The sequence below is a fragment of the Sinohyriopsis cumingii genome, unplaced genomic scaffold (genome assembly GCF_028554795.1).
Source record: "Sinohyriopsis cumingii isolate HCF-2022 unplaced genomic scaffold, ASM2855479v2 utg000695l, whole genome shotgun sequence".
NCBI lineage: Eukaryota > Metazoa > Mollusca > Bivalvia > Unionida > Unionidae > Sinohyriopsis > Sinohyriopsis cumingii.
The window spans coordinates 3,857,117-4,001,295 of NW_028315924.1; the positions used below are offsets into that span (position 1 = coordinate 3,857,117).

The following is a 144,179-nucleotide window of genomic DNA, read 5'->3' on the forward strand; positions in this document are numbered from 1 at the left end:
ATTTAAATATACCCAAATGTACTCAGATGTTTCCATTCTATCACACAGCTTCAGTATATATTTTCAAAGGCCTGGCAATTATTTCTTTAATTGCATCAATTCAAGTTGTATTGCCGCTGCTGATTCTGTTCGGCAGTTTGTTCGTTCCATTTGATGCAATCGCCGATAATATAGATAACTTTAATTCGTCCGCATTATTGCGTGTTAAATGTTAATATTGGCCATTTCTGATACCTATAATTAACTCGTTAACTTGACTGACCAAGGTTAGAGTTATCAAATCCTTGTGTTATTTAAATCGTTCTGTAAAGTCATTATCAGATAATTGACAGTCATGGGCGGAGTTTATGATGTAATACTTAGTGTTTTCTAGTTTTCTATCGTAACGATAAGCAATTCTATTGTTAAAGGCATAATACTGTACCTTTCTGGTAAATTTTGACACTGTAAAGGCGATTAGTAGTAAATGGGGGCACCCTAGCGTCAAGGGGAATTAGCATTACAAGACCCCTTGGGCAACTCTAGCGTCAAGGGAAAATTAACATGGAGAAAAATCGTGGGTCAGATTAGCGTCAAGGGAAATTAACATGGAGAAAAATCGTGGGTCACTCTAGCGACAAGGGGAATTTAACATGGAACTATAGTGTGGGTCTGTCTAGCGACAAGGGGAAATTAACATGGGAATAGAGTTTGGGTCTGTCTAGGGACAAGGGGAATTGAACATATGGAAATTGAACATGGTGGGTCTGTAGAGCGTCAAGGGGAATTGAACATGGTGGGATTGTCTAGGGACAATGATGGTAGAGGGTCAAACACAACAGAGACAGAAACATACATACACTAGTACAAGCGTGAGATTTATATATAAAGCATTACCAAGACCTGAAATCTTGCTGGGGTGTTCAAAAATTTGCATAATTGTATGCTATAAATAGCTATAATCAAGGAAATGCTCAACGACAAAATGGATGTGACTAAAAGTAACGCTAAAATGACGAAATTGTCCCAGAATTTAAAGGAAAATAAACATATCCCCGAAAATTAAGTTACAATGGTTTAGACTAAAATGGATAAAATTAGTAACTACTTACAATATCAACTTCTGTGACGATCGTGAATAAATACCTATGTATCTATAATCAGCTGAAATTCCTATGAAATCCCACTATCTATTTATAGCTCCAACTTGTGGGTTTTTTCCTTTGGAAAATCCCACTATCTTTTTATAGCCTCAGCTTGAGTGACGTTCCTGTTTATGAATTCTAGCATATATGTATAGCTACAAAATGTGGAAATCCCCAAGTCGATATTTATAGTCTCAAAATTTCCACCGTCAGTAACGTCACTGTACTGAACACTAGGGGATAAATGTCAACAGTGTTGCAAGTGGCTGACCTGAATACACGCTACTGCAGGTAGGTAGGTAGAGTGTATCTGATAGGGATAAAGTGAGTTTTTATAGGGACAAACAGAGACCAATACACACACACAGACACACACACATACACACACACACACACACACAGAGGGAAGAGGAAAAAACAAACCCCAAATATACTATCAATACAGAAGGGAGATAACACAAACCCCAAATATGCTATCCACACTCGGGAGGAAGAAGAAAAAAACAACCAAATATACGATCTACACAACGTACGCGAACAAACACACACACACACACATACACACACACACAGAGGGAAGAGTCAAAAACAAACCCCAAATATACTATCAACACAGAAGGGAGATAATACAAACCCCAAATAAACTATCAATACAAACGTACGCGAACGCATACAAACCCCAAATATACTATTCACACAACGTCGCTAACGCATACAAACCCCTAATATGCTATCCACACTCGGGAGGAAGAAGAAAAAACAACCAAATATACGATCTACACAACGTACACGAACACACACACACACACACACACACACACACACACTCACACACAGAGGGAAGAGGAAAAAACAAACCCCAAATATACTATCAACACAGAAGGGAGATAATACAAACCCCAAATAAACTATCCACACAAACGTACGCGAACGCATACAAACCACAAATATACTATCAACACAGAAGGGAGATAATAAAAACCCCAAATAAACTATCCACACAAACGTACGCGAACGCATACAAACCCCAAATATCCTGTCCACACTCGGGAGGAAGAAGAAAAAAACAACCAAATATACGATCTACACAACGTACGCGAACAAACACACACACACACATACACACACACACAGAGGGAAGAGTAAAAAACAAACCCCAAATATACTATCAACACAGAAGGGAGATAATACAAACCCCAAATAAACTATCCACACAAACGTACGCGAACGCATACAAACCCCAAATATACTATTCACACAACGTCGCTAACGCATACAAACCCCAAATATGCTATCCACACTCGGGAGGAAGAAGAAAAAAAACAACCAAATATACGATCTACACAACGTACGCGAACAAACACACACACACACATACACACACACACAGAGGGAAGAGGCAAAAACAAACCCCAAATATACTATCAACACAGAAGGGAGATAATACAAACCCCAAATAAACTATCCACACAAACGTACGCGAACGCATACAAACCCCAAATATACTATCAACACAGAGTGAAGAAGAAAAAGTTTTTTGAAAGCACCTAAGCCCTCACCTGCAATGACCAACTCTGCCAAACACCTACACCCCACCCCCACTCCCAACGCTACAAAACCCATTTAACCCGTTATTTTATGGCATCAGTGTGTGATTTAGGAAACATCAAGACACAAAATGATGGATGAATAAACTGACTATTGTTTACCGACTTGCATGCCTAAAGAGCGTGCGTGAAGGAAAACATCCTTCCATTTCAATTCTAACTAAAACATGATCCAGAGGGATAGAGAGAGGTGAAAGAGCACAATTTCATAAAGTGTGAGTAAAAACAAAACACGCCATCCTTATTATACAATGTCAAGACCAAGAAACACTTACGTTTTCTTTCTGGTCTATTCTCTTTTAGAAGGTAGTATGAAATTTCACATCAGGGCCAACGCATCGGCTCACATTGTCAATTTTTCCATTTCCATGTCTTTACTGGCACAAGTTCTTCATCATCTTCAATTTCTTCTTCTTCTGAATCCCTCTTCTCTGTTTCGTCTTGTTTTTGTTTCTTCTCTTTTCTCGTAGGGCACTCTGAATTCCAGTGTCCTTTCTCCTGACAACGATATTAGGTATCTTGACTTTTGTCTCTCTTTCTTAGACGAAGCAGGTATTCTGGAGACAAATACCCATTTACCTTTGCAGATATAGCAAACTTCATTAGCACTTACACACTTTCGTATGACTCTCATCAAATCAACGATCAAAAGAGTAAGTTTTGTTGCCACTTTCGCATGTGAATTATGCTTTCGTATGACTTTTAGCAAATATTTGACCAGCAGGTCGATCTGTGCTGACTCTTCCATCTTCTTGATCGTTTGAGAGCGGAATGAATACTCTGACGCTAAGACACTCTCCTTATATACAGGGACCTGCTGCGTATGAAACCTAGTCAAATGTAATTTTGCAATAAGATGAAACGATTTCATTGAGGAAGTAAAAAGCAATGATGTACCGTATCGCCTCACACAAAACCTGAAGTGTTAGTTCAAATCCGTGTCAGCGATTTCGAAGACGACATAACTGAGCTTTAATCAATGCTCTCCAATTATGCCACAAAACCACGAGTCCTGATTCACGCCAAAAGAAATTTCGTTCGGTCCATAAAAAATAGTATCATATCTGAGAAACGCAAAAAGGAACTTCCAGAAAACTGAGAACGACGGCTTACACCTACAACGTAAATGTATGAGTTCAAGTAGTGCGTAAAACTTAGTCAAATTAAATTTTTATAGTCAAGACGAAACGATCTCTTTTCGAACAAGAAAGCAGACACCAAGCGACAATGGCGATCCGTGTCACACAACACTTTTCAAAATGTATATTATCAGAGGTTTGTTCTAGCGATCTGCACGGTTAAATTAAATGTTGATGTATTTTGCAATAAGACGGACACAATTTCCATGGGATCGCCCATGGTACGAATGTTCGTGCATTAGTTTAATTTTTAAAAATATTTTTTTTATATAAATCGCCTATAGGATAGACCCAGTAAAGCATGGCCATTCTCGTCACTGTCTGAATAGCTACTCAAATCAATTCGAAGCGAACGCGGTAAGAAAATAAGTATAGCCAATGAAATGGCTTACAACGGGTGATGCATTGTTTTGTTCTAGGACTGTGTGGCATAATAATCCCTATGTTCTTGCGTTGTTACCATTACAGTGCAGACAGACTGAAATGTGAACTTACAAGCCCTCTTTGTGTGTGTTGTACCATTTCCTCTTACCACATCAAAATACTGAGCGTCACAGTATTGGTTCGCGTTTTCAAACTGACCATTTTTTTTATATCTCATTTAAACATTTCGACATAAACACTCACACTCACATCGGTAGAGTCAGAACAGACGTGTTACAGTATTGAGGGGCATGTTATCTTTTCGTTTTCAAACTAATAAATTTGGGGCTTGTATGAAGTAAAGAACCGAAAGTACAGTGAAACTCAAGGATGATGTCCCAATCTGTCTGTCTATTGATGCGTGTATTTACTTAAGAAGAAATATGATCTCTAAAACACAAAGAGATACGGCAAGCATGATTAGATCAAACGCAACGATGTTTTCCTTCACGCCCGTGTAATTCAGAGTTTCAATCGTCTTTGAAGACAAACTTGGTCTCCTTTTGTAGGGCTTGAAATAATAAAAGAAACTGAAAAATCTTAAGCACTTTGCTATAGATAATTTCATCAACAGACTAAACAACATAAATACCGTTACAACAATAGAAAGCCTTAAATCTTCTATCAAAAAGAAACGCATGAAAAAAATTAAAGATTAACGATAACTAACCAATGAAACCGAATTTAACAAAGGCAATGACATGTGAAGAAATGCCTCTCACTTTGGAAAGGTAGGCGAATGTACTCTGTCATGCACCATCAACTTGAAAAAAATTATAAACAGAGAGAAACCTGAATTCAAAATTCAGTTGTTTCTTTTTCTTCAAAATTGTTTCGTTTCTTTTTTCTTTTTTTTTTGTTGGAACAAATCTAAGCACTAATATAGAGTGGAAAAGGGAAAATGCACATACAAGCTTTGATATTTCTGAAAAAATGAGGGGATATTCCTAACGTTCATAACCACCTATATATGCTTGGACTTGTCTGTGACTTATCCACAAAACAAGATGTACATATTTCTGGTCAAGCTGCAAGTGTGTGCGTGTTTTTGAAAATGGTAAAAATGGGATATACAATTTTCTCGTGACACTTATAAAGTGAAGAGTCTGTGCAAGTGTCAAAAGCCAAAGTCATATAAGTTTTGTATTTTGTACGGCTTGTAAAGATTTCCACTTTAGCAAATGTGAAGTATCACAAGTTATTATCACAAACAGAAGTGGAACATAGGGGCTTGCAAGAAAGAAAATAACCCAGGCAGTTGGTGTCATCAAGAGTGCTAGAGACGGTACCCGAACTTGCTTGCTTGCTTACTTGAATTAAAGTGATTTTCGCTCTAATGGAGCATGTATCACTGGTTTAATAACGCACCGCGTGATTTTTAATTACTCCTGGGGAAGGAAAGAGAGCCTCATCCCACCAGGCTTTTATGTACTCACAGACTACTTTTAAATTTAGCCAATCAGGTGTAGGACTAACTAGTCCTTAACAACCTGACTGAAAGGCTTTAAACATGAGTGGGAATTGTCTCACCACACACTCATTTTTCTGTCCGAGCGTGGTAAAGGAGGAAAAAGGTGCTCAGCAAGACAGCCATGGATGTTAAGTACTCACCAAAACGCTAGCCCGTACTTATTTCAAATCAAGTCGTGTCACCAAAAAAGACGACGTGTACGACATCAAAGGCATTGTCAAACGCAGAATGCCTCAGTGCTAACTGGCTAGGTCTGCATTTCTTGCTCCCGCTGCTGTTGCGTATATTTCTTCCCTCCACACCGAGTTCTGGGCCTAATTCTTTAAATTTCGTTGTACCCGAACTTACATTATCCATATTATCACCAACAAAAAAAAACAACAAAAAAACGCACAGACCTAAAAGAAACACTCACTCACTTTTTACAGAACATTACTATTTTTAAAATTTTGTTAAGCGACGGAAACGAACAACTTAGAGTCACACTTTCTAACCAAGATAAAGAAATCATGTGCTGATAGACTCACTTCTGTATTTTTTCTTCTAACTGACTAACATATCATAGGCAATGGAATGTTATTTCTTTTCGAGAGTATGGGGTAGCCCTAAAATTTTTTTTGGGAACTTGAAGCGATTGCCATAGCTCCATTAGAGCGAAAATCACTTTAATTCAAGTAAGCAAGCAAGCAAGTTCGGGTACCGTCTCTAGCACTCTTGATGACACCAACTGCCTGGGTTATTTTCTTTCTTGCAAGCCCCTATGTTCCACTTCTGTTTGTGATAATAACTTGTGATACTTCACATTTGCTAAAGTGGAAATCTTTACAAGCCGTACAAAATACAAAACTTATATGACTTTGGCTTTTGACACTTGCACAGACTCTTCACTTTATAAGTGTCACGAGAAAATTGTATATCCCATTTTTACCATTTTCAAAAACACGCACACACTTGCAGCTTGACCAGAAATATGTACATCTTGTTTTGTGGATAAGTCACAGACAAGTCCAAGCGTATATAGGTGGTTATGAACGTTAGGAATATCCCCTCATTTTTTCAGAAATATCAAAGCTTGTATGTGCATTTTCCCTTTTCCACTCTATATTAGTGCTTAGATTTGTTCCAACAAAAAAAAAAGAAAAAAGAAACGAAACAATTTTGAAGAGAAAGAAACAACTGAATTTTGAATTCAGGTTTCTCTCTGTTTATAATTTTTTTCAAGTTGATGGTGCATGACAGAGTACATTCGCCTACCTTTCCAAAGTGAGAGGCATTTCTTCACATGTCATTGCCTTTGTTAAATTCGGTTTCATTGGTTAGTTATCGTTAATCTTTAATTTTTTTCATGCATTTCTTTTTGATAGAAGATTTAAGGCTTTCTATTGTTGCAACGGTATTTATGTTGTTTAGTCTGTTGATGAAATTATCTATAGCAAAGTGCTTAAGATTTTTCAGTTTCTTTTATTATTTCAAGCCCTACAAAAGGAGACCAAGTTTGTCTTCAAAGACGATTGAAACTCTAAATTACACGGGCGTGAAGGAAAACATCGTTGTGTTTGATCTAATCATGCTTGCCGTATCTCTTTGTGTTTTAGAGATCATATTTCTTCTTAAGTAAATACACGCATCAATAGACAGACAGATTGGGTCATCATCCTTGAGTTTCACTGTACTTTCGGTTCTTTACTTCATACAAGCCCCAAATTTATTAGTTTGAAAACGAAAAGATAACATGCCCCTCAATACTGTAACACGTCTGTTCTGACTCTACCGATGTGAGTGTGAGTGTTTATGTCGAAATGTTTAAGTGAGATATAAAAAAAATGGTCAGTTTGAAAACGCGAACCAATACTGTGACGCTCAGTATTTTGATGTGGTAAGAGGAAATGGTACAACACACACAAAGAGGGCTTGTAAGTTCACATTTCAGTCTGTCTGCACTGTAATGGTAACAACGTAAGAACATAGGGATTATTATGCCACACAGTCCTAGAACAAAACAATGCATCACCCGTTGTAAGCCATTTCATTGGCTATACTTATTTTCTTACCGCGTTCGCTTCGAATTGATTTGAGTAGCTATTCAGACAGTGACGAGAATGGCCATGCTTTACTGGGTCTATCCTATAGGCGATTTATATAAAAAAAATATTTTTAAAAATTAAACTAATGCACGAACATTCGTACCATGGGCGATCCCATGGAAATTGTGTCCGTCTTATTGCAAAATACATCAACATTTAATTTAACCGTGCAGATCGCTAGAACAAACCTCTGATAATATACATTTTGAAAAGTGTTGTGTGACACGGATCGCCATTGTCGCTTGGTGTCTGCTTTCTTGTTCGAAAAGAGATCGTTTCGTCTTGACTATAAAAATTTAATTTGACTAAGTTTTACGCACTACTTGAACTCATACATTTACGTTGTAGGTGTAAGCCGTCGTTCTCAGTTTTCTGGAAGTTCCTTTTTGCGTTTCTCAGATATGATACTATTTTTTATGGACCGAACGAAATTTCTTTTGGCGTGAATCAGGACTCGTGGTTTTGTGGCATAATTGGAGAGCATTGATTAAAGCTCAGTTATGTCGTCTTCGAAATCGCTGACACGGATTTGAACTAACACTTCAGGTTTTGTGTGAGGCGATACGGTACATCATTGCTTTTTACTTCCTCAATGAAATCGTTTCATCTTATTGCAAAATTACATTTGACTAGGTTTCATACGCAGCAGGTCCCTGTATATAAGGAGAGTGTCTTAGCGTCAGAGTATTCATTCCGCTCTCAAACGATCAAGAAGATGGAAGAGTCAGCACAGATCGACCTGCTGGTCAAATATTTGCTAAAAGTCATACGAAAGCATAATTCACATGCGAAAGTGGCAACAAAACTTACTCTTTTGATCGTTGATTTGATGAGAGTCATACGAAAGTGTGTAAGTGCTAATGAAGTTTGCTATATCTGCAAAGGTAAATGGGTATTTGTCTCCAGAATACCTGCTTCGTCTAAGAAAGAGAGACAAAAGTCAAGATACCTAATATCGTTGTCAGGAGAAAGGACACTGGAATTCAGAGTGCCCTACGAGAAAAGAGAAGAAACAAAAACAAGACGAAACAGAGAAGAGGGATTCAGAAGAAGAAGAAATTGAAGATGATGAAGAACTTGTGCCAGTAAAGACATGGAAATGGAAAAATTGACAATGTGAGCCGATGCGTTGGCCCTGATGTGAAATTTCATACTACCTTCTAAAAGAGAATAGACCAGAAAGAAAACGTAAGTGTTTCTTGGTCTTGACATTGTATAATAAGGATGGCGTGTTTTGTTTTTACTCACACTTTATGAAATTGTGCTCTTTCACCTCTCTCTATCCCTCTGGATCATGTTTTAGTTAGAATTGAAATGGAAGGATGTTTTCCTTCACGCACGCTCTTTAGGCATGCAAGTCGGTAAACAATAGTCAGTTTATTCATCCATCATTTTGTGTCTTGATGTTTCCTAAATCACACACTGATGCCATAAAATAACGGGTTAAATGGGTTTTGTAGTGTTGGGAGTGGGGGTGGGGTGTAGGTGTTTGGCAGAGTTGGTCATTGCAGGTGAGGGCTTAGGTGCTTTCAAAAAACTTTTTCTTCTTCACTCTGTGTTGATAGTATATTTGGGGTTTGTATGCGTTCGCGTACGTTTGTGTGGATAGTTTATTTGGGGTTTGTATTATCTCCCTTCTGTGTTGATAGTATATTTGGGGTTTGTTTTTGCCTCTTCCCTCTGTGTGTGTGTGTATGTGTGTGTGTGTGTTTGTTCGCGTACGTTGTGTAGATCGTATATTTGGTTGTTTTTTTTCTTCTTCCTCCCGAGTGTGGATAGCATATTTGGGGTTTGTATGCGTTAGCGACGTTGTGTGAATAGTATATTTGGGGTTTGTATGCGTTCGCGTACGTTTGTGTGGATAGTTTATTTGGGGTTTGTATTATCTCCCTTCTGTGTTGATAGTATATTTGGGGTTTGTTTTTTACTCTTCCCTCTGTGTGTGTGTGTATGTGTGTGTGTGTGTTTGTTCGCGTACGTTGTGTAGATCGTATATTTGGTTGTTTTTTTCTTCTTCCTCCCGAGTGTGGATAGGATATTTGGGGTTTGTATGCGTTCGCGTACGTTTGTGTGGATAGTTTATTTGGGGTTTTTATTATCTCCCTTCTGTGTTGATAGTATATTTGTGGTTTGTATGCGTTCGCGTACGTTTGTGTGGATAGTTTATTTGGGGTTTGTATTATCTCCCTTCTGTGTTGATAGTATATTTGGGGTTTGTTTTTTCCTCTTCCCTCTGTGTGTGAGTGTGTGTGTGTGTGTGTGTGTGTGTGTGTGTGTGTGTGTGTGTGTGTGTGTGTGTGTTCGCGTGCGTTGTGTAGATCGTATATTTGGTTGTTTTTTCTTCTTCCTCCCGAGTGTGGATAGCATATTAGGGGTTTGTATGCGTTAGCGACGTTGTGTGAATAGTATATTTGGGGTTTGTATGCGTTCGCGTACGTTTGTGTGGATAGTTTATTTGGGGTTTGTATTATCTCCCTTCTGTGTTGATAGTATATTTGGGGTTTGTTTTTTACTCTTCCCTCTGTGTGTGTGTGTGTACGTGTGTGTGTGTGTGTTTGTTCGCGTACGTTGTGTAGATCGTATATTTGGTTGTTTTTTTCTTCTTCCTCCCGAGTGTGGATAGCATATTTGGGGTTTGTGTTATCTCCCTTCTGTATTGATAGTATATTTGGGGTTTGTTTTTGACTCTTCCCTCTGTGTGTGTGTGTGTACGTGTGTGTGTGTGTGTTTGTTCGCGTACGTTGTGTAGATCGTATATTTAGTTGTTTTTTTCTTCTTCCTCCCGAGTGTGGATAGCATATTTGGGGTTTGTGTTATCTCCCTTCTGTATTGATAGTATATTTGGGGTTTGTTTTTTCCTCTTCCCTCTGTGCGTGTGTGTGTATGTGTGTGTGTGTGTGCGTATGTCTGCGCGCGTACGTTGTGTGTGTGTGTGTGTATGTGTGTGTGTGTGTGTGTGTGTGTGTGTGTGTGTGTGTGTATTGGTCTCTGTTTGTCCCTATAAAAACTCACTTTATCCCTATCAGATACACTCTACCTACCTACCTGCAGTAGCGTGTATTCAGGTCAGCCACTTGCAACACTGTTGACATTTATCCCCTAGTGTTCAATACAGTGACGTTACTGACGGTGGAAATTTTGAGACTATAAATATCGACTTGGGGATTTCCACATTTTGTAGCTATACATATATACTAGAATTCATAAACAGGAACGTCACTCAAGCTGAGGCTATAAAAAGATAGTGGGATTTTCCAAAGGAAAAAACCCACAAGTTGGAGCTATAAATAGATAGTGGGATTTCATAGGAATTTCAGCTGATTATAGATACATAGGTATTTATTCACGATCGTCACAGAAGTTGATATTGTAAGTAGTTACTAATTTTATCCATTTTAGTCTAAACCATTGTAACTTAATTTTCGGGGATATGTTTATTTTCCTTTAAATTCTGGGACAATTTCGTCATTTTTGTGTTTGACCCTCTACCATCATTGTCCCTAGACAATCCCACCATGTTCAATTCCCCTTGACGCTATACAGACCCACCATGTTCAATTTCCATATGTTCAATTCCCCTTGTCCCTAGACAGACCCAAACTCTATTCCCATGTTAATTTCCCCTTGTCGCTAGACAGACCCACACTATAGTTCCATGTTAAATTCCCCTTGTCGCTAGAGTGACCCACGATTTTTCTCCATGTTAATTTCCCTTGACGCTAATCTGACCCACGATTTTTCTCCATGTTAATTTTCCCTTGACGCTAGAGTTGCCCAAGGGGTCTTGTAATGCTAATTCCCTTTGACGCTAGGGTGCCCCCATTTACTACTGCGATTGCATTCATGTACTTTGTCAAATGTAAAGCTGAAATTAGGATTAAAAAACGTTATGTCTTATCTTTTATTAAAGGAATGAAATATATTAAAAATAACAAATATTTCCCAAATACAGATCTATTTGTCACACAGCTAGTAATAAAATCAGTTACAACCTTATCATATTTATTTAACAATGCATTAATTAATTAGGCACATGTACATGTTAGAAGATGGTTATGAACTATCGGTTATTTATGTGTTATTCGTTCAGCCCTTGGTCTTTTCCGCTGGCCCGGTTTTCTACCGGCAGTTTCTTTCGGTCACTTGCACTTATATATTCCATCTGATGAATGGACATGGCTCGATGCAGCTGCTGTGGCGATAGGAACAGCAAGAAATGTCTTGAAATTTCTTTCCATTCTCCGTTACACTTCTTGAGTGTCAGGTTTGTTTGTCATAAAGAAATGAAAGAGAGCGATCAAAAGGCATGTAGTTGCCAATGCCACACACTACAATACGTAGGTCTATGATTTGTATTTAACAGAAGACAATCTGTCTACAAGTTATGAGAGTTGGAGCTGTTTCCTCTGAGTGGCTTGTTTTAAACGATTGTTCAAGGACTCTGCATTGTTATTGGTCCATAGCTTAGAAATTATATTTGCTTTTAATGGTTGGTAAACATGTTTTAACAGTTTACCTTTGAAATGTGTTTCATAAACGTTTTAAATCTCGGATAGCTATCAAAATATACAGAAAGGTTGTCTTCTCACTCTGAAACTCGAGGTTGTCTTTACTAAAAACTAAGCCGTCTTTGTAGTCACTGAAGATTATATTTGTAATCTTCTCTCTCTCTCTCTCTCTCTCTAACTCTCTCTATATATCATTAGAACCAGTTGTTTGAAGAAAATGCCTAATGTTATCTTTTAGATGTTTTGTACACAGCAGATAATTTGCTTTGAGGAAATTGTTTGTAATAGAATTTCTTATTGCTTTCTCATCATCCATTTCAAATGTCAAATTTTCTGAGTGGCGTTTCTCTCTAATATGTGAAAAGAAATGATGATAAAGTCAACTGCTCACCATCCCAGTGAAGACAATGAGGTCCTAGAAAAATTGGGATGCTGGTTAGATTTTCTGCTAATCACACTTTTTTTGTTATAACACACTGTCGTTACAAACACGTTGTCAAGATTAAATGCTCTGCTGATGCATTCTTCCTCTAAACAGTTTTTCTTCAAGTCTAATATCTGATCTTCAGTTTATAAAATTATAATGAGTTGTTTTCCTTTAGTCATTGTAACTCCCTGGATGAAAAGGTTGTCCTGTAGCTCTCCGATTATTGTCAATATCTCGTCCGCAATATTGTTTCCTGGCACCCTCTGAGCTATTTTCTTTTTGTGTTCTCCGTATATTTTATCCTGAAGTCGGCGGCCTGATTTCGGAGTCTTGAAACTGCCATCATCAGCCATCCTACTGACCACTTCCGTCACCTTTTTCCTGCCCACTTTTTCGTATGCCATTTGGAGGATATGTGGATATATAATTATTTATGCAAATTAGAGACATACATGCTGTTCCGTACTCTGCCAATAATTTTAGAGCAAATGGTAACTGGAAATGGCATGTTCATTAAGTTTCGTACAAAGAATTTATAATAGCTTTTTGTAATATTAACATATTTCATTTTAACCCATCGCCTAACTTTGCAATTAATTTTTTTTAATTAAAAAAAAACTCTTTAGTTTTAAATGTATCACGTGCTTGTATCAGGACAGTATTTGAGTGTATCTGGGCAGTATTCGGGTGTATTTGGACAGTAATTTGGTATATTTGGGCAGTATTTGGCTGTATTTGGGTAAATCGTGCCACCCAAATATTAGCGTGAAAGAAAACCAACCTTTTACTTTAAACTTGATGAATTTAACATACCTTTGATAGCCATAACACTGCCAACAAGCTCACCAATATTTGTGGCAATCGCTCGCGTTTTATTTGGGTTTTCGCCAAAATAAGGCTGGATGACCAGGGTTAGAAATGAATCAAGATTGAAATGAAATGATCAGGCTGTTTTTGTGATATGTCAGTATTTGTACTAATGGGGATTTCACGTGTTTTCAATGGTATATTTAAATAAATATGAAAAAGTAGGTCATTTACGGTTTAATCACATACTTAAATTAAAATGCAAGATAATATTTGAATGTCATTTCCTAAAAGCTGTCTTTTACTTGAGAAAATCTCCCTCTACTGAAACGGAAGTGTTGTCGGCAGTTGTAGCGGTGATTTCACTTCCTGGTTCCTTTGCTGTTATTTGTAATTGGAATTTTACAAAAACAAGAATTAATGTCGGATTTGCAGGCAGATATCGTATCCACTTATTTTGTTTTGTCTATTTTAATAAACTTGCTGACTATGACGTGTTCATTAATTTTGCAGCAGATGCATGTGAGGGAGATAGGTTGATAGTTGCAATCTTTCCCATTTTTTGAGGATAGTCGTGACATTTGCTGTTTAGTATACACCTGGGATTGAACTTGTTGAAAGGACGTATGGTAACTATGGCACAGATATTGTGCACACTCTTGTGCTTTAAACAAATTTGTTACCCATTATTTGATCTGCATTCAAGATAGTCCTACGATTTAAGACGTATCACATGTTATTTATGTTTTAGTGCTGCTACTATATTATCTTACATTATAGGACTACATGTACATTCAGGAATGTAATAATCCTAAATGTACATGTAACATGTTTAAAAAGAAAGTATGTAAAGATTGTATTGTAAAGAACAGAAAAGCTTTGAAAATTTGATCTTTAATTTAGGCCACCTAGACTTTAATATTTTTTTGGTAAAGCATATTTCAGGTCCAAACCTTTTTTCTTCAAAATTTACATCAACATTAAATTCACTTTTAATTTCTGCCTTTTAAAAATACTGTGTTTGCTTATATTTTAAATTATATACTATGTGATTTGTCCCACTGTATTTTTTTTATTATGTTGTGTTATGTATGCCTTGCATAGCTTGTTAATTTAATGTCTTTATTGTTTTTAATGTCATGTCAGTAAAGTTGTTGTTGTTGTTGTGGGGTTTAATGCCATATTTCAGCACACGATAGCCTATACATGGCGGCCAGTATTAATGGTGGAGGAAGAACCCGGGAAAACCCCGGAAAGAACCACCAACCCGTCGAGAAGCTACTGGCAAGCTTTCACACAATACCCACATTGGCTGGATCCGAGACTTGAACCACTGCAATCAGCGGTGAGATGGCAGTGATCCATAATGGAGATCGCTTTAGACCACTCAGACACTTGGGGCCCCTGTCAGTAAAGTACGAATTATGTTGAATTGTTTTAATCATTCTGACTATAATCTTGTCTAATGTCTTGTCTTTTTTGTCTTGTCTTTTCTTGTCTTGTCTTGAGCTGCTCCGGAAGCAGGAGGTCGTGTGTTCGAACCCCGACCGAGTCATGCCAAAGACTTACAAAATTGTGCTTACAGCTACCTCGCTAGGTGCTCATCGTTAAGAGGTTAGTGTTAGGATTGGTTGACCTGGTGTCAGGATAATGTGACTGGGTGGGACATCATGTTACATGTCTGTGGCATGATGCCTCAGTGCTAGACATCACTATAAAATGTCACACTGCACACATCGTAGAGATATGATAGAAAAATTGTTAAAGCTACATTAAAAATACTAATCACACATTGTTCTTTTCTTTCTTGTCTTGTCTTGTCTTATCTTGTCTTGTCTTGTCTTGTCTTGTTTTAGTTCCAATGTTATGTCATGTCTCCAGAAACATTTCTTCAAGCACTCATCTCTGAAACAAGTGAGTTGGAATAGATATTTGTCTCTTTTACCATTTTACTCCATCTGGTACACTTAGCAATTAATCTGCTGTCAATCAATGCATGTTTGATACTGCAGTGCACCCAAACCATGAAAATATTATGCATGTAGTGAAAACTGAGTTTTAAATCTATCTAATGTATAGTCCCTTAGATAAATCTATACTAAGACAAAGTTTGCAGTTTCAGACCTAGTCTTCAACTTTATAATTGCTTTCACATTTATGTTGAAACTTTTCACTAACCTAGGTTCTATTTCAATGAGCTCAAACATCAGTATTAGTTAATCATATGGGGAAAAAAGAGTCATTTAACTTTTTGACTGTTTCACTCACCCCAGGTCAGTGGTATTTTCAAAACTGTTTGGCTTTATTTGTATTTTCTCATGTCAAAGATAACAGGAGATATTTCTATAAGTATGTAATTATGTTTCAAACAAAAAATGTATGTAACTTATTTGAAGAAGAGTTCCAAGCAACTTAACAAGCTTTCGTACCATAACAAATCCAATCAAAGGGGAGATTATTGATTGATGAAAAAAAGAGTTTGAAGTTTATTACTTCATGATTCCAATTAAATTACATGTACAACCAGTCACATGTCCTGACATTGTAGAATTTATAAATAAATATAGATTTCAATGGCTTGCATTCATTGAAAGCTGGTGGGAATAGGCAAAAGCATTTAAAGTGCTTCTTCTGATTTTGGGAATAGCCAAATTTGTTTAAAATGCTTTTTTTATTAGTAACATTGGGGGGGGGGAATAATTAAAGGTACATAATTGTATTATTACAATTCTATGGTCTTAAACTAAGTAATAAAAAAGAGTGAAAATCAACAAGTTTCATACAATTCAATGAATAATTTATTTCCCTACAATACAAAGTGAGTATTTAAAAAGAATGTTCAGTATTATGAATTATATCCTAAAATAGTCCAAAATGTTCTATCACCAGTCCTAATGAATAAAGTTCTTTTTAGATTGCAGATCAATGCTGAAGGTGTTGATATGCCTGTAGTCTTAAATATGCTAATGTACTGTGACCTGAAGTGTGATGATGTGCTAAAAGTCTTCCATTTAATCACAGTAACACACTCCAAGATGTTCGTGTCTGAATCCACTATAATTCCAAATGAATGTTTGTGTCTAAGAATATTATTTATGAGTACTTTGTATTTCCTGTGAAAAATAATTTGAATAAATAAATTAATCCAAATCAAATACTGTACCCAACAATACAAATGATTCTGTTTCAACATCTTACAGCACAAATGAATAATATCTAGATAAACAAGATTATAAAGCCCTCTATTTGACCTAGGTCACAATTAGCATTTTTTTGGAAATAATACTATGACTTATGGTATTTTCCAATGAAGATTCTTTGTATTTCAAGAAGATGAAATCTGTTACTAAAAATATCATAAGGAACATGGTAAACTAGTAAACATAATATCCTTGACTTAGACCAAGATAATGATCCTAATATTTAACCCACATTCAAAGGGAAATATTAACTATGCATTATTCTTTTACTAAAATTTAAACAAATTCTTGGTTTCTAGTCAGGAAAATAGTGAACTTGCTTTTGGACAAGGCTGAGCCCAAAATACAAGTAAAAATGTGTGTGTATGATTTGGATTTTTTTAATGCAGCTTTAAAAATTTTCAGTCATATTGCTACAGTGTCTGCAGTGTGGCAATGTATAGTGATGTCTAGTACTGGGGTATCATGCCACAGACATGTAGCATCATGTCCCATCTAGTCACATCCTGACACCAGGTCAGTCAGTACTGACACTAACCTCTTAATGCTGATCGCCAAGTGAGGCAGCTGCTAGTACCATTTTTATAAGTCTTTGGTATGACTCTGCAAGGGTTCGAATGCATGACATCCCACATCTGAGGCAGACGCTCGAACCACTAATCCACCAGAGCAGTCAATAATGATGGAGAAAAAACATAAACTAGCAAATGCTATAATTAAATATACATAACAGTATCAATATATCTATTGGTGGTTTCAATTTAAAATGACAAAATATCAACAAAGCGGTACAGTTTTGAAAATAAAAGTGACCTGGTATGTGCATAATACAATCAGACCAGATAAGAAAATCACAGGATTTTGCATTCTCTGGGTCTTATGACAACTAAGACTCACAATGATGTGTGACAGAAAAGATAAAGAAAGACAGGTAAAGAAATATTCTCCACTTAAATGGTATGTCAATATTGACCATAGTTAATGCTTCACTGATTTTGCTTAAATCTAGTATTTATTGTTCATTTTTCAGAATTGTTCATGCTGTAAACATGAAATTTATTTATGATAAGTATCTATAAGAGACTCTTTGTGACATATTTCATCCTTGATTGGCTTTGGTATAAGAGACTGTGACATATTTCATCCTTGCTTGGCTTTGGTATAAAAGACTTTGTGACATATTTCATCCGTGCTTGGATTTGGTATAAGAGACTTTGTGACATATTTCATCCTTGCTTGGCTTTGGTATAAGAGACTTTGTGACATATTTCATCCTTGCTTGGCTTTGGTATAAGAGACTTTGTGACATATTTCATCCTTGCTTGGCTTTGATATAAGAGACTCTTTATGACATATTTCATCCTTGATTGGCTTTGGTATAAGAGACTTTGTGATATATTTCGTCCTTGCTTGGCTTTGGTATAAGAGACTCTTTGTGACATATTTCATCCTTGCTTGGCTTTGGTATAAGAGACCCTGTGACATATTTCATCCTTGCTTGGCTTTGGTAAAAGAGACTCTGTGACATATTTCATCCTTGATTGGCTTTGGTAAAAGGGACTTTGTGACATATTTCATCCTTAATTGGCTTTGGTAAAAGAGACTTTGTGACATATTTTGTCCTTGCTTGGCTTTGGTAAAAGAGACCCTTTGTGACCTATTTCATCCTTGCTTGGCTTTGGTATAAGAGACTCTGTGACATATTTCATCCTTGCTTGGCTTTGGTATAAGAGACCCTTTGTGACATATTTCATCCTTGCTTGGCTTTGGTATAAGAGACTGTGACATATTTCATCCTTGCTTGGCTTTGGTAAAAGAGACTGTGACATATTTCATCCTTGCTTGGCTTTGGTATAAGAGACTTTGTGACATATTTCATCCTTGCTTGGCTTTGGTATAAGAGACTCTTTGTGACATATTTCATCCTTGCTTGGCTTTGGTATAAGAGACTCTGTGACATATTTCATCCTTGCTTGGCTTTGGTAAAAGAGACTCTATGACATATTTCATCCTTGCTTGGCTTTGGTATAAGAGACTTGTGACATATTTCATCCTTGCTTGGCTTTGGTATAAGAGACTCTTTGTGACATATTTCATCCTTGCTTGGCTTTGGTATAAGAGACTCTGTGACATATTTCATCCTTGCTTGGCTTTGGTATAAGAGACTCTGTGATATATTTCATCCTTGATTGGCTTTGGTATAAGAGACTTTGTGACATATTTCATAGTTGCTTGGCTTTCGTATAAGAGACTCTTTGTGACATATTTCATCCTTGCTTGGCTTTGGTATAAGAGACTTTGTGACATATTTCATCCATGCTTGGCTTTGGTATAAGAGACTCTTTGTGACATGTTTCATCCTTGCTTGGCTTTGGTATAAGAGACTGTGACGTATTTCATCCTTGATTGGTATAGTTAGAAGAGACTGTGTGACATATTTCATCCTTGATTGGCTTTGGTATAAGAGACTCTGTGACATATTTCATCCTTGCTTGGCTTTGGTATAAGAGACTGTGATATATTTCATCCTTGATTGGCTTTGGTATAAGAGACTTTGTGACATATTTCATCCTTGCTTGGCTTTCATATAAGAGACTCTTTGTGACATATTTCATCCTTGCTTGGCTTTGGTATAAGAGACTGTGATGTATTTCATCCTTGATTGGTATAGTTAGAAGAGACTGTGTGACATATTTCATCCTTGCTTGGCTTTGGTATAAGAGACCCTTTGTGACATACTTGATCCTTGCTTGGCTTTGGTATAAGAGACTCTGTGACATATTTCATCCTTGCTTGGCCTTGGTAAAAGAGACTATGTGACATATTTCATCCTTGCTTGGCTTTGGTATAAGAGACTGTGACATATTTCATCCTTGCTTGGCTTTGGTATAAGAGACTCTTTGTAACATATTTCATCCTTGCTTGGCTTTGGTATAAGAGACTTTGTGACATATTTCATCCTTGCTTGGCTTTGGTATAAGAGACTCTTTGTGACATATTTCATCCTTGCTTGGCTTTGGTATAAGAGACTCTTTGTGACATATTTCATCCTTGCTTGGCTTTGGTATAAGAGACTCTGTGACATATTTCATCCTTGCTTGGCTTTGGTAAAAGAGACTCTGTGACATATTTCATCCTTGCTTGGCTTTGGTATAAGAGACTTGTGACATATTTCATCCTTGCTTGGCTTTGGTATAAGAGACTCTTTGTGACATATTTCATCCTTGCTTGGCTTTGGTATAAGAGACTCTGTGACATATTTCATCCTTGCTTGGCTTTGGTATAAGAGACTCTGTGATATATTTCATCCTTGATTGGCTTTGGTATAAGAGACTTTGTGACATATTTCATAGTTGCTTGGCTTTCGTATAAGAGACTCTTTGTGACATATTTCATCCTTGCTTGGCTTTGGTATAAGAGACTTTGTGACATATTTCATCCTTGCTTGGCTTTGGTATAAGAGACTCTTTGTGACATATTTCATCCTTGCTTGGCTTTGGTATAAGAGACTGTGACGTATTTCATCCTTGATTGGTATAGTTAGAAGAGACTGTATGACATATTTCATCCTTGATTGGCTTTGGTATAAGAGACTTTGTGACATATTTCATCCTTGCTTGGCTTTGGTATAAGAGACTCTTTGTGACATATTTCATCCTTGCTTGGCTTTGGTATAAGAGACTGTGACGTATTTCATCCTTGATTGGTATAGTTAGAAGAGACTGTGTGACATATTTCATCCTTGATTGGCTTTGGTATAAGAGACTCTGTGACATATTTCATCCTTGCTTGGCTTTGGTATAAGAGACTGTGATATATTTCATCCTTGATTGGCTTTGGTATAAGAGACTTTGTGACATATTTCATCCTTGCTTGGCTTTCATATAAGAGACTCTTTGTGACATATTTCATCCTTGCTTGGCTTTGGTATAAGAGACTGTGATGTATTTCATCCTTGATTGGTATAGTTAGAAGAGACTGTGTGACATATTTCATCCTTGCTTGGCTTTGGTATAAGAGACCCTTTGTGACATACTTGATCCTTGCTTGGCTTTGGTATAAGAGACTCTGTGACATATTTCATCCTTGCTTGGCCTTGGTAAAAGAGACTCTGTGACATATTTCATCCTTGCTTGGCTTTCATATAAGAGACTCTTTGTGACATATTTCATCCTTGCTTGGCTTTGGTATAAGAGACTGTGATGTATTTCATCCTTGATTGGTATAGTTAGAAGAGACTGTGTGACATATTTCATCCTTGCTTGGCTTTGGTATAAGAGACCCTTTGTGACATACTTCATCCTTGCTTGGCTTTGGTATAAGAGACTCTGTGACATATTTCATCCTTGCTTGGCCTTGGTAAAAGAGACTCTGTGACATATTTCATCCTTGCTTGGCTTTGGTATAAGAGACTGTGACATATTTCATCCTTGCTTGGCTTTGGTATAAGAGACTCTTTGTAACATATTTCATCATTGCTTGGCTTTGGTATAAGAGACTTTGTGACATATTTCATCCTTGCTTGGCTTTGGTATGAGACTCTTTGTGACATATTTCATCCTTGCTTGGCTTTGGTATAAGAGACTCTGTGACATATTTCATCCTTGCTTGGCTTTGGTATAAGAGACTGTGACGTATTTCATCCTTGATTGATATAGTTAGAAGAGACTGTGTGACATATTTCATCCTTGATTGGCTTTGGTAAAAGGGACTTTGTGACATAATTCATCATTGTTTGGCTTTGGTTGAGGTTTTGCATTTAGCACATGACCACAGTAGAATTTGGCATGCTATAACATCATGAAACTTAGTGAGCATTAAGCTCTATATCCAGTTTGCAAAAAAGAAGTCACAATGACCTTATTTCATGCTGATTGACTTTCTTAAAATTTAATGTTAAAAGTTCATTCCTTTGGTGCTGTGTATGCTCCACTCATGATTCCATTGGACCCATGTTTCTTGTCTGGCTCTATCAATAATTCAAGCCACCATTTATGGCCTATCATGTGCTGAAAATGGCATTAAACCTCAGAAATCAAATCAATCCAGTCATCAAACATAATACTTGGATTCATCCATGTTATTGCAGTGTCCGTAAAACTAAAGAATGTCACTGTGATCTACAGTTTATACTTTATTAACTGGGGCTAAGCATTTGTGCTTATGATTCACATTGATTCATCTATGTTAGACCTCTATACATTCTACCTTGCTTGGAAGACCATCTATGTTAGACCTCTATACATTCTACCTTGCTTGGAAGACCATCTATGTTAGACCTCTATACATTCTACCTAACTGGGGCTAAGCATTTGTGCTTATGATTCACATTGATTCATCTATGTTAGACCTCTATACATTCTACCTTGCTTGGAAGACCATCTATGTTAGACCTCTATACATTCTACCTTGCTTGGAAGACCATCTATGTTAGACCTATATACATTCTACCTTGCTTGGAAGACCATCTATGTTAGACCTATATACATTCTAGCATTCTCTGAAGACCATTTATGACTAAGGAAGTTGGAAGAAGGAATCAAAATGTTTATTCAGTTGTAAACTTTTCATAATAATGGATATAGATTGTTATTGAAAATAGAACAGTTCTAGTACAAAAAAGACCACCTTCTTTTCTGTAATTTTGCATCTTTTTCATAGTTGAATTTTTCAATGCAGGATGATATTTTATGTTTTATATATGTTTATGTCTTCACTGATGCCTGCACATTTGTTCCAGGCTTGATAATTTGAATTTTAAAATTATTTAATTATTTAGTGTCAAGCCTGATTCTTCACATCTTGTTGTATATACTGTATATTTTGTACTTTACAGATAGAAGGCCTCAAGGTAAATTAGTTCTGTAACTAACTGAGTTACCTTCTCTAAATAAAGTCTTTATTATTATTAGTATTATTATTATCATTATTATTATTATTGTGATATGTTACCCTTCAACAGATTAACTTGTATTGTACATGTGACTGGGTATAAGAATTAGAGGAGTGGACTTGTATGCTGCACGTTTTCATGTCACCTGTAATAGATCAAAGTAATTCCTGATCGCAGGTATGTCTTGCTGGCAGTCACCCCAAGGTTAGGTGACAAGTATGTCTTGCTGGCAATCACCCCAAAGGTTAGGCAAAAAAGTATGTCTTGCTGGGAGTCACTCCCAGGTTAGGCCACAAGTATGTCTTGCTGGCAGTCACTCCAAGTTAGGCAAAAAAGTATGTCTTGCTGGGAGTCACCCCAAGCTTAGGCAAAAAGTATGTCTTGCTGGCAGTCACCCTAAGGTTAGGCAAAAAGGATGTGTTGCTGTCAGTCACTCCAGGGTTAGGCAAAAAGTATATCTTGCTGGCAGTCATTCCAAGGTTAGGCAACAAGTATGTCTTGCTGGCAGTCATTCCAAGGTTAGGCAAAAAGTATGTCTTGCTGGCAGTCACCCCAATGCTAGGCAAAATGTCTTGCTGGCAGTCAGCCCAAGGTTAGGCAATAAGTGTGTCTTGCTGAGAGTTACTCCAAGGTTAGGCAACAAGTAAGTCTTGCTGGGAATCACTCCAAGGCTAGGCAAAAAGTATGTCTGGCTGGGAGTCACCCCAAGGTTAGGCCACAAGTATATCTTCCTGGCAGTCACCCCAAGGTTAGGCAAAATGTATGTGTTGCTGGCAGTCACCCCAAGGTTAGGCAAAAAGTATGTCTTGCTGACAGTCACCCCAAGGTTAGGCAAAAAGTATGTCTTGCTGGCAGTCACTTCAAGGTTAGGCAAAAAATATGTCTTGCTGTCAGTCACCCTAAGGTTAGGCAACCAGTATGTCTTGCTGTCAGTCACTCCAAGGTTAGGAAAAAGTATGTCTTGCTGGCAGTCACTCCAAGGTTAGGCAAAAAATATGTCTTAAAGACAGTCACTCAAAGGTTAGGCAACAAGCATGTCTTGCTCGGAGTCACCCAATGTTAGGCAACACATATGTCTTTCTGGGAGTCACCCCAAGGTTAGGCAAAAAGTATGTATTGCCGTCAGTCTCCCCAAGGGTAGGCAAAAAGTATATCTTGCTGTTAGTCATTCCAAGGTTAGGAAAAAGTATGTCTTGCTGGCAGTCACAACAAGGCTAGGCCAAAAGTATGTCTTGCTGTCAGTCACTCCAAGGTTAGGGAAACAGTTTGTCTTGCTGGCAGTAACTCCAAGGTTAGGTAAAAAGTATGACTTGCTGGCAGTCACTCCAAGGTTAGGCCACAAGTATGTCTTGCTGGCAGTCACTCCAAGGTTAGGCAACAAGTATGTCTTCCTGGCAGTCACCCCAAGGTTAGGCAACACATATGTCTTGCTGGCAGTTACCCCAAGGTTAGGCAAAGCCCAGATTAAAATCTGGCTTCAGGTCATGGGCAGTAGTAATACTCAAGCAGATTTTAAGAACAATGATTTCTGTTCAAAATTAATTTTAAAAATATTAAGTTATATGGTATTTGTGAATGGTCAGGTATGTACAATATTTCAATACAAGACATCATAGGTCATTCAGTAAATTATTGTCTATATCAAGCTATGAAATGATGTGGAAATTCTTTGTTCAGGAAAGAGTTAAGAGGATTTTATATGCATTATCAAGATATGTATATACATATTTTTTTAATCCACATTTCAACCATTTCTTTTCAGGTCCCAGGCAAGTTCAAATTCACTAGTGCAATGCATATGAGTGATCCTGAAACCCTTAAACTGAACTAAACATGCAGCTGATACTAGTCACTGTGGTACTGATGTGCATTGGAATGCCTTCTTCGTGTAAGATGTTTATTGGTCTTGATTCACTAATGAAAAGAAATTACAACATTATTTTCCTCTTTATTTTTTACACTCATAGTTTCACATAATACAGGGGATATTAAATTAGGCTAATATTCTTTCTGTTCATCCTTTTGTCTGTCAGTCCATCTACCCTACATTAATTTCTGCACAGTAATTCCCCTAACTGATACAGCATTTCAACTTAGTTTGGTATATAATCTGATATTTATGAAACCGTGACTGGGTTTGTCAGCATTTTGTGTGCATGTTAAACAGAATTACAGCCCCTTATTGTCAGAACAATCCACTTTCATTTCCATACAGTATCTCTCATTATTATTTCATTTCCATACAGTATCTCTCATTATTATTTTATTTCCATACAGTATCTCTCATTATTATTTTATTTTCATGCAGTATCACTCATTATTATTTTATTTCCATACAATATCTCTCATTATTATTTTATTTCCATACAGTATCTCTCATTATTATTTTATTTCCATACAGTATCTCTCATTATTATTTTATTTCCATGCAGTATCTCTCATTATTATTTTATTTCCTTACAGTATCTCTCATTATTATTTTATTTCCATACAGTATCTCTCATTATTATTTTATTTCTATACAGTATCTCTCATTATTATTTTATTTCCATACAGTATCTCTCATTATTATTTTATTTCCATACAGTATCTCTCATTATTATTTTATTTTCATGCAGTATCACTCATTATTATTTTATTTCCATACAATATCTCTCATTATTATTTTATTTCCATACAGTATCTCTCATTATTATTTTATTTCCATACAGTATCTCTCATTGTTGTTTTATTTCCATACAGTATCTCTCATTATTATTTTATTTCCATGCAGTATCTCTCATTATTATTTTATTTCCATACAGTATCTCTCATTATTATTTTATTTCCATGCAGTATCTCTCATTATTATTTTATTTCCATACAGTATCTCTCATTATTATTTTATTTTCATGCAGTATCACTCATTATTATTTTATTTCCATACAATATCTCTCATTATTATTTTATTTCTATACAGTATCTCTCATTATTATTTTATTTCCATACAGTATCTCTCATTATTATTTTATTTCCATACAGTATATCTCATTATTATTTTATCTCCATACTGTATCTCTCGTTATTATTTCATTTCTATACAGTATCTCTCATTATTATTTTATTTCCATCCAGGCAGCTTGGTAATGATGAGGCCTTGGATGAATTGAATTGGTATTGTTAATGTGTCATTATTATGTCATTATTATAGTGACTGATTGTCAGATGAATCTACAGTCAAACCTGTCCTAATGGTCACCTGAGCTCAGCGGTAACCTTGTCACACTGGCCATTCTAATTTCCCCTGGCAAATTTTCAATAAAAATATCATGTAATTAGCTGTCACATGTCTTCTGTAGCCAGTGGCCATGTGATTCTTAAAAAAGCATTGGTTTCATCAGCTATCTGTGGTCATATCAGAAATGACCACTTCAAGTATGCAGATGAAACTTCTTTTGTTTGATGAGCAAGGCATGGTATATAAAGGTATATTACATGAATTGGTGTTTGATGATATATATAGGTATGTTACATGAATTGGTGTTTGATGATATATAAAGGTATCTTACATGAATTGGTGTTTGTTTGATGATATATAAAGGTATGTTACATGAATTGGTGTTTGATGATATATATAGGTATGTTACATGAATTGGTGTTTGATGATATATAAAGGTATCTTACATGAATTGGTGTTTGATGATATATAAAGGTATCTTACATGAATTGGTGTTTGTTTGATGATATATAAAGGTATGTTACATGAATTGGTGTTTGATGATGATATAAAGGTATATTACATGAATTGGTGTTTGATGATATATAAAGGTATATTACATGAATTGGTGTTTGATGATATATAAAGGTATCTTACATGAATTGGTGTTTGTTTGATGATATATAAAGGTATGTTACATGAATTGGTGTTTGATGATGATATAAAGGTATGTTACATGAATTGGTGTTTGATGATATATATAGGTATGTTACATGAATTGGTGTTTGATGATATATAAAGGTATGTTACATGAATTGGTGTTTGATGATATATATAGGTATGTTACATGAATTGGTGTTTGATGATGATATAAAGGTATATTACATGAATTGGTGTTTGATGATATATAAAGGTATATTACATGAATTGGTGTTTGATGATATATAAAGGTATGTTACATGAATTGATGTTTGATGATATATAAAGGTATATTACATGAATTGGTGTTTGTTTGATGATATATAAAGGTATGTTACATGAATTGGTGTTTGATGATATATAAAGGTATATTACATGAATTGGTGTTTGTTTGATGATATATAAAGGTATGTTACATGAATTGGTGTTTGATGATATATATAGGTATGTTACATGAATTGGTGTTTGATGATGATATAAAGGTATATTACATGAATTGGTGTTTGATGATATATAAAGGTTTATTACATGAATTGGTGTTTGATGATATATAAAGGTATGTTACATGAATTGGTGTTTGTTTGATGATATATAAAGGTATGTTACATGAATTGATGTTTGTTTGATGATATATAAAGGTATCTTACATGAATTGATGTTTGTTTGATGGTATATAAAGGTATATTACATGAATTGGTGTTTGATGATATATATAGGTATGTTACATGAATTGGTGTTTGATGATATATAAAGGTATCTTACATGAATTGGTGTTTGTTTGATGATATATAAAGGTATGTTACATGAATTGGTGTTTGATGATATATATAGGTATGTTACATGAATTGGTGTTTGATGATATATAAAGGTATATTACATGAATTGGTGTTTGTTTGATGATATATAAAGGTATGTTACATGAATTGGTGTTTGATGATATATATAGGTATGTTACATGAATTGGTGTTTGATGATGATATAAAGGTATATTACATGAATTGGTGTTTGATGATATATAAAGGTATATTACATGAATTGGTGTTTGATGATATATAAAGGTATGTTACATGAATTGATGTTTGTTTGATGATATATAAAGGTATCTTACATGAATTGGTGTTTGTTTGATGATATATAAAGGTATGTTACATGAATTGGTGTTTGATGATATATAAAGGTATATTACATGAATTGGTGTTTGTTTGATGATATAAAGGTATGTTACATGAATTGATGTTTGTTTGATGATATATATAGGTATGTTACATGAATTGGTGTTTGATGATATATAAAGGTATGTTACATGAATTGGTGTTTGTTTGATGATATATAAAGGTATGTTACATGAATTGATGTTTGTTTGATGATATATATAGGTATGTTACATGAATTGGTGTTTGATGATATATAAAGGTATGTTACATGAATTGGTGTTTGTTTGATGATATATAAAGGTATGTTACATGAATTGATGTTTGTTTGATGATATATAAAGGTATGTTACATGAATTGATGTTTGTTTGATGATATATAAAGGTATGTTACATGAATTGGTGTTTGATGATGATATAAAGGTATCTTACATGAATTGGTGTTTGTTTGATGATATATAAAGGTATGTTACATGAATTGGTGTTTGTTTGATGATATATAAAGGTATGTTACATGAATTGGTGTTTGATGATGATATAAAGGTATCTTACATGAATTGATGTTTGTTTGATGATATATAAAGGTATGTTACATGAATTGGTGTTTGATGATATATAAAGGTATATTACATGAATTGGTGTTTGTTTGATGATATAAAGGTATGTTACATGAATTGATGTTTGTTTGATGATATATATAGGTATGTTACATGAATTGGTGTTTGATGATATATAAAGGTATCTTACATGAATTGATGTTTGTTTGATGATATATAAAGGTATGTTACATGAATTGGTGTTTGTTTGATGATATATAAAGGTATGTTACATGAATTGGTGTTTGATGATATATAAAGGTATCTTACATGAATTGATGTTTGTTTGATGATATATAAAGGTATGTTACATGAATTGGTGTTTGTTTGATGATATATAAAGGTATCTTACATGAATTGGTGTTTGTTTGATGATATATAAAGGTATGTTACATGAATTGGTGTTTGATGATATATAAAGGTATATTACATGAATTGGTGTTTGTTTGATGATATAAAGGTATGTTACATGAATTGATGTTTGTTTGATGATATATATAGGTATGTTACATGAATTGGTGTTTGATGATATATAAAGGTATCTTACATGAATTGATGTTTGTTTGATGATATATAAAGGTATGTTACATGAATTGGTGTTTGTTTGATGATATATAAAGGTATGTTACATGAATTGGTGTTTGATGATATATAAAGGTATCTTACATGAATTGATGTTTGTTTGATGATATATAAAGGTATGTTACATGAATTGGTGTTTGTTTGATGATATATATAGGTATGTTACATGAATTGGTGTTTGTTTGATGATATATAAAGGTATGTTACATGAATTGATGTTTGTTTGATGATATATAAAGGTATGTTACATGAATTGGTGTTTGTTTGATGATATATAAAGGTATCTTACATGAATTGATGTTTGTTTGATGATATATATAGGTATGTTACATGAATTGGTGTTTGATGATATATAAAGGTATGTTACATGAATTGGTGTTTGTTTGATGATATATAAAGGTATGTTACATGAATTGGTGTTTGTTTGATGATATATAAAGGTATGTTACATGAATTGGTGTTTGTTTGATGATATATAAAGGTATGTTACATGAATTGGTGTTTGATGATGATATAAAGGTATGTTACATGAATTGATGTTTGATGATATATAAAGGTATGTTACATGAATTGGTGTTTGTTTGATGATATATAAAGGTATGTTACATGAATTGATGTTTGATGATATATAAAGGTATCTTACATGAATTGATGTTTGTTTGATGATATATATAGGTATGTTACATGAATTGGTGTTTGATGATATATAAAGGTATGTTACATGAATTGGTGTTTGTTTGATGATATATAAAGGTATGTTACATGAATTGGTGTTTGTTTGATGATATATAAAGGTATGTTACATGAATTGGTGTTTGTTTGATGATATATAAAGGTATGTTACATGAATTGGTGTTTGATGATGATATAAAGGTATGTTACATGAATTGATGTTTGATGATATATAAAGGTATGTTACATGAATTGGTGTTTGTTTGATGATATATAAAGGTATGTTACATGAATTGGTGTTTGTTTGATGATATATATAGGTATGTTACATGAATTGGTGTTTGTTTGATGATATATAAAGGTATGTTACATGAATTGGTGTTTGTTTGATGATATATAAAGGTATGTTACATGAATTGGTGTTTGTTTGATGATATATAAAGGTATATTACATGAATTGGTGTTTGATGATATATAAAGGTATCTTGCATGAACTGGTGTTTGTTTGATGATATATAAAGGTATCTTACATGAATTGGTGTTTGTTTGATGATATATAAAGGTATGTTACATGAATTGGTGTTTGATGATATATAAAGGTATCTTACATGAATTGGTGTTTGTTTGATGATATATAAAGGTATGTTACATGAATTGGTGTTTGTTTGATGATATATAAAGGTATGTTACATGAATTGGTGTTTGTTTGATGATATATAAAGGTATGTTACATGAATTGGTGTTTGTTTGATGATGATATAAAGGTATGTTACATGAATTGGTGTTTGATGATATATAAAGGTATCTTACATGAATTGATGTTTGTTTGATGATATATAAAGGTATGTTACATGAATTGGTGTTTGTTTGATGATATATAAAGGTATGTTACATGAATTGGTGTTTGTTTGATGATGATATAAAGGTATCTTACATGAATTGGTGTTTGATGATATATAAAGGTATGTTACATGAATTGGTGTTTGATGATATATAAAGGTATGTTACATGAATTGGTGTTTGATGATATATAAAGGTATGTTACATGAATTGGTGTTTGATGATATATATAGGTATGTTACATGAATTGGTGTTTGATGATATATAAAGGTATGTTACATGAATTGGTGTTTGATGATATATAAAGGTATGTTACATGAATTGGTGTTTGATGATGATATAAAGGTATATTACATGAATTGGTGTTTGATGATATATAAAGGTATATTACATGAATTGGTGTTTGATGATATATAAAGGTATGTTACATGAATTGGTGTTTGATGATGATATAAAGGTATATTACATGAATTGGTGTTTGATGATATATAAAGGTATATTACATGAATTGGTGTTTGATGATATATAAAGGTATGTTACATGAATTGGTGTTTGATGATATATAAAGGTATCTTACATGAATTGGTGTTTGTTTGATGATATATAAAGGTATGTTACATGAATTGGTGTTTGTTTGATGATATATAAAGGTATGTTACATGAATTGGTGTTTGTTTGATGATATATAAAGGTATGTTACATGAATTGGTGTTTGATGATATATAAAGGTATGTTACATGAATTGGTGTTTGATGATATATAAAGGTATCTTACATGAATTGGTGTTTGTTTGATGATATATAAAGGTATGTTACATGAATTGGTGTTTGTTTGATGATATATAAAGGTATGTTACATGAATTGGTGTTTGTTTGATGATATATAAAGGTATGTTACATGAATTGGTGTTTGATGATATATAAAGGTATGTTACATGAATTGGTGTTTGATGATATATAAAGGTATCTTACATGAATTGACGTTTGTTTGATGATATATAAAGGTATATTACATGAATTGGTGTTTGTTTGATGATATATAAAGGTATGTTACATGAATTGGTGTTTGTTTGATGATATATAAAGGTATGTTACATGAATTGATGTTTGTTTGATGATATATAAAGGTATGTTACATGAATTGGTGTTTGTTTGATGATATATAAAGGTATGTTACATGAATTGGTGTTTGTTTGATGATATATAAAGGTATATTACATGAATTGGTGTTTGATGATATATAAAGGTATCTTGCATGAACTGGTGTTTGTTTGATGATATATAAAGGTATCTTACATGAATTGGTGTTTGTTTGATGATATATAAAGGTATGTTACATGAATTGGTGTTTGATGATATATAAAGGTATCTTACATGAATTGGTGTTTGTTTGATGATATATAAAGGTATGTTACATGAATTGGTGTTTGATGATGATATAAAGGTATGTTACATGAATTGGTGTTTGATGATATATATAGGTATGTTACATGAATTGGTGTTTGATGATATATAAAGGTATCTTACATGAATTGGTGTTTGATGATGATATAAAGGTATATTACATGAATTGGTGTTTGTTTGATGATATATAAAGGTATGTTACATGAATTGGTGTTTGTTTGATGATATATAAAGGTATGTTACATGAATTGGTGTTTGTTTGATGATATATATAGGTATGTTACATGAATTGGTGTTTGATGATATATATAGGTATGTTACATGAATTGGTGTTTGTTTGATGATATATAAAGGTATGTTACATGAATTGGTGTTTGATGATATATAAAGGTATCTTACATGAATTGGTGTTTGATGATATATATAGGTATGTTACATGAATTGGTGTTTGATGATATATAAAGGTATCTTACATGAATTGGTGTTTGTTTGATGATATATAAAGGTATGTTACATGAATTGGTGTTTGATGATATATAAAGGTATCTTACATGAATTGGTGTTTGATGATATATAAAGGTATCTTACATGAATTGGTGTTTGTTTGATGATATATAAAGGTATCTTACATGAATTGGTGTTTGTTTGATGATATATAAAGGTATGTTACATGAAATGGTGTTTGTTTGATGATATATAAAGGTATGTTACATGAATTGGTGTTTGATGATGATATAAAGGTATGTTACATGAATTGGTGTTTGATGATATATATAGGTATGTTACATGAATTGGTGTTTGATGATATATAAAGGTATCTTACATGAATTGGTGTTTGTTTGATGATATATAAAGGTATGTTACATGAATTGGTGTTTGATGATATATATAGGTATGTTACATGAATTGGTGTTTGATGATGATATAAAGGTATATTACATGAATTGGTGTTTGATGATATATAAAGGTATATTACATGAATTGGTGTTTGATGATATATAAAGGTATCTTACATGAATTGGTGTTTGTTTGATGATATATAAAGGTATGTTACATGAATTGGTGTTTGATGATATATATAGGTATGTTACATGAATTGGTGTTTGATGATATATATAGGTATGTTACATGAATTGGTGTTTGATGATATATAAAGGTATCTTGCATGAACTGGTGTTTGTTTGATGATATATAAAGGTATATTACATGAATTGGTGTTTGATGATATATATAGGTATGTTACATGAATTGGTGTTTGATGATGATATAAAGGTATATTACATGAATTGGTGTTTGATGATATATAAAGGTATATTACATGAATTGGTGTTTGTTTGATGATATATAAAGGTATCTTACATGAATTGGTGTTTGTTTGATGATATAAAGGTATCTTACATGAATTGGTGTTTGATGATATATAAAGGTATGTTACATGAATTGGTGTTTGTTTGATGATATATAAAGGTATGTTACATGAATTGGTGTTTGATGATGATATAAAGGTATGTTACATGAATTGGTGTTTGATGATATATATAGGTATGTTACATGAATTGGTGTTTGATGATATATAAAGGTATCTTACATGAATTGGTGTTTGTTTGATGATATATAAAGGTATGTTACATGAATTGGTGTTTGATGATATATATAGGTATGTTACATGAATTGGTGTTTGATGATGATATAAAGGTATATTACATGAATTGGTGTTTGATGATATATAAAGGTATATTACATGAATTGGTGTTTGATGATATATAAAGGTATCTTACATGAATTGGTGTTTGTTTGATGATATATAAAGGTATGTTACATGAATTGGTGTTTGATGATATATATAGGTATGTTACATGAATTGGTGTTTGATGATATATATAGGTATGTTACATGAATTGGTGTTTGATGATATATAAAGGTATCTTGCATGAACTGGTGTTTGTTTGATGATATATAAAGGTATATTACATGAATTGGTGTTTGATGATATATATAGGTATGTTACATGAATTGGTGTTTGATGATGATATAAAGGTATATTACATGAATTGGTGTTTGATGATATATAAAGGTATATTACATGAATTGGTGTTTGTTTGATGATATATAAAGGTATCTTACATGAATTGGTGTTTGTTTGATGATATATATAGGTATGTTACATGAATTGGTGTTTGATGATATATAAAGGTATCTTACATGAATTGGTGTTTGATGATATATAAAGGTATGTTACATGAATTGGTGTTTGTTTGATGATATATAAAGGTATGTTACATGAAATGGTGTTTGTTTGATGATATATAAAGGTATGTTACATGAATTGGTGTTTGATGATGATATAAAGGTATGTTACATGAATTGGTGTTTGATGATATATATAGGTATGTTACATGAATTGGTGTTTGATGATATATAAAGGTATCTTACATGAATTGGTGTTTGTTTGATGATATATAAAGGTATGTTACATGAATTGGTGTTTGATGATATATATAGGTATGTTACATGAATTGGTGTTTGATGATGATATAAAGGTATATTACATGAATTGGTGTTTGATGATATATAAAGGTATATTACATGAATTGGTGTTTGATGATATATAAAGGTATCTTACATGAATTGGTGTTTGTTTGATGATATATAAAGGTATGTTACATGAATTGGTGTTTGATGATATATAAAGGTATGTTACATGAATTGGTGTTTGATGATATATATAGGTATGTTACATGAATTGGTGTTTGATGATATATATAGGTATGTTACATGAATTGGTGTTTGATGATATATAAAGGTATCTTGCATGAACTGGTGTTTGTTTGATGATATATAAAGGTATATTACATGAATTGGTGTTTGATGATATATATAGGTATGTTACATGAATTGGTGTTTGATGATATATATAGGTATGTTACATGAATTGGTGTTTGATGATATATAAAGGTATATTACATGAATTGGTGTTTGATGATATATATAGGTATGTTACATGAATTGGTGTTTGATGATATATAAAGGTATATTACATGAATTGGTGTTTGTTTGATGATATATAAAGGTATCTTACATGAATTGGTGTTTGTTTGATGATATATAAAGGTATGTTACATGAATTGGTGTTTGATGATATATATAGGTATGCTACATGAATTGGTGTTTGATGATATATAAAGGTATATTACATGAATTGGTGTTTGTTTGATGATATATAAAGGTATCTTGCATGAACTGGTATTTGTTTGATGATATATAAAGGTATGTTACATGAATTGGTGTTTGATGATATATATAGGTATGTTACATGAATTGGTGTTTGATGATATATATAGGTATGTTACATGAATTGGTGTTTGATGATATATAAAGGTATATTACATGAATTGGTGTTTGTTTGATGATATATAAAGGTATCTTACATGAATTGGTGTTTGTTTGATGATATATAAAGGTATGTTACATGAATTGGTGTTTGATGATATATATAGGTATGCTACATGAATTGGTGTTTGATGATATATAAAGGTATATTACATGAATTGGTGTTTGTTTGATGATATATAAAGGTATCTTGCATGAACTGGTGTTTGATGATATATATAGGTATGTTACATGAATTGGTGTTTGATGATATATATAGGTATGTTACATGAATTGGTGTTTGATGATATATAAAGGTATCTTACATGAATTGGTGTTTGTTTGATGATATATAAAGGTATGTTACATGAATTGGTGTTTGATGATATATATAGGTATGTTACATGAATTGGTGTTTGTTTGATGATATATAAAGGTATATTACATGAACTGGTGTTTGATGATATATAAAGGTATCTTGCATGAATTGGTGTTTGTTTGATGATATATAAAGGTATGTTACATGAATTGGTGTTTGATGATATATAAAGGTATCTTACATGAATTGGTGTTTGTTTGATGATATATAAAGGTATGTTACATGAATTGGTGTTTGATGATATATAAAGGTATGTTACATGAATTGGTGTTTGATGATGATATAAAGGTATATTACATGAATTGGTGTTTGTTTGATGATATATAAAGGTATCTTACATGAATTGGTGTTTGATGATATATAAAGGTATGTTACATGAATTGGTGTTTGATGATGATATAAAGGTATATTACATGAATTGGTGTTTGATGATATATAAAGGTATATTACATGAATTGGTGTTTGATGATGATATAAAGGTATCTTACATGAATTGGTGTTTGATGATATATAAAGGTATGTTACATGAATTGGTGTTTGATGATGATATAAAGGTATGTTACATGAATTGGTGTTTGATGATATATAAAGGTATCTTACATGAATTGGTGTTTGTTTGATGATATATAAAGGTATGTTACATGAATTGGTGTTTGATGATATATAAAGGTATATTACATGAATTGGTGTTTGATGATATATAAAGGTACGTTACATGAATTGGTGTTTGTTTGATGATATATAAAGGTATGTTACATGAATTGGTGTTTGTTTGATGATATATAAAGGTATCTTACATGAATTGGTGTTTGTTTGATGATATAAAGGTATCTTACATGAATTGGTGTTTGATGATATATAAAGGTATGTTACATGAATTGGTGTTTGTTTGATGATATATAAAGGTATCTTACATGAATTGGTGTTTGATGATGATATAAAGGTATGTTACATGAATTGGTGTTTGATGATATATATAGGTATGTTACATGAATTGGTGTTTGTTTGATGATATATAAAGGTATATTACATGAATTGGTGTTTAAACATTTCATATTACCATTGTACTTACCATAATCCAGTGATACTCCAAGGTGTCAACATGTCAGTTTTAAAAGCAAGGAGAGGATTGAATCTGTTCATTATTATTGTAAGCTTTTGAATCAAAGCTATCTTCGATGGAAAAAAGGCTAAAATAATTTCTGAGTTGAGGCACAATGCACGAGTGATATCTCTTACAAATTAATTGCTATTAACAATAGCCCCAGGAAACATCTTTTCATTCCCTAATCATCAAAGATCACAAACAAAAGCTGAATGTCTTTTGATCTAGATGATTTTAAGCAATTGTTTAATCCATCAATTTTCATACCTAATTATAACAACTGCTCTAATATAAGGTCTGTCATGTCTTCTTGAGTGTCTCTAATAGCACTGATATTAATCTCATGAATTTAGGAGTTTCTTGCAAAGGTTTACACAGGTTGTTTTTTTTGCTAAATGGAGCCATTATTTATGTATGGAGACCACTCTTTATTCCAAATGCCCTTCTTATCCTACTTTTTGCAAAGGATCATCTGTCTGTTTGCAGTTCATACTGGTTTGTCTTAGATCTAAGACCAAAAAGTCTAAAATCCAGACACAAAATCAGATTCCGACCACTGACGAATTTTGGGTAGAAAAAAGTCGGGTCCAAAAAATAAGGTTTTATTTATCTGTATTTTTTGGTGCAACTAGATATTCCAGATTATTTGGTATCATTGTAGAGCTACATCTGTCTACCTTTCTATAATACCACCCACTTTAGTGTTTCATGCATGACCATGATGCTACAGAGCTCAGCAGTAGGCTACTACCTCCTGCCTTGTTAAGTCATTGCTAGGGGTTAATGTGTTAACAAGGATTATTTTTTATACAGATTGTTATGGAATTGCTAAATTTGTAATTTATGTGCAATGTCAATGCACAAGTGATTAAATATGCAAGGAATATTCAACTCTGGTGACATTATCAAAATGCACAGTTTAAAGATATTATAGAAAGATGCATACACATACAAACAAAAAGACTCATCTTATCAAAAACACATAAGACATTCATGTATGATAGTTATCATTTACTGTATTAATTATTTAGATAAGATTTAAAACAAGTTTATATCAAGTAAACAGCTTTATTACATTTATCAGACTGGTTAAATATAAAAAATAATAATATTTTAAAATGAAGAACAAGTTTAAATAATTATGACCATCAACATTTACAAATGAACTAGGTAGGTGAGATTATTATGGTAGGTAGGTAGTTTCACAACATATCAGCACACTGTTAGCTATATTGTGGGAGTTAAAAGTTCAGATTTAAAATTTTAAAGTGACTAAATGTTAAGCTGTAACATTAATTTTTGGAAAATATCATTAATTAGAAAAAGGACCAAGTTCAATTTAGTCCAACATTATTTTCTGAATGATAATGCTTACAATGACCTATGTTGACATTTTTCATAGTAGAGTTGAGCTATAAATGTTGATGTCACTCTTAAGTTGCAAATGCAGGCGTCATTTAATTTTAGCATTTGTTTTGATTGTAAGCAGCAGAGACCAAAGCTTCATCTGCTCAGTGCAACAGGTCACTGCTGATTAACACTGTGCACACTTGATAAATGAGGTCCTTGTTATTGGATTGTGTCTTGCATTATAGTATATATTATTAAAGTGATTATCTTTTCCAACATGTGTTTTCTTTGCTACCAATGGCTGAGTGTGACCAGTTTTATGTTTATTCAAAATGATATAATTATCATTGTTCATGTATCTGAAAAACAACTATCTTGATAGAATTTCATTCTGACTTTATCCGAAAGACCAGTCTTTTGAAAGAGTTTCTGATATTTTGTAAAAGTTGTCAGTTAACAATTCAAATAGATTATTGGTGCAAATTATGCTGTAAATTGAATAGGAAAATGTCTATTGCCATTTTAGCAGTATGACATCATTGTCAAAGAACCTAATCAGAAAGTTCACCTGATGCTACTGCTTGGTTTTTATTACTATATTAATTTTGAAAGGACATAGAAAAGCAAGTTAATATGTAAATGCTACCCATCAGTAACTTCATGAATAGTTCATATGAGAAGTTTAAAGGACATATAAAGGAAAAAAATGAAGAAATATAATGCTTAATAGAATTAGGACATTTTTTTGTGTCACCTATGTTTATTGTAAGTAATAATTATTATTATTAGATTAATTTTCTTTGTGCTTGCATCAAACCATGCATTAAAGACCCATTTGGGGCATTACTACAACATGTATCTTTTACTAAGGAGAGATGGTAAAGGAAATAGCATTGAGTATGACTGTATCAAGGATTTAACTAAACTTGTTTGGGTAGACTACTTATAAAACATAGGTCTTTTAGAAATTTGCAATTCAATTACTCCCTTTGGATATTGCCTAATTTTACAACAACAACAACAGAAATATTAATAATAATAATAATAATAATAATAATATGATAACGATAGTGAGACCTCACTATTGTTATGACTCAAGTCTTAAACTCTGCAACAGAAATAAGTGATAGCAACAAAATTTAGTAAACTCAACAAACAGTTTATGAATCTCAGTTAAAAAGTGAACATTTAAGAAAGACAGTATTGGGAATTAAACCCCAAAGAATCATACATGCCCCAAAACAAGTCCAAAGTTATAGAATGTTCCAAAATGAATTCCAATAGCTTTGAATGTTCTGATATACCACAATCATGCAATCCAGAATGTCTTTGAATGAGTTCTCAATAATTCCAAAATAATGTGTTAATTCAAAGTCAGTGAGCACTTAGTAATCCCAATGGATAATTTAAGTAAATAATTCTTCTCCAATTATATTTTTATTTCAACTGTAAACTCCCATGGATTCTCACAGACTGATATAAAACAGGAATAAAATGTTAATTACCAAGTATACAGTTTTACTTGACCTAGATGTGAGTTATTCCCATGGATTATTCCTATTAAATTGTAATCAGATTGGTTTCTAGAACATTCTAAGCTCATAAACAACCTATTTGTAACCTACAATCATGGACAGAAGCTGGCTATGTAAACATATTGTTTACAAATGACCATAATCTTGAAGTACAATCTACAATCAGTGACAAAAGTTAAAAACACAACAAAGACTACTAATAACAATATCAGCAACAGCAACAACATTTCATGATAAAACAAGATGCCTTTTTGATCATATGTGTTTACAGTGCCATTATTTTTAGGATAAAGACCACACAGTTTATAGCTGTATTGTATTTATTATATAAAGAGTATGATCTTAGAACTAATGTAATCATCTGACAACAAGCTCCTATCGAACAACATGTTACTGACTGACAGTTCACTAAGGTGCCCAGAGCATAGACCAGCATCTTAGATTCAGTTATTCTTTTGCCTTTGGTCTATGCAAGGCTGACAGATAATGGGACTGTGTAGGAAAAGATATTGGAGTTGACATTGTTTTCTGTATATGGTATTGTAAATCAGTTTAAAGTTACAATTTACAGGTTCTGGTATCAGAGATAAGTCACATTTAAGTCAATTTAAGTTTATGATTTCTCAGTAGGATAAGACATTTTCTCCCTGAAAGGCACAGAAAACTATTTGATAACAGTTACATACTACCCTATTTAGACTACTGTAATACAGTATGGGGTAATTCAAATGACAGAAACATAGCAAAGCTGGCACATCTTCAAAAAAGACCATTTGGGCTAATATCAATCCAGAAAGAAAGCAAGGAAATTTTTCTGGTAAGTTAAAAATATTACCTGTTAAAGACCGAATCTGTTTGAGAAAAGCCAAATTAATGTACAGGATACCCAGTAATAGTGCTCCTGAATATTTACAATCACTATTCCAGTATAGGCTACCTGGTAATACTCCCCACCTGTGATTGATGTCTACTAAACAGTATAAAATTCCTAAACCAAATAAGGAATTATTTTTAAAAAGTTTCCAATACTCAGGAACTTTGTTCTGGAATAGTATTCCAGTTGAGATTAGAAATGCCCACTATTTCCTTCTTCCAAACCCAATTTATCAAGTGGCTTCAGAGATGCAGCTTAAATAAATAAATTCCTTTGTATTAGGGCCTCAAGGTTGTTGTTGTTGTTGTTGTTGTTGTTGTGGGGTTTAACGCCATTTTTCAGCACGATAGGCTATACATGGCGGCCAGTATTAATGGTGGAGGAAGAACCCGGAAAACCCCGGAAAGAACCACCAACCCACGAGAAGCTACTGGCAAGCTTTCTCACATGCCCACATTGGCTGAATCTTAGACTCGAACCGCCGCAGACAGAGGTGAGATGGCAGTGATCCGTAACGAAGAGCGCTTTAGACCACTCGACCACTCGGGGCCCCGGGCCTCAAGGTAGATTAGTTCTTAGCTAATTGTGTTACCCTCTTTAAATAAGGTCATTATTATTATTACATTTCATAACAGTTGGAATGATGGGTATATTAATGGGCATACGTTAAAAGAAAGGAAAGTCGTCAGATGGTCCAGACTGGTAGTGATGTGATGTGATTTTGATTTTTAACATAGCTTTAACAATTTTTCAGTTATATTGCTACGATGTCTGCAATGTGCCAGTTTATAGTGATGTCTAGCACTGGGGCATCATGCCGCAGACATGTAGCATGATGTCCCACCCAGTCACATTATCCTGACACCAGGCCGACCAGTCCTAACACTAACCTCTTAATGCTGAACACCAAGCGAGGCAGCTGTTAGTACCATTTTTGTAAGTCTCTGATATGACTCAGCCAGGGATTGAACCCATGACCTCCCGCATTCGAGGCAGACGCTCTAACCACTAGGCCACCGGAGTGGTCCCAGACTGGTAGAACACAGGTCATCCTTCAGAAGAAGTTAATATGAACATATGATGGAACATTAATAATAATAATGCATGTAATATTTTTTATAGTGGGTATTGATCATATAGCTAAGTGCCAGCTAATCTCCAATAAGGCCTTTGTGATACCTAAACCAGGAATTCATAAAAAGGATCCTTCTCCTTCAGGAAGGATGGTCATATTTATGTACATTTTTATTGACCAAAAGATTTCTTAAAAACAATTGTCGTTTGGTTCTGAATGAAAATTGTGATGATCTTACATCCAATATGTCACTAGTGGCCATTTTAAAAAGTTGTTTTTGCTCAAGAATATTGGAGATGCTTTCAATAATCAGAATTTAAAAAGAAGAAGGTCATACCTTGAATTCCTGGGAAGTCTTTTTGATCAGTCAATTGCTAATTCCTTAGTGGGGCTCTTGTTTATGCATGATTTAATGAAAAGAGGGATGTGCCAGGCTTATAGAGGACAATGTGTCTCTTCAGTCAAATTATAGAATATTTTCTAAGCCCAGTTTTATCTGTTTTCTTGTTATTCTTAAACAGTTACCTCACCTGTACAGACATTGGTGGGATGGAATGCCAGCTTCAACTTCCAGCTTGATGCAGACGTTAATGATTTCACAGTCTTTATCAGAAATAAGGACCAAGTTCTGTTAATGCGTGTGAAAGGCAATCGGGTGGAATATGAACTTGAATACAAAAACAGAACAGAGTTCAATGGAAACCTCAGCACAAGGCAAATCTCCTTTATCCTAAGAAATGTAACTTTGAGGGATGCTGGACTCTACATTGCTAGCACAGTGCAGCTTCCAGGTCCATATGGAGAGCAAATATTGATTGTGAAAGGTAATTCGTTTATTTTGACTGATGAAATTGTTATATGCATACTACATGAAGGAGAGGTTAACCATTAACCCATATTTCTTAATGTTTGAATTTGATAGCAAAAATCTTTCAGGGTTTTAAGATCCTGATGCATCATCAAATATGGTAGAAGAATAATGTTTAAATTACTTTTCTAAAACTGCTTAAGAGGATTTGACAATAATAAGTTCACTTGACAGCTTTTCTTGTGCCATCAGTTGTCCCCAGGGTTGGCAATTTCACCAAATGATATGATAGGCAATATATTTCCATTTTTAAAATATAGGATTATTTTGGGAGGTAGCTGGGTGAGGTGGTATACTGGTAGCTAATTTTAATTGTAATAATGTTAAGGTCACTAGATATATTATTTTACCAAATGCAGTAATAAGCAATGCATTACTACTTATAAAATGCAGGGTTTTGGGGTGGGATAGGGTGTTGAAAGTACTCTTAATTAAATACCTTCAATCATTGTACAGTTCTCTCCTGCCTCACACTGTGAGGTCTTTAAATTTTGGTCCAAGGCAATACAGGTAGAAGTCTGATTCTCATATGTAGGCTATGGCATCAGAATGGGATAATGTTATGTTTATTTATTGATCTCCAATTACTAAAGGAGAGGAGAGAATTCCTTTGACTAGGTACCAATGATAGGAAATGACATAGCAATGCAGTAGTAGCAGTTAGTTTTCTTCAGCCCCAACAAAATAAAAACTGCATTTCTAAAGAGTGTTTTTATCAAATTTGACACCATTATACCATTATACTATAACAGTACATTTTAAATGGTCCAAATTAGTATTATAAGCTGGGCAATTAGGAACAAGCCCATTTAAAATTTAAATACAGAACAGCCTACCACAAGTAATTATTAATGTTCAGCCTGCCCACAAGTCATTATTAATGTACATCCTACCCACAAGTCATTATTAATGTTCAGCCTGCCCACAAGTCATTATTAATGTTCAGCCTAACCTACAAGTCATTATTAATGTTCAGCCTGCCCACAAGTCATTATTAATGTTCAGCCTACCCACAAGTCATTATTAATGTTCAGCCTGCCCACAAGTCATTATTAATGTTCAGCCTGCCCACAAGTCATTATTAACGTACATCCTACCCACAAATCATTATTAATGTTCAGCCTACCCACAAGTCATTATTAATGTTCAGCCTGCCCACAAGTCATTATTAATGCTCAGCCTGCCCACAAGTCATTATTAATGTACATCCTACCAACAAGTCATTATTAATGCTCATCCTGCCCACAAGTCATTATTAATGTACATCCTACCCACAAGTCATTATTAATGTACATCCTACCCACAAGTCATTATTAATGTTCAGCCTGCCCACAAGTCATTGTTAATGTACATCCTACCCACAAGTCATTATTAATGCTCAGCCTGCCCACAAGTCATTATTAATGTTCAGCATGCCCACAAGTCATTATTAATGTTCAGCCTGCCCACAAGTCATTGTTAATGTACATCCTACCCACAAGTCATTATTAATGCTCAGCCTGCCCACAAATCATTATTAATGTTCAGCCTACCCACAAGTCATTATTAATGTTCAGCCTGCCCACAAGTCATTATTAATGCTCAGCCTGCCCACAACTCATTATTAATGTACATCCTACCCACAAGTCATTATTAATGTACATCCTACCCACAAGTCATTATTAATGTTCAGCCTGCCCACAAGTCACTATTAATGTACATCCTACCCACAAGTCATTATTAATGTTCAGCCTGCCCACAAGTCATTATTAATGCTCAGCCTGCCCACAAGTCATTATTAATGTACATCCTACCCTCAAATTATTATTAATGTTCAGCCTACCCACAAGTCATTATTAATGTTCAGCCTGCCCACAAGTCATTATTAATGCTCAGCCTGCCTACAAGTCATTATTAATGTACATCCTACCCACAAGTCATTATTAATGTACATCCTACCCACAAGTCATTATTAATGTACATCCTACCCACAAGTCATTATTAATGTTCAGCCTGCCCACAAGTCATTATTAATGTTCAGCCTGCCCACAAGTCATTATTAATGTTCAGCCTACCACAAGTAATTGTTAATGTTCAGCCTGCCCACAAGTCATTATTAATGTTCAGCCTACCCACAAGTCATTATTAATGTTCAGCCTACCCACAAGTCATTATTAATGTTCAGCCTACCCACAAGTCATTATTAATGTTCAGCCTACCCACAAGTCATTATTAATGTTCAGCCTGCCCACAAGTCATTATTAATGTTCAGCCTGCCCAGAAGTATTTATTAATATTCAAAGTTAAGAATAAACATTGCATACAATTGTTACATCCTATGTTTCATTTCAAGTCAGAAGAAGAAGAATAAAAGGAGCTAAATTGAGCTCAGCTACAAATGATCAGTGCAGCCAGAATACATGAACTAGAATGGTGATTATTTGGCTAACTGCAGTAGATCAATATAACCTTATAGGTACAATGTTTCTTGACCTTAAAGGCTTTTTATCTTGTAAATAACAAACTCCTGCTGGAATGGCTCAGCATATGTCAAGTTAACCACTAAAGTTTAGCTCAGTTTCAAACCTATCTTGAAGAACAAGTTTCTATTTTAAATAAGCATTCAGATAAGAAACTGATAAAATCATTTGTTCCACAAGGTTCAGTTCATATAATTGTCGAAAGCCTCTGGAAAATTCGTCAGTGGACCAAATAAGCTTCTTTTTTAAATATAGTCATTATTATTATTATTATTATTATTATTGTTATTATTATTATTTCATGACTCTATGGATATAAACTAAGTAACAGAAAGTAAAACTTTACAAAAAATCTTATTTTAAATTTTGATAGTTATAAATGAAAATGTGAGAGGAACTTCTTGCAGTATTAGGTATGTAGTGAATGCAAACTAATCCTGATACAATTTTATGAAAGTTCAAAAGAATGAAAAGTTCCATATAAATGTCATAAATTCCATGTAAATTTAAAAGCTGGAAATGTACTGGTCTGCCAAGAATTCTGACATCAAAATGGCATAACACCTTTGAATAATTCACAATAGTTCCAGAATAATATTATAGTCCAAATAATGAGCACATTTTGTTTCTATTGAACAGTCCATTTCCTCTCAAATAATATCAAAGTACAACATAAAACATGTCTGCAGACTTACAACAGGAACACAAGAAATAATAATAACTCCTAAATAGCAATGAAACTGATTGATTAATTCTCTCATTTTAGACACCTTCTATTGCAAATATATTGCACAACATACCCTATGTGACAGACCACACTACTCATTTTGTCTTGAAATTGGCTATTCATGTGACCTAGCCCAACCAATGGGAAATTACAGAACTCTTTTAGAACTGTCCAAACCCCATCAGCCAATGAGAAATTAACTGAAAGACATCAGTAAGTTTTATTATTAAGATTAGTATTAGTAATTGGCAACACATGTAAGCATCAGTTTATAAATCATGTGTAATTTTACATTCTTAACAGACCTAAAACAGACTAGAGCCACATAGGCAAAATCTAACTAAAGATATTCTGTACAATTTACAGCCATGAACAAAAATTAAAAAAATTAGATAAAATCATGTACCAGGAGTTACAAAAATATCGATATACATAAAACTTATTTTAAAGTCATGGGGCAGTGAACTTTCCAAATTAATGGTATTCAACCACATGAGAGAATTAACCAACCCTCTTATTAACCCATGCTACAGCAATTGTACTTGAGACAAAGAAGGTGAAGAAGAGAAAGTCTATTGTTTCCTCCCCCATCCTATCATTCAAGTAGGTGGTGGGTGATCCAAGGGACACCTCACCTGTCATGAATCTTTATTGGTGTGTATGATCATGATAAATTATATCTGTTTTCTTCTTCAGCTTCCCCATCAAAGCCTCAAATTGTTGAAATCACAACTCCAGTATCTGGCTTGCAATCCATTTTTAGATGTTCCACTCAGTCCAACAGTGCTCCTGTGAACCATAGTTTGATAATGATGTCTGAGTGGGAATTCAGAAGAAACAATCAGCTTATCATTCCTGGAAGTCGATATTCCATGGCTGAGACAAATTTAACCATCGCTGGCACTAGTTATGAAGAAGACAATGATGTGAGGCTAACTTGTGTTGCCTACGAGGATCTAAATGCAAAGTCAGAGAAAAGCGATGAATTTCTAATCAATGTCAAATGTAAGGCTTTTTTTGGGATTAAATAATATTTTCACAAGAAAGAACCAGATATAGGGGTGAAAGTGATAAAAGGCATTATTATTTGTGTATATTTTCTTGGGGTTAATCTTGTTGTGGCAGAATAACTCAGGAGAAAGCTTCTCTGCTGTGTTATGGCAACATTTTGAAGTCAGTGAGAATTTTGGTCAGTATCATTAAGAATTCCAGAGAGACATGATATTGAAAAGGAATACAATTATTAGTGAATAGTGCCAGTGGTAAACCCATCCACTGGATTGTGAAGACATTCTGGAGGGTCGTGGAAGGTTACTAGGATCTTTCTAGGTGTCAAATCTTCCCTTTTGCTTTCCTCTTAAATATAACTATGATTCTATTTAGTTTGCCTTCTGTACTTCATGTGTATTCTGTTCACGCCATTTCTTTATTTCTGCCTTACTCTCCATTTGTTATATGTTTCTGATGAATAACTCAAGCTGTTATCCATCCAGAGGTTTGAGTTATGAATTTAAAAATAACTCTGAAGTATTTTTTTATTTCTTTAAAATACTGCAATTTTAACTGGTTCCTTGCACACTGATATTGTCAAAAATGCCAGGGGCTGGTGGTGGGTGGGGTTTTATCAGTACTTTGATATAAACAAAGATGGCTACATCATGCCTAGGAATTGGAAGCTAAGTGCTTTTCCCAATGATAAACAAGGCAGCCAGCCTCCAGGGCAATGACTTGGGAAGGTATCACACTTGGATCCCTCATGGTATGAATCTGACGCTCTACCAACTGTGCAGCCATGTCCTGATCCCCCCACCAATGAAATTGTGGGTCCCTAAGTCCTTAAGGTGTGGCATATATAACATGTAAACTGAATTTAAAAAGATTATTTTTAATATTTTGATAATGTCTCCTTTTATCTACCAAAAACTATATGGCTATACAAACCTTAATGTGCAAGTGCAATTGTTACATAACACTTGTGTGCATCAATTTTAGGTCATAATGCATTATCTTCTGTAGCTGTTACAAGAGGATTATATTGTCCTGTATATCTTTCTATATGCCAATCTATGCATCATGTTACGAGGGATTGTATTGTCCTCTCTATATGCCAATCTATACATGATGTTATGAGGGGATTGTATTGTCCTCTCTATATGCCAATCTATACATCATGTTACAAGGGGATTGTATTGTCCTCTCTATATGCCAATCTATACATCATGTTACGAGGGGATTGTATTGTCCTCTCTATATGCCAATCTATACATCATGTTACGAGGGGATTGTATTGTCCTCTCTATATGCCAATCTATACATCATGTTACGAGGAGATTGTATTGTCCTCTCTATATGCCAATCTATACATCATGTTACGAGGAGATTGTATTGTCCTCTCTATATGCCAATCTATGCATCATGTTACGAGGGATTGTATTGTCCTCTCTATATGCCAATCTATACATGATGTTATGAGGGTATTGTATTGTCCTCTCTATATGCCAATCTATACATCATGTTACGAGGGGATTGTATTGTCCTCTCTATATGCCAATCTATACATCATGTTACGAGGGGATTGTATTGTCCTCTCTATATGCCAGTCTATACATCATGTTATGAGGGTATTGTATTGTTCTCTCTATGTGCATCATGTTATTAGGGGATTGTATTGTCCTCTTTATATGCCAATCTATACGTCATGTTACGAGGGGATTGTATTGTCCTGTATACCTCTCTATATGCCAATCTATACATCATGTTATGAGGAGATTGTATTGTCCTCTCTATATGCCAATCTATACATCATACTATGAGGGGATTTTATTGTCCTGTATAACTCTCTATGTGCTAATCTATACATCATGTTACGAGGGGATTGTATTGACCTGTATACCTCTGGATTTGCCAATCTATGCATCATCAAAGAGGGAGTTGGTATATTGGGATTTTTTGGTGGGGAGCCTGTATATTTGCCTTTATTTACCTTAAGAACTTTTATCAACTAGTGGTGGGTCTTTTTACTTTTATACATCAGAACAAGAATATATTTTCAAAGTTTTTAACAGCCAGATTTTTGTGATGACTTCTAATTGGTTAAATGACAGTAATGATGATGAAATAATGATAGGATGAGAGGTGGGTGGGGTGCATGCTGGAACAGTTACATTTGTAATAATCTGTTTACTGTTTCATTTTTATTTTCCTTCCATTCTATATCACTTTTTTGGCTTTTTAGTGTATGTCTCTTGCAAGATAGAATCAGGGATATTATGTGTCTACAAGATTTCCAGAGGCAATTCCTTTGAGAAATATTAAACAAACAAAATCCATAGTAAAAGTTTTGATAAAATGTTTTTACACTTTTTAGCATTCCCAGATCTATCCAGTGATCAAGAGTCAGACTTTATATCCTGAATTTTCCAGCAAATTTTGCATGAATTAGGGCTTCAACAATTTAAATCTTTTGCTTGTGACCCTGAAGGTCAAGAGGTTTAGGAAAAATCTCATCAAACTTTGATACAGAAACAGATTGGGATGAAGGTGTTCATTTGTTGCTTGCTGTTGGGGAATTGGTTTAAAATCATTAGGGTTTAGTCCTCTTGATCTACTTTTTGGACATACTCTCCTAGGACCATTGAAGTTATTAAAAGAGAATATTCTTTCAACTGAAGTTTCTAATATTAATCTTTTTGACTATGTCTCTGATTTTAAATATAAATTGACAAAGCTTTTTGAAATAGCAAGAACTTCATGTAACTTGGTCATGAACAAAGTTAAGGTATGACAGAAACGTAAAGGAAAGAAGTTTTCAGCCTGGCGTTAGTGTTCTGACTCTCTTCCCCAAACTTCAAAATTCTCTTTGGACCTAGTAGTATGGTCATTATACAATTGAAAAGAAAGTAAGTGACTTCAATTACATCTCTGCAAGGAGAAAACAGAAACAACTTTGTGACATAAATATGTTAAAGGTGTAATCTAGCAGAGATAGACCTTTTAATCATTTAGTCAGAATTAGTTATATCTGTCCCACACAGTGAGGATTTAAATGATGGAATGCAATTAGACTGTAGTGAATTAGTGAACCAGTCCTCAGAATTCAAAAATATTAAAAAATCTGGACCAGAAATGTTCACATCTACAACCAAAAGGAAAGAGTGAACTAAAATAGCTATTATGTGAATATGAGCACTTTTTTTCCAGATGTTCCAACATGACCAAATAATATCTGCTATGCCAATGAAATTGTGGATTCTACAACTGTGAATCAGTGTGACTACAGGATGAATCTCCTCAAGAAAGAATGTTTGAAAAAAGAAATTCAGTATTTGCTGGAGAATAATTTCATAGAATCAAATAAAAGTAATTGGAGTTCACCATGTATTCTTATGCCAAAAACAGACAATATTTTCTGTATATGTACTGTCTCTAGAAAATTAACAGTGTCATCTAAATCGATGACTACATTGACAAATTTGGAAATGCAAAATATTTCATCAAGTTTGACCTTTTGAAAGAATTCTGGCAAATTCCACCATTGGAAAGAGCAAAAACAAATTGTTCTTTGCATCTCCAAATGGACTCGATCAATATAAAGTGATGGTGTTTGACATTCCATCATTAGTGATCATGATAACATCTGGTTTTAACAAACAATGATGACAGCATCTACAACGATACTAAAAAAGATCACTTTTAAACTATTGAGAAATACTTTGATTGACTCAGTGGTGCAGATTTGACAATTAATTTAGGTAAAATTGAGTTTTGCCATGCTTGTGTTACATTTTTAGGATATATTGTGTGACACAGTCAAGTTAAACATAGAAGTTAAGGTCAAGGGTAGCTCTGAATTTCCAGTGCCTGTCTGTAAAAAGCAGCTGAAGTGAGTTTTTTGGTGTGGCTGGATATTATCAAAAAGTTTGTTGAACCCCATACCAGTTTGAGGAGTAAGAAAACCAAGTTGCATTGGTCCAACACATGCCGTAAAATGAAAAACAAAAATCAGAGATCATTGAGGTAGAGTTTGATGCTGCAGAAATTACATTGATGTTAGGTACATCAATGGAAATGATAATGTGATTTATTTAAACAGACTTGGCCTTGTTTTTATAAATTTATTGGAAATAAGCTTTTTAAAGTCCAAGCCATTTTCTCATAAGTCAGGTGACAGTCTATATATATATATATATGAAGATCAAGCAAGCAATTGTTCATTCCTACTTTAAGTTCAGCTCTAAAATTATTGTCAGATATACTTTAAGAGGAATCAATTATTTATAAAAATATTAATTGGAATTACATTGTCCTCATTGACATTTTGATCCAAATCACTATTTTGGGATAATGGTGAAATCATTTAAGGACATTCTAGATTATATCATTGTGATACATCAAGACTGTTGGCACATCGGTTCATTCGAGGCTGTTGGCACATCATCACATTCAATACTTCATTCAGAGCACTCTATGTGTTTGGACTTGTGATAGAACTTTTATGATTATCTGAGATTTAATTCACAATACTATAAGTTTCTTTCAAGTTTTCACTTTGTTTTCTAGGGAACAAAATTATTTGTTGAGTTTTACTAAACTTGTTGCTTTTACTTTTTCATTTACTTAGGTTAAGACTATAGAGTCATAACACAACATAATGGATAGTGATCACTTATGGCATATTGGGGAACTGCAACTTCTATATTGTTTTCAACATTGCTAGAATAGATGTGATTAGAGTTCATGTTTCAGATACCATTGTTACTCTAGTGGGTACATGAACTAGGTGTTGATAATTCAGAGAATTTGTGGTTTTGATCCAGCTTTGATAGGTGTCACAAAGCAGAGACTAATAAAAGTCACCTGCTAAACGTTCTTCTTTGTCTTTATTTTTTATGTACAAAGTTTAAAGCTTACTTTTAAATATTGTATATGAATTACTGTTGATGTTCTGTGGTTTGCATACACAGCCTAATACATATGTTTTTTGAACATTATGTGTCATATCTAGCAAACTATTTCCATATCATTTTCCTCAAGATCATATTGTCATTTGAACAGAATGCCATCCTTAATGTCATGGAAACTTTCATGTAGTTTGTTTTCTGTCATCACAGGAGGAATCACACAATGGAGATCTTTTAGCTTGTTTTGAAGTTTCTGGCAAAATGTGTTTGGATTTTAAACTTAAGGTCCCATCGTCATTCCCATAATCCTAATGGCAGCATATCTGCATGGAACATTTCAGTGTTTTGACCTATGTCCATATTGTATACAGTCATGACATTGAATTTTACTAGTATGTCAGCATGATTACAGTACATTATGCCATTTACTAACACCATTGTCACCAAAATTGATGATAATTTTGTTTATTGAGAAAGGTCGCTAGTTTCTGTGGCATCAAATATATGATCAGTTTCTCACCCAGGATTCAAACCTTTCACTAACATATTCAGTAATGGAATCTCCAATTATGAGATGGGCCCCAAGTGGCTGAGTGGTCTAAAGCGCTCCCCATTCCGGATCACTGCCATTTCACCTCTGTCAGCATGGGTTTGAGTCTCAGGCTCGGCTAATGTGGGTATGTGAGAAAGCTTGCCAGTAGCTTTTCTTGGGTCATTGGTTCTTCCCGGGGTTTTCCAGGGTTCTTCCTCCACCAGTTATACTGGCCATCATGTATAGCCTATCTTGTGCTGAAAAATGGCATTAAACCGTACAACAACAACTACTACAACAACAACCACTTATGAGAGTGATTTTTGGGGGGAATTAGCATGTTCCATGAGGTATTCTTTGCATTATGACATCTAAAACTGTTATGTCTAAGGTGGGAAGACACTTTATTGCTATTTGTGACAATGCATGATAGAGAGTTTTCCAATGTAGCTTGATGGACTGTAGGAGTTTTCCCTATATTCTGGGTGGGTTTGGAATTATTATTTTCTTTCTGGGCAGTTAATTTTTATTTTCATAAGCCTACTTATGTTACTGATGTGCTTTTTTCATTCTTCTATCAAGGTATTAACAATGTCTTTTTTCATTTTTGTAATGTCTTCTAGTACTGCCATTAAAATGTACAGGGATAGGGATTGGATCAAGTCCCCCACCCCCACCCCTGTCCCCATCTGCCTTCACATCCTATGCTGGAATGCAAGGAAAGGGGATTGGAATCTGTATCTCCCCCTTCCCTTATTTTCAATGATTCCATACATGAGATAGGGCCCTCCACCTCATCGGAATTAGTTCCTGATGACTTGATGGACAATTTGACACTGGACCCAGAGTAGAGCTGATACTGTGACTTGTGTAATGCCAACACCTCCTCATAAGGTGGCATCAGCCAGGAAGGCATAGCATCATCTATACCATCCAGGAAAGACCAGTGGTATCATCTTCCCATTGGAACATGTAATATGAGTCCCTACTCACCAGTCAGCTGCAGACAGTGGCACAGTGTGCTTCTATGCCACTTCTGCCCCTGAGTGACATATGATGCCTGGCCACTCTCTGGTTCAGAGTGTACTAGGCAGTGATAGTGCCTTTTCCATCCTCTTTGATACCAATGAGTTTATAATAGAAGCAGATCCACTGACACCTCCTACTAGTTTCTCTCAGTCCTTTACAATGGACTCATGCCTGAAACCATCAAGTCAAAGTTGAAGAAGATTCCTTCTATTTTCAGGTGGTCAAAGACAACCAGATATTATGCTTCTTTCTCATTCTTTCATGACTGCGGGCATCTCTGAGATTTTCAACAGATCAAAACATTTCTTGGCAATGTTGAGAGCAATCCATTCCTCCCATTTCCCTGAGATCAGTGGACTCTGACTCAAGCTACTGTGTACATTCTATGAAGCGGCCTAATAAACCTCCCCAGTTGGATGCTGGATTGTCTCAAGTGGGTATCCCACCTGGTGCCTGGGCACACCTGCCAATAAAGATAATTTAATCTATTGAACAGAAAGCTTGGATGTCACCATAGTTTCTCATGCTGACCTCTTTTCAGCTACTTCTTTCAGTATGCAGAAGAAAACCACAGTGATTCCAGCCTCATTGGAGCATATGCTGAAAAATGTTGTCAATATCTTCTATTATGCACTTTATGTTTTAATGGTATTATCAGCTAAATACATCTGCTATGATTGGACCCTAACATTGTCAAGGTATTGGCATTTCAAAGTGAATTGATGCCCTCAAAGCTCTTAATCATTAAAGACCTTCTCAGGGCAACTTATTTTGGATTCAGACACCCCATATGGAGGACTTGTTTCTGCTTTGGCTACCCATGATATGAAGGATCACCAGCACAGCTCCTTTACAACTGCTCCTGGCCCATCACAATTGGTCAGGAAGTGTAGTAATGCAAATCAGCCCTAGGGGTCATCAGCAAGGATCTTTAAATAGATGCAGCCTCAGTCCAATCTACAACCTCTACACAGCTTTAGGGATTTAAACCTCTGCTGCTATCCTAAATGTCCTAGTAATTGCTTATTTAAACCTTTCAGAACTAAAACTTATTCTGGGTTCCGTCTGACCAGCTAGAACAAATCCTGATGCCTCTGCAAGCAAAGAGATCATTATCAGTTTGCCTCTACAGGTTCTCATTTTGACAAGGTGGAAACCACACATAAATTCTCTGTCAGTTTGATTCACTTGAATCAAATTTTCAGCATCACTTGCATTGGTGGATGAATCAGGATAGATTCCTAGCTGGGGTTCCAATGCTTGCACCTGCTCCCCCCCTCCTATTGTTTGGTGATGCATCACATTCACATTGAGGCATTAAGAACCAGATGATTTAATTCTCCAGGGTCAATGGACATGGGACAAATTGATCATGAAATGATGGTCATGGTTCCAGTTTTGCAAGGTGTATCATTAGTAAGGGATTCATCATAGAGTATATCTGACATACAGGAGCCCCATCTCATTGCATAGAGGTCTGGAACCTACTGTGCCAGTAAACATCAGAAAATCTCTTTTCACACTAGGGGTCAGCCTCTTATGGACTTGTTTGTGACCAGGCTCAGCAACAGACTTTGTTTTCACATTTTTCTTAGCCTGGGGTATACGAGTATGGGCAGTGGATGTGTTCAGCTTTGGTGGGATTCTCTGTTTGCATGCACCTTCTGACAATTCCAGGTGCTACCTAAAGTTCTACAAACAGTCAAAACGTCCACTGCTCATATCATTGTTATAGTCCCACAATCATGGTGCTATTGAAGGACAACCCAGGGTGATACCTCAAAGAAGGGATCTTCTATCAAAACATGGGCTCCATCATTTACAACAACCTTCACACTTTCCATCTTGTTAAGTATTCTGAGCTGCAGGGACCTGTCTATCTGTCTTTATGCCCAGACAGAATCTGTCTTGTGCTTAGTGGTGTTGAACCAAATACCCCCTTTCAACCATTGAGTCAGACTTCCATCCAGGACTTCACCCCCAATATGTTATTATTTCCTACATTGGCATCTGCAAAAAACTGAACCTTTTGCCTTGTTTATCAATCTATCAATACTAGCTGTCTCAGTTTTGATAGTAATTATGATTTTTTTCTCTCCTTTGTTAAACAGACTTTCTTATTGCAAAAATCAATTACCTTCATTAGCTCTAATAGCTATGATTAAGGTTTTGCATTTTGCTGATAACCAAATAGATTTTTGTACCTTCATATATATATATATATATATATATATATATATATATATATATATATATATATATATATATATATAGATACTAAATTCTTGTCACTGTGACATAGTTGCATGCATTATTTATGATGATTATATTCTTTTATTTTTTTCTCAAGTTCTGTTCAAGAGGAATCATCAGACTAGATGATAATATGCATGTATATGAACACACTGTTACCACAGAAAAATGTCAATGAGACCTACATTTCACAATTTTCTGGCTTAGGTCAATTTTTTTATTATTAACTTTTGACCAAAATAGATTTGTAGACCCAGTAACCATTTTTAAAAAATTGCACAGTATATAATGAAAATTAAATCTGGTTTTCACTTTCACTGATTTGTGGGACTTAATGATATGCTCATTACCTTTAGATAATGGTGGTTGACTGAGACTAAGAAACTGGTATTGTGTTGCCAAATGGGGCTAGTGTGCATGACCAAGTGAGTGACATTGCATAGTTTAAATAAGTTCTCTGGTACTGCAAAGTAAGTGAAAGTTCAATTTAGAGTTAAGAGAATAAAATGCCTGCTTTTTTTGAGGAATATAATACAATTCCAATCACAAGAGCTGGTAAACTTTCCATTATCATGTATCATAACCACACACACAGACACACCCAATGTTGCCTACACATGTTTGGTTGGTTTTGATTTTATGTTTAACATCACATTAACACAGATTTGTCTAGTACATGCCAAGTCAGTTGGAGTAGAGTATTTTGCACAGTAGTTGACACGGGCTGTCACCTGACTGAAGGATAATGACCTGCACCATCCTGAGTTTGTACTATCATTAGTACATTTGTACTGCCTGACATTGCCACCCTGATGCAACACACTAGTTAGGCCTCTACTTAAGGTAGATGGTCAGAAGTGCCTGGACTCTTCAGTTGGCTGGTCTTGTAAAGTCTTATGGCTATATTAATGGCTGATTCTTCTTCACTGATTTTCAGACTTGTAAAGGTTACCAACATAATTAAGAAAAGCCGCACTGGATTATCCTGTAAAAAAGTAAATCCCTTGTGCAATTATTGCTGGAAGTGATCATTATTCATCATCCAGAGACTTCCCTTTAGTGAAAGCAAAAGATGGAAATACATATAGTAATGCATGAGAAAGGCACCATAGCTTAAGCAAGGCCACAACATTTGTGGAACCCACAGCTCCAAGTACATGGATGTGGCTGGAATGGAGAATTAACCTTCCAAATATACTGTCTGTGCTGAGAGACACATTACCCAGCCACAAGATGAAACCAATGTTTATATTACCTTGCTGCCTCCAAAACTGATACAAGCAGCTACCCAAACCATGAGTGAAGCAAATAATGCAAGTATTCAGTGTGACAATGTAACAAACAAGATATTGCTACCAGGGAGCATTAGGTTATATTACGTTCACAAAGAGACCAGCAAAATTACTGGTTCCTGTAGTCAGCATAGCAGTGACAAATAAGAAACCAAACTACTACAAAAGGTGACCACAAATCCCTCAAAGCCAAAATGTGTTTTTGTTTTATCCGGAGACATTTTTTACTTGAAAAGTTACTGTATTAGTTTTTTTTTAAAATTTATGTTGATTGCAGAAAATAAGTAAGGGCAAATGTTCTTCATTCATTAATGTATTCTGTAAGTGTTATTTTTCACCTTTCAGATGGACCTCATAATGTACATGTAACAGGAGATCCAGTTGTGAGTGAGGGAGGGAGATTGACCTTAACCTGTTCAGGAGACTGTAACCCACCATGTAGTAGTTACCAGTGGCAAAAAGGTCCACAATTCAACATTGTTGGATCCTATCCATCCCTAGTGATAGATAACATCAATAGAGGTCATGCTGGGGTATATATCTGTACTGCCAACAATTCTGCTATCTCTAACACCTCTTCAACACAGATTGCTGTCATTGTTAATTGTGAGTATGCTAAAAAATGATCAGAAAGTTGAGATGTATATTTTAGTTGAACAGGACAGTCAAATTAGTCCTGATCATCAACTATCTTATATAGTGTTAGGTCAAGCTGTTTGCATTTGCTCTCATCTTAAACTGGGAATGAGGGGCCCCAAGTGGCCGAGTGGTCTAAAGCACTCTCCGTTACGTATCACTGACATCTCACCTCTGTCTATGTGGGTTCGAATCTCGGATTCAGCCAATGTGGGTATGTGAGAAAGCTTGCCAGTAGCTTTTTGTGGGTCGGTGGTTCTTTCCGGGGTTTTCCTGGGTTCTTCCTCCACTATTAATACAGGCTGCCATGTATATAGACTATCGTGTGCTGAAAAATGGTGTTAAACCCTATAACAACAACAACAACAACACTGGGAATGAGAAAATGTAAAGCCTACTGGACTCATAGGCCATCTCAACAATTGAAAATTGAATAAATCTATCTCTTAATAAATAATTAAATACTGGTAACTGAAAAAGCTGACAATTACAGAAAATGAAGATAAGACAACACATAACAAAGTTTATTTATGAATTTCTGTTTGAATCTGTTTAAAAATCATGCCATTATGTCAAGCTCATTTGAGTCATGACTCCCTTGGTGTGCGATTATGGAGTTCTCTGAGTGAGTTTGAATACTAGTTTGCATTGATTACTGCATTAATTGCTGTAGAACATCTGAAGTAAGGGTTCAGCTAGGGAGAGCACTTAATTTTCAAACATTGGGAGGATGAGATTATTTTTAAATAGCTTGGAAGCAATTTTTTTGTTCTGATTTGCAAATGTAGATATGTGAGAAAGCTGCCAGTAGCTTCCTGTGGTTGGATGGTTCTTATCAGGCTTTTCCTTGGTTCATCCTCTGTAAAACCTATATTATGCTGAGAATTGGTGTTAAACCCCAAACAGACAACAGCATCATCACATAAATGGCTTTCAGATTTGTACTAATGATGCAAATCCACAGCAAAACATAGTAAAACAATTAAAACAAACTGGCTGAATATAATTTGATCAGCCTTGACAGAAGCATCCTGGTGTTGGGACTTTCAGTGTTGAGATAATGATGCTGATGTGCCATCCAGTGGAGATACAAAATCAAGGGAAACCGTGAAGCAACTATTTTCAATTTGCTATCAAACTGTAATTCTTTCACTATTTAGATTTCTTTTAGTCTTCCTTAATTTTTTCCTTATAATTGCACTTTTTAGCCTGGTTGATCAATGTCAGCAAAATCATTTTCTTCTCTTCTTATTTTACCTGAAGTAAGGTGAGTGCAGAACTGGACGCACCTTAGCCATGAAAACTTGACAAAATTTATGAACTTTAGAAAATACTGGACTCTTATATCACTTTATGTTACTAAACATTTGGGTCTCTTCTCACCTTCATACTTTAAAAAAAGAAATTGGCCAACTTAAAAGAATCCAAATGTTGGCTTCTGGGGTCAGCTTGCTTTTTAATTAAAAAAACCTTCGTGTTTGATATCATATCGGTAAGTTCAAACAATGAGATTATTGCTTGCTGCCAGTTGTGTTTATTCACCACCTGGACTTTTATTTGTTTTACAGCTTTAATCAGAATTGATACAAATCGGCACTGATTTCTCCAGGGTAAATAGTATACACAGCAATAACTTGCTCTAATAATACTTTTTGTAACCCACGCTAATGAAAAGATTTTCATTTTGTACTCACATTAAATGTATTTTTAAAGAATGATTTTTAATTGTGAAACACTGTCATATAGTTTACCTGGATATAATACAATCTTGGTTATTTTGCACTTTGCACTAAGTCATGCATAAATAGCAGATGCTTTCAAGCAGTCATTTGATATTTCCTTTCTCATTTACAGTTTTGTTGGATTCAGTTTTCAGTCTGATAACATATTCAGACCTTTGACTACAAACATGATAACCGTTCCAGTGGCCTAGTGGTTCGAGCATCCGCCTCGGATGTGGGAGGTCGTAGGTTCGATTTCCGACCGAGTCATACCAAAGACTTACAAAAATGGTATTAACAGCTGCCTCGCTTGGCACTCAGCATCAAGAGGTTAGTGTTAGGACTAATCGGCCTGGTGTCAGGATAATGTGACTGGGTGGGACATCATGCTACATGTCTGTGGCATGATGCCCCAGTGCTAGACATCACTATAAAACTGTCACACTGCAGACATCGTAGCGATATGACTGAACAATTGTTAAAGCCACATTAAAAATCCAAGTCACACACAAACACACAAACATGATATGTTTCTCTGTAATTCATGTCAATGAACAATGTTTTGTGTTATGTGACATAAGCGATACAGTGTGGATGCATATGCTACATATACAGAAATCATGGATATATTTTTTCTTTAATGACTTGCGCATGATGAAAAAAAATAATAATAACAATGCAAGGTTAGTTTCATTCATTTTATTTTCAAATAAGTATTTAATTTTTCTATTTCACTACAGTGTGCAGGTGGGAGAGAATTCAACACATATTTCATTTCTTAATTCTTGGGATATATGACCTAGGTGAAAATAAGTTTCACCATATGTTCTGGGATAGAAAACAAAATTGTTTAATTGTTTCCAAATATATATGGTAAATATGGTATATCATTGCTTAAATTGACTATAATTCCAAGTCTTTCTGTCCAAGAATATTATTTTAGAACAAATGATATTTCCAGAGAATATTAATATGAATTAAATAATTTCATCCACATCAAAATATGGTACACAATGAGAACTTTTGCCCAGATTTTCCAGAGAAACAAAATTTATATCAAAAAGACTTAGATACAAAGAATAACTTGGATGACAGACAAAAGATCATTGTTCTAGAACAAATTAATTGATAATTAGAAGGCCTGTTACAATAAAGGACATGACAATCTCAATGAAAGATTACACAAGTCTCCTTCAAGACTCCTAGGATATGTCGGCCCCCTCCTAACAAAAGTATAAATAGGTGGAGAGAGAGTTGTGCCATCTCAAGAGGGAGATACATCATCATCTCCATTCCACAAGGGCAGAGTTACAACCAGAAGGCCTGGGCAGTAAATGCTTTCAGCCTGAAGTGGGATTGTCTGTTCGCTTATGCCTTCTTGCCCTTCAGGATGATGGCACCAGTCCTACACAAAGTCAGGCACTACACGGTTCAACTCATTTGTATTGCCCCTCTGTGGTCTTAGTGATCATTTTCAATGATCTTCTAAATCCATAGCATCCCAAAGATTCAACACCTCCATGCTTGGCTCATCTCAAATGAGCATGAAACATTTACTTTCCTTTGCTTCTGTCAGCAGAGTCAGTTGTGTTCAGTATTTGAAGTTTATTTTCTTGGATTGTGTGTGTGTGTTGAGTATTTGAAGTTTATTGTCTTAGATTATGCTATGTGTGTTGAGTATTTGAAGTTTATTGTCTTGGATTATGCTATGTGTGTTGAGTATTTGAAGTTTATTGTCTTGGATTATGCTATGTGTGTTGAGTATTTGAAGTTTATTGTCTTGGATTATGCTATGTGTGTTGAGTATTTGAAGTTTATTGTCTTGGATTATGCTATGTGTGTTGAGTATTTGAAGTTTATTGTCTTGGATTATGCTTTGTGTGTTGAGTATTTGAAGTTTATTTTCTTGGATTATGCTATGTGTGTTGAGTATTTGAAGTTTATTGTCTTGGATTATGCTTTATGTGTTGAGTATTTGAAGTTTATTTTCTTGGATTATGCTATGTGTGTTGAGTATTTGAAGTTTATTGTCTTGGATTATGCTATGTGTGTTGAGTATTTGAAGTTTATTTTCTTGGATTATGCTATGTGTGTTGATTATTTGAAGTTTATTGTCTTAGATTATGCTATGTGTGTTGAGTATTTGAAGTTTATTTTCTTGGATTATGCTATGTGTGTTGAGTATTTGAAGTTTATTTTCTTGGATTATGCTATGTGTGTTGAGTATTTGAAGTTTATTTTCTTGGATTATGCTATGTGTGTTGAGTATTTGAAGTTTATTTTCTTGGATTATGTGTGTTCAGAAAGTTTGCAAGGATTTGAGACATTAATTGATTATCATTGAAATAATAACAAGCTCATTCAGCATAAAACAGGGTCGTTTTGGCTGCTGTGTTTAAAGTTTCTTGAGAAGTTACAGTGTGTATTATCTGCCATTGGTAAAACTCCAAAAAGATACCAAACACCACATGAAATTAATAATGGTTTGGAATGAAAATTTCGGTGGTTGGAATCAAGTTCAGAGGATATGAATATGCATTCTGCCCTTTCTGTAATACCGATTTTAAAATGTGCTACGTTGGCAACAATGACACTATGCATCATGTATCGTATTAGAGCATATTAAACATGACACCAAACACACCAGCCCTGAATTCCATGTTCGTGGAATCTGCATCAAATGTGGAGAAAGATATATGTGTCAAGACACTGTTTGCCAACTTTATAGGCAAACATAATGATAATCTTCTGTTTATTTTCTTTTTTTCAGATTTTGCCAAGAGAATGTTCCCAGACTTGGAAATTTTGGACAAAAGTTTTCATACAAATGAACATAAACTACTCACATATTAACCCAAGCTTTATGCTCTTATTGGGATAAGAAAGTTGAAGACATGTGGCACAATGAAAAATTGGCCATTATCATCAAAAATCCTCTCATTAAAGTAAAATCTACTGTTAGTCCTAAGCTCATTTTGATGTTCCATCACATGTATGTATTACTGACATAAAAAACAGAGGGGGAGAGTAAACCTAAGTTTTGTTTTGTAATACTACCTGTTGGATGCTTTCATCCTGCCCTGGGTTTATTTCAAGATTCTATATTCTGATTAAGGTTAGATATAGGAATATTAAGCATGGGGCAGGCATATAATGTGCCGTTCATGGTGATCATGGTTTTGATTTTTAAACCAATTCTTTCATGCAATTTATAGTTGTTCCTGCAATAAAATAATGCCAATCTGTCCACCAAAAAATATTTGCCTTGACAAACATTTTGCAGATTATTATATGACTCGATGTATGGTCATTGGCCTCTTGGTTTTCATTAAAGTTATTGCAGTGTGTTTTTTTGTTCTGCATGAAAATTTGCTCATCAGACCTCAAACTTGGCACTATTTATCTTTACTGTCCTTGACTGAATGGTGGTATCAACATAGGGTTTTCACTACAACATTTTTGCGATATCTAATTGTTTTGAATGAGAAGGTGCAGAACTGACCACTGACATATCTGCACTTTGAAAACCAGACCTACTGGGGTAATGTCAGATTACATTGCTTGCATTTTTATATTTTGCTTAGTTCATCATTAATATAGTTACTTATTCATATATACTTTATTTTGTCCAAACTTTATTATTCCAATGAACAAGTTGATAGCTGACACTAAGAAATAGATTTTAAGGTGAAACATCTTGAGTTAGCAATACTGGTGGTCATAGATGTGTACATGCATATGTAAAGCAATTTATTGTTTATAAGCTTGTAGAGTTTTAATTATTTACATTGTATCAGAGAGTGACATTTTCATAAATTGTGTAAGCAGTCAAAATGATCGTATTTACCATTTTATTTATCTTGTTCCTTGGAGATCCTCCCGTTTTGACAATGAAGGCAACAAATACCTCAAAAGGAGGGAGACTGGCTATTTACTGCACTGCAAATGGTGTGCCCAATAAATACACATTTTCCAAATGGACTCAAATTGCACCTGATGAAAACAGAACTATAGTCAGTGAGCTGGAGCCATTGATTCTTTCAGACAGTGAGGTATCAGTCACCAGAGATGGAGTGACATACCAGGACACAGGATTTTATGTGTGTAAAGCCAGTAATGGGATTGCAAAATACAGCACAGGACAATTAATTATGGAAGAAATGGTGTCTGTATTGGTTGCAGGTGAGCCTTAAATTACACTTACATCATGGAATACATTGTGTCAATAAAGATTGCATGCATGCATGCACATATGCAAGCACACAGGCAAAAACACATACACACACCAGGCTTCAGGGTAACATTTTTGTTGTCTAATATCAGTTAAGATCCTTTGTCTTATTTTGTTTTGTCTGTTGTTTTGGATAGATATGGGTTGTGGCCTAATTTGCCTAATTCTGTTATGAATCTCCACAATGTTCATCATACTGTATACATTTTGTATAGGTCTACACATAAAAGGAAACCTCATAACAGCTTGCTTTTGTTTTTGTTTAGTTGTTCACATTCCTTTACATTTTTATTATACTTTAACTGATAATATTTCTTTTTAAGCCCAATCACTTTAGCTTGCTGGTTCTGTGCTTTCCTTTCTTTATCTCCAGTACTCAGATTATTGAGTATTACTGACATATTTGGATTAAAACTTTATTTGTTGTTGTTTTTCATTTGTATTAAATAGAGATTCACAGGTGAGGTATTACTGATTTAATTTGGTGCTGGTAAAGGATCCATTGTTGAGTTCCCAGGTACAGACCAAGACTGGATTAATCTCTTCAGAGACAATTATGGTCCAGAGAAGGGAACAATGTATTGATCACTGTTGCTTTTGGTCTCAGCACAGTTATTTGCTAACCCTAACCTTAATCCTAACCTTATCTCTTTGGAGGCAGTACTTTCTCAGCATCCTAACCCCATTTGTTATTGGCAGAATCAAGCCAACCAGTAAGGGAAGAGCAAGGATCCAAGTGTCGATGATCTGAGGAAAAATCTTTTATCTCCCAACAGATCCATTGCCTGACAGGTCTTTGACAGGTCAGTCAATGGTAGGTCACCAGTCTCTGGGCAATCATCACTGGTCAGCATCCAACAGTTACTGACCTTTTATTAAAAGTCACCAGTCATAGCATCCCCCTCAGTACAGGGATATGGATTGGATTGAGACCCCCTCTCACCACACTACCATTGAATCCTGCTAGTAACTGGGAGTTGGTGATCCAATATCAAAATTGGGAAAGGGATCAGACTGGCATACCCCCACCTTGCCAGTCATCAATCCATTTGTGATGTGTGGTCATCCAATATAGGGAAGTGATTGATCTTTCCCTTTTATGCATTCATGAGCTAAAGGCCCTTGGCTTCACACTAGAGAGCTTGATATTCCAGTCCATGGACTGACATTGTCCTTTCATATGGCAAGGATTGGACAGAGAGAGAGAGGGGCAAGCCGTGATGATTGAGGGGTACTCTGACCATCCTGTCAAGGTTCCTCATACTAACAGCTCTTGTACCAAACAGAATGCATCACACAGGAGAAAACATTAACAACATTAACACTGTCATGTGGAGTTATAGCTACTGGATGTTGGATCTACGTTTTTTATACAGCATTATATTGATAAGATGCCATCTGGGGTCAAATGTCAGTGCTCTCCATTATTAGTAGTGACCTCTAAAATGTGGTTTCAATTGTTTACTCAATCACAATTGTTGCTTAGCCCTTTTTACTACAAAATGACACTCCATAATTTCAAACAAAATGTCTGGGACATCAGTTCCTGGTATTTGCTTCTTTATGATGGATTTCAGCCAGACTTGGTAAAGACCTTGCTATTTTCATTATGTGATCATATGTCATCATTTAAGAGAAATATGGCCCCTGATTGTCAAACCCAAACACTTCTGCACAATAACTTATTTATTATTGGATTTCAAACCAATTTATTTTGATATAAAAAGGGCGTGTTAGAACTGGTACATCAGAATTAGACTAAAGCAGATAGAAGCGATATTCAAGTCAGACAAATATTGCAAATTACTTGCTGCAATTCATACAGAAAGTACCCTATTTGCCCCGAATATCTTGTCCACTGCTCTTACAATTTAGATGTTTTGGATAATTTCATTCCGGTGATGTGCTTTTTATGTTTAATGCCATTTTTCAGCACATGACAGGCTACTCATGGCAGCCAGTATAATTGGTGGAGGAAGAACCTAGGAAAACCTCAGGAGGAACTAACCCAAGGGAAGCTGCTGGCAAACTTTCTCACATGCCAACATTGGCCAAACAGACACTTGAACTCATAGGTGATATGTCAGTGACCTGTAAAAACAAGCATGTTGGACCATTTGGCCAGCCCCCACTCAGGGGAACCATATGAAGTCCACCTATATGTTTATCAAAGATTATTCCTTCTACAGAAACTACTTGGAGAGAAGACAAGAACATTGAGCTTATCAAAAACCACTGAACAGAATTGTGCCAAATTTGACAGAAAACATCTGGTCTAGGATGGCTTTCAAATTTATTCATACTATATAGCCATGTTTGGTAACCTCATCTGCCCTAAGCTTTCTTTCTGAACTCTTTAGTGTATGGATGTTGAGTTAGGAGCATTTCCAGGAGGTATTGCCGCCATTTGTTCACCAATTGCAACACAGAATGAAGCGAATGAAAGTATATTTCTCGCCAAGGGCAAACTTTCCTATTAAACGCCCTAAATAAATACGCAGTAAAGTGATTAATGGATATTTGTTTGGCACAATCGATATAATTGTAGATCACTGGGTATATGTATATCCTGTGAATATATTTGTAATTGAAATTTTTAAATGTAGAAGAAGTATATAATTTGGAAATGATACAGTAGTGAGATACATTCCTTTGGCTAATCAACAAGGTCAACAACATAAACAAATAAAAAGCAGAAATGAATTAAAGTTAAAATGAATGTTGAAAGTAGCATTTTATTTACTTCAGATAAATATGAACTTTGATTCAATATCCATAATGCTTAGAATACATATCTGATGATGAACTCCTTCCGTTAAACTTCCTTAATTAAAAAAAAAAGTCATTTACAAATAAAATAAGTAATTTCCATTGTTTATCTTGTTTCCATTGCGCCAAAGCTTTATACTATAAAAACATTTGGCAATGAATATTATTTTATGAGTGATCATTTCCATTTGCATACAATGATTGTGTACTTTCGCCAGTGTGCACATTTCAATTAATAGTGTCAGTTTTTAAATTAATTATATTTTCTATTGTGCAGTTCAAACAGAAATGTATGCATCTAATGAACTTCTTTTGATTTTCTAAAAATGAAAATGTTAAAAACAAACAAAAATAATTTCTATTGTTTTATTTCCATTGCATATTTTATTTCCTTTGCATTCCATTTTTTCACTGCGTATTTTATTTCCTTTGCATTACATTTTTCTTTTGCCTATTTTATTTCCTTTGTGTTCCACTTTTCCATTGCATATTTTATTTCCTTTGCATTCCATTTTTCCATTACATATTTTATTTCCTTTACATTCCATTTTTCCATTGTGTATTTTATTTCCTTTGTGTTCCATTTTTCATTGCATATTTTAGTCATACTGATTAATAATCCACCGAGTACATTCCACAATAACTAGATGGTTTCTCAAAGTTCTTTTAATAATAATATCATAAAAATATCGCTTTATTTATAGAGGGTGACTCTTTAGTCAAGGACTTTTCTCCCTTGAGGCCCTCTAAGGAGAGTATAACAATGCACATTATATGAAGATAGCAATAATTACTGTTTATTTTAACATGTTTAGTATTAAAATACTAAATTCCATTATCTATTAGAAACACATACAAGCTCATGATATCTCTTCTTAAATACTCTAATATTTTCAGCAGATTTTACATGTAGTGGAAGCTTTACAAACAGTGAACTGTATACTGTTTTATTTGTGGGTTCTTCTCCATACTTTAGCTTTGTCAGCCTTTGAAGTGTCCCCCTATAGCCATCTGAAAATTGTAAAGGCTTTCATGTGTTTCTGTATTCCCCATAGTGTAGGTGTTTGTTTTACTGTCAAAAGCCAGAAAGAATTTGAAAGAAAAAGGTATTTATTATTTTTGTTTAGGGGTTGCTCTGTGCTATTTGCATTTTGTTATTGTTACTGTGGGTCATACTCACAAGGTCCTTGGAGTTGGTCCCTTTGCTTCCCTCCCTGGTATATTTTTTGTCATATACCCTCCTCACGTACTAGGTCTTGTGGCTGGTTTCTATGTCATGGTCCCTACATTTGTATGATATTGATCAAGGATCAATCAAGATGTCCTATGTGTATGCTATATTGTTTTAATCATGCTATATCATGTTTGTGTTATATATTTTAGTTTGTATTTAATTTTTTTCTTTATTTACTTTCTGTGTTTATGGGCAAAAAAGGAAAAATGAAGAAAGGTATAATGGGTCTCAAGCCTTGGTCTACTAATACTTTTATAAATAGTGATGAGACCAAAGAATTTGTATATAGTATAATACATATGTATACATACATAGATTTTCTTTACTACCTAGCTGTATACATATGTATTTGCCTAGTACTTTTCCCCATAGTAATTGTATACTGTGAGAGGGTTTAGAAAGCACTCAGCACTGTGTCATAGTTAGCATAATTTAGTAAAAAAGACTAGCAAAGATGGATTCATTACTGAAAATAGAAGAAGTCATCATCTTGTCCAGCACCTTAATGACATAGCAGATGCAGTAAATACCTAATACGAGAGGGAGATACTTCAGCTAACGAATGTCTCTATACATCTGTCATCAAATATAGCCACTGTTACCAAAAATATAATGTCTTGGAATGACTTCTCAAAGACCATTGAATTAGTTTGACATAAAGTATTGTGGAATAAATGACTCTCAAGTTTGTACAAATAATGATGCTTGTCTGCCATAAGATATGGCCTCCATTACAACAAAATGAAAATAAAAAAATCTTTTAATGACTCATCAGAAACTGCTAACAAATTTCTGGTGTGAAGGGCTTTCATATTTATCAAAATGACACAAATCTGATATTAAATATGGACACCAATGCTACAAATAGAAAATCCTTTGAATGCCTTCTCGAAATCACTCAATGGAATTGATCAGATTTGACAAACATCATGGCATGAAATGCTTTTAGGTTTGTATGAATGATGCCAGTCTGTATCATACTCATGGCAGCAGCTGCTAAAAATAGACATTTTTTTAATGGCATCTTATAAAATCTACAAAATTGAACTTTACCAAAGTTAGCAGGTCGCACCCTCGCTTGAAGCTATTCACATTAATAGAAGTAATTCCAATCTACCTTCCATTATGGTGGCCATTACAAGAAACATAATATTTACATTGTTAATCCACAAATGATGCTTAACAGAATTTGATTAACTATGTCAGAAAGTACTGTTTATGTTAGATTCATGAAATGTGGTAATGAAATGCATCAGAGTTCTTCACCAATATTAAGAGAAAAAATCATGGTGATTGAATAAATATTTTTGTCTGCTCAATATCAAAGTTTGCATTAGTGAATTTTAAAAGAAAACTTACACAACTACCCAAGACAATGCATGCCTTTATTGCTTTAGTCTGCCCATGCATCAAAGATCAAGGTCACTTAAATTTTAAATTTTACATCATGCATGGTAAAAAGACGGTTTTCATGGTTACTGTGAACTACTTAATTAATTTGTAGAGATATATGTGTATGTAATCTGTGATACATGACTGAATGTCCAAGAGATGTGTTACTGTGTCTGATTCCTTGTTGGATGAATGGCTATGATTAAATTTGATTAATATTAATAGGAATCTGATAATGTAATTGTAGCCCTGGAACAAATAGCAGTAATTTGGCTGGATGGCAGTTGGGAACACCAGTATGATGAAATAAGTTTTTTTTAAAATTCTGTTTCAAACAGAATTTGTGTAATTGACAGCCTTGTATATCAGGCTTTATGTAGATAGTAAATCACAGAGGCAATGGCACTTCTAATATACTTTGCATGAAATGTTAATCAGACCAATCATTTGTGATGTACCCAAGTTACATGGGCAAGATTAGAGGTGATGCATTAAATTATCAAGAATGTGTCATGATGTTCTCATGCTGCATTATAATTTATTATGGAATAGTTGACTATCCAGATAAAACACATACAAGCCTGTAACTGGATTTGACCAAAATGACTGTATTTTCATAATTTTTACTCCTGTTCCATAAGTCCATAATTTAAACATCTTTTCAGCAAGACTTCCGGTCCAATCTTAAAGTTTGGCAGGTCTAACCTGCTTCTAGCTATTGTGTAACAATTTTAGAGAACTGTTCTAGATTACTGCTAAACTGAGGATTCAAGTTACAAAATAGGCATCACATATCATTTTATATGTACCATTGGATATTTCCTCAGGGTATTTATTTTTACATTGGACTACTATTCTTGACAGAATTAATTATTACAGAGCATTAGTTCTTAGATATATGTTCTTGGTAGCTGGTTATCTCCCAAACCTTTCCAAAGTGTGTATAACAATATCACATGATCTGAGGCTCAAAGCAATATTCAAATTCCAAAACCATGAACATAATGATTCAAAAGAAGTTTTCAGTTCTTAAACTCTTTACTAAAACTATCTCTTGCAATAAATAATCATCCATTAGAAAATGTCAAGTGTGAAAGGCTTGTAGGTGTGATGTTGATAATAATTTATAATGGAATGACCATATTGACAAGCTTTCTAAAACACTGTCATCCAAAATTTCCCTACTCAGCTGAATCAAGAAATATTTACCTATGGAAACTTGAAATCTATACTACAAGTCATATATTCTTCCAACAATGGATTATTATTTAAATGTATGGGGAAACTGTGTTAAATCTGAGCTTGACAGGATTTATAAAACTTCAGAAATGAGCAGCATGCATAATTTTAGATGCATCTATTGATCATCCCTCAACAGCATTATTTACAGAACTCAAATGGTTCACAATATATGAAAGGATAGATTTTCACAGGGCAGTTCTTTTATATAAATATCTACAAGGAACTGCACTAGAGTCTCCAGACTTGCCAGCTCTTATGATTTTGCTGAACGTCTTACAAAAATTACCCCTAAAATACGGACTTACAGCATATTAGCAAAAACTATGGAAAAATGATTGTTGCCAAAAAATCTGGATAATGGTTCATCCATGTTTTATTTGGATCCTGGTTTCATCTTAGAATTAGAGAAATTAGTCAGGTAACCATACTAACTTTACATCAGCACCCCAGATGCTTTAAACTGCACCTATTTGTTCATTCAAACGGTCTGCATGATCAAACTATTGATTATAAAAATTTTTTAAATGGCATCCAGAAAGCAATGCATGTTTAAGATGAAAGGGAAAATAAGCTTCTAGAAACGTGTTAATAATCAGCACAGAAGAATAAAAAGGAGTATTCAGATTCTTGTGAATAAAAGCTGGAATGGACACAATTATCTTTATTGAACATCATGTGACAGTTTTAGTATGTCTCATGGCGGGAGATATGATTGCCGTTGTCATGTGAAATGGAAAAGAATTTCCAAGAATTATGTCAAATTGAGAGATAGCAACAAGCCATTGAGCTGCATAGGGTTAGGAGCTAGAGTTTGTGCAACTGTGCTAGTGGTAAATAAAGTCTACGCATACTTTACAAACTTTTCATTTGAACACAATGTTTATCGTTGATGCATCAAACTTTTAATCACATTTTCCAGCTTTGCAATAGCCGTTATTGATATTTTGTTACACCTTACTGAAAACTGGTCAATCTTATGGAAACAAATCAACTACCTTACTGAGACAGACTTATCTGAGGGTTGGCAGGTCTGCAGAGTATATTCAGGCTTTTTTTAACACAATTCCATATGAGATCAATATCACATGAAAACCTTCTAGCATCAAAACCAAGAACAGAGCAATTTATAAAGAACTTCCAATACTTTGGTAATGTTCTGTGGAACAAGCTTCCACTACATGTAAAATCTGCCAAAAATATTAGAGTATTTAAGAAGAGAGATCATGAGGATGTATGTGCTTCTAACAGATAATGGAATTTAGTATTTTAATGCTGTGTATTGGCATCCATTAGTCTCAAGAGATGATGGAACTGCATCCATGAGAGCTGTCCCAGTTGGTGGTTGTGCAGTGTCTGCTGTGGCTATGTATTCCAGCATGGGAGTGGCAATCCTTGCTGCACTTGAAGGTTGCATCTGGTGTTGATTGGAGCTGTTTCTTCCTCTGCAGTCATTTTTCATCAGCTTGTAAGTGTAGCTTTTCCTTGCCGGCTTTCAGACCAGTGATTAGAGCATGTCGCCAGCTTGATCTATCTAGAGCGAGCTCTTCCCAGGTGTTGACACCAAGGGCTTTCATGTTGTGCTTGCAGACATCCTTGAAGCGGAGATGTGGCCGTCCGATCGACCTTTTACCAGAGGCGAGTTTCGAATTAAGAATATGAAGCTGGAGTGTCCTGTCCATTCAACTATTGCCCATGCAGCTGATCCCCACTCTCCACGCAGCTGATGGATCCAAGGGAAAGGACAAGCCAATATGTCATGGTACCAGCTGCATCACAGGAGTTACCGAGATGACACTGAAATCAATGCCAAGTTGCCTTAGGGACTCCTTCTCCAGATTTTCTGTTGGACTTTACTCCCTTAGCCTTTCCCGTGAGAGGGTATAGTCACAAGGCAGCGAAGGTTTGAAATCGGAGTTTACCTTCTCCTAGATTGGTGACCACCCAAGGTTAACGAGCCCCTTCTGCCCGAAGCATCAGGTTTTAATGCGCCAGAAACTTACCTGTCATTTCTTCTCCAGTCAGTTTAAACAGGTTCCGCCACTCGTGAAGGCCTGGAGCTGGATTTGGTTGTCAGAGGCTCTATCAGATGCAAGCCATTGGGAGATTTCAAAGGGAAGTGGGTGCGTATCTCCCACAACTGCCCCCGGCGATGACAACCCTTGGAACCATTTTAATACTAAACATGTTAAAATAAACAGTAATTATTGCTATCTTCATATAATGTGCATTGTTATACTCTCTTTAAGAGGGCCTCAAGGGAGAATAGTCCTTGACTATCGTGTCACCCTCTATAAATAAATTATTATTATTATTATTATTATTATCGGTCTTATAGAAGTAGGCTCAAATTCAAAGAAGAATATATATATATATATATATATATATATATATATATTTGCAGATCAACCAAGAATTACGTCAAATGCCAGAGATTTTGATGCTGAAAAAGGAAAAAGTGGTCAAATGCACATTGAATTCTACTCCGGCCTCTTTCAACCTATAGTTACATGGTATCATGTAAGGAATTTTACAATGGAGCAGCTGCAGAATTCCCATGACTTCAAGATAAGTTTATCAGTTCAGACAGTGGAACTTCAGTATCATCAGAAGACAGTACGACTTCCAGGTTTCAATGCAAGCCTTGAGATAGTTTCTGTTAATGATGATCATTTTACTTCCTACAAAGTGGAAATCAACAACAGCATTGGAGAACCAATTACTGAAACCCAGGAATTGAAGCCCAGAGGTAATAATGTCTCAATCATATAATTGTAATATATTATAAATCCCACAACAAAGAGTATATACTACTAAGTGATTTTAGTAGAGATGAAATTTTGCTGATGTTATCAAACATTAAACATCATATAGGCAGATGTTTTGCTCATTGGGAATCCATTTATACAATGCTAATCTTGCATGAAAATGGAAGCTTGAACTTGAGATAATAATTTAAATTACACATATTTACAGCATGAAAATACTGAAATAAACATAGAACCCAATGAAAGCCATGCTTGTGAGAACCATTGTTTATTTTTTCCATTAGATGAATTGTTTTAAGAAAAGTATTAATGTAACATCCAGATCTATTGTAACTTTAGGACTAATATAAAGCATAATGTGAACAAATACAATTGATCAAAGCAATTATCTCGGAATACATTATCAATATTTCTTTTTTCTAAGTCCATTCTTTTATGTAAAGAAAGATGATGCATATATGTTTGGACAGTATTTCAAATATTTTTCAATAAGACTAAAAGTATGCAGTTTCAATGAACAAAAGGTAAATATAGTCATACAAATAATTTATAATTCACAAACATAAATATTATTATTAGACTGAGGGGCCCCGAATGGCCGAGTGGTCTAAAGCGCTTTCCATTACGGATCACTGCCATCTCACCTCTGTCTGCGTGGGTTCGAGTCTCAGATTCAGCCAATATGGGTATTTGAGAAAGTTTGCCAGTAACTTCTCATGGGTTGGTGGTTCTTTCTGGGGTTTTCCCGGGTTCTTACTCCACCATTAATACTGGCCGCCATGTATAGCCTATCTTGTGCTGAAAATGGCGTTAAACCCTACAACAACAACATTATTGGACTGAAAGACAAAACTCAGACTGATGATATAATGAATCTAATAATTTGAAAACAATTTATGTATAAATGTAGATGAAGTAGACACAAACCAAGCTTAACTCAGTTAAAAACGATTGTTGCTTTTAACATTTATGTTGAAAAATATGGTATTTTTATAAATTATATATTGGAAAAGTTTGACAATAGATTAACTCGAAAATAAAAATAATATTTGCTTTTAACTTTTATGTAAAAAAATGTAGTATTTATGTAATTTACACATTGGAAAAGTTTGACAATTGATGGTCATTGTACAAAAGCATTTAACTGAGTAGTAAACTGTTTTTGCAAAGTGTGTCTATGGATATGCATACATACATATATGGGTGGTGTGAATGTGCATATATGTCTCTGTGTGTATATAGGGTGATGTGAATGTGCATATATGTCTCTGTGTGTATATAGGGTGATGTGAATGTGCATATATGTATATGTGTGTATATAAGGGTGATGTGAATGTGCATATATGTATATGTGTCTATACTGGAGTCATGTGAATGTGCATATATGTATATGTGTGGACATGTTTACGTGAATGAGTATGCCAATATTTGTATAATCTCATATTTGTTTTCTAGAACTGTTAATTATGCATATATAATGATATAATCTTTAAATAGATGTATGCAAACAAAATTTCAGTTACTATTTTCTATTTTTCTTTCTTTTCTTTTACTAACTTATTTTCTTTTATTTTAAAATGACAGAAATAAATTATTTAGAAATATGTTCATTTTTTACTTAAAATATTATGTAGTTTATAACATTTATTTTGCAACACTGTAAGCTGACTGAAAAGAAACTTAGAAAATAGAACAGAAAAAGAGATATTATTTACATGTAAAGATAACATACCAATATATATTGAAAATGTTTTCAACTCTGGAAAACAAATATTGTCCAAGAATTAATTTAGAGCACAAGTATTTCCTGGGAAAAATAATCTCTTGGAATCCAAATAATTTGAAGAAACAAAAAATAATTAGCCCCCCAAAAACTGGTCACAACAGAAAACACTTTGATGTCTCAAGTATTATGGCAAAAATAACTATTATTTCTCAATACATCAATATTAAGTCTTAGCAAGATGCAAAACAGATGCCCAGATGTGGGTCACATGATCATGTTTCTAGAACATGATATAAGCTTTTTACATGCCTAACATCATGTACTCCCAGTATGGCTTCGATTTCACTGTATGAATCTTACACTAAGAAAGAATATTTTAAAAAAGTATTTTACTTCATCTCTTGCTGATTTTGAATCAAAGTCAGGAACTAGGTCAGCATTAGATACAAAGTTTCTTTTATTAGGTGTTTACAAAAAAAACCCAGGTCAAACTGAATTTCTGAAAAATGTCTAATCCAGTAAATAAAATTACATTACAATAGCATGTAATGGAATAAAAAAAAGTTAAAACTAACAAACAAACAGTTAAATTAAATCAAATATACATAACACTAACCATTGTCATAGTTTTCCCATTTACATTTTCTATAAGGACTGAGTTTTTCTGCATTAACAACATTAATCATGTTCACACCGAAACAGAATTGTCAAGTCCCAATTAAATCTACATTTATAATTATTGTGTTTTTGCATACACAGTTACGATATTAATTACAACCTGAGTTTTGTCTTTGATTCAAGAGAAAATTGTTATGTTTGTTAATTCCAAATTATTAGCTCGACTACATTTGTATTTTATCAGTTGTAAAATATCATTAAGATAATTATGTGACAATCACAGATAATATGAGAAATTGTCTTTGTATGAAACATAAAAAGAACAGAGCTCATATAGTTGAAATAGATCAAATTCTTTCGACAATGCAGTGATCAATAGAATTACATGTAATCAGCTGCAACCATCTAAGATTCGGACATTTTGAAGTTTATTTTATGATAGCAATAAAACATTTCTGGTCATCAGTGTGTTTTAAATTACCAAAATTCAGAATTTCTTTTCTTCTAGAAGTTGGTACTACATTGTACCAAGTCAGCTTATGGGATGGACTTTCATCCCTCCATCCATCCATTAGTTTTTTATCTCTACTCTTCCTAAATTCTTTACAAGATTGCCATGAAACTTTAAACACACATTCATCTCATGGTCTAGTCCAGCCTAAATATAAATGGTGCCGTCTGATGTCTAAAATGGCCACCACAATGGTCCAAAATTAAAATATTGCTCATACAATTTGGCTGTCATCTTGAGAATGTTGTATGTAGATTTGTTTTAGTCATAGATCAATAAAAGAAGAGTACTATTCATTAACCAATTTTTCACCATCTTTAACAACAGTAATTTGAGTCTTGAAAGAAAAGTAAATTTTATTTAAAGTTGACATATATACATCCATTACATGAGCTCTTACAAAGTCTTATAACTAACTTAACTTATTTACACACATACATATACAAACATAAAATGCATACAGATGATAGTATACTATGGCAATGACTACAAACAGGGAATACGTTATTAATAAGTGAATAAAACTAAGTAGTCTTAGTACACATCAAATTAACATATCCATAACATGTAGTACCCTCAGGCATGAGCCATCATCATCTAGAATATACAAGGATTGCGTGAATATTTTTGCCACTTCACCAGCTATTATTTTAAGTTTTAAACTAGTTAAATGAGACTACATTCCTAGGCTTATTTGCCAAAGTGTTATACAGTCTAGCCACCTCATATCTGAAAGAATTCTTACCATACTTTGATGTCCTTGGCCTGAAAATATCAGCAGTGTTTAAATATCTGAAGTTGTATGCATTATTTTTTTTATTAATACTAGGTCTTGTAAAAACAAAGGACATTTCTTACTTGAAATTTTGAAAAGGCAGTGGTTGTCATTATCAGAGTTTTAAGGGACAGTAATTTAGATTTTTCCAGTAAATAGTCATAGGAACTATTAGAGTCATCATAAATGAAACAGAGTGCTCGTTCGTTGACTCTCTTGATTTTATTTGTATTCTGCTCACTGCAGAAATGCCAGGTTAATGGGCAGTAACTGAAGTTTAACACAATAAATGAGTGATAAATTGTTATTTTACTTTTGAGAAAGGAGAAGATTTTGTAGCCTATTTCAACACTAGCTGTACCTAAATATGTTGTTGTTATTTCTAAATCTGATTTAAAATACTATCTATATTATCATCATCTTTGTATCATGTTCAATGGTCATTTTAGTTGTTCATTATTGCATATCGTAAATTTTTGCCAGGAATTAATTGACCAGGATGTTAGAGGACTGAATAGACAAGAAACTCTTTAAAGTCCTGGTTTGCATCAAATACTTGGAGGTACCAGGAAGAATGTAATCTTTCAACAGATCTGTTAACTAAACAATACAGAGAAAAATGTGAAGCAAAGCATGTCATATGAGACCACTTTTATGGACACACACACACACACACACACACACACACACACACACACACATACATATATAAATAAAGAAATTTATTTGAAGATTTCAATAACAGTTAATTTTACTGTATACAAGTAGGGTAAGTCCATGCCATTAGTTTAAAGGTTACTTGATAAAGGAACTGCTGTTTGTCAATTGAAAAACATTTTTTGAATCTTTGTAATAAATGCTTTGGTAAGTTAGTATGACAGACAAATAGACCTATGAAAGTCATGGTGGACAGACAGATGGAGGTAATCAGAAATCCCCTTAAACCTGCAGGAATAAAAAGATTTTATCTTCAACTAGGTCCTCCAGAAACACCAACCAACTTTAATGTTGTCCCTAGAAGTGTTACCAGTCACAGTCTACAGTTGACCTGGCAAGCAGGATTCCATGGTGGAGCCTCACAGACATTTGTTATTGAGTACAGAGAGGCTGCAGAGACTGCGTGGCTGAATAAATTAGAACCACTAGGACTTATACAGCATATCACCCTGAACACGACTATCACTGATCTCAAGGCTGGAACTAAATATGAATTTAGGATTTACTCAATCAATGTATTTAATCAGTCCCAAGCATCTCCAGTAATCAATGAAACAACTGAGATAGGTACAGTTGTCAAATCGTTTTTGTGTAGTTTCGTCTGTTGCTTAACCTTGAACAGAAGTCTACAATTTATGTGATGTTCCTCTAGCAATTTAGTGATCATTCCAGAATTTCATAAAGGGGTTAGGTGCACTGGCCTCTGGTTTGAAATGTGTTTTGTGCAGGAAAAGATGTTTATATTTCATGCAGAAAAAAGTAAACATTTCAGGGTTTGCTATTGAAGGTTATTTGTTGGGTAAAATCCCATCTAAACAGATTTGTGCAATTTCTGACCAGTTCATGTTTCTATATTTATTACAATGGGAAAATGATCTGCAAATTTTCATGCACACTGTTCTTTCCTTGGTACGTATAGTGTTTAAAGAAATTAGCATTAATCTGAAAATTGTAAACCTTAGAATAGACTGTGGTCTTTGTCTATTCAGCATTAGTTCATTTCAAAAGAAAATGATGACATACCAATTTACTCTTATGTGCTTGATCTGGCATCTGATACATTTGTTCAATTCATATTTCCATATCATTCAGCCAGATTCAAACTACTTAAGTACTTTCTTTGATATCTGCACATTTTGAGATGCAGGATATTGCAATTTTGTAACTTTTATAAATATCAGTTTATTTTAAAATTGATTCATACTATGAAGCTAAAAAGTTTAGAAATCTTGCTTGCTGTGTTTGTATACCATTCATGAAATATCTCTTATCAACACACAATGATACTGCACCACTGAACTATATATAACTTAATAATAATAACAAATCAGTATGGTAGCACATGCTTTTCACTTGGATAGTTGAACTGGCTGCAAGTCTTTGTTCCAAACAAACACATTAACTATGATGTAAGGATTAACCCATTCAAAATTACTGATGCCAGTAACTTGTAATTGGAATTCATTGTTATCGAACTTAATTTCTCTCAGCTGTTATTTATATTTTCAAGACTGGTCTACATGATCACTGTGGTTTATTCAGCAGAAGATGTTGTTCAACTGGTCTTGTATTCATTTGTTAGTCCTAATAACTCAAGTATGCCGGCTTATTGCATACTGTTTGGTATTCAGATCCCATGCTATTGCTCAAACTTGCTGGATTGTCGGTAGGCAGTGACTGGTGTATAAAGACAAATCATTATTGAAATGCAGATTCTGTCAATAAAGATCAGAAACTGCAGTCACTTCAGTTCTGGCTATTATTTCACTGACTTCTGTATTTTTTTCAAATGAACCGCAGTGTCAGGTACATATATTTCTACAGTGATTTTATACTTCTTGCATTGGCAAATTTTTGGCTGCAAAAATGATGATAATCACAAACTGATTCACATGGTTGGCTGATTACAGAACTTTACTCTGACATAGAATTTAGGGCACCGATAACATTATTATTCCATATCAATATGTTGTAGAAACAAATCAGTTTAGAAAATAAAGAAATAAAAACAGCAGTATTTGCTGTTTTGTTGGTTTCGAAAGCAAAACTGTTAATATCAAATTATGCAACACTTACATATAGAAGTAAATGCAAGTAAGTGATTTGGAATCGTACTAATAGTAAATCCATAATGAAGTGGATGATTTAGCCACAAGTCCTTAACTCCTCTGGCCAAAATGTAGAATTTGAATTTTCATATACTTAGAACTAGATTAGATATGTACCCCATTGGATGAACTCTATGCCAGGACTTGAAAAAATTGAAATTACTATTATATTTATATTTGCAGCACCAAGTACCTATACAAGTATTGTGAATCCAGTTCCTGCAATAGCTGGAGGTTTGAGTGCTGGATTTGTCATCATTTTAATTGTGATCATAGGCATATTTCTTTGGAGAAGAAATCGACATCCACAGGTGACAGAACAAGGTAAGAAGGATTGTCATCAGTATCATGGTAGGTAAATACATTGTTAAATACAGATTTAGAGAAATTGAAGAAAATAAGCATAAAGTTCACATTGTTATTATAGTCGCCTTTGTTAATATTTGACATTATTTTAAGTGGTAACCTTTCAGCCATGTTGCTCAAACCTCGTACGTTTCCTTCCTTTTATAAGCTGATATTCCCAGAGAATCCATTAGCAGAGAATCCATTAGTTTATTCTAAGATAAAATACAGCTTAACAATGTTTGTTTTTAATGTGTCTTTCATAAGCCTCAGAAAATATTATTACATTAATTTTATTATCCTAAATCTACATACCAGAGAAGTAGTCATCAGGGCTCATTCATTGACCAAAATTACAGCTCAGCTGTATTACAAAAATTGTATTTCAGAACTTAATCTAAATTTTCAGTGATACAATGCATATAAATGTTCTATATACTGTCCTGAAAATGGATATTTATAAAAATAAAAAAATAAAAAATCTGGTTTTCTTTTGCAAAAGTCTCTGCAGGCAAAGTGTTTTAATGCTTAATTACAACCATGATATAGCAAAGTGTTTTCTTACTTAATTACATGACATAGCAAAGTGTTTTAATGTTTAATTACAACTACGATATATAGCAATGCATTTTAATGCTTAATTATAATTAGGATGTAGCAATATGTGTTCATACTTATTTATATGATATTGCAAAGTGTTTTAAGACTTAATTACATGATATAGCAAGGTGTTTTCAGATTTAATTATAACAAAGCTATCACTTCTTGTACAAATTTCATCTTTTCAGTTATCACATTGGAAAACAACAGAAACACCAATATAAGGTAAAAGCATTCGATACAAAGAGTGAATACAAGTCAAATATAATTACATGTATAATTTGCTCTACAGACAGTTTTATAATTAAACAAAATTAAAAGAATAAAACATGTTTTCAGGTTGTTTATTTCCTTTTTTAATTGCTTGTTAGCTGCAGATGAATTAATGGTCTTATAGGAACCATTGCTGAAAAGAAAATAATCAATTTATAAAGACAACTCAGTTAATGCAGAAAAACAGTTAAAATTAAATGAAATCGTACACTTTTTTAGTCTTTTTAAAAGTTTAATTTTAAGAATTTTGGATATGATATATGATAATATTTCAATTTCTACTTTAAGGCCAACAGATGTTGATTTATATGAAAAATTGAACTCCAATGCAAACAGTGACATCCAGATGTATAGCTCACTGAACATACAAACACCATCAGAAGGTAGCCTCAGTCACTTTTTGTTAGTCCCAAATATTGTCGATCGTACATTTGTTTTCTTCTCTTAATGTGATAATTTTGATGGGAAGTAATCACAAAGCATAACCCAATGTGTTTTTGAAACCATTTTTATAGGAAGTGATCCTGAAGTATCACCTGGTGTGTTTTTGAAAACCATTTTGATGTGCAGAGGATTATTGTTGGGAAGTGCCATCAAACAAGTCTATCCCAGTTTCTATTTCTAGTCATCCAGTCAATATCATGAATTTGCAAACAATTTATGTAACCCTTAAATAGAATGACAGAGTAAGTTACATGACCCTTAAAAAGACTGACAGTAAATTACTTGACACTTAAGTAGACTGTCAGAGTAAATTACATTATCCTTAAGTAGACTGTGAGAGTAAATTACATGACCCTTAAATGGATTGTGAGAGTAAATTACATGACCCCTAAATAGAATAACAGAGTAAATTACATGATCCTTAAGTAGACTAACAGAGAAAATTACATGACCTTTAATTAGACTGACAGGGTAAATTACATGACCCAAAAGTACACTGTCAGAGTAAATTACACTAACCTTAAGCAGACTGTCAGCATAAATTACATGACCCTTAAGTAGATTGTCAGAGTAAATTGCATGACTCCTGAAAAGACTGACAGAATAAATTACATGACCCTTAAGTAGACTGACAGAGTAAATTACATGACCCTAAAGTAAACTCTTAGAGTAAATTACATTACCCTTAAGTAGACTGTTAGAGTAATTTATATGACCCTTAAATAGACTGACAGAGTAAATTACATGACCCTTAAGTAGACTGTCAGAGTAAATTAAATGACCCTTAAGTAGAGTGTCAGTAAATTAAATGACCCTTAAGTAGATTGTCAGTAAATTAAATGACCCTTAAGTAGACTGTCAGTAAATTATATGATCCATAAGTAGACTGTCAAAGTAAATTAAACTAACCTTAAGCAGACTGTCAGATTAAATTACATGACCATTAAATAGACTGACAGAGCAAATTAAATGAACCTTAAGTAGACTGACAGAGTGAATTGCACGACCATTAAGTAGACTGACAGAGTAAATTACATGACCCTTAAGTAGACTGACAGAATAAATTATATGACCCTTAAGTAGACTGTCTGAATAAATTACATGACCAATAAGGAGACTGTCAGAGTAAAATGCATGACCCTTAAAAAGACTGACAGAGTAAATTACACGACCCTTGTATAGAATGTCAGAGTAAGCTACATGAACCTTAAGTAGACTGTCAGAGTAAATTACATGACCCTTAAATAAACTGACAGAGAAAATTACATGAACATAAAGTAGACTCATAGAGTAAATTACATTAACCTTAAGTAGACTGCCAGAGTAATTTATATGACCCTTAAATAGACTGACAGAGTAAATTAAATGACTCTTAAATAGACTGACAGAGTAAATTGCACGACTCTTAAGTAGACTGACAGAGTAAATTACATGACCCTTAAGTAGACTGTCAGAGTAAATTACATGACATACATTAAATTACATGACCCTTAAGTAGACTGTCAGAGTAAATTGCATAACCCTTAAAAAGACTGAAAGATTAAATTACATGACCCTTCAATAGACTGTCAGAGTAAATTGCATGACCCATAAGTAGACTGTCAGAGTAAATTACATTGACCTTAAGTAGACTGTCAGAATAAATAACATGACCCTTAAATAGACTGACAGAGTAAATTAAATTACCCTTAAGTAGACTGACAGAGCAAATTGCACGACCCTTAAGTAGACTGACAGAGTAAATTACATGACTCTTAAGTAGACTGACAGAGTAAATTATATGACCCTTAAGTAGACTGTCAGAGTAATTTACATAACCCATAAGAAGACTGTCAGAGTTAATTACATGACCCTTAAATAGATTGACAGAGTAAATTAAAAGACCCTTATATAGACTAACAGAGCTAATTGCACGACTCTTAAGTAGACTGACAGAGAAAATTACATGACCCTTAAGTAGACTGTCAGATTAAATTGATGACCCTTAAAAAGACTAACAGAGTAAATTACATGACCCTTGTATAGACTGTCAGAGTAAATTAAATGACCCTTAAGTAGACTGACAGAGTAAATTATATGACCCTTAAGTAGACTGTCAGATTAAATTGCATGACCCTTAAAAAGACTAACAGAGTAAATTGCATGACCCCTGTATAGACTGTCAGAGTAAATTACATGACCCTTAAGTAGACTGTCAGAGTAAATTATATGACCCTTAAGTAGACTGTCAGAGTAAATTACATGACCCTTAAGTAGACTGTCAGAGTAAATTACATGACCCTTAAGTAGACTGTCAGATTAAATTGCATGACCCTTAAGTAGACTGTCAGAGTAAATTAAAAGACCCTTATGTAGACTGACAGAGTAAATTACATGACCCCTGTATAGACTGTCAGAGTAAATTACATGACCCTTAAGTAGACTGTCAGAGTAAATTAAATTACCCTTAAGTAGATTGTCAGAGTAAATTACATTACCCTTAAATAGACTGAGTAAATTACTACTTGAATTTATCATGATTGGGGCAAAATTGAATATCTATACAGTTTTAACAGATCTCACAATATATTCATGTGACCCATTTAATACGTTTTTATAATGAGATTTTAGGTTTGTTATTATTTAATTATTATCATTATCAAACATTTTATTTATGTAAAGCATCTTGCAATTTGTATTTTTTAAATTCTAATTATGTATAAAAAGTTTTCTTTTATTTACAGATCACCAAAAATATTATGAAAATACATGACTCCAAAAGCGCGACACAACTGATTCATATTATTACCATTCAGTACCATTCAGGACTACAAGCCATACACAACTGACACGTATCATTACCATTCAGGACTACAAGCCATACACAACTGACATGTGTCATTACCATTCAGGACTGCAAGCCATACACAACTGACACATGTCATTACCATTCAGGACTGCAAGCCATACACAACTGACACGTGTCATTACCATTCAGGACTGCAAGCCATACACAACTGACACGTGTCATTACCATTCAGGACTACAAGCCATACACAACTGACAGGTGTCATTACCATTCAGGACTGCAAGCCATACACAACTGACACATGTCATTACCATTCAGGACTGCAAGCCATACACAACTGACACGTGTCATTACCATTCAGGACTGCAAGCCATACACAACTGACACGTGTCATTACCATTCAGTACTGCAAGCCATACACAACTGACATGTGTCATTACCATTCAGGACTGCAAGCCATACACAACTGACATGTGTCATTACCATTCAGGACTACAAGCCATACACAACTGACATGTGTCATTACCATTCAGGACTGCAAGCCATACCCAACTGACACATGTCATTACCATTCGGGACTGCAAGCCATACACAACTGACACGTGTCATTACCATTCAGGACTACAAGCCATACACAACTGACACGTGTCATAACCATTCAGGACTGCAAGCCATACACAACTGACACATGTCATTACCATTCAGGACTGCAAGCCATACACAACTGACATGTGTCATTACCATTCAGGACTGCAAGCCATACACAACTGACACGTATCATTACCATTCAGGACTGCAAGCCATACACAACTGACACGTGTCATTACCATTCAGGACTGCAAGCCATACACAACTGACACATGTCATTACCATTCAGGACTGCAAGCCATACACAGCTGACCCTTACCAGTACCATTCAGGACTACAAGCCATACACAACTGACCCTTACCAGTACCATTCAGGACTACAAGCCATACACAACTGACCCTTACCAGTACCATTCAGGACTACAAGCCACACAACTGATCCTTACCAATATCATTCAGGACTACAAGCCATAAACAACTGATCCTTACCAGTACAATTCAGGACTACAGGCCACACACAGATGGTCCTTACCAGTACCATTCAGGACTACAGACCACACACAAATGGTCCTTACCAGTACCATTCAGGACTACAAGCCATAAACAACTGATCCTTACCAGTATGATTCAGGACTACAAGCCACACACAACCGATCCTTACCAGTACCATTCAGGACTACAAGCCACACAACTGATCCTTACCAATATCATTCAGGACTACAAGCCATAAACAACTGATCCTTACCAGTACAATTCAGGACTACAGGCCACACACAACTGATCCTTACCAGTACCATTCAGGACTACAAGCCACACAACTGATCCTTACCAGTACCATTCAGGACTACAAGCCACTTAACTGAACCTTACCAGTACCATTCAGGGCAGACCCCAAGAAGTCATGGAATATCATTTCCTATCAAAGTATAGGTGTCCTAAATAAAGAGGTGGTAACAGATACTACACAGTGGTTGTTAATGGACAATGCTGTGACAACACTGGACATGCTTTATATATTTATTCCAATGGCTCATCCATTATCAGACCTTTTCCATGTCAATATATCCATGGATACACACAGATTTTACAGCTATTTATTTATCTGTGCCATGTCACTGTGCATTTGGACCATAAATGAGCTTTAGAAGAAATTATTCATTGTAATTATTTCTGATTGGAAGGAATCTAGATTGGTATTCATTGTTAGTATTTCTAATTGATAGTCAATCTAGATTGCTATTCATTGTTAGTATTTCTAATTGATAGTCAATCTAGATTGCTATTCATTGTAAGTATTTATAATTGATAGTCAATCTAGATTGCTATTCATTGTAAGTATTTATAATTGATAGTCAATCTAGATTGCTATTCATTGTAAGTATTTATAATTGATAGTCAATCTAGATTGCTATTCAGTGTAAGTATTTATAATTGATAGTCAATCTAGATTGGTATTCATTGTAAGTATTTATAATTGATAGTCAATCTAGATTACTATTCATTGTAGTTATTTCTAACTGATAGTGAATCTAGATTACTATTCATCATAATTAATTTCAACTAATGGTGAATCTACATTTGAATTACTTGATACAAAAAATAAAGGGTTAAGAACCAAACACAGTCTGTGAGACACTTAATCATCGCAACCTAACAGCAGTAAAGTAAAAAAATTAAAAACACTTTGTTTTACTGAAATTATCTCTCAACCCATTACTATTGAAAAAAATATTCACAAGATTTTTGTTGTTGTTGTTGTTGTTGTTGGATTTAATGCCATTTTTCAGCTCATGATAGCTATACATGGCAGCCAGTATTAATGGTGGAGGAAGAACCTGGGAAAACCCCTGAAAGAATCACTGACCCACAAGAAGCTACTGGCAAGCTTTCTCACATACCAACTTTGGCTGAATCCAAGACTTGAACCGGCACAGACGGAGGTGAGATGGCAGTGATCCATAACGGAGAGCACTTTAGACCACTAGGCCACTCAGGGCCCCCATTTTTGTTGTTATTAATGAACATTTGTTAGTGCATCAGAGAGAGAGAGAGAGAAAACAATATGTCGTTGTGTAGGATAATGGGTATGCAAGGTGTATTTCTTTGTATAGCTGGTATGTTGTGTTATACTGGTACAGTTATGAAGATAATCAATGTCACATGGGCTCATTTTGTTGCTTACAATTTAGGTACCTATACATGATTCATATACTAATATTGTCTTCTTACAGCAACAGTAACCTTGTTATCAAATTACAATAAAACATAAAATGACTCATACATTTTTGTTTTTAGTGAGTGTATGAAAGGGAAAGGAAAAAATGAACAAGTGTTGTCTGTTAGTGTGTGTTCAGAGTTATTTTATTTTTAGTTGTTGGAGAGAGAGAGAGGGGCTACAAAGTGTCTGGAATCTTTACTAAGTTACCTGACAGTTGTGACATTTACACACACACTATACAAGGGCAGTACTTTATTCATTGTCACTTAACACCAGAATAATTAGCTCATTCTTGTTTTAATTATGATATATAAGAACTGCATGGCTATGCAGAGGTATTGCTTGCTAATGAAACATGCCTTGATTATAACACTCTGACTAACACACTTGTGGCAGAGTTGAACATTCTGATTGACTAATTAACTACAGACAAAATGCAATTCAACCCAGCAGTTTCAAGCACTAGCTGTTGGTAAGAAGACATTCAATATCAAGCCTGTAGTAAACATAAGCACTGATGTCATAAATTGTGAAGAAAATGAAACTGATTGTGACTGACATTGTCTATGAACTGCAACTTGATTCACATGTAAAAAAATCTCTGTAGTGTGAGCTGTGTGTTATATTTAGGATGAAATGATGAACTACAACAGTCACTGTTGGTCATGGGGTCTATTATTGGACAGGAACGGTATGGAATAAACCTAAAATAATACAGAGTAAATACTTAATAGATAAGACTAGGAGTAACTACAAATGAGACAAATACAATACACAACCTACATGCTGGCATTTCTTAATCTTAGCAAAATCAATTACAAATGATGTGTTACAATACTCGAAGTATAGAAGTATTACAATTCTTTTGAATTATGGCTATTGTTACATGTTTAGGCTCTTTCAAACAGTAACAAGAAAAGAGTGAAGACAACAAGCTTTGTAAAATTTGAAATTTATTTTCCAAGAAAACCAAGTTAAAAATGAGACATAGAACTTATCATTTTGCGAATCAAATCCTAAAATAATCCAAGAATTAAAAAATAGAAGTCCTATTAATAAAAGTCCTAACGAAACTGAGTTCGAATCCCAATGAAATCCAAAATGGAAGGTGATGACATATGCTGTGGTCAGCATCATACTGATGTGTCAACAGTTCTTTATTGAATCACAAAAAATAATATTCCAGTGTTTGAATTCTGTGTCAATTTTGATACCTGTTCATGTCCAAGAAGTAATTTAGAGAACAAGTTTTTCCAGGGAAATATAATCTCTTGGATTCCAAATAATTTGAAGAAAACAAATAATTAGCCTCAAAACTGGTCACAACTTAAAACACTTTAACTTCTCAAGTTTTAAGGAATGTAATGACTATTCTTTCTCAAAACATCAATAATAAATCTAGCTACGATGCAAAACAGATGCCTGGATGTGGGTCAGTGCTCTGAAAAAAACAGTTTGTAACAATTGCTACAATGTTATTTATCACATACTCCGAGAATGGCCTTGATTCAACATTATGAATCTTACTCTGAGAAAGAATTTTTTTATAAAATAAGGTTGCTTACTTTAGCTCTTTTTGGTAATTAATCAAGATCAGGAACTAGGTCAGCATTAGATACAAAGTTTCTATTTTTAGTTGTTTACATCAAAAACAGTCAGAACTGAACAATATCAAATTGAGTAAATAAAGTTACATTACAATAACACGTAATGGAATAATAAAAAAAGAAGAAAAACTAGCAAACAAACAATTAAATTAAATCAGATACACATAACACTATTGCCTGCTTACACTGGCATGAATAACAAGTGCTCTTCATATGTAAAAGTGGAATGATTCAAGGTGTTGTCTGTCCATGGTCGAGAGGAGAAATGTGAGAAGCTTTGGTTTGTTTGGCGGGAAATCAGTGATAACACCCCTCCATGCACTGCATTCGATCATTCACTTAGTTACTCCTAGCAAGCATGCACATTGGTCAGTACCCAAATACTTGACATCACAAAGACAACAAACATAAACATTGGAATATAGCTCACTAAAGTCTAATTTGGTGACCAGGGTTACAGTAGGATAGCTTGAAGGCAACTGTCTTGAAATGTATTGATCATAATCCAACAAGACTCAACAAACTAACAATCTTATATACATTTATCCTTTCCAATTTCAATTTCAGTCCTATAGCATGGCATTGCTTTAGCGACATGAACACTACTAAACATGTAAACATACAACAAGAGCATGCTCTGAGATTTGTGTATAATGATATTAGAAGCAGCTATCATATACTTTTACTTATGGAAAAAACGCCAACTGTAAAGGTGTGAAGATTTCGTGTTATGGTTCTTGATACTTACTGAATAAGCTTACTTCCAAATGTTCGGATGATTTAATAAGTTTTAAATGCAATAAATGTAATTTTAGATATTAAAATAGTTTAGATGTCCCAAGAAGTAAACTTCAACATTTGGGAAAAAAACTTTTCAGTATGCAGCTGCCACTCCTTGGAATGAATTAACAAACCACTTTAGAAAGCAACTGAACTTTAATTAATTTAAATCTTTTATTATATCCTGGAATGGTAAAGACTGTTAATGTAATATCTGTAAGTAATACTCACCCCACCCCCACCAACTCACCATCATGACAGCTGTTTGTATTACTATTACCATATGTTGTTTATATGACTTTGTCTTGTGCACTAATGAAGTGCCATGCTGTTAGCTCCTTTCTCTTTAAGTAAGGTGTAAGCTACCCCACAGATTGCTTTTCTTTAGTCCTAAGTTGGTGCTTCTGCATTTATTTAAATTTTATTCTTATCGATGATTTAATTTTTTTAATAATCATTGTTTTTTATTTATCCACAATACTATAGTCACTTTTACTCACTGACTTTTAAAATTCTTTGCCTGCTTGTATCTTAATTAATGCATTGTGTGTTTTGTCAAACTCTGTGTATTATGCTATGTTTGGATGTCATGCTAGTAATGCTTGTTGTAATGCCTTATCCTTTTCATGTAATGTTGGTAATAAGCTCACTGGAGAATATGTTGATTTTATGTTCTAAAGTCTGCCAATGTTAAATAAATCTTGTCTTGTCTTAACCAATTAGAAATAAAGGCTGTCAAATACCAGTTAATGTGTATGAGATAATCAGTGATGAAGTAAGTAAAATGATAGATTTGTTGGAACCCTCCAACTCCCCTAGCTGTCTCCCATGGTGTTATGTATAAAAGAAAGATGGAACAAACCATCTTTGCATACACTTTTGTCAATTGAATATGATCATCATGTTTGCTGTGGAATCCATGCCATATATGTAGGAATTGCTTTCAAAACTGGAAGGGCACCAATATATATTTATGGTTGGTTTGATATAAGAGGCCCAAAAATGGGATCAATCTTTGATGTTATCAGTAGAGAATGGAAACATCAACATTGCTGGTTGAAAATTGTGATTTTAACCATTCAAAATAAATTAATAATGCAGTAAAAGCTATATTGTGAACTATTCTGATTGTTAAATAGTTCTACAAATCTCCCAGCTAAAAGATGCCAAACCATTCATTCACGTCAATGCTGGAGATTTTCCAGTGGAGCTGTATTGGCATTCCTTGTAGAGTGGTCCTCCTTGCCAGTAATTTGAAAGTCCAGTAACTAGTTCATATCTATACATATTTAGCTGTAGTACAGCTAGTCCAGTAACTAGTTCATATCTCTCAAATCACTGATGTAGTACAGCTAGTCTACTTCATGTTCAGGAGCAGTCTTAGTATGAATGACCTACATTTCATTAGCTGTTTTTGGTACATCAGCATTATGTACTGCACATATGTAGGACTGCACATATGCAGGATATTGCAGCTCAGCATTATTGTCTTTGTGCTTGATAATTTTGGCAACTGCAGGAATGGACCATTCAGTTGCTATACCATTGTATTTTTCTAAGCCATCTCAGTCCTTTCTTGCCTTATCTGCAGGTTCAATGCATATAGGTAGCAGTGGAAGAGTTGACTCTGACTCTGCAGCAGTTAGTAAACACTTAGTAATGAAAACAACTCTGAGTAAGAACAATACAAATACTTAGAAGATATTATATTTGAATCTAACTTGCTGAGTCAGTGATTTTCACATTTATGATTTAAATTTATAGTTCTCTATTACATTGCTATAATGAAATATTGAGACTATTTGACCAATGGTCTGTGGTTTTCTCATTAGGATATATCAATAAATAACTTATACTCGATACAAAAATATAAATGGCTTCTGAACTAGTTTTAAATTGTATGTGGTGCTTGTTACACTGGCCAAGTTAATACAGAGCACTCAATAATGATATTGTTTAAGGATTATGTAAAAGTCATTGTCCAGTTGTTAATGACCAGCAATACGTATTGTAATATGACAAGAAGAGATCATACACATTATATTTTCTTGGTGCGATGAATGAGAACAGATTCTCGATAAAACAATTACCTTTAAAAATGAGGCGATCAAAGGTCTTTCTGCATAAATAAAAATAGTGATTTATTTTTCTTGATCTTCTGTTTTCTGATCTCAATTACTGAATGCCTCAGTTAAAAATTTACATGAAGATAACAAATATTTCATATTTTACTTTTTAGTTTATCGCATGTTTAGCAAAACAATACAATGTACATGTACTATGGTCATTGGACATATCAAAATAATACCTTAATATATTTTGGAGGCTATTTCAAATGTGAACATCTTGTTATGAAAGAAAGAAGCAAAACAAACAAGTTTTGTACAATTTAACAAATAGTTTATTTATCAAGTTATAAAATAAAAATGTAAAAGGAACTTACAGTATTATAAGGTGAATCCAAAATGATCCTAAAAAATTATATTCAAGTCCAAAAAGATTTGAATATCCTGAATGAATTTCAGATCCTCAAATGTACATGTCACAATGGAATTGTCCAGAACTCCTTTGAATAATTCACAATAGTGACCAGAATAATGCTGTAGTCCAATGAGCAGTTTGTAATTCCAATATATGATCCTAACAAACATCTCCTCTCATATTATCTAAAACAACCTTAAACACATCTTAGGACTGATTTCAACACACGAAATAAGAATCCAAAATAGGAATGAATCTGATTGCTCAGTTCTCTCCCTATATACACCATCAAGAGTCTATTTTGACTACATGTTCCACTATACCCCATGTGACAGATCTTACAACTCAATATCATCATTGGTGGCTCAGTCTCAAGAGACCATGCAAATAGTGCCCTTGGAATGTCATCTGTCTCTGGGGTTTTGGCATCATCTGCTATGGCTGTGCAGGCCTATGTGTAACAGTCCCTGTTGCAGTTGGTGCAGACATACTGGGAAGTCTGAGTTGCTTGGGTTTCTGACACACTCTTCTTTCTATCACATTTCTCTGCCACCAACTGGACTCTCCTCGCATCAGCGACTGATACATCAGTCTTCAGGTGCCTCTGTCCTCGGCCAGCACTTCTCAGCCATCAGGTGAAATGTCGCATGCCTTCATGTCCCTCTTGCTGAAAAATGGCGTTAAACCCCACAACAACAACAACCCTCTTGCTCACATCCTTGAAACTGAGTGAGAGGCAGCCAAACACATGGCCAGCTGTCCATATAGGATATCGTACTCAATCTAATATTTTAAATACCTATTCAATAATCCACTGAGTGGCAAATAATTTAATTCAGCAAAGAACCCGTCTGACCTAAACCCTTCAGTGGAAAATAACCCCCAACTAGTAAACAGGTCTTATTAGTAAGATTATTAGGAATGGTAGAAACACCTACATCAACAAATACTGATCTTAAGCAATCTACATTCTTAATATCTTAAAATAGAATTTTATATCCATGTACAAAAATCAACTATCTAGTACCTTGACTAAAGTTGATCATTACAATTTATAGTCATGAACAAAAACTACCACAAACATTATACTTTAGAAATTTTAAAGCTAGATGGTGTATGAAAATTTTAAAGGGTATAAAAAATTAATGAAATTTGGCAGGTAACAAAATTAATAACCTGCCACAAGAACAATTGATTTATTTTTCATTAGTCTCAAAGATTTTACCTAAAGATACTATCAAAAACATTTCAAAACTATCATAAAACATTAAAAACCTTAAAAATGTTCAGGAGACCACAATGTCTTCACACCATGGTAGTTATGTATTCAGATTGATGTCATTTGTATATACTTCAAAATTTCATGCCAGAATGCTTTTAGTAAAATCTGTCAAATTTTAGATTGGTGGTTTATGAGTAGTTGCTTTAAGACTTTTCTCTCTAATTAATGGTGGACATATCTTCATTATTTTTGTACAGATTCCTTATTACCCTAATAATGTGTCCAATTTAGTCAGTTTCAATAGAGCAGTATCTGATAGGAAGTCATTAATATATATATATATATATATATATATATATATATATATATATATATATATATATATATATATATATATATATAACAATAGCAGCATTATTTTAATTTGGCCAAAAGTGGATAGGCATCATTTGTGTAATTTGACCAAAATTCAACAACTGCTGGCCTAGTTGTTGTGACTGCGGAGCTTAAAATAAAAATGCTAATGGTTGCAGGAAGTCATGCCATGAGCTCATTTCACCATATGGACAGCTGAGCTAGAGAGAATGCTGAATCAGATTTCTAACATACATTTAAATTCAATGGAATTCTATATACCATGACTATAATAATGTACCACTCGTCACTTGCAGTTTGACTTTGATTAATAGAATCTATGTTGGATTTTGCACTGAGACAAGAAAATCCCAGTCAAGGGTTACATTATTTGTCTCCCCATGAGGCTCTATGTATGAGGAAATAGAAACATAAAATAGAATTTGATACAGTTACTGTATTATCACATTTAATCTATGAATATCCTATGAAAAATAACAATAGGTAATTAATATCATTAATACAGATAACTTTTAACTTTCATCAGTTCTAATTTAGAAAAAGTTAAATCATAGTCAATAATATGATATAGTACTGAGAACAACAGCTCTAATGAAGTTTGTAAGAGTGTGAGGAGAGTTTAATTCATGATTTTCTTAGAAATTTATATTTTCTGTCCTGGAATTAATGTAGGTGTTGCTATTACTAGTGCCATGATCTTCTTGTGGAACAGCATGTGAACTGATGAATGAACCACTTCGATTGGTAAGTGCATGAGATTTCATTTACAATTGCATTATTATGCTTGATTCAGCTGGGGTATATTGGGGGTGTCTGGGTGGATTTGGGGTGTATGACAAAGTTTGAAGAACACAGGTCTGAAATGACACATTTCTGGTTGTTACCAGTTTGGATTTTTATAGCATGTCAAGTATGTCTCTCATTAAACTAAGAATATTCTAAATTTAGTTTACAAATGAGCTTTAATGAGATATCACCCCACTTAATATTTCTATGTTCTTCTCCCCCTCTCCTGTACCCCAAAGTGCAACATATGTTCAAAATTTAAAGTATGTAATAAAGTTAATGGTTAATGTTAGGGAATGACAGTGAGGATTCAACAGTTTGTTCATGTGATCACCATTTAACAGTCAGCAGTTGGGTGATATGATATGTTTTCATTTATGAGCTCTACCAAATAGCTCAGCTTTGTGTATGTTCATGTGTCTGTCTCCCAAAAATTTTGTATGGTGTGCTATCAAAGTTGGAGACACCATACAATGCTTTTTGAGTGAAGTTCTTTTTGTTACATATCTGTTGTTGTTGTTTGATTTTATGACAACTCCATCAAGCACTGAGCATTAAAGAACAAGGGTTTCTTCCTTTTAAAAGTTGTTCCTAGCAAATGGACAAAAGGGCTGAGACAACCAGACTGAGATAAAAAAAAATGTAAGGTCAGCAAATCAGCTAGATTTTTCTTTCACATGGGTGAGAAAATGCACCATTTGTCTCTTGCAATTTGACTGTAATAATGTAGCACTTGTCACTGGTGAAAGTGTATCTGCAATCACTTTATCTTTTTCCTTGATGTGCATAATGTCAGTGCTGTGTTCTTGCAACATCAAACATCATCTCAACAATTGCTGAACTTTGTTTTTATTTTGGTAATCAAAGTGAGGAGTAGATGATCCCTGTATTCTATAATGGAAGAAGGAGCTGACCTAATCTGCTCTTCAAATTTTTGCAAAGCCAATAGCAAAGCCAAACATTCCTTCATGATTGTGGAATAATTTCTCTGGTTCTTGTTTAAAGCTTTAGAAAAATAGCCCACTGGATGATTCACACAATTTTTGTGTCTTGAATCAATATTCCACCAGCTCATACTTGCATCAAAATATATTTTAAACAATTGACTGAAATCTCGAGCAGACAAGACTCGTGCATCTTTAAGTATGGATTTTTATTGATCAAAAGCCTCGTGACATTGGTCAGAAAAATGAAACTTGCATTTCTTACTCAACAAACTGGTCAAGGGATCAGCAGGTAGTGAAACATTCGAGCAAAATGTCCGATAATATCCAGCACAAAATTGCATTAGCTGCATTCTACAAACAGGCTCTGAGATTTCAGAGATAACCTTGACCTTCACGTCTATAGTTTTAACCTGACTGTTTCCTACAATATGTTCCAAAAATCTAATGCGATCACAGCAAAATTCACTTTCACCTTAATTGTCAAATTTGCATCATTGAGTCCATTAACGAATTTCCGAACAGTTTCCAAGTGTTCTTTCCAGGTACATCTTTAAAGGATGACGTCATCGATGTAACACTTATCTAGACCAGATGTTGTCATGTTCATTAAACACTAGAATATTAATGAAGAATTTTTAAACCAAACGCCATCACTTTATTTTGATAAAGTTCATCTGGAGTTACACATTGAATATAAATATCGAAAAAATTGCTCATTCAGTGAGTGGAGGATTCATCCTGTAAGGATATTGTTTGATAGGAGTAGAATCTGCACCTTCAGCATCATGGTAGATTGTATTTGGTCATGTTTAAACATCTGGCAACAAGTGCTTATATTCATTTAATAGTAGTTTTCGCTCTTTTCTAGGTTCTCTCTTTCTCATTTTTCACTTTGTATTCTAGGGAAATAAATTATTTGTTAAATTTTTTAAAAAGTTGTTGTCTTCACTTTTTCTGTTACTCATTTTAAGAGCATAGACTCGTAACAAGCATCTTGGCCCGATCTTAATTAAACGGTTTTATCTTGTCATATTAAAATTCCTACACGAGCAAGTTCAATAAGTCCAGCACGGACAATCAATATAGATTGGTTATGTCAGTCTGAGGTTTTATTTTTTGTTGTTAACGGCAACAAGTCCAACATCAAAGATTTTTCTGGATTCAAAGGTGAGATCCGAGCTGAGCCTTTGAACTTTGTCTTGCTCACTGTCATCATCATGGACAAGATCTACGCTGTTTCGTTTACGCAGATTCTCCATGCTTTTCCATGAACGGAAAAAGTCATTCTCAGAGTCATTGGTGGCCTTTGTGCGTAGGTCATTATTCATCTGAATGTACGGAGCCAACCAAACTTGCTGACAAAATCCATGCACTCGATGGATTTTGGTTACACATATGTCCAATTTCAGATACAGATGGAAGCTTTTGACGTGCAGTACATAATTATTTTTGGTCCTGAGACTCGGGACGGGTTTGGCATATTCGGTGTATTTGCTTCCGGATTCATCGACGATCGAGCGCTGATTTGGTGACTACCACATACAGGGCTCCGACATCGCTTCTTGGGCTAGCGGGTAATTGTTGTGTGCCTCCTGTAAATGATCAGGGTATTCCAGGTCTACTTCAAAGAAGTATCCTTACTCTGTGTGGTTTTTGTGATCATGCGTGTCTTTTTGTAGATCCATGTGCACAGGACCATTCAAATGAAATCCTCCATCCGAAGAGATCCAAAACTGAAGGCGATTGCGTGTCTATTATAGATTATGGAGTAATGATGTGTCAACAGCCTTTTATTGAATCACAGTAATATAACTCCAGGTTTGTTGTTGTTGTTGTTGTTATTGTTGTAGGGTTTAATGCCATTTTTCAGCACACGATAGGCTATACATGGCAGCCAGCATTAATGGTGGAGGAAGAACCCGGGAAAACCCTGGAAAGAAGCACCGACCCACGAGAAGCTACTGGCGAGCTTTCTCACATACCCACATTGGCTGAATCCGAGACTCGAACCCATGCAGACAGAGGTGAGATGGCAGTGATTCGTAACGGAGAGCGCGTTAGACCACTCGGCCACTCGGGGCCCCACCTCAGGCTTGAATTCAATATATATATATATATATATATATATATATATATATATATATATATATATATATATATATATATATATATATATATATATATATATATATATGTGTGTGTGTGTGTGTGTGTGTGTGTGTGTGTGTGTGTTTGATCTAATAGACCTTGTTTACTTACACCACAATAACCAGTAAAAATCACTTGAGAAAATCTATAAACTCGACCCAAATATACATGTTTACCCATTCTTGTTTACCTGAATAAAAATCCTGATATTAAGTTCATACACATAGAAAATAATTAAGATAGTATTAGTTGTTCATATCAAATGAAAATTTAAAAAAATAAAAAAGTCAATCATGTCAAGAAAAAATGAACTCACTTTTGGAAAAGGTCATGTCCAGCATACAATGTTGCATTACAATCGCTTTTAATAAAATAAGAAAGAAAACAACTAACAAACAATTGAATTAAATATACATAACACCAAGCCTGTTTCGTTTCATTTCCAAGGTCACTGCCAAATTCTCCAATTAATCAATGTGCTCTGATATGCTTCGGAAACTCAAAAATCTTTTATGCTTTCTTAATGAACCTGTATGATGCATTCAATCGATATAGCGATCTCAAATTGTCGGCGACACGTTTGACATTCAATTCATTGGGCATGTTTACACTACTGTCCATACATTATTTCAATATACATTGCTAATTAATAACTTGGTCACAACTCAATAATTTGTATATAAAGCACCACCGCATTTCTTCAATACAATATCTGCAACCCAACCAATATATCTTTGCCAGTACAATAATATTGCTATAAAAACAGTGTGAATACCTTTGGAGAAAAAAATCAATACAGAGCATTTTATTTATAATAATACAAGCTTGCCTGTATACATTAGATTCCGTCATTTTAGTGTGTATTGATCGCTACCATAGGCTTGCCAGTCTGTATATAATATAATCTGCCATGGCAAATCGAGGAGAATGAACGAATGGGTTTACTAAACATGCATGAGTCGCGTGGGTGGCATATGGGTAAAGTGAGTCATTGGAAAAAGGCAGAGACGGATGACAGTGAAACTTGGGAGCCAGTGTGGCAAAACACCCACAAACATACTACTTATTACATAACCTTGCAACCCCCCCACCCCATCTTTCTTATTTTCACACACTGTACTCCTGCTCTGTCTTTTTCCATACACTGTAGACCTGATGTTTTTCCATACACTGTGTGCCTGATGTGTCTTTTTTTCCCTTACACTGGGGACCTGATCTGTTTTATTTCCATGTACAGTTGAGAAGAAATGGGAGTTGTTTTTTTTAATGTTACCGAGCTGTCTTCCTTAGACCATTGTGTTCGAGTAATAAATGTTGACGATATCTCATATTAAGGGTGAAATGTGTTTATAGCATTATTTGTATTCGTTACGATGTTATTCATGTATCGTCATTTATGTTTGGATCGTTTGTTGTGTCTACCATTATCTATGCGTGTATCAGTATTAATAATCGTTATGATGACATGAATAGTTATTACTAGTTGTTATGAAAACATGCATACATCATTGCTATTATTCGTTATGAAGGCGTGCTGGTATAATTGTTATTACTAGTTAATAAATGCATGCATGTATCATAAGTTTTCCTCGTATGTATCATTACCGTTATTACTTGTTATTCTGACATATAAGTACTATTTATAACAGAGGTGGGCAAACTTTTCAGTGCAAGTGCCACATACACAAATATACACCTTGTCGTGGGCAGCATAGTTCATTAAGTAAAATAATTAATATTTTAAATAGCAAAAACAAAAGGTTTTTCTAAATAACATCATAATTAATTTTCAGTTGTTAATATGTTGTTAATATTTCAAAACTTAAACTTCAAAAGATTTGATAAACAGAGTAACATAAACAGAGTCGTGCGAATGGTGACTTGTTCCTAGGCCGCCTGAAACCCCTTGGCGGGCCGCATGCAGCCCGTGGGTTGTAGTTTTCCCACCCCTGATTTATAATCTCTATGATGACAGATGATGACAGGTATCTTTACTATTTCTCGTCACGACGACATGTATGTAACGTTATAATTACTCGCTTGTATTTATCATTACTTTTGCTCAAAATGTATTACGTAGGTAGGTAGGTAGGTAGGTAGGTATCATTAGTATTGTTCTTAATGATGACATATATGCATTATTATTATTATTATTATTATTATTATTTGCATTTACAGCACTGACACAAAAATGTAAAGTTTCAATGGTAAGGTTTATTTTGTTATTATCAGATCAATGTTTTATTTATAAAAATTCGTATAAATTACAACAAAAAAAAAAAAAGAAATGAATTGACACATACGCCAGATGTGATTGGTAAAATTATGACACATTTTCAAATCAGTATTTTTCTTTAAGAAAAACGTTGTAATCGCAAATTATGGGTTATTAGCGAGATTATATTCCTTTTGGAGAGAGAGAGAGAGAGAGAGAGAGAGAGTTCCTTAGGAGTTCAATACGTGTTTAACAGTTAAAAACTATTTTGTTGTCATTGTAAATGTTGCTTTTCCATAAAAAGAAATGAAATATGTCGATGAGATCATAATGAGTGAAGAAGGATATATTATTTCTGTTACAAATAACGAGACTGGGTGTCTAGACGACAAATAACAAGACTGGTTGTCTATGGTACAAATACAAGATTGGTTGTCTACAAATAAGAAGACTGGTTGTCTATATTACAAATAACAAAACTAGGAAATAAACCATATTCAATGAAATTATTTAATTTAATGATATAACCGCAATATAAGACTGTACAAAATCAGATTTAAACACTCGCTCCTGTGCAGAGATAAAACACAGTCACATAAAAGGAAACCGTATTAGTCAAGTTCCAGTCTGCATTGAACCAACTGAAGCCATTCATATAAGCTCTGAGTTAGGCTGTTTGATATCGAAAGTAGATCTAAAACAAGAATATGCATCAACAAATCATTTAATGACATTATTCAAGTGTTGTATTTTTGCATGAATAATTCCTAAATATAATAATGTAAAACGGCGAGATTGTTGAACTCGCAAAGTATTAGTTCGGCTAATTGAGGCCAGATATGACGCAGTGCAGGGATAATCTCACCAATGCATTATATATATACAAATCATATGGCGAATAACAGACCAAGGAATCACGTGTGTCGGGATTGATTTGGATAAATGCAATAAACTGACAACGAATAGTGCAAAACTAGGATCTAATTAGCCTGAGCGCCTTTGACTCATAATGAGTCTTTTTCAAAGGCAAATACAAAATAGACAAGACATCTTCGCCCCAGCGCTTTTTACCCTTAGTACGCAGCTGGCCTTGCTAAAGGTTTCACCACGGTAGCAAGTCTGGGCTGATCGGGGGCTAGACTTCGAACTCAAAACTTTTCTGGTTCGAGTCCGTTTCGGATCATCATCATCATCATCATATCCTTCTTCTTCTATCTTGCATTTTTAATAAATCATTCAGTATATACTTTCTAATTTCATTTTTCTTTAGACGATCTCTGTTAATTTGTTATTCTGGAATCCATCAAAGACACCATTCGGTCTAAAGATATACCCCAATAACAGTTTCATATATAATTACATATAACAAATGTGATGATAGTATTCACTGGATCTGAATATAATGTTATTTAATTGTATGTCTGATCACTGGGCACCATGTTTGGGGGTGGGGATAAAGGAAGGAAGAAATGAATGAAGAAATAAATTTTAAAGCTTGATATGCAGGACTATGAGTAACACACACACACACACACACACACATATATATCTATGTGTGTGTGTGTGTGTGTGTGTTTAAAAAGGGTTATATAAGAGGGGTGATAATATTGAAACCGCCCAGTTGCAGCTGGTTTTTACCGGATAGGGCAAACGTGTAAAGATTTGGGGGTAAATATCAAAATCAAGAAATTGTTATTTTACAATTTCTTAATTCTAAGCTTCATCTTATGACATAACCACAAGAATAGATCCTAGTCATAGACTGAAACGTGGTTATATCGGTCTAGTTTCAAACTTCATTGCTTGAAAGAGGATTTCATAAAATAATTACTGTTTGAGGAAACCTGTGATTCATGGTAGGCCACTAATCGCTATCTCTAATTCGGCCTTTTTGGCATAGAGCCACTAAATCTTTTTCTTTCTTGTTTTAACTAAAGACATGCGTTAAAATGAGTGAGATAATCTTGGATTTATCCTTGCTCTTTACCTGGAAGTTTTGACCTAAATATCACCATTGTTATGACCACACTAATTTATGATGACATTGTAAACCATGAATCATCTACGTAATATAGTTATCGTACCCACTCTGAACTGCAGCATATATACATTTGACTCTAACATAAAATACTCATAGGAAGTATAGAGTCGCAAGTATGTTAAGATATATGACATGATGTTTTAGATAGGTAGATAGATAGGTAGGTAGGTAGGTAGGTAGGTAGGTAGGTAGATAGATAGATTCCTTTATGATTTGTGTAAGTTTGAATAAAAGACCGACTATTTAATTTGTAAGGTGGGTGCTGTTTTGGTGTTTTTTTTTTTTTAATTCAGCCCCTGATTTATGCTAAAAAGTCACTATTATTTCCATTATATTGGTTGAAAACCGCGTCTCACCGACCTCAGTTATAAGTCATATGTTTCGAAAATACTTTTGTTGGTTGTCAACAATCTCTGTCAGTAATGACCAACGTGAAGCTTAAGTTTGGTTACTAAAACTTCCTAGTTCTGAGATTAAATCTGGAATAGAATAGTTAAACAAAATCTTGGGGTATCTGAATAAGGAAGGTCATCATGGCCCAATCCAGCAGCGCGACTATTTCGGAAGATAACAACAGTTATTATGAAAGAAATGATGATAAAAAAATGCAAATTCAATCGCTAGTATTGTGGATTTGATGACTGTTAGTAGTGAATAGGGATACCCTAGGGACAATGGGAATTAGCATTACAGACCCCCCCCCGGGACACTCTGGGGACTATGTAAATTTAACATGGAAAAAAATCGTGGGACACTCTAGGGACAAGGGGAATTAGCATTACATGGGAATAGAGTTTGGGACTGTCTAGGGACAAGGGAAATTGAACATGGGGAATAGAGTTTGGGTCTGTCTAGGGACAAGGGAAATTGAACATGGTCAATAGAGTTTGGGTCTGTCTAGGGACAAGGGGAATTGAATATGGGATTTTTTTTTTTAATTTTTAAAATAAAAATTTTTTTAAAAAAAAGGGGTAGGCAATGGAAAGTCATTCTCTTTTCGAGAAATATGGGTGGCCCTGAAAAGGGCCTTTGGGTTTATGTTAATGTATCCATTAACATAAAGGGCATCTGCGGCATCTTCTTGTCCTCAAGCTGCGTCTTACTCGAGGGCCATAAATCAGTGTCCTCTTGAGGCAACCTTGTCTTTCTACGTATACTCTTCGTATCCACAGACTGGTGTCTGACTTGTCGACAATGGTCCACTTGGTACATACATGAGTATGTCCGTCCTAAACATCATGGAAGACACAAGGGTGGATGATTCGACTGTGGTCCACATCTTGAAGTGACGAGAACAGGTGAATCAATGCAGTGAACTGCGCTTATTTATAGGTAGAGGAAGGATTGAAACGGATTGAGTTCATTCACCAATCCGAACACGCGTTACAAAATTCAGTCAGCCCGCATCCAATCCGAAGAGAGCAGTCTGTGACGTCACGTGGTCTATATAGATTTGCTAGCGCTTGTGTGCAGTCAATCTATGCGACAGTGATTCAACATGACGGAAACTCAGAAAACGATCCATTGGGGTGCACCAGCAGGGGAGACCGCCCAAGGGAACCCGGACTTACTTTCAGAAGAGGTACATTGGGATTTTGTGGATTTTCTTACCTCGCAAGAATTTGTTCCGGAACCTTCGTTACCTTCTTCATTACCGCAAGTGGAGAATTTTAGACAGAGACAGAAAGAAGAATTGGAGAAATTTATACAACGACAAAAGGAAGCGGAACAAGCTTTTCTCCTACAGCAACAGCAGCAAGAAGAAGAGGTAAGAAAAAAACAACAGCAACAACAGCAAGAAGTAGCAGCAAAGAAACAAGAGGGTGAAAATCAAACGGTCACGGTACTGTTGGACATTTTAGCGGAGTTAAGAAGTCTGAAACAAATGTATCAGACTTCTTTATTACGACCGAAGAGAATACGACCTTCCCGAGCTAAACACGTCAACCCTGTGACTAAGCCTACCGTACCACCCTTAGTGATTTCAACCCAATCATCATCATCAACATTACGCAGTCCAGAAGTAGGCCTTGGCCGTGGCAAAGGCTTAAGGCAGTTAAAGTTGATTGGTTAAACTCACCCTTACACCAAAATAAAAAGGCCCTTTTCAGGGCCACCCACTTCTCTCGAAAAGAGATAGCCTTTCAATTTGCCAATAACTCAAAAATCAACAAAAAAAACCCAAACCATTTTACCCTTATAGTACATGTCTGTGTATGAGTGCGTGAGTGTAGCTTCTTATTTTAAAATCAAAACTCAAAGACACTTACCTTATATCATTCATGTATTCTTTTATCCATTTTTTACAATCCAATTCACAATTCACCACAGAACACTTTAATTAAACGTTCATTGACTTCTTCTTTCTCCTTGTTTAGTCTCTCTGTTTTTTGAATTTCTTCACCGTCACACTATTTTCCTCTTCTTCCTCGCTTTCTTCCCTTCTTTTCTTCTCCTGTTTCTTTTTCTCCACCTGTCTTCTTTCTTCCTCAGAAGAATCGCTCTCTTCCTCTGAAGAATCCCTCTCTTCTTCTGAAGAATTCCTCTTTTCTTCTGATTCCTCTTGTTTCTTTTTTGGGCAATCTGGAGACCAATGTCCTTTTTCTTTACAATAATAACAGGTATCTTGACTTTTGTCTTTTTTAGCCCCTGTTTTTTTTTTCTTTTTTGACGGTCTGGACACTCTGAAGACCAATGCCCTTTCTTCTGACAGATATAGCAAGTATCTTGACTTTTATCTCGAAAGGAAGGAGAGTAGTCCGTCGGCTGGTCTGAAGAGAATTTTCTAATGACCCCTCGCAAAGCTCTGACGAAATGTTCGATTTGGCTAGTCTCTTCCATCGTTGTGCTCGGCTTGAGAGTGAAATGAATAGTGAAAGGACAAGACACACACCCTTTTATATACGCTGGTTTGCCATGACTATAAATTAGTCTATGGTGTTTAAACTTGAGTCATTGGACGTTTTGTACTCAAGATGAAACGATCCTATTCATTCGAGAAGAAAGAAGAAGAAAGTAAGAGGCATAAACGTGATCTATCGACTCGTACCAGGGCTGAAATCTTGGCACAAATTCATGCCAGTGATTTTGAAAAGGACATGAGTGAACCAGAATCCGAACCCTCTAAACCAAGTTCACCACCCTTAGTCAACCCTGAAAAATACTATTCTATTCGAGAGACTGAAAAGCGCTCCTCTAGAAAATTTAGAACCACGGCTTACAAATACACAGTGAAATTTAAAGATTTCAAGGCTGAAGTGCCGTTAGAGAAAGCAGAAGTGTTTATCACTGGGGTGTGGGATTCTTTGCTCACCGCACTCAAGCGACAATGTCAACCCAAAGAAGACGATCGCTTGAGACTTTCCATACAACACGACGGTTTGAAATCCCGTTTGGATCGAGTTTAGCACCCCCTGCAGAATTGACTGCTTCCAAAGTCATGGACAAGATTCAACACGTACAACAATCTAATGATCAGTTTGACATCACCGATGGTAAAGCCACACTGGACATGACCCACGTCTCTCCTCAAGGGACTGGACGCAAAAAGATGTTATTGGTGGACGACCTTCGCAACACCAAAACAAGTCTCGTCCGAATTAACAACCCTCAAGACCAGATGTGTTTAGCCCGTGCCATCGTGGTGGGACGAACCTATGCCAACAAGAACGACACGGTAGAATGGAAAAGAACTTGGGAGAACATTCGAAAATCGAACCGAGCCAAACAACGAAACGAAGCAGAACTCCTGTTACAACAAGCCGGACTGTCCAAAGACACACCCTGTGGCATTCCTGAGATGCAAAAATTGCAAGATGCCCTAGCTCCACGATACACCTTGAAAGTGCACCCTCAAGAAATGCGCGGGCCTCTGTTGTTTCGAGGCCAAGATTTTAAGGACGGAAAATACATTCATGTTTATTATCACGATGACCATTTCGATACCATTACCAGTATCACTGCATTCCTGGGATACGGTTATTACTGTGAGAAATGTGACTATGGTTATAACAATCGAGAGCAGCACAAGCATTGTGGATGGAAATGCCCAGGATGTTTGGCCTCTCCACCATGTCTGAGCGAAGAACCAGTGCCTTGTTCAACTTGTCTGCGCACGTTTGTCAGCCCTACCTGTTACCAACAACATTTGAAGACGCAAGGTTCACAGCAGAAATGTGCTTGTCAACTCCTGAGATTGTGCCCTACGTGTGGACAAGGATATGTACCAATACTGCCAAGGCACACGTATGTCGAGGAAAGAAAAAATGTCACATTTGTCACCACATCGTGGACTTGGAACACCAATGCTACGTGCAAAAATACCAACCTCCACCAGAGAAAGAGGATGGTCACAAGAAGAAAGGCAATTTCATCTTTTTCGATTTCGAATGCATGCAAGAGACCGGTATTCACATTCCTAATTTCTGCGTGGTTCATCAAGCGTGCGAGAAGTGCATTCAAGAACCTATCTTCAGTCATTGCCCTCACTGCAGCAAGATTCCTGGAGGGCGTGAAAAAATCTTTCGGGGACCGAACACGTTAGCCGATTTTGCCCAATGGGTTTTAGACCCCGTCGACAAGATGTGGAGCCAAGAGGACATCGAACATTACGGAGATTGTCATCGCCATGCCACGGTGATGGCTCACAATTTCTCCGGATACGATGGACAGTTTCTTTTGAGATACTATACGGAACAAGGCACCGAGCGTCCTAAAGTGACTTTGAACGGAGCCAAAATCATTTTCATGCAAGTGGGACAAGTACAGTTTAAAGATTCAATGAGCTATTTGGCCATGCCTTTGAGTCGAATGCCTAAAACGTTTGGAATGACAGAAATGGCTAAAGGGTACTTTCCACACTTTTTCAATACGGAAGCCAATCAACACGCCGTTCTACCCCGTTTACCTGAGGCTCACTATTACGATCCCGACAACATGTGTACCCAACAACGAGAAGCTTTCTACGCTTGGTACGAGGCTCACGCCTCGGACCCTTTCGACTTTCAGGAAGAAATGCTAAAGTATTGTCGTTCCGACGTGGACATTTTACGGCATTGCTGTGGAAAATTTCGAGAACTGTTCATGGAACACGGAGGGGTCGATCCTTTGAAAGAAGCTTACACCATTGCCAAAGCGTGTTCCTTAGTATATCGACAACGATTCATGCCTGAAAACACTGTGGCTGTCATCAGCCCTCAAACGACCCACTTTGTCAAACGTCAATACTCGGTCAAAGCCCTACGTTGGTTACATTACTTGTGCGACAAGGAAGACAAGTGGATTCAGCATGCCCGCAACGGAGGGGGTGAAAAGACCATCGGAACGTATTCGGTAGATGGCTGGGACTTAGAAAACCCCAAGATCGTGTACGAGTTTAACGGTTGCTTATTTCACGGATGTCCCGTCTGTTACCCTGACCGTAGCACTAAAAATCAGTTTTTACAACGAACCATGGAAGACTTGTACCAGGACACATGTCAGCGGCGCTTAAAGTTGGAACAGCAAGGATACCAAGTGGTGGAAATGTGGGAACACGAGTACGATCACCGTATGAAAACCGATCCCGAGTTTAAATGCCTCGTGGAAAGTTACCAGTTCATGGACCCGCTGAACCCTAGGGATAGTTTGTACGGAGGAAGGACCAATGCCACCTGTTTGCTGTACCCAGCCGACGAAGAGAAAGGAGAAGAAATCAAATACTTGGACGTGTGTTCGCTGTATCCCTACGTGTGCAAATATTGTCGCTTTCCTGTAGGGCACCCGCAATTGCTGACGGAACACATCGACCTGAAAAACATTCGACAATACGAAGGCTTGATCAAGTGTAAAGTATTACCTCCCACGGACCTATACCATCCCGTCTTACCTCACCATTGTCAAGGCAAACTGATGTTTCCTTTGTGCCGTACTTGTGCCGAAACGTGCAACCAAGACCAACCTTGTCAGCACACCCAGGAAGAACGGGCCTTGACGGGAACCTGGGTCAGCGTAGAATTGTTCAAAGCTCTGGACATGGGATACCAACTGTTAGAAGTGTACGAAATTTGCCACTTTCCCAAGACACAACAATACCACAAGGGTGATCCCAGTCAGAAAGGCATTTTCGCTGACTACGTGGATGCCTTTTTGAAACTGAAACAAGAAGCCAGCGGCTATCCTTCCTGGTGTCACACTCCCGAAGACCAAATACAATTCAAAGAGAAATACTATGAACAAGAAGGCATCTCTTTAGACCACATCGAGAAAAACGAAGGCAGGCGATCGTTTGCCAAAGTGATGTTAAATTGCTTGTGGGGTAAAATGGCACAACGACCTTGTTTACCCAAGACGGAATATTTGACAGAACCTTCCCGCTACTTCCAGATGATTCACGACAAAACCAAATACATGAAATACGTGGACGTCGTTCGCGAGGATTTGATCTTGGTCAATTACGAAGAAGATCTGGACTTTGTACAAGACGACCCTTTTGGAAATGTCATCATTGCGGCTTACGTGACAGCTCATGCTCGGTTAAAATTGTACGAAGCATTAGAACTGTTAGAAGAACGCGTCCTGTACTTTGACACGGACAGTTGCATTTACATCCATCACCCGAGTCAACAGCACCATGACATCGAAGGAGACCGTTTAGGAGCCTGGACAGACGAGCATCCCGACGACAAGATTCTAAGTTTCGTCAGTGGTGGGCCCAAAAATTACGGCTACGAATACCGTGACAAACAAGGAGAAGTGTACACGACGTGCAAAGTGAAAGGACTGACTCTCAATTATCGTACCAGTCGAGTGGTCAACTTTGGGGTATTGAAAGAAGTCTTGCAGTCGGGAGAGGATGGAAACTTTAAAGTGACCACCTATCAACCGAACAAGATTGTACGTTTACCCACTCACCACATCGTCAGTCGGCCCTTGGAAAAAGTCTATCAAATCGTGTACCAGAAGCGAGTTCGACTTCCCAATCATTTCACCTTACCGTATGGACACGTCGGTATTGGTCTGTATATAAAAAGGAAACCTAGGCAAGATCGATAGTTCGTTTTGACTACCAAGACCGAGCGAACAAGATGAATACTTTCAGAGAAACACAAAACAAGTTGTTTAGAAAGGCACAATTCAAGTGTGGGGCTTCTGAAGTGGAATGCGATTGTGAGCCTTGCGATGGGTACGATGCTGTACGTTGTGACCTTAGCGATGCCGTAAAGCATCATGGGAACTTTAGTGTCGCTACCCTATCATGGAAAGTGATGCTGTCCGTGTCAAACCTGAGGAATGCGAAAGCGATTCCGCTCGTCCTCTTGGACATTTTACTGGGTTTCGTTTTAAAGGGGAATGTTCACCTTCACGTCTACCCCCCTACGGATGTCATCCAGCCCTGAGCAAACTCCTGTTCATGTCACCCAACCCTCATCGAAACGAACCTGTGAAAGACGAATATTCGTTTCCTGTGCGTTTGTCGGAATACTGCGACTTTGAAAATCGTCTTCAATCGTTCAAAGGAAAATGGCCTAAGTATCGGGGAGGACCGACCCCCGAAGAATTAGCCAGAGCCGGATTTTTCTACTTGGGTGAAGGAGATAAAGTCAAGTGCTTCAGTTGCGGTGTGTCACTTCACCACTGGGAACCGCAAGATTCGGCCTACGTAGAACATGCTCGATGGTCACCGAATTGTCATTACTTACCCTTAGTGGGACCTAGACATTGAAGTAACTTACCATAATCTGTTCATGGATACTTTACAAGAGAACATTCGTGCTTTGCCTGTGGAGTTGAGAGAACGCATTTACCGAGAGCTGGTCAAAATACAAGTGAAACGTAAAGAACAATTGCATCCGTTACGTCACCGGTGTTTGAACCACTGGTACCTTCAGGCTATACAAGGACTGATTGAGTTGAAAGTGTTCCATTGGACAGACATTAATCAACGACCCCCTGGTTTTAAAAAGGAATGGTTTGGTATTGACGATTCTATCTACTACATTGTAAACGTACTGCATCGAATTCCAGAGGAAGAGTTAACGAATTACCAACATCTTGTACGCAATGTCAACTTGGTGAAAGAGGAAACTTCTGAACTAATTGTAACGTGTAAATTAGTGACTAAACGATTTAGATTCGACAATGAATTAAAACCATGTCTGTGCAAACAGTACATTTCTTGTGTCAGACCAAAGAGGATTTAGTATGACCTATTCATGGATACTTTGCTAGAGAATATTCGTGCCTTGCCTGTGGAGTTGAGAGAACGCATTTACCGAGAACTGATCAAAATACAAGTGAAACGCAAACTCAAAGTTATTGAACCGTTTTTAAATTATGCTCTGTTTCAAAGTATAAGAAGACTGATTATGAGTGGATATTACATCAGGCACAAAGGTAAACGAGGCTATTGGCCACACCCAAGGATTCCAAAAACAGTGTATATACTTATGGATACTTTACAAGAAAACATTTTGGGCTTGCCTGAGGAGTTGAGAGAAATTATTTACCGAGAGCTGGTGAAAATACAAGTGAAACGTAAAGAACAATTGCATCCGTTACGTCATCAAATCTTTAACCACTGGTACCTGAATGGTATAAGAGGACTGATTCGTCAGAAATTTTTTCAGTTGTCAGACCTTGTTGAACACTTTCAGTTTGTGAATGATGATGAACTAGACGTTCGTAATTTTGGTTACTTCGAGATTCACTTACTGCAACGTATTGAGGAAGACGAGTTAAAGGATTACCAACATTTGTTACATGGAATCAGCTTAGAAAAAACGAAACATCTAGACAAACTCTGACGTTTCAGTTACAGTATGTAACATTTAAATTCCCTACTGGAGAACGAACATGTTTAGTTAGAAATTACCTTTATTGCTTCTGAAACAAAGACACTATAAAATCAAGTTGCTATGCCACGGATTATGTCACATGTCATTGAACAGATTCCGTGGAAGGAACTCAATGACCATATTCAAACCGTGGATCATTACCATCGATTATTACAAGAACTGTATCCATTCAATTTGGGTCGACAAGTGGTGTGTGTCTTAGTGACTTGTTTTCTGGGATTTCGTTTACCAGCCGATTCCTTGTGGACTCTTTACGATCAGTACTTACCACCTCAATGGCCTTAAATGGTCACGAAAAACTCCTTTTGCTCAAAGCCTTGCGTTTTCATCTGGATACTTCTCGACCTCAACAGGAAAAAAAGATTCGTCAACTTTTAGTTACCCAAGACGTGTATGACGATGTGTGTGTAGCTTGTGACTTATATCCCCATTGGACAGATGTCCGTGCCTGGAAAGAATGGGATTTTGAGGCTTGGACCCAAGAAGTGGCCCAGTATGCACGAGAGTTGTTCAAGGAAAAAAGTTACTTTTCAACCCGTGTTAGTGACGGTGCCAGAAGAACCCGTCACCCAGGACGGGACTGTCGTGGACAGGCCTGAAAGACCCTTTCGGGAGGACACTTGTGTGACCTTACCCCCTACTATAGAACTGGTTAGAACATTACCCAAAACATGTTGTTGTACAGACACTTGTGTTTATTCCACGTTAATGGTTATCATGTGCCTTTTATCCTTGTACTTAAGCCTTTGGCTTTTATGTATTTTTGTCTTTCGTATTCATGTTTGAAAAAAACATTCAATAAACGTGTTCTGAAAAAAGTATATAAACTCTTGTCTTGTTTGTTTTTGTGTCACAAGTGACATTTCTCACACTATGGCTACCTCTGCTGTCTCTGCTCCCTCTTCCTCTACTGTCAAAGTCATCGACGAACACTTAGATCGTGCCAGTTGGGAGGCTTTGTATCTTCGCCATCCCTTTAACATGCTCATTGCTGGACCTAGCGGTTCAGGCAAAACCGAATTCGTCAAACGTTTGATCGAACATAAACATCATTTGATCGATCGGCCACCTCAACGGATCGTGTGGTGTTACAAAAAGTGGCAATCGGCGTACAGCCTCTTGCGAGAAAGTCAAGGCGATTCCATCGTGTTTGTGGAAGGCATTCCTAAAGAAGACGACGGCATCGTCTCTGACTCCCGTCAAACCCATTTGGTCATTTTCGACGACATGTTAGGAGAAGACGAAGAACAAATTAACTGTGGTTCACGCGCAAAGGGCATCACCGTAATGCCAGTGTCGTTTACATCACCCAAAATTTGTTTCAACAAAGTAAAGCCCATCGCACCATCAGTCTCAATGCGCATTACGTGGTCTTGTTTAAAAGCCCTCGAGATAAATAGCAAGTGCAAGTCTTAGCCAAACAGTTAGGAACGCCTTGGCTGACTCAGGCGTACGACGATGCCACTCAAATGCCACACGCCTATTTACTCGTCCATTTGAAACCTACGACCCCCGAGAATTTGCGATTTCGTACCCACTTGTTTCACCACTGGTATCAAGACGGAGGGCCTGTCCTGTACACGTCTCCGTCCTCGACTTCATTTCACTCCACATAAAAAAATCTATAAAAACCTTAGACCCTTTGTCGTCTGTCTCACACAGTTTGAACATGACGTCCCTTCAGTCGCATCTTCCCGTCAAATTGATTCGTGCCTTGTATGGCATCAGTCGAGAAAAAAATCCACAAATACGAGCTCGTGTCTTAGAAGCTAGTCTCAAAGAAGTCTTACGATGGTTCACGGTGACGGCACGTCAATTACTCCAAGGAATCATTCAGATTCCTCATCAAACCAAACGCTTTTTCGATCGAAACAAAGTCGCTTTGGTCCAACTGGCTGATCTCCGCATCGACACTCAAACCAAAAAACAAATCATTTTGAAACCTGGAGGGAGCGGTACTCTAGGAGGGGTCATCATTCGCTCTCTCTTAAGATGGGATCCTAATGCCCCAAAGTTATCCCCAAGAAAAAAGTCCAACTTAGCCCCAAGAAGAAAAAGAAAAAGACCAGGTCCCCAAGGAGAACTTCTCCAGTGGCGGGACCCTCCTCTGACCAGACACCACCCCAGAAAAAGAAAAGAAGCCCCCAGAAAAAGAAAGAGAGAAAAAGTCCCCAGAAAAAGAAAAGTCCACAGAAGAAAACTAGTCGCAAGAGAGGCACTTCGGCCAGGACGCAACCTTACACTCGCAAACCACGACCTGCCACAGCGGTGACTGCGTCTCCGGCATCCTCACGTTCATCCACTTCTCCGTTGATGACACCAAGAACTGAAGAGTACTTGGAGACGTTGATCACACCAAGAACTTCTCCGTTGATGACCCCAAAAAGAACTTCCCCAGTGGCAGGACCCTCCAATTTAGTGGCAGTGGCTGCTGCTCACAAAGTACCTTCTCCCAAAATCAAAGTCCAAGAAAGATCGGGCATGTTACAAAGTTTACTGGATTTGTCCAAGCAAGAACTGGCTCGATTTAGTCCGTTACGTACCCTGCACGACGTCTCATGCCTGTCCTCAAACTAATACGACGTAAAGACAATCAGTGGCGACGCGTTCCAGTATAAAAAAGGTGTGTGACCAAGTAGGGTATCAGTGTTTTTGGTGCTCCTGAAGACTCAAAGATGTCACCCTCCAGAAAACCCCAAGGAAAGAAAAGGAAAGGACTGCCACCACGTTTAGTCAAACATGGGGACATGTTATCTGTCCTGTCCAAAGCTTCTCCACCTCTACGAATAAAACTCATTCAATCGGCCTCCAAAGAGGTCATCGATACCGTGTGCGAATGATGTTTGAACGTCTTGAAAGGCACGATCCCTTTGTCCAAACACCAGAAACAATGCTTAGGCAAACATCGTCACGTTCTTCGCCAAATGGTTCAAAAGAAAATTCCCATTCGTCAAAAGAAGAAGATGTTGGTCCAACGTGGAGGCATTTTACTTCTCTTGTTAGGCCCCATACTGAAAGGAGTCTTGGGAACCATGTTGGAAGGACTGGTGGGAGCAAGATTAAAAGGCCTCGGAAGTCCCAAGATCTCAGAATCGACCGCTGACAACCCCATGGAAGGACGAAAACTGGCTTTAGTACCTTACAAACGATGGATGGAATACCATCGGTGGCAAGAACAACGCACCCCGCATTTACCTCCCAATCCCCATTTGAGTGAGATGTCCCAGTTACAACACGAATTGCAGTCCTTGATGGATCGCCAAGATTTGTCCGAAACAGAAAAATCGCAAATGTACGGTCAACTCTTGCAACGACTGCAACTCTTTCACCAGAAAGCTTTAGACGAAACAGCTCTACCCACTCTGAAGGATTTTAAGACCTTGATGAAAAGTCCAGCACCATCACCAGTACCAGTACCAGTACCAGTACCAGTACCACCACTACCAGTGACCAAGACAGAAAAAGGAGAAGAAGAGGAAGGGTTTCAAACTCCACCAGAAAAAGTACGTCAGTTAACAACACCACCTACCTCCAGAATTGGATGGATTAAAAAGATGATGGCCACCCCTTCTTCATCACAAGAGAAAAAGAAAGTGAAGACAGAAGTGAAGACAGAAGTGAAACAAGAACCGATATCCCCCGCTCAGACATCCTCCTCTTCGACACCTATTGCCGGTCGCACACGCAAAGCATTGCAATCCAAGAAAATACCCCAAGAGAAAAAGAGTAGCATCCTCCAAGAGTGGGTGTCTTATTAACACACCAATCAACACAAAAAATAAAAAATGGAAAAAGTCTTGGCCAGCATTTACTACGATCCTTCGCATCTTGCAGTTACGCAGGAGTTCAAAAATTGTATCGTGCTGACAAAACTCGATTGAAAAGTCTTCGTTTACCTCAAGTGCAACGATGGTCACAAGAACAAGCTACCTACACTTTACACAAACCCATTCGACGCAAGTTTGCCAGAAGTCGCACCCGAGTGGAAGGCATCGATCATCAATGGCAAGCCGATTTAGCCGATGTCTCTCATTTGGCCAGCTACAATCGTGGCTACAAATATTTGTTTTGTGTCATCGACGTCTTTTCCAAATTTGCCTGGGTCGTGCCCTTGACTTCCAAATCGAGCAGCGACTTAGTGCGAGCCCTGCAACGGGTGTTGAAACAAAGCGGTCGTCACCCTCTTCAATGGCAAACGGACAAAGGTACCGAATTTCTGAACCAAGCTTTCCAAAAAGAACTAAAGAAACGTGACATTCATTTTTTTACCACCGAGAATCCCGAAACCAAAGCCAGCATCGTGGAACGTTTTCAACGCACATTGAAAGAACGCATGTGGAAATATTTTACGCATCACCACACTCTGAAGTACATCGACATCTTACCGCACCTGGTGCAAGCGTACAACCAATCTTACCATCGAAGCATCGGACGTGCCCCGCAAGAAGTGACTCCCGAGAACGAAGTGTTGGTGTTTGAGCGCCTGTTTGGTACGTCCCCGACGAGGGCTGTCCCCAAGAAAAGTGGAGAGTTGGCCGTAGGAGATTGGGTGCGCATTGGCAAAACCAAATGCACTTTCGACAAAGGTTACTTACCTAACTGGACGACCGAACTGTTTCGCGTCACTGGACGAGTGCATGGCCGTCATCCTGCCGTCTATAAATTGGAAGACATGAACGGAGAAGTGCTCAAAGGAACGTTTTATTTACCCGAGTTACAACGTGTGACCAAAAAAGAAGACGACGTGTACGACATCGAAAGCATTCTCGAACGCAGAACCGGTAAAGTGGGCAAACGACGTGTCAAAGAAGTCAAAGTACGTTGGAAAGGATATCCACCCAGTTTTGATTCTTGGATCGACGCTTCGCAAGTCATCGACTATAAAAAGAAGTGACCATCATGCCCTTTCACACAGACGTAGCTACGTCGTCCACTCCTTCACCTAGTTCTTCTGTGCAAGATTTACAAAAACAACCCTTGTGGGTGTGGTGCGGAGAACGTGTGCCTAAAATGCATTTCGTCTTTTTCTGCCAAATCTTCGTGGTGTATTGTGTCATCGGGGCAGCCATCGCCAATTTGAGTTTGCAACAAGGAGACAAACAATTGTGGATGATTTTATTGAGCAGTTGCATCGGTTACCTGCTTCCCAATCCCTCCCTGAAATTCTCCTCGAACGGGAACCACGGGAACCTTGTGTCCAGTGCCAGTGTCAGTCACCACTCCAACCACAACCACAACCAGAACCCCATTTTGGGCGGAGACACGCCTCTGACGTCCAGTAACCCCTCGGACAGCCACAGAACTCTGGAATTATGAGTCACCAAAACCAATTTTACTTAACCTTACCCAGTGACAGTTCCATGGAGGTGTTTCTCAACAGCACGTTGTGCTGTTATACGGCCAAATTACCTCACTCCATCCCCTTAGATCACGAAGCCCATTGGGAAGTGGCTTTGGCAGAAATGATTCACCCGACCCAAGTCCTCAATGTCCTTCCCAATCAAAACTTTTTTGATGTGGAAGCTTATGACGAGCGAGTGCAACAGTGGTTGGATACCTATGGCAAATATGACAAGAAAACCCCTGGCACAAAAAATCAAAAGTACACCACCTATCACTTGTTCATTCCTCCAGGCTATTATTTTAGTGGTCAACATTTGGTCAACACCATAGCCACCAGGTTTAATGGCGTGTTTCAGAGAGCTTTGGAGGATGCCAAAAAAAGTGTCACCCTGGAATACCACAAAACAGCTCGTCGCTTCCTGACAAAATTTCCTGACGGGAGTAAAACCCTGTCTTTCTTATTTTGTCCTGAATTGTTTGACATGTTGGGCGGAGACATGAACATGAGAATGACCATAATGAACAAAAATGAATTACCCATCGTTTACGACAACGAGACTTTTAGCAAGTTATTTCGTACCCCAATAGAACTGAATCAAGGACTGAATTTGATGTTTCATGTATTCCGATGTGGTGGAGTACAACGTGGTGGGACACACCTCCGTACCGTTACTGCGTGTCATTCCTTTCAAAGTGGATTCTGCCGCGAACGCTGACGAGGAAGGTGGAAACACTTACCACGTCCACCGCGAATTTGTCCATCCTCACTATTTGCCTGTCAGCAAGTCGTATTTGGACACGGTCAACATTACTATAAAAGGAGATTTGGGACAAAATATTCCATTCACCAAAGGAAAAGTCACGGTGAAACTCCATTTTCGAAAACGGTTCTCTCACGACTCGTAAGTCATGTATCCAGTGTACCGAGGGGTTGCACGACAGCGAGGACACGGTTTAGGAGACATGTTAAAATCGGCCTTTCGTTCGGTGGCCCCAGTGTTGAAACCGATGGTGACACGCGGATTGCACGCCTTGAAAGATGCGGCACTGACGCAAGTCAAAGAATTTCTCCAAAATGTCATCATCGACAAACAAAACCCTAAAGAAGCCTTCATGAGGGCAGGCAAAAATGTCTTGCTGCAACGGGCAAAGACCTTTTGGGCCGACGAGACACACCTATAAATGCCCTGCACGCTACCGAGTCAGGCATTCAGCAAGGACAAGGCAGAAAGAGACGACGAAGAAAACACCCTTTCACCAGACTTCAAGCTAGAAAGGCCAAGAAAAGAAGAACCGTTCGAGACTTAGACGTTTTCGATTATTGAGAAAGAGACAAATAATGATGCACCGAGAGTCTTGAGCTTGTTCCAAGACGGAACTGGATATGTTTGCCATGCCCCCCACCATGATGACGATGCAAGAATCCCAGTGGGTGGAATTTCATCCCGTCTCCTCATTGACCGATTCCGCTCCCATCGAGTTTGAAATCAAAGGACAGCCCGAAGATTACATCGATCTGATTAGCAGTTACCTATACTTAAAAGTGAAAGTGATCGAACCACCCAACGATAACCTAGCCGATGATGATGCAGTAGCTCCCGTCAATAATTTCATGCATTCCTTGTTTAGCGAAGTGGACTTGTACTTGAATAACAAACTAGTCAGCAGCAGCATGGATACTTACCCTTACCGTGCCTACCTGGAAAATCTCTTGACGTACGGAAAAGAAGCCAAGAACACTCATCTGGATGCTTGCGTGGTATGGAAACCTGACCAAGTGAATAGGTTCAACGCCGTTACAATTGCTGGGGATGCTCAAAATACAACGGGATTTGTAGAACGACGAAAGAAAATTGCTGGAAGTCGTAGTTTAGAACTGATGGATCTCTTGCATTTGGACATGTGGTTACAAGAAAAGTATTTGCTGAACGGGGTGGATGTCCGCCTGAGACTGAATCGCAGCAGTGCCGCTTTCCATTTGATGGCTGCTGATGGTTCCACTTACAAAACCAAAATCGAAGAAGCCAGACTCTGCGTGCGTCGCGTAGAAGTGTTACCTAAAGTGGGAAACGACATCAGTCAGACGTTGAGCAGAACGACCGCCAAGTATCCGATCCGACGCGTGGAAGTGAAAACCTTCACCATTCCTGCTGGACAGCGATCCATGATCGAAGATCATCTGTTCCAAGGACAGTTACCCAAGCGTTTGATTGTTGGTATCGTCAAGAATTCAGCCTTCAACGGAGCCTACCACGAAAATCCTTTCAACTTTCATCATTACAATGTGTCCAAGATCGAAGTCAGTCGCGATGGCAAGACCTTGTGTACCCGATCTTTCGAGCCTAACTTTGGTGCCGCGAAGAATTATTTGAGATCGTACTTGTCCCTGTACGAAGCTACCGGACAGTTAGGAACCAACACCAGTCACGGCATTACGTACGACGATGATGCAGGAGGCTATGCTTTGTGGGCTTTCGATTTCACTCCAGACCAAGGCAGCGACGAGGGACATTTCCACCCTATAAAATCTGGCCAGATTCGTGTGGAAATTCAGTTTGCGAGTCCACTGGATGCAGGGAACACAGTGAACGTCATCCTGTATGCAGAATTTAATAATACCATAGAAATCAACAGTTTGAGAGAAGTCATTCTAGATTACTAGAAGTCATGGAAAACTGTTATCCCTCTTTACCTAGTGGAGAAACTTTAGACATGGAATGTGAGGAGACCGTGAAACAAGAAGAAGTGATCATGATGAAGTCGAGATGGCCAGAACAAGAAGCCCATTTAGTCTGCTGTTTTGCCAAACACTTGGTGGAAAAAATGACGGAACTGATCAAGAAAAATTGCTATGGATGTCAAAACGATCATCCCAGTCAAATTCAACACGATAAATGCCTGATGTTGAGTCAAGAAGAAAAATTGGACGAGTATCTGGACGAGGCTTGGAGTCTCATCTCGGACGAAGACGTGTTGCACCAGTGGTATAAAGACTTGCGTGAACATTCTTGTCCACCATTAACCACTCAAGAGATCCATCGTATCGAAGCTCTCCTGAATCAGAGTGAGGAGACGAAACGAAGAAACGGTTATTTGTCAGACATTTTCAAGCAAAAAGTCAGGATCGAATTGACGACTTATTATTACCCGTGAAGAAGAAAAAAAAACATGGATACCTGGGAACTTTATTACCTTTTGAACCACAGTTCGTATACGGCTTCTTGGAATCCTGTCGTCTGTGCTAAAGATGAACTCCCTCATCGCAAACCTCAAGACCATCAAGCTTACGTGATCAACACGGACGACAGTCATCTCCCAGGAACCCACTGGGTAACCGTCTACTTTCCTCAAGTAGGATGTGTGGAATATTTCGATTCGTACGGATTGCCCCCTTTGGAAGACGATATCATTGACTTTATGAGAAGAAATGCTCAGACCACCCGATTCAATAATGTGAAATTACAAGGCACAGATTCCTTGGTGTGTGGACAATATTGTGTGTATTTTCTGCATCATCGCAGCCTGGGCTATTCCTTAGAACATTTAGTGACTCATTTTGATCCTCGTCATTCTTCTAGAAACGATGTGAAAGTAGATCGATGGTTTTGTGACCATTATGCTTATCTTTTGTCTCAAGCTAGGAAACGTAGTGTCCATCAATGGCCTAATGACTTCCAACAGTGGAAATCACAATTTCATTCACAACGTTGTCAGCCCTGTTTAAGGTAGAGTGTGAATTGAGAGAAATGTTTGTCATTTTTTAAAAAAATGTTTGATGTTATCATGTTGGATTATTGTTAAAAAATGTTAGAGTTGTTGTTTAGTGTTAAGTGATTTTTGAATAAAAAATGTTGTGTTTTGAAAAAAAAATGCCTTTGTCTTTTGTTTAGCTATAAGAATGTTGGATTGATGCTCTTTAATTTCTTACTATCCCTCTCATGACACTGATTGAACGTTGCAGCTCGAAAACCGTGGAGGGATGTTTTCCTTCACGTCCGCGCTTTGACTTTCAGAACCGGGGAAGTTTCCAGTCTAACCATCCATTGTCGACTCATCCTCCTACGAAGATGTGCTCCAAACTAGCTAAGCTAAACGAAGCCTACGTGAATTTGCATAGGGTCAGACACAGTCTGATACCGAAGCCAGAAGAGATAGAGAATGTGAGAATGTTAAAAGTCACTGAAGACCTGATAGAAGAGCTCTTCAGAGAAGAAGTGAACAGAGAGAAAAAAGAATGGACAGAGAAGTACAGACTTCAGAGACAGCAGCAACAGCAACAGCAACAACAACAGCAGCAGCAGCAACCTGAAGCTGACAGAGGCTTTGTCGATTGTCGTATCGACACCAAAGAGTTCTTCTTCTCTTTCCGAAGAAGCAGACCTATCGCCAGAAAGTCTATCCTCAGAGGACATCGCATTCTTAGAAACTAAAAAAAGATTGCCATAGCAAACAAAAAACAAAAAACAGCCCTTTTCAGGGCTACCCAATACTCTAGAAAAGAAATAACCATCAATTTGCCAATGTGTGTAGGTAGAGTAGTGTGAATATAAACAGTAACTCTTTTTTAAAAAAATGTGAGGGTATGTGTTTGTGTGTTTGTGTGTTTGTAAGTGCTCACGTACGTTGGTATGGATAGTAGATTAAATGATGTTTGTTTTTTTGGCTGTTTGAGGTGTAGATTTGGGGTTAGATTGGATTGCTTTGCGTATGTGGATAGTCTATTGAAGTGATTAATGAAAAAATTTTAGAATAGGAATGGGTAGCATAAAAAAGTGAGTGAGTGTTTCTTTTAGGTCCGCGCGTTGTTGTTTGGTCATGATCTAGGTAAGATCAATTTTATGTTTTTTAGGGGGATGTTTTCCTTCACGTCCGCACTTTCACTATAAATTGAAACTCGCTGAACAATCTAGCTACCCTTGTTGATTGATCAACAGTAAAAAAGGAGTAGAATGATCAGCAGACTGACTAAATTGATGGAACTTCAGATGCATCTGGAGTATGCCAGATACCTACTGAACGAGCTGACTGCGGAGGCCCTTGTGGAAGAAGTGAGAATAGAACAGGAGGAGGAGGAGAGAAAAATGAAAGAAGAGAATGAAAGAAAGAGAGAGATCAGGTGTCACCCTATGATGAACCCTGAGTGCAAGGTGAGACCTGAGGCAAGGACATGTCGCCAGCCTGTAGCTGAACCACAATCACAACGAAGACAAATACAAAGAAGACAGAGGGAAGAAGAAGTGTTCACTATTCCGCAAACGGAGGAGTGGGATAGTGAAGCCACTCACCCACCGTCTGCTCTTCAAACGAGTCATGTGAATTGGACTAATGATTGGAGTAGACGTTGTGTCTGTGGTGCCAGACCCGGAAGGTGCCACCATTAACCAGGGCCTCTGAAGTTATAAACAAACAGCCCTTTTCAGGGCTACGCCAATACTCTAGAAAAGAAATAACCATCAATTTGCCAATGTGTGTAGGTAGAGTAGTGTGAATATCAACACTGACTCTTTTTTCATAGTGTGAGTGTATGTGTGTTTGTGTTTGTGTTTGTAACTGCTCACGTAAGTTTGTGTGAATAGTAGATTATGGGTTTATTTATTGTTTCTTAGCGTATGTGAAGAGCATAGTCTGGGTTTTATTATACGAAATGAGAAAGTAGGGGGATGTTTTCCTTCACGTCCGCGCGTTGTTTGTTCATGATCTAGGTAATATCAATTTTATGTCTTAGGGGGATGTTTTCAATCACGTCCGCGCTTTAAGTATAAAACTAACAGTGTTTGCCATTGGAGCCCATTCTACGGAATAAGCAAACAAGAAGATGCCAGCAGCTTCAGCTTTGTACAACAACCTTATGGGAAGTTGGTATTGGATGGTGGATGGATTGAATGTAGCAGAAAGGCTTGAACAGGAATGGAGGCATGCAGTGACAAAAGACCTCGTCTCAAGACAAGTAACCAGCCTCCACTAAGCCATCGATATTGTAAAAAAAATGATAGAGGATGAGGAGAAGAGAATCAGAGGTTTAATTAACCCACCGTATGTGAAAGTGGGTAAGTTGAAAGAAGCGATAGTTTATGTGACGAGTGTAAGGTGAGTAGTAAGGTGGGGCACTAGAGCCTCAATGGGAATTAGCATTACAGAGACCCCTGGGCAAATATAGCCTCAATGGAAATTTAACATGGAGAAAAATCGTGGGCAAATATAGCCTCAAGGGGAATTTAACATGGGAAATAGTCTTGGGCCACAATAGCCTCAAGGGGAATTGAATATTGGAAAAAAGTCTTGGGCCACTATAGCCTCAAGGGAATTGAACATGGGATTTTTTTTTTTATTAAATTTTTTTTAAATTTAAATTTAAATTTAAAAAAGGGGTAGGCAATTGAAAGGCTATCTCTTTTCGAGAAATATGGCTGGCCCTGAAAAGGGCCTTTGGGTTTATGTTAATATTAATATTAACATAGATGGCATCTGTCACATCTTCTTCTTCTTCTTCTTAAACTCCTTCTAACTGCCGGTCCATACACAAGTACCCTCTTGAGACATCCTTGTCTTTCTATGTAAACTCTCCTCATCCATTGACTAGTATCTGTCCTATCAACAACAGTCCACTTGGACCTGACATACATGAGCATGTCCGTCCTAAACATCATGGAAGACACAAGGGTGGATGACTCAACTGTGGTCCACATCTTGAAGCGACGAGAATAGGTGAATCAATGCAGTGAACTGCGCTTATTTATAGGTACAGGAAGGATTGAAACGGATTGAATTCATTTACCAATCCGAACACGCGTTGCAAAATTCAGTCAGCTCGCATCCAATCCGAAGAGAGCAGTCTGTGACGTCACGTGGTCTATATAGATTCGTTAGCGCTTGTGTGCAGTCAATCTATGCGACAGTGATTCAACATGACGGAAACTCAGAAAACGATCCATTGGGGTGCACCAGCAGGGGAGACTGCCCAAGGGAACCCGGACTTACTTTCAGAAGAGGTACATTGGGATTTTGTGGATTTTCTTACCTCGCAAGAATTTGTTCCGGAACCTTCGTTACCTTCTTCATTACCGCAAGTGGAGAATTTTAGACAGAGACAGAAAGAAGAATTGGAGAAATTTATGCAACGACAAAAGGAAGCGGAACAAGCTTTTCTCCTACAGCAACAGCAACAGCAAGAAGAAGAGGTAAGAAAAAAACAACAGCAACAACAGCAAGAAGAAGTAGCAGCAAAGAAACAAGAGGGTGAAAATCAAACGGCTACGGTACTGTTGGACATTTTAGCGGAGTTAAGAAGTCTGAAACAAATGTATCAGACTTCTTTATCACGACCGAAGAGAATACGACCTTCCCGAGCTAAACACGCCAACCCTGTGACTAAGCCTGTCGTACCACCCTTAGTGATTTCAACCCAATCATCAGAAGTAGGCCTTGGCCGTGGCAAAGGCTTAAGGCAGTTAAGGTTGATTGGTTAAACTCACCCCTACACCAAAATAAAAAGGCCCTTTTCAGGGCCACCCACATTTCTCGAAAAGAAATACAATTTCAATTTGCCAATAACTCAAGAATAAACCCCACCCATTTTACCTTATAGTACGTGTCTGTGTATGAGTGCGTGAGTGTAGCTTCTTATTTTAAAATCAGAACTCAAAGACACTTACCTTATATCATTCATGTATTCTTTTATCCATTTTTTTTACAATCCAATTCACAATTCACCACAGAACACTTTAATTAAAAGTTCATTGACTTCTTCTTTCTCCTTGTTTAGTCTCTCTGTTTTTTTAATTTCTTCACCGTTTTTTCCTCATTTTCTTCCCTTCTTCTTTTCTTCTCCTGTTTCTTTGCTTCTTGTAAATAGAATTGTCTTCTTTCTTCCTCTTCTTCCTCTGAAGAATCCCTCTCTTCTTTCGAAGAATCCCTCTCTTCTTCCGAAGAATCCCTCTCTTCTTCTGAAGAATCCTTCTTTTCTTCTGACTCCTCTTGTTTCTTTTTTGGGCAATCTGGAGACCAATGTCCTTTTTCTTGACAATAATAACAGGTATCTTGACTTTTGTCTTTTTAGCTCCTGTTTTTTTTCTTTTTTGACGGTCTGGACACTCTGAAGACCAATGCCCTTTCTTCTGACAGATATAGCAAGTATCTTGACTTTTATCTCGAAAGGAAGGAGAGTAGTCCGTGGGCTGGTCTGAAGAGAATTTTCTAATGACCCATCGCAAAGCTCTGACGAAACGTTCCATCTGGGTAGTCTCTTCCATCGTTGTGCTCGGCTTGAGAGTGAAATGAATAGTGAAAGAACAAGACACACACCCTTTTATATACGCTGGTCTGCCATGACTATAAATTAGTCTATGGTGTTTACACTTGAGTCATTTGACGTTTTGCACTCAAGATGAAACGATCCCATTCATTCGAGAAGAAAGAAGAAGAAGAAAGTAAAAGGCAGAAACGTGATCTATCGCCTCGTACCAGAGCTGAAATCTTGGCACAAATTCATGCCAGTGATTTTGAAGAGGACATGAGTGAACCAGAATTTGAAACCTCTAAACCAAGTTCGTCACCCTTAGTCAACCCTGAAAAATACTATTCCATTCGAGAGACGGAAAAGCGCTCCTCTAGAAAATTTAGAACCACGGCTTACACCTACACGGTGAAGTTTAAAGATTTCAAGGCCGACGTACCCTTGGAGAAAGCAGAAGGGTTTATCACCGAGATGTGGGATTCTTTGCTCACCGCACTCAAGCGACAATGTCAAGCCAAAGAAGACGATCGCTTGACACTATCCATAGATCACGACGGTTTGAAATCCCCTGTTTGGATCGAGTTTAGCAGACCCGCAGAACTAACCCCTTCCAAAATCATGGACAAGATTCAACACGTACAACAATCTAATGATCAGTTTGACATCACCGATGGTAAAGCCACACTGAAAATGGCCCACGTCTCTCTTCCTCAAGGGACAGGACGCAAAAAGATGTTATTGGTGGACGACCTTCGCAACACCAAAAGAGTCTCGTCCGAATTCACAACCCTCAAGACCAGATGTGTTTAGCCCGAGCGATCGTGGTGGGACCAACCTATGCCAACAAGAACGACACGGTAGAATGGAAAAGAACCTGGAACACTATTCAACGATCCGATAGAGCCAAACAAGGATACGAAACAGAACTCCTGTTACAACAAGCCGGACTGTCCAAAGACACACCCTGTGGCATTCCTGAGATGCAAAAATTGCAAGATGCCCTAGCTCCACGCTACACCTTGAAAGTGCACCCTCAAGAAATGCGTGGGTCTCTGTTGTTTCGAGGGCAAGATTTTAAGGACTGAAAATACATTCACCTTTATCATCACGATGACCATTTCGATACCATTACCAGTATCACTGGATTCCTGGGATATGTTTATTACTGTGAGAAATGTGACCATGGTTATAACAATCGAGAGCAACACAAGCATTGTGGATGGAAATGCCCAGGATGTTTGGCCTCTCCACCCTGTCTGAGCGAAGGACCAGTGCCTTGTTCGACTTGTCTGCGCACGTTTGTCAGCCCTACCTGTTACCAACAACATTTGAAAACACAAGGTTCACAGAAGAAATGTGCTTGTCAACTCCTGAGATTGTGCCCTACCTGTGGACAAGGCATACTTACCAATAGTGCCAAGGCACACGTATGTCGAGGAAAGAAAAAATGGTTATAACAATCGAGAGCAACACAAGCATTGTGGATGGAAATGCCCAGGATGTTTGGCCTCTCCACCCTGTCTGAGCGAAGGACCAGTGCCTTGTTCGACTTGTCTGCGCACGTTTGTCAGCCCTACCTGTTACCAACAACATTTGAAAACACAAGGTTCACAGAAGAAATGTGCTTGTCAACTGCTGAGATTGTGCCCTACCTGTGGACAAGGCATACTTACCAATAGTGCCAAGGCACACGTATGTCGAGGAAAGAAAAAATGTCACATTTGTCACCACATCGTGGACTTGGAACACGAATGCTGCGTGCAAAAATACCAACCCCCACCAGAGAAAGAGGACGGTCACAAGAAGAAAGGCAATTTCATCTTTTTCGATTTCGAATGCATGCAAGAGACTGGCATTCACATTCCTAATTTCTGCGTGGCTCATCGAGCGTGCGAGAAGTGCATTCAAGAACCTATCTTCAGTCATTGCCCTCACTGCAGCAAGATTCCTGGAGGACGTGAAAAAATCTTTCGGGGAACGAACACGTTAGCCGATTTTGCCCAATGGGTCTTAGACCCCGTCGACAAGACGTGGAGCCAAGAGAACATCGAACGTTACAGAGATTGTCATCGTCATGCCACGGTGATGGCTAACAATTTTTCCGGATACGATGGACAGTTTCTTCTCAGATACTATACGGAACAAGGCACCGAACGTCCTAAAGTCACTTTGAACGAAGCCAAAATCATTTTCATGCAAGTGGGACAAGTGCAGTTTAAAGATTGGATGAGCTATTTGGCCATGCCTTTGAGTCGAATGCCTAAAACGTTTGGAATGACAGAAATGGCTAAAGGGTACTTTCCACACTTTTTCAATACGGAAGCCAATCAACACGCCGTTCTACCCCATTTGCCTGAGGCTCACTATTACGACCCCGACAACATGCGTACCGAACAATGAGAAGCTGTATACGCTTGGTACCAGGCTCACGCCTCGGACCCTTTCGACTTTCAGGAAGAAATGCTAAAGTATTGTCGTTCCGACGTGGACATTTTACGACGTTGCTGTGGAAAATTTCGAGAACTGTTCATGGAACACGGAGGGGTCGATGCTTTGAAAGAAGCTTGCACCATTGCCAAAGCATGTTCCTTAGTGTACCGACAACGATTCATGCCTGAAAACACCGTGGCTGTCATCAGCCCTCAAACGACCCACTATGTCAAGCGTCAATACTCGGTCAAAGCCCTACGCTGGATACATTACTTGTGCGACAAGGAAGACAAATGGATTCAGCATGCCCGCAACGGAGGGGGTGAAAAGACCATCGGAACGTATTCGGTCGATGGCTGGGACTTAGAAAACCCCAAGATCGTGTACGAGTTTAACGGCTGCTTATTTCACGGATGTCCCGTCTGTTAGCTTGAACGTAGCACTAAAAATCAGTTTTTACAACGAACCATGGAAGACTTGTACAAGGACACTTGTCACGGCACCTAAAGTTAGAACAGCAAGGATACCAAGTGGTGGAAATGTGGGAACACGAGTACGATCACCGTATGAAAACCGATCCCGAGTTTAAACGCCTCGTGGAAAGTTACCAGTTCATGGACCCGTTGAACCCGAGGGATAGTTTGTACGGAGGAAGGACCAATGCCACCTGTTTGCTGTACCAAGCCGACGAAGAGAAAGGAGAAGAAATCAAATACTTGGAAGTGTGTTCGCTGTATCCCTACGTGTGCAAATATTGTCGCTTTCCCGTAGGGCACCCGCAATTGCTGACGGAACACATCGACCTGAAAAACATTCGACAATACGAAGGCTTGATCAAGTGTAAAGTTTTGCCTCCCACGAACCTATACCATCCCATCTTACCTCACCATTGTCAAGGCAAACTGATGTTTCCCGTGTGCCGTACTTGTGCCGAAACGTGCAACCAGGACCAACCTTGCCATCACAGCCAGGAAGATCGTGCCTTGACGGGAACCTGGGTCAGCGTGGAATTGTTCAAAGCTCTGGACATGGGATACCAACTGTTAGAAGTGTACGAAATTTGCCACTTTCCCAAGACACAACAGTACCACAAGGGTGACCCTACTCAGAAAGGCATTTTCGCCGACTACGTGGATGCCTTTTTGAAACTGAAACATGAAGCCAAGGGCTATCTTTCCTGGTGTCACACTTCCGAAGACCAAATAGAATTCAAAGAGAAATACTACGAACAAGAAGGCATCTCTTTAGACCACATCGAAAAAAACGAAGGCAGGCGATCGTTTGCCAAAGTGATGTTAAATTGCTTGTGGGGTAAAATGGCACAACGACCGTTTTTACCCAAGACGGAATATTTGACAGAACCTTCCCGCTACTTCCAGATGATTCACGACAAAACCAAATACATGAAACACGTGGGCGTCGTTCGAGAGGATTTGATCTTGGTCAATTACGAAGAAGATCTGGACTTTGTACAAGACGACCCTTTTGGAAATGTCATCATTGCGGCTTACGTGACAGCCCATGCTCGCTTAAAATTGTACGAAGCTTTAGAACTGTTAGGGGAACGCGTCCTGTACTTTGACACGGACAGTTGCATTTACATCCATCACCCGATTCAACATCACCCTGACATCGAAGGAGACCGTTTAGGAGCCTGGACAGACGAACATCCCGACGACAAGATTCTAAGTTTCGTCAGTGGCGGTCCCAAAAATTACGGCTACGAATACCGGGACAAACAAGGAGAAGTGCACACGACGTGCAAAGTGAAAGGACTGACTCTGAATCATCGTACCAGTCGAGTGGTCAACTTTGCGGTATTGAAAGAAGCCTTGCAATTGGGAGAGGATGGAAACTTTAAAGTGACCACCTATCAACCGAACAAGATCGTACGTTTACCCACTCACCACATCGTCAGTCGACCCTTGGAAAAAGTCTATCAAATTGTATACCAGAAGCGAGTGCGACTTCCCAATCACTTTACGTTGCCGTACGGTCACGTCGGTATTGGTCTGTATATAAAATGGAACCCTAGGCAAGATCGATAGTTCATTGTTCATTGAAGTAACTTACCATGTCGTTGACGAAGAAGAAACCAGATTGGTTTGGCTTGGACCCAAGAGGTGGCCCAGTATGCACGAGAGTTATTCAAGGAAAAAATTACTTTTCAACCCGTGTTAGTGACGGTGCCAGAAGAACCCCTCACTCAGGACGGGACTGTCCTCTGGACAGGCCTGAAAGACCCTTTCGGGAGGACACTTGTGTGACCTTACCCCCTACTATAGAACTGGTTAGAACTTTACCCAAAACATGTTGTACAGACACTTGTGTTTATTCCATGTTCATGGTTATCATGTGCCTTTTATTCTTGTACTTAAGCCTTTGGCTTTTATGTATTTTTGTCTTTCGTATTCATGTTTGAAAAGGAACATTCAATAAACGTGTTCTGAAAAAGTATATAAACTCTTGTCTTGTTTGTTTTTTCGTGTCACAAGTGACATTTCTCACACAGTGGCTACCTCTGCTGTCTCTGCTCCCTCTTCCTCTACTGTCAAAGTCATCGACGAACACTTAGATCGTGCCAGTTGGGAGGCTTTGTATCTTCGCCATCCCTTTAACATGCTCATTGCTGGACCTAGCGGTTCAGGCAAAACCGAATTCGTCAAACGTTTGATCGAACATAAACATCATTTGATCGATCGGCCACCTCAACGGATCGTGTGGTGTTACAAAGAGTGGCAATCGGCGTACAACCTCTTGCGAGAAAGTCAAGGCGATTCCATCGTGTTTGTGGAAGGCATTCCTAAAGAAGACGACGGCATCGTCTCTGACTCCCGTCTAACCCATTTGGTCATTTTCGACGACATGTTAGGAGAAGACGAAGAAGAAATTAAACTGTGGTTCACGCGCAAAGGGCATCACCGTAATGCCAGTGTCGTTTACATCACCCAAAATTTGTTTCAACAAAGTAAAGCCCATCGCACCATCAGTCTCAATGCGCATTACGTGGTCTTGTTTAAAAGCCCTCGAGATAAATCGCAAGTGCAAGTCTTAGCCAAACAGTTAGGAACGCCTTGGCTGACTCAGGCGTACGACGATGCCACTCAAACGCCACACGCCTATTTACTCGTCCATTTGAAACCTACGACTCCCGAGGATTTGCGATTTCGTACCCACTTGTTTCGCCACTGGTGCCAAGACGGAGGGCCTTTCCTGTACACGTCTCCGTCCTCGACTTCATTTCACTCCCCATAAAAAAATCTATAAAAACCTCAGTCCCTTTTTCGTCTGTCTCACACAGTGTGAACATGACGTCCCTTCAGTCGCATCTTCCCGTCAAATTGATTCGTGCCTTGTATGGCATCAGTCGAGAAAAAAATCCACAAACACGAGCTCGCGTCTTAGAAGCTAGTCTCAAAGAAGTCTTACGATGGTTCACGGTGACGGCACGTCAATTACTCCAAGGAATCATTCAGATTCCTCATCAAACCAAACGCTTTTTCGATCGAAACAAAGTCGCTTTGGTCCAACTGGCCGATCCCCGCATCGACACTCAAACCAAAAAACAAATCATTTTGAAACCTGGAGGGAGCGGTACTCTAGAAGGGGTCATCATTCGCTCACTCTTAAGATGGGATCCTAATGCCCCCAAAGTTATCCCCAAGAAAAAAGTCCAACGAAGCCCCAAGAAGAAGAAAAAGACCAGGTTCCCAAAGAGAAGAACTTCTCCAGTGGCAGGACCCTCCTCTGACCAGACACCACCACCCCGGAAAAAGAAAAGAAGCCCCCAGAAAAAGAAACAGAGAAAAAGTCCCCAGAAAAAGAAAGGTCCACAGAAGAAAACTAGTCGCAAGAGAGGCACTTCGGCCAGGACGCAACCTTACACTCGCAAACCACGATCTGCCACGGCAGTGACTGCGTCTCCGGCATCCTCACGTTCATCCACTTCTCCGTTAATGACACTCAGAACTGAAGAGTACTTGGAGACGTTGATTACACCAAGAACATCTCCGTTGATGACCCCCCAAAAAACTTCCCCAGTGGCAGGACCCTCCAATTTAGTGGCAGTGGCTGCTGCTCACAAAGTACCTTCTCCCAAAATCAAAGTCCAAGAAAGATCGGGCATGTTACAAAGTTTACTGGATTTGTCCAAGCAAGAACTGGCTCGATTTAGTCCGTTGCGTACCCCTGCACGACGTGTCATGCCTGTCATGAAGTTGATACGACGTAAAGACAATCAGTGGCGACGCGTTCCAGTATAAAAAAGGCCTGTGACCAAGTCGGGGTATCAGTGTTTTGGTGCTCCTGAAGACTCAGAGATGTCACCCTCCAGAAAACCCCAAGGAAAGAAAAGGAAAGGACTGCCACCACGTTTAGTCAAACATGGGGACATGTTATCTGTCCTGTCCAAAGCTTGTCCACCCCTACGAAAAAAACTCATTCAAACGGCCTCCAAAGAGGTCATCGATACCGTGTGCGAATGTTGTTTGAACGTTTTGAAAGGCACGATCCCTTTGTCCAAACACCAGAAACAATGCTTAGTCAAACATCGTCACGTTCTTCGCCAAATGGTTCAAAAGAAAATTCCCATTCGTCAAAAGAAGAAGATGTTGGTCCAACGTGGAGGCATTTTGCCTCTCTTGTTAGGCCCCTTACTGAAAGGAGTCTTGGGAACCATGTTGGGAGGACTGGTGGGAGCAAGATAAAAATGCCTTCGGAAGTCCCAAGATCTCAGAATCGCCCCCTGACAACCCCATGGAAGGACGAAAACTAGCTTTAGTGCCTTACAAACGATGGATGGAATACCATCGGTGGCAAGAACAACGCACCCCGCATTTACCTCCCAATCCCCATTTGAGCGAGATGTCCCAGTTACAACACGAATTGCAGTCCTTAATGGATCGCCAAGATTTGTCCGAAACAGAAAAATCGCAAAAGTACGGTCAACTCTTGCAACGACTGCAACTCTTTCACCAGAAAGCTTTAGACGAAACAGCTCTACCCACTCTGAAAGATTTTAAGAGCTTGATGAAAAGTCCAGCACCATCACCAGTACCAGAACCACCAGTACCCGTGACCAAGACAGAAGAAGAAGAAGAAGAAGAAGAAGAAGGGTTTCAAACTCCACCCGAAAAAGTACGCAAGTTAACAACACCACCTACCTCCAAAATTGGATGGATTAAAAAGATGATGGCCACCCCTTCTTCCTCACAAGAGAAAAAGAAAGTGAAGACAGAAGTGAAGACAGAAGTGAAACAAGAACCGATATCCCCCGCTCAGACATCCTCCTCCTCTTCAACACATATTGCCGGTCGCACACGCAAAGCATTGCAATCCAAAAAAATACCCCAAGAGAAAAAGAGTAGCCTCTTCTAAGAGTGGGTGCCTTATTAACACACCAATCAACACAAAAAAATGGAAAAAGTCTTAGCCAGCATTTAATACGATCCCTCGCATCCTGCAGGTTACGCAGGAGTTCAAAAATTGTATCGTGCTGCCAAAACGCGACTGAAAAGTCTCCGTTTACCTCAAGTGCAACGATGGTTACAAGAACAAGCTACCTACACTTTACACAAACCCATTCGACGCAAGTTTGCCAGAAGTCGCACCCGAGTGGAAGGCATCGATAATCAATGGCAAGCCGATTTAGCCGATGTCTCTCATTTGGCCAGCTACAATCGTGGCTACAAATATTTGTTTTGTGTCATCGACGTCTTTTCCAAATTTGCCTGGGTCGTGCCCTTGACTTCCAAATCCAACAGCGAGTTAGTACGAGCCCTGCAACGAGTGTCGAAACAAAGCGGTCGTCACCCTCTTCGATGGCAAACGGACAAAGGCACCGAATTTCTGAACCAAGCTTTCCAAAAAGAATTAAAGAAACGTGACATTCATTTTTTTACCACCGAGAATGCTGAAACCAAAGCCAGCATCGTGGAACGTTTTCAACGCACTTTGAAAGAACGCATGTGGAAATATTTTACGCATCACCACACTCTGAAGTACATCGACATCTTACCGCACCTGGTGCAAGCGTACAACCAATCTTACCATCGAAGCATCGGACGTGCCCCGCAAGACGTGACTCCCGACAACGAAGTACTGGTGTTCGAGCGTCTGTTTGGTACGTCCCCGACGAGGGCTGTCCCCAAGAAAAGTGGAGAGTTGGCCGTAGGAGATTGGGTGCGCATTGGCAAAACCAAACGCACTTTTGACAAAGGTTACTTACCTAACTGGACGACCGAACTGTTTCGCGTCACTGGACGAGTGCATGGCCGTCATCCTGCCGTCTATAAATTGGAAGACATGAACGGAGAAGTGCTCAAAGGAACGTTTTATTTGCCCGAGTTACAACGTGTCACCAAAAAAGAAGACGACGTGTACGACATCGAAAGCATTCTCGAACGCAGAACCCGTAAAGTGGGCAAACGACGTGTCAAAGAAGTCAAAGTACGTTGGAAAGGATATCCACCCAGTTTTGATTCTTGGATCGACGCTTCGCAAGTCATCGACTATAAAAAGAAGTGACCATCATGCCCTTTCACACAGCAGACGCAGCTACGTCGACCACTCCTCCATCACCCAGTTCTTCTGTGCAAGATTTACAAAAACAACCCTTGTGGGTGTGGTGTGGAGAACGTGTGCCTAAAACGCAAATCGTCTTTTTCTGCCAAATCTTCGTGGTGTATTGTGTCATCGGGGCAGCCATCGCCAATTTGAGTTTGCAACAAGGAGACAAACAATTGTGGACCATTTTATTGAGCAGTTGCATCGGTTACCTGCTTCCTAATCCCTCCCTGAAATTCACCTCGAACGGGAACCACGGGAAGCTTGTGTCCAGTGCCAGTGCCAGTCACCACTCCAACCACAACCAGAACCCCATTTTGGGCGGAGACACGCCTCTGACGTCCACTATCCCCTCGGACAGCCACAGAACTCTGGAATTATGAGTCACCAAAACCAATTTTACTTAACCTTACCCAGTGACAGTTCCATGGAGGTGTTTCCCAAGAACACGTTGTGCTGTTACACGGCCAAATTACCTCAAGCCATCCAGTTAGATCACGAAGCCCATTGGGAAGTGGCTTTAGTAGAAATGATTCACCCGACCCAAGTCCTCAATGTCCTTTCCAATCAAAATTTTTTTGATGTGGAAGTTCATGACGAGCAAATGCAACATTGGATGGATAGCAATGTCAAATATGACAAGAAAACCCGTACACAAAATCAAAAGTCCACCACCTATCACTTGTTCATTCCCCCAGGCTATTATTTTAGTGGTCAACATTTGGTCAGCACCATAACCTCCAGGTTTAATGTCGTGTTTCTGAAAGCTTTGGAGCATGTCAACAAAAATGTCACCATGGAGTACCACAAAGCAGCTCGTCGCTTCTTGATGAAATTTGAACGGAGTAAAATCATGGCCATTTTATTTTGTCCTGAATTGTATGACATGTTGGGCGGAGACATGGACATGAGAAAGACCATGATCAAGAAAAACGAATTACCCATCGTTTACGACAACGAGTCTTTTAGCAAGTTATTTCGTGCCCCGGTAGAACTGAACCAAGGACTGAATTTGATGTTTGTGTATTCCGATGTGGTGGAGTACAACGTGGTGGGACACACCTCCGTACCGTTACTGCGTGTCATTCCTTTCAAAGTAGATTCTGTCACGAACGCTGACGAGGAAGGTGGAAACACTTACCACGTCCACCGCGAATTTGTCCATCCTCACTATTTGCCTGTCAGCAAGTCGTATTTGGACACGGTCAACATTGCTATATAAGGAGATTTGGGACAAAATATTCCATTCACCAAAGGAAAAGTCACGGTGAAACTCCATTTTCGAAAACGGTTCTCTCACGACTCGTAAGTAAGTCATGTATCCAGTGTACCGAGGGGTTGCTCGACAGCGAGGACACGGTTTAGGAGACATGTTAAAATCGGCCTTTCGTTCGGTGGCCCCAGTGTTGAAACCGATGGTGACACGCGGACTGCACGCCTTGAAAGATGCGGCACTGACGCAAGGCAAAGAATTTCTCCAAAATGTCATCATCGACAAACAAAACCCTAAAGAAGCCTTCATGAGGGCAGGCAAAAATGTCTTGCTGCAAACGGGCAAAGACATTTTGGGCCGACAAGACACACCTATAAATGCCCTGCACGCTACCGAGTCAGGCATTCAGCATGGACAAGGCAGAAAGAGACGACGAAGAAAACACCCTTTCACCAGACTTCAAGCGAGAAAGGCCAAGAAAAGAAGAAGCGTTCGAGACTTAGACGTTTTCGATTATTGAGAAAGAACAAAAAATGATGCACCGAGAGTCTTGCGCTTGTTCCAAGTCGGAACTGGATCTGTTTGCCATGCCCCCTACCATGATGACCATGCAAGAATCCCAGTGGGTGGAATTTCACCCCGTCTCCTCACTGACCGATTCCGCTCCCATCGAGTTTGAAATCAAAGGACAGCCCGAAGATTACATCGATCTGAATAGCAGTTACTTGTACCTGAAAGTCAAAATTCTAGATAAGACTGGAGGTGCTATAGACGATGAAGCAGTAGCTCCCGTCAACAATTTCATGCATTCCTTGTTCAGTGGAGTGGACTTGTACTTGAATAACAAACTGGTCAGTAGCAGCATGGATACTTACCCTTATCGTGCCTACCTGGAAAATCTCTTGACGTACGGAATAGATGCCAAGAACACTCATCTCAATGCCTGTGTGGTATGGGAAGCTGACGAACCTACCAAGTTTGAAATATTGGAAACTGATGAAAAGAAAGACAACAATGATGGATTTCTAGAACGAAGAAAGAGAATCACGGGAGCCGACACAAGTTTAGAACTGATGGATCGTTTGCATTTGGACATGTGGTTGCAAGAAAAGTATTTGCTGAACGGGGTGGATGTCCGCCTGAGACTGAATCGTAGCAGTACCGCTTTCCATTTATTGGCTGATAGTGACGGTTACAAAACCAAAATCCAAGAAGCCAGACTCTACGTACGCCGTGTGGAAGTGTTACCTAAAGTGGGAAACGACATCAGTCAGACGTTGAGTAGAACGACCGCCAAGTATCCCATACGACGCGTGGAAGTGAAAACCTTCACCATTCCCAAGGGACAGCGATCCATGATCGAAGATCATCTGTTCCAAGGACAGTTACCCAAACGTTTGATCGTTGGTATCGTCGAGAATACAGCCTTCAACGGAGCTGCCGAAAAAAATCCTTTCTACTTTCAACACTTTGGCGTGTCCAAAATCGAAGTCAGTCGCGATGGCAAGACCTTGTGTACCCGACCTTTCGAACCTGACTTTACCAAGAAGAATTACTTGAGATCGTACTTGTCCTTGTACGAAGCCACCGGACAGTTAGGAACCAATACCAGTCACGGTATTACGTACGAGGATTATGCAGGAGGCTACGCTTTGTGGCCTTTTGATTTCACTCCAGACCAAGGCAGCGACGAGGGACATTTCCACCCTATAAAATCCGGCCAGATTCGTGTGGAAATTCAGTTTAAAGACCGAGACCCTGATGAAACGGTGAACGTCATCCTGTATGCAGAATTCGATAATACCATAGAAATCAACAGTTTGAGAGAAGTCATCCTAGATTACTAGAAACCATGGAAGACTGTTATCCCTCTTTACCTAGTGGAGAAACTTTAAAGATGGAATGTGAGGAGACTGTGGAAAAAATGTTGTGTTTTGAAAAAAATTGTTTGATGTTATCATGTTGGATTATTGTTAAAAATGTTAGAGTTGTTGTTTAGTGTTAAGTGATTTTTGAATAAAAAATGTTGTGTTTTGAAAAAAATGCCTTTGTGGTTTGTTTAGCTATAAGAATGTTGGATTGATGCTCTTTCATTTCTTACTATCCCTCGCATGACACTCACTGAACGTTGCGACTCGAAAACCGTGTGGGGGATGTTTTCCTTCACGTCCGCGCTTTGACTTTAAGAACCGGGGTTGTTTCCAGTCTAACCATCCATTGTCGACTCATCCTCCTACGAAGATGTGCTCCAAACTAGCTAATCTCAACGAAGCCTACGTGAATTTGCATAGGGTCAGACACAGTCTGATACCGAAGCCAGAAGAAATAGAGAATGTGAGAATGTTAAAAATCACTGAAGACCTGATAGAAGAGCTCTTCAGAGAAGAAATGAACAGGGAAAAAGAAGAATGGACAGAGAAGTACAGACTTCAGAGACAGCAGCAACAACAACAACAAGAGCAGCAGCAACCTGAAGCTGACAGAGGCTTTGTCGATTGTCGTATCGACACCAAAGAGTTCTTCTTCTCTTTCCGAAGAAGCAGACCTATCGCCAGAAAGTCTATCCTCAGAGGACATCGCATTCTTAGAAACTAAAAAAGAATGCCATAGCAAACAAAAAAAACCCAGCCCTTTTCAGGGCTACCCCAATACTCTAGAAAAGAAATAACGATCGATTTGCCAATGTGTGTAGGTAGAGTAGTGTGAAAATAAACACTAACTCTTTTTTTTAAAAATGTGAGGGTATGTGTTTGTGTGTTTGTGTTTGTAAGTGCTTAAGTAAATTGGTATGGATAGTAGATTAAAATGATGTCTTTTTTTTGGTGTTTGAGGTGTAGATTTGGGGTTAGATTGGATTGCTTTGCGTATGTAAATAGTCTATTGAAGTGATTTATAAAAAATTTTAAAATAGTGATGGGTAGCATAAAAAAGTGAGTGAGTGTTTCTTTTAGGTCCGCGCGTTGTTTCTTTTGGTCATGATCTAGGTAAGATCAATTTTATGTTTCTTAGGGGGATGTTTTCCTTCACGTCCGCGCTTTCACTATAAATTGAAACTCGCTGGGCAGTCTAGCTACCCTTGTTGATTGATCAACACCAAAAATGAACACGAGACTGTCTAAACTGTTGGAACTTCATGTGCATCTGGAATATGCCAGGCGCCTGTTGAATGAACTGGCCGCGGAAGCCATTGTGGAAGACGGAAGGATGAGAGAGGAGGAGGAAAGAAGAAATAAAGAAGAGGAGAGAAGCTATAAAGAAGAAGAGGAAAGAAGATACAAAGAGGAGGAGAGAAGATACAAAGAAGAGGAGGAGGAAAAGGAGAGAAGAAGAAAAAATTTCAGAATCCCAGAAACCGAAAATTGGGATTCTGAAGCCACATATCCTGCCTCTGCTCTCTCCCCCAAAAAGGTAAAAAGTAACTGGGGGACAAGATGTGTATGTGGCGCCAGGCCTGGAAGGTGTCACCATTAACCAGGTGTCCATGAAGTTAAAAAAAACCCAGCCCTTTTCAGGGCTACCCAATACTCTAGAAAAGAAATAACGATCGATTTGCCAATGTGTGTAGGTAGAGTAGTGTGAATATAAACACTAACTCTTTATTAATAGTGGGAGTGTATGTGTTTGTGTATTTGTGTTAGTAACTGTTCACGTAAGTTTGTGTGAATAGTAGATTATGGGTTTCTTAGAGTAGGTGGAGAGTATAGTTTGGGTTTTATTATATGAAATGAGAAAAGTAGGGGATGTTTTCCTTCACGTCCGCGCGTTGCTGTTTCTTTGGTCATGATCTAGGTAAGATCAATTTTATGTTTTAGGGGGATATTTTCCTTCACGTCCGCGCTTTCACTATAAGAACCCACAGTATTCGTCGTTCAAACCATTCTACAAAGAAGATGGCTTCTAACCAAATGGACAAAATACAAACATTGCAAGACGTTTTAGACAACTTAAGAATGATGGAACAGATGTTAATAAGACTCGTTGAAGACCATTATTCCTATAGTCCCCATCGTGTAAAGATGGAAATTAATAACTTAAAAAAGGTAAAGGACAAGATTAGTGGTGTCATGAAAGAGATAAAGGAGGAGAAGGAGGATGAAGAGGAAAGAATAAGAATAAGCAAATGGAACGAAAAAATTGAAAAAGAAGAAGAAGAAAATGAGAAGAAGCAGCAGAGGGGGCGAATCCTACAAAGGTCTAGAGACCACCAAATGATAAAATAAGCCTTAAAAAAAAAGCTAATCCTACAAAGGTCTAGAGACCACCAAATGATAAAATAAGCCTTAAAAAAAAAGCTAATCCTACAACAAAACGAGACTTCCAAATGCTAAAATAAGCCTTCAGAAAGGGGGGGGGGTTCTACAACAGCAACGAGACAAAAAAACGCGACCCCCCCCCAACTTGTTGTCGCCGCCCGGGGCTGCTCTCTTCGAGTTTCTTACGTTAACCATACAATGTATCAAGTCCGATACGGTATCGTGTCCGCGGGTCGTGTAAATTTATTGTTACAAATCCATGCGGGGTTCTTTGAGCGCGACTAAAGAAATTTTTGAATTTATTTATGTCCATATCACCGCTACACCATGTCTGATGAATGTTTCTCAGCGTGTGAACATCAACTCCATTAAACACCGCAAGAAGATTACAGTTATCCCTGATTACTTTTGGTATTTGTGTGTAACGCTGAGTAACATAAATCACATCAGTGTTTTTATGACGACCTCGTGAAAATATTCTTGCAGGATTTTTTTGCTTGTCCAGCATCACATCATCATACACTACTAGGTTATTTATTTCCCCGTTAAGGTCTTCCACGGACGGAGCTTCTTCAATATCAGTTATAAATTCAACAACATCCTCGCCGTCTTCACTCAGCGCTTTTGCACTCTCATTAAAATCTTTTATAACATCATAACAACGTTGATCATCCACAGACGGAGCTATCAAGTATAGTTTGTCCCATTTCATCCACTTCATTATCATGTTCAGTAGCAGTTGCGTTTTACCTGATCCTGACGGTCCTATGATGATCATTCTGATAGAATTTGGTAGCACGGAATTATGCTTGACTGGTTCTTTCCTTCGCGTCGCAGAAAAATCAGTGATCTCCATTTGTATATAAGGAATAATAATTATGGATTTATATTGTGTAAAGTGTAAGGCACGAACCCCTACAAACGACATAACAACCATTACAACAAAAAATAACAGACAAGCACTTTCTGGTAAGTGTGCGCGATGTGGCACAAAAAAATTTAGATTTCAAAAAAAAAGCCTGACAAAGTCAGCGGAGGTGACATTGCAGCAACCCTCGGACGACTTCCAGGTACCCCTTGGGCTAAGTATCCCGGAGAAAAGCATCTCCCAGGATACAATTACTGCGGTCCAGGGACCCGACTAGATATCAGACTTGATGAACAGTCTAAACCAAAACCGGGAGAGTATCCGATAAACGCTATCGACGCAGCGTGTCACATACATGATGTTGCTTATCGAAGTAAAGATCTACAAGACAGGCATATCGCGGATGTGAAATTAATTCATGCACTAAGCGCCATAAAAAATAAATCATTTAAGGAGTCACTCGCTAATTGGTTAGTAAGATCAGCGATGAAATCTAAATTAGCATTAGGCGCTGGATAATTAATAAAAATGCAAGCGATTTATTATTCCCCAATCGGATACTGGAGAGGTAACTCAGCAATTAATAAACTCGCCAACGCGGCATCAGTAACACGCGAGGTTGCTAAAAAATGGCTGTCAAAACAAGCAATATGGCAAATCTACTTACCACCACCTCGACAAATCAATTTTGCACATTTTGATGTTAGTATCCCCAATGAAGTTCATCAGGCTGACATACTATTCCTGCCTCATGATACTGTCCGTAGAAAAACATACAAATACGCGCTAACAGTAGTTGATGTTGCTAGTAGATACAAAGAAGCAGAACCGTTAGCGACTAAAACAGCCGCTGAAGTTGCCTCTGCGTTTAAACGAATTTATCAGCGAGGACCTCTAAGCTGGCCCCGATTATTACAAGTTGATCCTGGTAAAGAATTTCAGGGCGCGGTATCATCACTGACAAAGCAGCATAACGTTGTTATACGACGAGGGCATACTGAAATTCATCGGGATCAGGCAATTGTTGAGCGATTTAATAGAACACTCGCTGAGAGATTATTCGGATACCAGTACGCGAGGGAATTCATTTACGATACGAGATCTCGTGAATGGGTTGCAAGACTGCCAAACGTGATAGCCGCGCTGAATAATGAAATTACCAGAACAACAAACATGAGACCTGTAAATGCAATCACAAAATAATATATACCCCCCGTCAGTGAACGCGGACATGTTTCAACGCAGCTAGGTACGCTAGCGTCCCCACTGCTGGGTAATGTCACCGTTAGGTATTTATACGAACCCGGCGAACTCGAAGGAGGAAAAAAAAGGGCAACTGATCCTATATGGAGCGTTACAACACACAAGATATCTAGCATAACCAGATCAACTGGGAGAAACGCAATCTACAGATTAGATTCAACTGCTCCTCAGCGTGGATTTACACGCGAGCAACTTCAGGTGATTCCCACGGATACACAATTACCACCCCGATCACTTAAATAACTGCAGCAGCACCTCTGCGTCGATTACACTCAAGACAGGTCAGCATTACATTTTCACGCGTATGACCGCGATTACTATCTATTCTATCTACGGTAAATTGCCTTGGATTATTTTTCGAATACTGCCACAGCAATAAACAATTACAACTCGCGCAGTGATTATTCTGCTGTTGTTGTAATTGTATAATAAATGCTTCGTCGAGATCAAACTCGTTACCATTTTTTTTGTCGCTCTGTTTGTAACCGGCTAATTTCTTTCTTATTGTATCATCAGCGATTGATCTGTTGATGCTGTCGTTGACAACATCATCTAATACAATTCTTTGTAACTGAGCTATCCTTCTTACTCTTGACACGGCTAAATAAACTAAATTTGACCACTCGATGCGATCATCAACAATCCAAACTGTTGTATCTGAAATAGTTAGTCCCTGCGAACTGTGGATGGTCATAGCGTATCCTAGCGTCCACGGGGATTTGCTCATTTTCAGTGCCTGTTCGACAGCATCAACATCAACTGTGACAATATCATTTAATACTAAATTCTGTTTCTCCGGACCCGACGCAGATACGCGCCCTGGAATATCAACATCAATATTCTGCAATCGCGTATCAGCTGGTCTATAACACAACGGCACGCCCAACATGGGAAATTTCTTCTGATGTAACTGAAATAACCGCTGCTGAAGTGTGTCCCTGACTATCTTTCTACTTGCCACAATTAAATCACCTGGTTTCCACGTTTCCCAAAAGTCGCTCAGCGAAGTCTCTGGAATTATTTCACGCATTATCTCACACTGGACTTTATTGGTTTGTAGCCTGATCAACGCCTTAAACTCTTTCAGCGTTTCATCGAGTGCTCTAACATCGTTAGTTATTTCCTCATAATAATCTACAAAAGTTTTCAGCCACGTGTGTGGAGATTCACCTGTAAATGGCGGTGGTTGACCATGATCGCCGCACATCACCACTGCGGTATTTTTCTTTAGCAACCAATCCAGAAACTGTTTTAATATATCTAACGGCACAGTGTCTATCTCATCCCAGATTATTTTCTCGGGAATATATTTCGTTCCCATTCGTTCAGGTGTCCACGTGCCGCCGCTGTATTTGAAAAAACTGTGATACGTGCACGCGTTAACATCCCGTTGTCTCATCTCCCTGGCAAGTCTGTGTGTGGGAGTCAGCACGACCAGGTCAGAACCGCGAAATAATTCAATCGCCCGAGTTGTCTTACCAGAACCACCAGGCCCGTTTAGATAAACTGTTTTGTGTCTTGTAACAGGATCGTGCACCGGCGGCAACAACGACGTCGAAGACATTTCTGCGCTGCGATACACATCCACGATTTCAACGTCAGCTGATTCACAATATCCGTGTAACATTTCATTCTTTATTCTCCACGAGCCCCACGATGGATCATCCGATATAACATTATTCAACACCGCTAAGTGTTTTTTATTAATATAAAATGAATCCGTTGCAACTCTTACTGCGTCAACGGGGAATCTATTAATCATCGACAACAAATTTATGGATACATAAGCTAGCATCGAAGATCTCAAATGTGTGTACTGAGATGATTCTCCGTCGATATAACTAAAAACAGTCCCTAGTTTTTCTCCGTTTGACAGAAACACATCTTCGCGTTTACAGAACATGTTGTTCGTGGCTGCATCAGCGACAACAAGATCCAATTCAGTCTTGTCCATGATTAATCGACTGTGATGTTGTTTATGATCATACGCTCCACCTTGAGTGAATTTTCCTATTATTTTTCGTCCTAGATCTTTTGCTGTGCTTGCATCATTTTTGATAATATCGTCGATAGAAGCTTCTGGATATTCTCGTGACCAATCTTCGATGACTTCTTGTGACGTAACCGGAGTTGGCAACCAAACTTCGGTTTGACGACAATAACATATAATCGCTTCGCTGACCGTCAGCGACAACAGTATTCGACTGTCAAGCATGTATCGCAATAACACTATCGGTGCCCATCGCTGTTCAACGAAATGTCTGCCAAACCAAACATAACACACAGGATGTAAATCCTTAGCGAATTTAAACGACGACACACAAGCAAATCCGGTCAGGTCAAAATCAGGCAATGGTCCGTTTACAGCAACTCTTGTCATCGAGTTTGTAACGTGGCCAAACCGTTTAAAATATTCGCTGCATTCTCCACGCCCAAGGAAACTTCCTGGATAACACGCCGTCATGTCCACGGATATCATACCGCGGTGATCATACTGAGTATTCCACAAACCGCCGTGTCCGTATTCGACACAGCTCTGCTGGATATCCCCAAGGAAACTTTTCGGAGTTGGTCTCCATGAATTTCGTTCCCGGGCTACATGCGCGACAACACCCGGGACAGTAAAACAGTGTCGCAGTAACGTATCAGTGTCCGTCGCATGATATTTTTCTGCGAGTTTTTTCATTTCGTGCTGTAACGCCGCCGTTCTGTATATTTCCCCGTCGGGTCTCACAAACTGATCATATTCTCCATCTTCGCTCGAGAATAACCACACCGACACTGGATCGGTTTTACTTATCCGATGAATACAATCAAACATATTTCCCGAGTAATACTTCACAACACGGTCTCGCGGAAATATTCTAACCTGGTCAGTCCAAGCGTGACTGTTATGATCGATAATATTTATTGAAGCTCCATTGCGATTATATTTACACTCGTACAATACCGTACCGGTTAACGATGAAACCGTTATAGGAAATCTCAGCGAGCGTTCCAACGCGGCAACATCATTTATTGACGCTCCTGTATCCGCTACTCGTTTAGCCCATTCTGTTATTTTATTTTTTCTGATCTCGGTTAGACCATTTCCACGTGGTGCATTTTTAAAATGTTCCATTACTCGCTCAGCTACACAATTCATCCTTGACTCTGTCAACGGCGACACCCTCATCGGGGCGAGTTTATCGACACTTGGTTTCTTTATCGGATAAATTCCATAAACGACCGCGGTCACAGGATACGCTCTGGCATAATACGGTTTATCAATCCCAACAAGTACTCCCGGGTTTGAGTCTTTGCTCAACAAAATGGTTTTTCCGCGCGGATCAAGAACAGGGTCTAGTTTGTCTCTGATAATCCACTTTCGGGTTCCCTCGTCGTCGACTCCAACAATAAATTTTATCTGCACGAAATATCTTCTATCGTCGAGATACTCAATTATATTACGCGCGATTGTATCGTTGATGGTACCATCAATGATGAAACTCAAGGAGTTTTCACGGGAAACTCTTCGATGAGCGATGCTAGCATCGCCGGGGATAATTTTATACGAAGACCACGTGTGTGCGGCACCATCACGACGAAACTCTTCTTTGGCATCCTTGATAACACCAATTACCGTTGCTAACTCTCTTCGTCGACGATCAGTGGTTAACCGGTCAAGATCGAATCGACCGCCTGCGGGTTTTATTCTGGATAGTCTTTCAAAACTCATTATTATAATTAAGACAAGTATTTAAATAGACAAAAATATTATATATAATGAACGGAAACTCAAAGAGTTTCTCATGCAAGTGGATTAAACTAAATTCATCAGCGCCGTGTAGCAGACGTTGCAGAGGCGAATACTGTGGACAACATGCTCAACAGGTCCGCGGTGGGAGTCTAGGACCGATACCGTGTATCAGATGCGGCATTGGAGTACGAGGAAAAACGCAATTATGTTCAGCGTGTGGTGGAAAACGCTATCGAGAACTAAAACGGTATTATGATAAAAAAAATCCAGACTCGAACACTCTCTCGGAGCGTGATTACATAAATAAGTTTTCAGACAAATTATGAATTAGACAAATGATTTGCTTATAGTATAATGAATCAAGAATTCGCCCCCGAACAGGAATTTGTTCCACATCCAACTATTCCAAATTATGAGGCAAACCGAGATGGCATAGTACGACACTGCACGCGAAGACGACCAGTTGGTGGAGTTAATAATAATGGTTATTTAAGATTTACTGCCACGTGCTCAAAGAGGTATTTATGTCATCGTTTCGTCTATGAATGTTTCTTTGGAGTGATCCCT

The 144,179-nt window shown here is 37.1% G+C and overlaps 1 protein-coding gene across 3 annotated transcripts; it reads left to right on the forward strand.

Annotated features, from left to right (window-relative positions):
• Positions 1-11,989: 11,989 nt before the first annotated feature.
• LOC149773304 (synaptogenesis protein syg-2-like) lies at positions 11,990-85,235 on the forward strand. 3 transcript variants are annotated; one of them, XM_089946534.1, is made up of 12 exons: positions 11,990-12,112; positions 24,446-24,571; positions 42,031-42,333; positions 46,260-46,568; positions 56,915-57,175; positions 62,800-63,108; positions 72,196-72,540; positions 77,168-77,473; positions 79,198-79,338; positions 80,148-80,184; positions 80,521-80,615; positions 83,400-85,229. In XM_089946534.1, the coding sequence occupies exons 2-12, from the start codon at positions 24,517-24,519 to the stop codon at positions 83,426-83,428; spliced, it is 2,190 nt and encodes a 729-aa protein (XP_089802660.1). In that variant the 5' UTR covers positions 11,990-12,112; positions 24,446-24,516; the 3' UTR covers positions 83,429-85,229. The 3 variants fall into 3 exon arrangements, with proteins under 3 accessions (XP_089802660.1, XP_089802661.1, XP_089802659.1); XM_089946533.1 differs by lacking the exon at positions 11,990-12,112 and adding an exon at positions 13,961-14,219; XM_089946535.1 differs by lacking the exons at positions 11,990-12,112; positions 77,168-77,473 and adding an exon at positions 13,957-14,219 and having other exon boundaries at positions 83,400-85,235.
• The last annotated feature ends 58,944 nt before the right edge of the window (positions 85,236-144,179 follow it).

What these genes read in the sequence shown, in the direction of transcription:
- LOC149773304 (XM_089946534.1), top strand. Translation starts at nt 24,517, where the DNA reads ATGCAGCTGATACTAGTCACTGTGGTACTGATGTGCATTGGAATGCCT. An exon ending in CAATGAAACAACTGAGATAG is followed by an intron (nt 77,474 to 79,197) that starts GTACAGTTGTCA and finishes TTATATTTGCAG; the next exon opens with CACCAAGTACCTATACAAGT. An exon ending in TCCACAGGTGACAGAACAAG is followed by an intron (nt 79,339 to 80,147) that starts GTAAGAAGGATT and finishes TCATCTTTTCAG; the next exon opens with TTATCACATTGGAAAACAAC.